Here is a 144,179-nt window from a genome sequence, read left to right as displayed (position 1 = left end):
AATATTTTTTTATTTGCATTTTGATATGAACCAATGGTAAGCTGTAAATATTTAATGCTCGTGAATTCACGAGCGGTGGCACGGTGGTGTAGTGGTTAGCGCTGTCGCCTCACAGCAAGAAGGTCCTGGGTTCGAGCCCCGGGGCCGGCGAGGGCCTTTCTGTGTGGAGTTTGCATGTTCTCCCCATGTCCGCGTGGGTTTCCTCCGGGTGCTCCGGTTTCCCCCACAGTCCAAAGACATGCAGGTTAGGTTAACTGGTGACTCTAAATTGAGCGTAGGTGTGAATGTGAGTGTGAATCGTTGTCTGTGTCTATGTGTCAGCCCTGTGATGACCTGGCGATTTGTCCAGGGTGAACCCCGCCTTTCGCCCGTAGTCAGCTGGGATAGGCTCCAGCTTGCCTGCGACCCTGTAGAAGGATAAAGCGGCTTGAGATAATGAGATGAGATGAGAATTCACGAGCTCTCTCAACGTTCCATCATCTCATGGGAGCAAAGCCCACGGCAGTCCAGCATGCACCAAAGGAGAGTGAGGTTGCATTGTTTGTTGGCTGGATTTTCTAGCTTGTTTTGGTGGAGAGCATTTGTTATTTCGGCCTGCTCATGCCCATAACGTGTACCTGGGACTCCAGCGTCACCCCAGTGAGTGATCTTGCTGTTTCTTTCATTTATTTTTTTCTTCTTCACTGGCGAGAAATTTGCAGTGGGGCAAAAAAGTACAACTCCGATTCCAAAAAAGTTGGGACAAAGTACAAATTGTAAATAAAAATGGAATGCAATAATTTACAAATCTCAAAAACTGATATTGGATTCACAATAGAACATAGACAACATATCAAATGTCGAAAGTGAGACATTTTGAAATTTCATGCCAAATATTGGCTCATTTGAAATTTCATGACAGCAACACATCACAAAAAAGGTGGGACAGGGGTGATAAGAGGCTGGAAAAGTTAAGGTACAAAAAAAGGAACAGCTGGAGGACCAAATTGAAACTCATTAGGTCAATTGGCAATTGGTCATTAACATAACTGGGTATAAAAAGAGCATATTGGAGTGGCAGTGGCTCTCAGAAGTAAAGATGGGAAGAGGATCACCAATCCCCCTAATTCTGCACCGGCAAATAGTGGAGCGATATCAGAAAGGAGTTCGACAGTGTAAAATTGCAAAGAGTTTGAACATATAATCATCTACAGTGCATAATATCATCAAAAGATTCAGAGAATCTGGAAGAATCTCTGTGCGTAAGGGTCAAGGCCGGAAAACCATACTGGGTGCCCATGATCTTCGGGCCCTTAGACGGCACTGCATCACATACAGGCATGCTTCTGTATTGGAAATCACAAAATGGGCTCAGGAATATTTCCAGAGAACATTATCTGTGAACACAATTCACCGTGCCATCCGCCATTGCCAGCTAAAACTCTATAGTTCAAAGAAGAAGCCGTATCTAAACATGATCCAGAAGCGCAGATGTCTTCTCTGGGCCAAGGCTCATTTAAAATGGACTGTGGCAAAGTGGAAAACTGTTCTGTGGTCAGACGAATCAAAATTTGAAGTTCTTTATGGAAATCAGGGATGCCGTGTCATTCGGACTAAAGAGGAGAAGGACGACCCAAGTTGTTATCAGCGCTCAGTTCAGAAGCCTGCATCTCTGCTTGTATTGGGTTGCATTAGTGTGTGTGGCATAGGCAGCTTACACATCTGGAAAGACACCATCAATGCTGAAAGGTATATCCAGGTTCTAGAGCAACATATGTTCCCATCCAGACGACATCTCTTTCAGGGAAGACCTTGCATTTTCCAACATGACAATGCCAAACCACATACTGCATCAATTACAGCATCATGGCTGCGTAGAAGAAGGGTCTGGGTACTGAACTGGCCAGCCTGCAGTCCAGATCTTTCACCCATAGAAAACATTTGGCGCATCATAAAATGGAAGATATGACAAAAAAGACCTAAGACAGTTGAGCAACTAGAATCCTACATTAGACAAGAATGGGTTAATATTCCTATCCCTAAACTTGAGCAACTTGTCTCCTCAGTCCCCAGACATTTACAGACTGTTGTAAAGAGAAAAGGGGATGTCTCACAGTGGTAAACATGGCCTTGTCCCAACTTTTTTGAGATGTGTTGTTGTCATGAAATTTAAAATCACCTAATTTTTCTCTTTAAATGACGCATTTTCTCAGATTAAACATTTGATATGTCATTTATGTTCTAGGCGGCACGGTGGTGTAGTGGTTAGCACTGTCGCCTCACAGCAAGAAGGTCCGGGTTCGAGCCCCATGGCCGGCGAGGGCCTTTCTGTGCAGAGTTTGCATGTTCTCCCCGTGTCCGCGTGGGTTTCCTCCGGGTGCTCCGGTTTCCCCCACAGTCCAAAGACATGCAGGTTAGGTTAACTGGTGACTCTAAATTGACCGTAGGTGTGAATGTGAGTGTGAATCGTTGTCTGTGTCTATGTGTCAGCCCTGTGATGACCTGGCGACTTGTCCAGGGTGTACCCCACCTTTCGCCCGTAGTCAGCTGGGATTGGCTCCAGCTTGCCTGCGACCCTGTAGAACAGGATAAAGCAGCTAGAGATGATGAGATGAGATCTACGCGTATGTTCTATTCTGAATAAAATATCAAATTTTGAAACTTCTACATCACTGCATTCCATTTTTATTTACAATTTGTACTTTGTCCCAACTTTTTTGGAATCGGGGTTGTATTTAGTCATTCACCAATTGTGCAAGTTCTCCCACTTAAAAAGATGAGAGAGGCCTGTAATTTTCATCATAGGTATATCTCAACTATGAGAGACAAAATGAGAAAAAAAATCCAGAAAATCACATTGTCTGATTTTTAAAGAATTTATTTGCAAATTATGGTGGAAAATAAGTATTTGGTCAATAACAAAAGTTCATCTCAATACTTTGTTATATACCCTTTGTTGGCAATGATAGAAGTCAAACGTTTTCTGTAAGTCTTCATAAGGCTTTCACACACTGTTGCTGGTATTTTGGCCCATTCCTCCATGCAGAGCTCCTCTAGAGCAGTGATGTTTTGGGGCTGTCGCTGGGCAACACAGACTTTCAACTCCCTCCAAAGATTTTCTATGGGGTTGAGATCTGGAGACTGGCTAGGCCACTCCAGGACCTTGAAATGCTTCTTACAAAGCCATTCCTTCGTTGCCCGGGCAGTGTGTTTGGGATCATTGTCATGCTGAAAGACCCAGCCACGTTTCATCTTCAGTGTCCTTGCTGATGGAAGGACGTTTTCACTCAAAATCTCACGATACATGGCCCCATTCATTCTTTCCTTTACACGGATCAGTCGTCCTGGTCCCTTTGCAGAAGAACAGCCCCAAAGCATGATGTTTCCACCCCCATGCTTCACAGTAGGTATGGTGTTCTTTGGATGCAACTCAGCATTCTTTCTCCTCCAAACACAACAAGTTGAGTTTTTACCAAAAAGTCCTATTTTGGTTTCATCTGACCATATGACATTCTCCCAGTCCTCTTCTGGATCATCCAAATGCTCTCTAGCAAACTTCAGACAGGCCTGGACATGTACTGGCTTAAGCAGGGGGACACATCTGGCACTGCAGGATTTGAGTCCCTGGTGGCGTAGTGTGTTACTGATGGTAGCCTTTGTTACTTTGGTCCCAGCTCTCTGCAGGTCATTCACTAGGTCCCCCCATGCGGTTCTGGGATTTTTGCTCACCGTTCTTGTGATCATTTTGACCCCATGGGGTGAGATCTTGCATGGAGCCCCAGATTGAGGGAGATTATCAGTGGTCTTGTATGTCTTCCATTTTCTAATAATTGCTCCCACAGTTGATTTCTTCACACCAAGCTGCTTACCTATTGCAGATTCAGTCTTCCCAGCCTGGTGCAGGTCTACAATTTTCTTTCTGGTGTCCTTTGACAGCTCTTTGGTCTTGGCCATAGTGGAGTTTGGAGTGTGACTGTTTGAGGTTGTGGACAGGTATCTTATACTGATAACGAGTTCAAACAGGTGCCATTAATACAGGTAATGAGTGGAGGACAGAGGAGCCTCTTAAAGAAGAAGTTACAGGTCTGTGAGAGCCAGAAATCTTGCTTGTTTGTATGCGACCAAATACTTATTTTACCGAGGAATTTACCAATTAATTCATTAAAAATCCTACAATGTGATTTCCTGGATTCTTTCCCCCCATTCTGTCTCTCATAGTTGAAGTGTACCTATGATGAAAATTACAGGCCTCTCTCATCTTTTTAAGTGGGAGAACTTGCACAATTGGTGGCTGACTAAATACTTTTTTGCCCCCCTGTATTTTCAATTTTGTCAATGAAAAAAATCGTGAAGTTGTTGCTACTAACACCTGCAGTGGTCTTATTCCTGGTTAATTTTGCAACAGTATTAAATAGGAATCTAGGATTTTTTTTGTTGTTGTTGTTGAGCCACTGGCGAGCTTTCCTGACCACAGTGTCTTTGTGTTGTCCAAGAGAGATCCTCTGTGATGTTCACACCAATGAACTTGAAGCTGCTGATGCTTTTGACCTCAGCTTTGTTGATGTAGATGGACTAGTGTGTCTTCCCTGTTAGGGTTTTGCTGGGATTCAAACCTGGTTCACTGGTGTGATAATCCAGCAAACCCCCACTAGGCCACCAGGGGGATGACTCAAGTGCAGAGGCGTGAGGTGGAAGTAGAAAAGTATCAAAAAGTTTATTTACAAAATATATACAATCCAAGGGAAAAAACAAAAAGAATAATCCAAAGCTCAGAAGATATACAAAAATAAAAATATCCCAAGGTTCAATGTCCAAAATCCAACTAAGAAAAGAAGAGGCAAAACCTCAAATGCTAAGAAGATTCAAAGGTCAAAACAAAATGCACAAATTCCAAAAGAAAGCAACAAAACCAAGAATACTAAGACACAGGCAAGGTACATGGGACAGAGGGAACTAGCACTAACAGCATAGCATAGGAAAAAGACTCTGTGACAAGGAACAAACAGAGGGGTATTTATACACACACTAATTAAGGAACAGGGCGGGGCAGGAAACAGGCAATGAAGACAAACACAAAAACACAGTGGCAGCCTCTAGAGGCCAAAACAAACATGACAAGATGGAAATAACAGTGGCCTCTAGAGGCCAAAACAGTCCCAGTCCTAACAGGACCCCCCCCTCTAGGAGCATCTCCTGACATTCCCAGGGCGATCCAGATGGGCCGAATGGAAGTCCCAGCATAGTCCTTTATCTAGAATGTCCCGGGCGGGGACCCAACAGCATTCCTCAGGGCCATAGCCCTCCCAATCAACTAGATATTGAAGCCCGCCACGGACCCGGCGGGAGTCAAGCAGGTGAGGCACGGTGAACACAGTCTGACCCTGGAAGATGTGGGGGGGTGGGGGGTTCCTAGGGGCAGGAGCATTCGTGGACGTCAGTACGGGCCGCAACAGGGAAACATGGAATGTGAGGTTGATCCTCAGAGTCCGGGGCAACTGGAGCAGGTAGGTGACAGGGTTCACCCTGCGCACCACCTTGAAGGGGCCAATGTAGCGAGGAGCAAGCTTGCGGTTCTCCACCCACAGCGGAAGGTCCTTAGTGGACAGCCAAACCCGCTGCCCAGGGCGGAAAGCATGGGCAGGTCTTCTATGGCGGTTGGCCTGAGTCTGGTTGGTTCTGGAGGTCTAGATGAGGGTCTTCCTGACCTTGCTCCAGGTCTTGCGACACCGTCTCACATATCGGTTGACCGAGGGCACCCCTGCGTCCTCCTCCTGGTCCAGGAACAGAGGTGGCTGGAACCCGAATTGGCACTGGAATGGCGACAGCTTGGTGGCCGATGACTGCAGGTTGTTGTGGGCGTACCCTGCTCATGGCAGCCAGGTGCTCCACGATGTCGGGTTATCCATAGCCAGGCCTCACAGGGTGGTTTCCAGGTCCTGGTTGAGCCTCTCCGTCTGGCCATTGGACTGTGGGTGAAACCCAGAGGAGAGGCTGGCAGTGGCTCCGATGACCTTGCAGAACCTGTGCCACACTCGGGAGGAGAACTGGGGCCCTCGGCCTGAGACAATGTCCTGCGGGAGACCAAAGACTCGGAAGACATGAGTGAATAATAGTTTAGCAGTTTCAAGAGCAGAAGGGAGCTTGCACAGTGGCAAAAAGCGGCAGGCCTTGGAGAATCTGTCAACTATGACCAATATGACAGTGTTACCTTGTGACTCAGGGAGACCCATGATGAAGTCGACTGCCACGTAGGACCAGGGATGCCGGGGAATGGTCAGAGGATTCAGGAGACCCTGGGGATGCTGTCGCAGGTTCTTGGTTCTGGTGCAGACCTCACAGGACAGGACAAATGACCTTACTTCCTTCTTCATGTTAGGCCACCAGAAGTGTCTTTTCAGGAAGTCCAGGGTCCTCCGAGCTCCCGGGTGGGCGGTGAGAGGGGAAGAGTGACCCCAATGGAGAACCTTGGCCCGGGCTTGATGTGGGACGTATAAGAGGCCTGGTGGCCCCGTCCCAGGACCGGGGTCCTGGCGTTGGGCTCGTCGGACAGCCTCCTCAATACCCCAGCGGATAGGGGCCACAATCCGGGACACAGGGATAATAGGCCCGACTTCACTCTCCCTGTTAGTGGCAGAGAACAGCCTGGACAGTGCGTCAGGTTTGGTGTTCTTGGAGCCAGGGTGGTACGAGAGGGTGAAGTCAAACCGACTGAAAAACAGGGTCCACCTAGCCTGTCGTGGGTTCAGTCTCTTGGCTTGCTGGAGGTACTCCAGGTTCTTGTGGTCCGTCCAAACCAGGAATGGATGTTGCACTCCCTCCAGCCAGTGCCTCCACTCCTCAAGGGCCAGTTTGACTGCTAGCAGTTCTCGATCCCCCACATCGTACCGGGACTCTGCAGGACTCAGGCGGTGGGAGAAGTAAGTGCAGGGGTGCAGCTTTCCTTCCGAACATTGAGAGAGCACCGCACCGACACCACTGTCCGAGGTGTCCACCTCCACGATGAATGGTTGGGAGGTGTCCGGGAGGATCAGAATGGGTGCCGTGCAGAAGCGGTGCTTGAGGTATTTGAACGCCTTTTCCACCTGAGGAGACCAGACATAAGATCCACCTGTCCCTTTGGTGAGGTCCGACATGGGTGCTGCTACAGAACTAAAGTTCCTGATAAACTTGCGGTAGAAGTTAGCAAATCCTAAGAACCGCTGAACCTCTTTGACGGACTTGGGAGTGGGCCAGTCCCGGACAGCCAGGGTCTTGGCTGGGTCCATTTGGAGTTGGCCTGTCCGTACAATAAAACCCAGAAAGGAGACCTCGGGAACATGAAATTTGCATTTCTGGGCCTTGGCGAACAGATTGTTCTGTAGCAGCCTCTGGAGAACCTGGCAGACATGGTGGCGGTGCTCCTGCACAGTCTTGGAAAAGATAAGGATGTTGTCGAGGTAGACAAAAATGTACAGGTTAATCATGTCCCTCAAGACTTCGTTGATTAGGGCCTGAAAAACAGCTGGTGCGTTGGTGAGTCTGAAGGGCATCACCTGGTATTCGTAGTGCCCAGACGGGGTGTTAAAGGCAGTCTTCCACTCATCTCCCTGTCAGATACGGATGAGGTGGTATGCATTCCGTAGGTCCAACTTGGTGAAGATGGTGGTGCCTTGGAGCAGGTCGAATGCTGTGGACATCAGCAGAAGGGGATATCGGTTGCGCACAGTGATCTTGTTCAGGCCCCTGTAGTCAATACATGGTCGGAGCCCCCCATCCTTCTTGCCGACAAAGAAGAAGCCGGCACCAGCAGGTGAGGTGGAGGGTCGAATGAACCCAGAGACCAGGGCGTCTTTGAGGTATTCCTCCATGGCCTTGCGTTCTGGCTGAGAGAGGGAAAACAGTCTGCCACGAGGAGGGGTAGTCCCAGGGAGCAAGTCGATGGCACAGTCGTATGCCTAGTGTGGAGGAAGAACGGCGGCCCTGCTCTTGCTGAATACCTCCTTCAAATCCCAGTACTCTGTGGGAACTTGAGATAGCTCGGTGAGATCGGGGGCTCGGCAGGAGACACAGGAGAGCTAGAGAGCAGACAAGAGGCATGGCACGCAGGGCCCCATTCCACAACCTGGCTAGTGACCCAGTCTATATGAGGGTTGTGGCGGGTAAGCCAAGGAAGACCTAGAATAACTGGGAACTCAGGTGAAGGAATCAGGTGCAGGGATATTTCTTCCTTGTGACCTTGAGACTGGAGGAAGACTGGAGAAGTAACTTGGGTGACTCTTCCATCACCTAATGCTTGACCATCGAGGGCAGACACAAACAGTGGGACTTCAAGAGGCGCAGTCAGGACATTGATGCTTTGGGCGAAGTGGATATCCATAAAGTTTCCAGCCGCCCCTGAGTCTAACAAGGCTTGACAAGAGTGGATGGACTCACCCCAGGAGATGGAGACCAGGATGTAGATTCTTTGGCCAGGGAGTCCGGGAGAGAGGGTAGGCCCCGTCACAACCCTCCCTCAGCTGGACGGGGCGATCCTTTTCCCGAGAGCTCGGGACATGATGCTCGGAAGTGACCAGGCTTGCCACAGTAGATGCAGCACTTGTCCCTCCTTCTGCGCTCCCTCTTGGCTACAGAGAGATGAGTACGGCCAACTTGCATGGGCTCTGGACAGTCACTGGAGGAGGTAGACGGGCTCCATGTAGAGGCAGTGAGGCCGGGGAGACTCAGGACTTGGCGGCGTTCTCTAATCCTGTTGTCCAGATGAATAGCGTGTGAGATCAGAGTTTCAAGGTCACTTGGGCATCCAATAGAGGCCAGGCCATCTTTGATGGGGTCAGACAAACCATGGTGAAAGGCTGAAACCAGGGCAGCCTCATTCCATCCGCTGACTGCTGCAAGCGTCCGGAACGATATGGCGTAGTCTGCGATGCTTCCTCCTTGCCAGATGGACATGAGCTTTCTGGCCGCGTCGGTACTGATGTCTGCCTGGTCGAAGGCCCGAAGCATCTCTTCAGTAAACAGTTCAAAATCAGAGCACTCTGGTCCCCATCTCTGCCAGATAGCTGTTGCCCAAGCTCGTGCCTTACCAGCTAACAAGGTTATCACAAAGGCGATCTTGCGGCGATCCGTAGTGTAGGTGGTAGGCTGGATCTCAAAGGTGAGTTGGCACTGGGTAAGGATCTCCCGGCACTCACCATCATACCTCTGTGGTGCAGGAAGGCTGGGTTCGCAAGGTGAAGGAGACAGTGTGGCGGGAGGCACTGGAGCAGGAACAGGGGCTGGATCAGGATGAGGAGATGCAGGCAGAGGTGTCAGCTGTGCCAGGGTTTTCCCAATTTGCTGAAGCAGTACCTCGTGGTGAGCAAGGGCCTCACGTTGGCTTGTGAGCGTTCGTCCATGAGCGTCCATGGTTGCTCCGAGGCGTGTCAAAGCTGCCATAATTCCCTGAAGGTTGGCCGGGTATACAGTTGAAGCAGCCTCTGCTGAGTCGGTCATGACGGAGTCTTTCTGTTAGGGTTTTGCTGGGATTCGAACCTGGTTCGCTGGTGTGATAATCTAGCAAACCCCCACTAGGCCACCAGGGGGATGACTCAAGTGCAGAGGCGTGAGGCAGAAGTAGAAAAGTATCAAAAAGTTTATTTACAAAATATATACAATCAAAGGGAAAAAACAAAAAGAATAATCCAAAGCTCAGAAGATATACAAAAATAAAAATATCCCAAGGTTCAATGTCCAAAATCCAACTAAGAAAAGAAGAGGCAAAACCTCAAATGCTAAGAAGATTCAAAGGTCAAAACAAAATGCACAAATTCCAAAAGAAAGCAACAAAACCAAGAATACTAAGACACAGGCAAGGTACATGGGACAGAGGGAACTAGCACTAACAGCATAGCATAGGAAAAAGACTCCGTGACAAGGGAACAAACAGAGGGGTATTTATACACACACTAATTAAGGAACAGGGCGGGGCAGGAAACAGGCAATGAAGACAAACACAAAAACACAGTGGCAGCCTCTAGAGGCCAAAACAAACATGACAAGATGGAAATAACAGCGGCCTCTAGAGGCCAAAACAGTCCCAGTCCTAACACTCCCTTGCTGTCTCCTGTAGTCCACTATCAAATCAAATCAAATCAAATCAAATCAAATCAAATCAAATCAAATCAAATCAAGTTTATTTGTATAGCGCTTTTAACAATAAACATTGTCGCAAAGCAGCTTTACAGAATTTGAATGACTTAAAACATGAGCTAATTTTATCCCTAATCTATCCCCAATGAGCAAGCCTGTGGCGACGGTGGCAAGGAAAAACTCCCTCAGATGACATGAGGAAGAAACCTCGAGAGGAACAAGACTCAAAAGGGAACCCATCCTCATTTGGGCAACAACAGACAGCCTGACTATAATATTAACACTTTTAACAGGTATAACCCTCAACTGTCCTCATGGGGCCGTCCTTCACAGGAGCGGTGTGATAAAACTCTGACCAGACACAGGGCACCAGGATGGATCAAGCAGGTCCGAGGGGCAGAAGAGGCCAGCATCTCAATCCCAGGATCAACATGTAACTCAGAGGGACAGATTGGGGGGGGGGGGAGAGAGAGAGAGAAAGAAAACACAGGTTGTTAGGTATGCCCTAAAAATGACAAGTATTAAATCTGTGTGGTAGACTCGCAGAGACGAGAGTCTTTACGTCAGGCATAACACACAACAATGGCATGCTAATATGGTAAAAAATATCATGACCTGCTCTGGCTGGATGCTTGATTGGGTGATGGGAGCACACTCCTCAGCAATGATGAGATGCAGATGGGACCCTTAGGGCTGGCCAAGACAATTCAGTTACATTTCACCTGGTCTGGGACATGCGACAGAATGTCTGACGGCCGATTCCCTGCAGGCTACGATAGCCAGTCGAGGTCTGGCTAAGCCTAACCCTAACCCTAGGTCACTATCATCTCATTAGTTTTACTAATGTTGAGAGAGAGGTTGTTGTCACCAGCTGGCTAATGCCTTTACTTCCTCTTTGTCTGCCATCTCATTGTTGTCCGTAAGGAGGCCCAAGATGGTTATGTTGTCAGCAAACTTGATGATGATGTTGGCGCTGTATTTAGCACGACAGTCATGGGCAAACAAGGAGTACATGAGGGGACTGAGCACACAGCCCTGTGGCACACCTGTGTTCAGGATCAGCGAGGAGGAAGTGTAGCTACCGATTATCACCACCTGGGGTCTGCCTGTCAGAAAGTCAAAGATCCACCTGCAAATGGTCATCGGCTCATGAAATCATGAAATGTTTTGTCATGATTGCATTTTCTCTGCTCATAAGACAGTTTGTACTTATTAAATGCAAATTAGCACCTAAATTATTTCAAGATCTTGCAACTTGATTTGATTTTGATGGGAAAGATCACATAAATAATACTATATATTAATGTTATATATAAAGATGGCTGCATACATATCTGTTCTATACTTCATTTTTAATTAAGAAAAATATGCCACAACTCATATACATTGCATATTTGTTTAACCCTCATCCTACCATGCTATTTTACACCTTAATCTTACCATGTGGGGTCCGTTTGGACCCCAATACTTTTCTTTAAAATTAAAGCTTATAAAGACAAAATCACCAGATAAGTTTTGTTCAGAACATCTTGTATTAACTCGTCTTGTGTTCGTTTTCTATCACCATGCCCGGTGTTCATGGGTCGGTTTCGACCCGTCTTTTAAATCAGCTAAAAAAGTCACAAGTAACAATGATTTGTCACCATTTTTTTTCCTGATGTCTTGACTACTCTTTTAGGCTTCCATTTAGATGGAAATATTAGTTTTATTATTTTTTTGTCAAGGGTTTAAGGTTATTGTTTTCTGTGTACACCCCTTTATTTCAGTAGGAAAAAATTAAAAAGTAACCTCTTAAGTGTAATACAAATAATTAAAAAGATTTATTGTTACCTGGCTGTTACTGTGGGGTATTAGAACATATCTTGAAAAACAATTTTTTTTCATGTGTTTTTATTTTTGATTTTATTTACAATAGTTACATCTATGGTGTTCGTGTCGTTTTCGACCCATATATAATTACCACTGAGAAACAGGAACAACAGAATCTTTTTCAGTGAATCAACTTTAATGTGACCATAACATGAAACAAAGAACAATGAAAATGAACAAGTCATGGCACAACATATAGATTTGTAAGGTCAAACAAACCCCTAATAATCCACCAAATCAAACCGATAAGGCCTACACTCATTTGTGTGCCTAAAAATCTCTCTCTCTCTGTGTGTGTGTGTGTGTGTGTGTGTGTGTGTGTGTGTGTGTGTCTAGCACTAGAAGTCCCAGAGAGGGGCCATTTGGCCTTTTTACCTAGAAAACCCACAAGAGGGCCAATTGGCCCCAAGTCCTCCCTGTAGACACTCATTTTGTTATGGAAATGTGGCTGTTAGTTACCTTACAGCTTAGAAATGAAATCTTACAATGCCTGTTGAATGTTGAATCTCTGCATCTTCGTTCCTTGGAGAGGAGCTTCTTTCACCACAAAATTCTTGAGGGAACTGAAGCGATAGTCCATGTGCACTGAGGTATTTATCCATCAAACAATTGTCTGGTTGCAGTCACATGAGTCGTTATGGTCACATGGGAATAGAATAGAATAGAATAGAATAGAATAGAATAGAATAGAATAGAATAGAGAATGTGAGAATAGAATGTGTTTTTATTCCTCATTCTCACATTCACACAGAAGTAGCCAACATGACTTCACCACTGAAGTGTGAAGTGTGTGAAGTGTGACCCCCTCACCCCACACACTGCCACTAACAGCCTCATTACCATAACAAAATGAGTGATTAGTGTATTGGGGAAAAGCGGTCGGGCCAAATGGACCCCTAAGCTGAACTAATGGCACAAAACATATGTCAACATAACCCAAAAACTTCAAACTAGTGAGCTATTTATATACACAATATCATGATGTCATGCTAGTTCATAAGCTTGAATGGTTGGCAGAGGAGCTAGCTATATCAATTTTAGCTAGCAGTTCATTTATTTGTTCAGTTTTGGTTGTAATAATTGCTCCATAAACTACTTATTAAGAACCGGGTCGAAAACGACCCGAATACCACAAGTGCTATATTTTTAATTAGAGCATAACAGAATTTTGGAAAAAAAAATTTTTGTTTTATTTTGTAAAAATACAGGTGGCTGACAAAGTCAGAAAGCCTTGAGGCAAGAATCTAAACCCAAGAGCTTCGTTTACAAAGTCAAAGTTGAAAACGGGTCGGTGACGACCCGAACACAAGAGGAGGGTTTTAATAACAGCAATACACTAAAGGGCCCAAGGTATAAAGAACACACTTAACCTTCATCCTACCAGCCAATTTTACATACACAAACTACCAGGCGGGGTCTGTATGGACCCCAGGAGGGAATACCTTGAAATCAATGCAGTAAGAACCAATTCAATGCAGCAAACAGACATAACTTTACTGAAGAACAAAATTCACTATGGCTGAATATCAATGATGTATTATAAATGCAATAACATTGCAATAATATTGCAATAACTAGCATACATGTAGCAAATTATAGCGCCACAAAAAAAAAATGGCATTATATACATGATTTTTGCAGCTCATGCAGCTGTAAAACATTCTGGATTACAACTTAGGTCTTTTCTTACAGAATTTAAAACAAAAAAGTAATTGTAAAATAATTTAGGGCTTTTGTTTTGCAGCCTGTGCTTATTGCAGCAGTGGGGTCCACACGGACCCCAAGAAGGAATGCCTTGGTAGTTTCATTATGGAACATAAAAGAAATAAAAGAAGTTAACTTTCAGTGTGCTATTCAATTATAAAATGAAAGACAGATAAACTTTACTCTGGGGTCCGGTTGGACATCAACTTCATTGACTTCAAGGCAGCTTTTGACTCTGTTGATCGCCAATACATCTGGTCTGCCCTCCAACATTACGGATTCCCTAAGAAGTATATCAGCATCTTCCAAGCCTTCTATTCCGATACCACCAGTGCTGTCCGCATAGGTGACACCCTAACGGACTGGTTTGACGTAAAATCTGGAACTGGTCAAGGTGACATTCAAGCCCCTCCTATATTTAATATCATGTTAAACTGGGTAATGGAGCATTCTACGATGGAAAGATCTGTTTCCAAAGGCTTCCTATTCCAAAAGCGCCATAGTTCGCGTCACCTAGCAGTGCATATCTCTGACCTTGACTATGCAGATGATATTGCTGTTCTTGACAGTTCTAAAGATGGGCTGCAAGAGGCCACCATCAAGATCTCTGACTTTGGAAGAGAAGCAGGTTTCCAAATTAATGCCAAGAAGACCCAAACTATGACCATCGGGAAGTTTCACAATCAACACCCCTTTCCTGAAGATGAGATGCTAGAACTCAGGATAAATGGCGAACCTCTGGAACCAGTGAACCATTTTAGATATCTTGGTTCTATAATTTCAAATGATGGCTCCTTAGATAGAGAACTCAACACAAGGATCAGGCAAGCCTCCGGTGTCTTTAATTCTTTGAACAACATCTGGCATCATTCCAGGATCTCTATCAACACCAAGGTTAAGATCTTTGAAGGTGGTATCCTGCCTATCCTTCTGTATGGCTGTCAGACTTGGGCTCTGAAACAGTGGCAACAGGACTGTCTAGAGGCTTTCCAGAATTCATGTCTCCGATGAATTTTACAACTTCACTGGTATGACTTCACGCCTAACAGCAAGCTGAGAGTAAAGACTGGTTGTCTACAGCTAAGCCTGAGGATTGCCTTACTTCGCCTATGTTACCTGGGACATGTAGCATGCATGGACAGTGCAAGAATACCCAGGTACCTGCTCAGCTGGAGACCATCCCATGGGACATGCTCTGTGGGTCGTCCTCGTGGATCCATAATCCGCTTGTTAGAAGAAGATGTTAAATCCCTTCTTGGAGAGGACCAAGATCTTCTTACAGCCTGCCAGTTGGCAACGGATAGAAAAGTCTGGAGAAACCTCCTAAACCTCTTTATTTGTGAGCAGGCAGACTCTGGGTGACCTAGAGTGACCTTACCAACAACAACAATGAGACCAGCTGTGATGTATGGATTGGAGACAGTACCCTTAACAAAGAGACAGGAGGCAAAGTTGGAGGTGGGAGAGTTGAGGATGTTATGGTTTGCAATGGGAGTGATGAGGTTGGACAGGATAAGGAACGAGCACATCAGAGGGACAGCACATGTAGAGAGCTTGGGAATTAAGCTAAGAGAGATGAGACTGAGATGGTATGGGCACATCCTGAGAAGAGATGCAGAGCATGTTGGAAGGAGAATGTTGAGGATGGAGCTGCCAGGCAAATGAAAATGAGGAAGGCCAAAGAGGAGATACATGGATGTGGTGAGAGAGGACATGAAAGTGGCAGGTGTGGTAGAGAAGGATGCAGAAGACAGGGAGCAATGGAGATGAAAGATCCTCTGTGGCGACCCCTAATCAGGAGCAGCCAAAATAAGAAGTAGTTGTTAGGGACTGTTACAGCGATAGAGACAGGTTCCTAGCACTTCATCCACCCCTGTCGTTTGCCATCAGTCTCATGTTGGAACTTTCAACATAAGTTTCACGAATGCCTTATCGGCAAAGATCCATGTCCCATTTGAAAACATTCACCCGTACAACTGGGTTTGGGAATGCCTCACCAGTGTTTGCATCATGTAACAGTCTTAGCTCATTGCACAAGTGCACGATGGACTTGTCAGGATTACTCGAAATCATTTCTGTCAACCATTGCGCGCTTAGTCCTGGGTCATCAATCTCAGGCAGCCCTGCTGTCATGACAGAATAGCCAAAGGGGCCCCACGAATGGTGCCAGTTGTCCGCAACCCTTCATCAGCTGTCCATCCCTAGCGATGATGCCTGCTTCATTAGGATGCACAGAAACACAGATGGGCCACAAGGCCCACACCAGAGCGACAGAGCCGTCCACAGCGGTGGCATGAATGGCCCGGTTGAGGTGCTATGGAATGTCTAGTTTTGTGAGCTCTCGTATACTCCCTTTGACACTTGTCTTCAATTTAAGACACTGAACGCTATGTTGCTCTAACTGAGGCATCCCTTTCCCATGTCTGATCGATAATGACGACATTCTTCATGTTCCACTTCAAAATGTCTTTGTACCTCAGTTTCTGTCCTCCTTGTTTCTGTCAGCCTCTTTCCTAGGCTCAGTTCTCCATGGAAAATGGCTTTGGGTAGTCGCGTGTCAGGCACGCGCCAGACGTGTCCAGCCCAATGAAGTTGGGAGGCTGTGATAAGGGCTTCCACGCTTACTGTTTTGGCTCACCTGAGGACTTCTACATCAGGGACCTTGTCCTGCCATCTTATTTTGAGGATTTGATGAAGGTGTCGCAGTTGTAGCCTGGTCAGATTCTTGAAGTGTTTACCGTAGAGCATCATACATTCGGTAGTGTAAAGCAGAGATGATAAGACTGCAGCATTGTATACTTTCAACTTGCTGGTTCTCTTGATGTCATGGCGAGACCATAGTTGCTTTTGCAATGCACCGAAGGCTTTGGTGGCAGCTTGAATCGGCGGTCTACCTCCAAGTCTGATGAGTTGGTGTTGTGCATCTGCTTAATGCCTGTAATGTAAAATAATGGAATGTGATCTCAAAACCAAATTTCTGCTTGCTGCATACATTTAACAAGGGCCAAAGGCTGTATCCGACTGCTTGGAAGGAATTGTGAGTTGGACCCTGTAGAGAAGTGGTCGCCAATCCGTCGATCGTGATCAACTGGTCGATCTTTGAAACATTCCCTGTAGATCCCGAAAATAATAGAAAAATAACAAATATGTTATGGCTGATTAATGTTCAGTTTTGCAAGCGCCTCTCTTTCTCTCTGTCTCTCTCGATCCAGTCCTTGTGTTTTTTCAGCATTACAGTCTGCATTAAATTGACCAGTAAGATCAAAGAAGGATACTGGCACATTAACTGTCACAAAATGACAATATACGGCTCTAGCGGGTGATAGCCATTAGACTACAATGTTGTCAGCTAGCATGGCAGAGGCTCCAAGAAAGAAGTCGAAAACATATCATTTTCATCCAGAATGGGGAGAGGAATTTCTTTTTACCATGGTGAAAGACAGGTGTGTGTGTATGCTGTGCCACCAAACTCTAGCACTGTCTAAAAGAGGGAATCTGGAGCAACACTACAACACCAACCATGACAAATTTTAAGACAGTTTCCCCGCCAAGAGCACAATCGGCGCTAAGAAAGTTGCTGAGCTGTTGAAGGCCCAGCAGTCGCTTTTCACAAAACCTGCTGCTCAAAATAAGCCTGCGACTGAAGCTTCATTTCATATAAGTCACCTTTTGGCTAAACACAAGAAGCCTTTTACAGATGGCGATTTATTCAAGGAGGCATTGGCCATCACTGCAGAGACGGTTTTCAACAGATTCAAAAACAAAGACGACATCAAAACCGAGCTCTGCAGTGTTCAGCTTGGCCCCAGTACAGTGGCGAGGAGGGTCGAGGAAATGTCAGGGGATGTGGATCAACAATTGCTAAAAGACTTGTCACACTGTGAACATTTTTCACTACAGTTTGATGAATCCCTGGATGTAATGGACACAGCTCAGCTTGTTGTGTTTGTCAGGATGGCATTCCCGGACTCTACAATAAAAGAGGATCTCCTCACTCTTTTGCACTTAAAGGAGAGAACGAGAGGTGAGGATATTTACAATGAGTTTAAAAAATATGTCCGCAGTAATGACATCCCCATTCACAAATTGGTGGCAATTACTATTGATGGAGCCCCAGCGATGCATGGTGCGCGCACTGGATTTATTGCACTGTGCCGTAATGACCATGATTTTCCTAAGTTTGTGAATTACCACTGTGTCATTGACCAGCAGACCTTGGCGGGGAAGGTCATGAACTTTTCTCATGTTATGACTCTGGTGGTCAAACCGATCAACTTGATTTGAGCAAAAGCGCTTCAGCACCACTTATTCAAGGTGTTATTGGATGAGCTCGATGCCGCGTACGGAGACCTACTCCTCCATGCTGATGTCCGGTGGTTGAGTCATGGCAAAGTGCTGCAGCGATTTGTTGATTTGCTGCCCAAGATAAAGACTTTTCTGGAGACAAGGAATGAGGAGCATGAGGAGCTGTCAGATGATCAGTGGCTGCTGGACCTGGGGTTTCTGACAGACCTGATGGCAAAACTGAACGCACTGAACAATGAGCTCCAGGGAAAAGACCGACACCTGCCCCACATGATAAGCGCAGTGAATGCGTTCAAGGCCAAGCTCAGTGTTTGGAACACACATCTGAAAAATGGGAAGCTGATACACTTTCCCAACCTGGAGAAAATGTCACAGGCCATTGGTGACAAGGACGCTTTTCACCCTGAGCAGTACTGTGCTCACCTGGACAAAGTGGCAGCAGAGTTCAATCGCTGTTTTGGTGAATTAGACATCATGGAAGATGTTGCTGCATTTGTCTCAAACCCATTCCTGACCATTGATGCAGAACAGGTAGCAGCCAAATTTCAGCAGGTATTTGCCCTGCCTATTGGGGTTGACATGGAGATGGTTGATTTGCAAAATGACATTGAGCTTAAAGCAAGATCACGGGACAGTGACTTTTGGGGACTTGTCAGCAGGGAGAAGTTTCCCCTCTTCACTTCATGTGCACTAAGAGTGAGTGCCTACTTTGGATCCACTTACCTCTGTGAAATGGCGTTTTCACAGATGAAAATAATCAAATCAAAGTACAGGAGCCAACTTACTGACAAACACCTCACAGACTGTCTCAGACTAGCTGTCAGTAGCTATGAGCCAAACTACAAAGCACTCACAGACAGTATGCAGTCACAGCCATCTCACTAACCTGGGTGAATAACATGACAGTTTTGACATCTGATAGCAATGTGAAAGGTGATGATGCATAAGATGGGACATAACTGCACTGAGCTTATTTACACTTACTGAAAATTTTGTTAACACACACAATTACAGTTCTATTTTCTAAAATGCTGATGTTATGTAACTTGAATGTGATCTGCTCACTGCTAGTGTGTTTTGTGTGTGTGTGTGTGTGTGTGTGTGTGTGTGTATGCCTTCTATGAACAAAATAATTGCCTCATACAAAAGGAAATAGGCCACACCTTTATTTTTTTGTGTTGGACATAAAGCTGCACTTGGCCCAATTGCATTGACTGAGAATTTTGTTAGCATTACAGTTCTATTTTCTAAAATGCTGATATTAATGTGACTTGAATGAAGCTTCAGTGGATAAGCATAACACTTGATATGATCTGTTTGTCTACCATAAACAAAATACTGTCCTCATATAAGTGGAAAATAGGTCACATGCCTTTACTTTTTGTGTTGAAATGAAATTGAATAATTAAACTTAGAATTGAAGTTGATGTGTTGTAGAAGACAGCTATGGCCAGTTTGATATGTTAGTTACAGTGTTTTCTTGGTTGCATTAATATGAACGTTGGACCAAAGCATTTCATGTAATTCAAATACAATTAGCTTGTATAAAAGGCGTCAAGTTGGAAGTACAATCTGCAATCTGGGCTGTCTTTTTCTTTCAAGGTTTCAATTGGTAGATCTTGCCTGTCACCAAGGTGGAGGTCAGGGATCTTGGGCTTAAAAAGGTTGGAGACCACTATTATAGAGCATGCTGAAATAGTTCAGTAGAGAGTGTGTTAGACTGAAGATCTAAAGGTCCCTGGTTCAATCCTGGGTTTTTAGCATTGAGGAGTGATGGTTTGTGTACATCTTTGACTTAGTGGATGCTAAATTATTTGCCAGAGCGAGGTCAGTATACAGCAGTAATTTGTTGGTAAAAACAACCTTACAGCCATGTCTTGGTTCTATGGTGTAATGCCTAACATTCTGGACACTGAATCCAGTGGTCTGAGTTCAAATCTCAGTGGAACCTATGAATCTGTTGTTTGCACCTCTTGCAATAACATACACAGTCTGTGTCAACTGAAGGTTCCTTTTGGGCAAGCTTGCATATCCCAAACACTTTGTTTCCATCAACATGGAACAAATTCTCTTCAAGATAGGTGTGGGCCACTTCTGCAATTTTGGATCTGAGGTTTATTCCAATACCATCACAGCTTCAATGATATTGGGCACTATACGTCTGGATTCATCTTCTTAAAAGTAAAAGCGGAGCATAACTTGGTTCAATGGTGTAAAGGATAGCACTCTAGCCTTTGAATCCAGTCATGTGAGTCCAAATCTTGGTGGAACCTTGAAAAGCTTTTGCCCAATTTCAATGCTGGAAAAATAAATAAATTTTGTTAATGATGAAAATGGGCAGCATGGTGGTGTAGTGGTTAGCGCTGTCGCCTCACAGCAAGAAGGTCCTGGGTTCGAGCCCTGGGGCCGGCGAGGGCCTTTCTGTGTGGAGTTTGCATGTTCTCCCCGTGTCCGCGTGGGTTTCCTCCGGGTGCTCCGGTTTCCCCCACAGTCCAAAGACATGCAGGTTAGGTTAACTGGTGACTCTAAATTGAGCGTAGGTGTGAATGTGAGTGTGAATGGTTGTCTGTGTCTATGTGTCAGCCCTGTGATGACCTGGCAACTTGTCCAGGGTGTACCCCGCCTTTCGCCCGTAGTCAGCTGGGATAGGCTCCAGCTTGCCTGCGACCCTGTAGAAGGATAAAGCGGCTAGAGATAATGAGATGAGATGGGAATGATGAAAATGGGTCATGGTTTTGAATTTGGGTCTATGCAGTTAAACAAATGTGTGCATTGGGTGCAACATGGTAGCTTGGGGAGCATTAGAACAGAGCTCTGATGGTGGCAGGGTCGGGCTTGTTCCACAAACGTGGTTGTCGGATAAAATTGGATTCACTCTGGACCAAGCGTCTGATTTTTGTCTCACATGTTACTGATTTTCTTGCAAAGCAGCTCAGTTGGGAGAGCATTGGAATGCAATATGGATGAAATATCAATGAAAGCTGCAAAGTCTTTCCACAAGTTTCTTAATTGTTGTCAGCAGGAGACAAACTATCTTCTCATCTGTGTATTTGCCTCTACTAACTTGTCTGAGTACTGCAATATATCTCTGAATGTTACCCAGATTTTAGCAAATTTACTGTGATTTTAACGTTGGTGCTAACAAGTTTTTGGCAAGTTTCAGGGAATTTTAACATCACCAACCTGGAGTATGAATCCATAATCTCAATCACTATTTGAATTTCTAAAATAATCACATACATTTTTGAACATATATTCAAAAAGTTCCACAATCCATTCAGTGCAAAACATGCCAGACCTTCTTCGACTGATAAAGCAGTACCTTGCAGAAACAAGTGCGAAGCCGAAATTGGCAGTGGCATGGTGGTGTAGTGGTTAACACTGTCGCCTCACAGCCAGTATGTTCTGGGTTTGAGCCCAGTGGCTGATGGGGGCCTTTCTGTGTGGAGTATGCATGTTCTCCCTGTGCTGGTTTCCTCTGGGTGCTCTGGTTTCCCCTGCAGTCTGAAGACATGCAGGTTAGGTTAATTGGTAGGTCTAAATTGACTGTAGGTGTGAATGGTTGTTTGTCTTTATGTCTTTTTTTCATTTCCGTTTCCGGTTGAGAGTACGTCGTGCGTGTTCTGGCTGCCGCTTCTCACCGGAGCTTTTTTGTTTTATTTTATTTCTTTTTCTATTTTTTTTCTGTGTGTTTGTGTGGTTTGATGTTTGTTTGAGTGTTTTGTGCACCGGTTGTGGTGTAGCTCTGGACCTAGTTTTGGGCGTCGGTTCCCTCCAGGCCTTGGTTCGCTGTGGGTGATGCCTGTGCTCCCAGCTGTTGGACTGCAGTGAGCTCGTTACTCATTTTACATCATGGTTGTCCAGCGCTCTGCGCTTTACCGCTTGGCGTGATGTTCCGAGCGACATTGCTTGGTGGTGTCGCGGTGGCTGTGCAGGCGGATTGGGACACACCAGCGCTCTGCGTGGCGGAGCTTCTCTGCTCGCTTTGTGGATTCATGGCGTGGTGTTCGAGCGATGTTGCTGATGGTGTCGCGGCGGCGGTGCTGGAGATGTGGGACCTGTTTACATGCGCCTTTTGGTGGGACTGTGGCTGCTACACCATAGGAATTACATCCTGACCCTTACTTTACTTGGTGGACTTTTTATTTTTTATATATTTTTTTATAATATTTTTTATTTTTATTTTTTTCTTTGGCTATTATTGTAAAGCATCCTTGGGTTTCTTGAAAGGCGCTATATAAATTTAACTTATTATTATTATTATTATTATTATTATTATTATTTATGTGTTAGGCCTGTGATGATCTGGTGACTTGTCCAGGGTGTACTCTGCCTCTCACCCACAGTCAGCTGGGATAGGTCCCACCTTGCTTGCGATATGAAAGATCAGATTATGAGGGAAAAAGTTACATTAGACTCAGTAACATTTACCTTTAACTCATTGTGCCACCTCTGCCTTGATGTCACGATTGACCAGTACATGGGGCTCCACCCACAACAGAGAAAAGGCTGGATCCAAGGCAGCTGCTTTGAGGTAGACTGGATCTGAAAAGGGAGCAGTGACCCCATCTTGTGTCCTGGCCATTTTCACATTGATGAAGAGTCCAAGAAATCTTCTGTTCAGGGATGCCTGGAGACTTCTGACCAGGCTGCTCAGGAAACAGACTTGAGGCTTCAGCTTCTCAAGGTGGTGGTTGAGGGACAAGACGGATGGAACAGCAGCACTGATTGTGATGACCTTCTCCCCCTGTGTCAAATCAGTTGCTTCTCCAAATGGCTTCAAGATGTCCACCAACTCCTTCAACAGATTCCACTCCTGTGCTGTGAATGACAACTCCCTGTGACCAGCCTTTTCTAGAACAGCACAGAGCTTTAGATGATTGCACTGGAGAACTGCCTTCACTTGCCTCAGTGTTGAGTTCCATCTTGTGTTAACTGCAGCAGGGATGCCTTTCTGTTCCCCAGATTCAGCATCAAACACATCTTTGAATGTTGTGCTTGTATGCAGCAGTGAGCTGAGTTTTGATAACTTTGAAAGAGGAGATACCACTTTTGTTTCTTTCAAACCATCTCCCACCACCAGCTGAAGAGTGTGCGCAAAACACTGCAAGTGCTGTTTCTTTGCCATAGCAACATCTACTGTTTGCTGATCTTCCAGGGTTAAGTCACACCAGAGCTCAGGGTCATCAAGATGATGATCATCATCATCATCCTCTTGTTCACTGGGGAAGCACACAATGAATGCTTTTCTCATGTTAGCAGCATTATCACTAATACTGTAATGTAGTCCAGTTTATCTTTAATGTTGTATTCATCACATATTGACTCAAATTGGTCACAGATTCTTTCAGCTGTGTGTGAGCCTTTGAAGCGCTCACAGGCCAAGAGATTGGACTTCAGCTGTATCCTCTCTGCCTCTTTCTCTATCCAGTGCACAGTGACACCCAGGAATCCCCTCATCTTTCAGTCAGACCAAATGTCCACAGTGACTGAAACATGGTCAGTGTTACTCAATTGAGTTTTTAATTTTGAACATCTCTCTTCAGCGAGGTTCTCTGTTTTTGATGTCAGTGTTCTGCGACACACTGGGGTGTACTTGCTGTCAAGTACTGTCAGAAAGTGCCTAAAACTCTTGTTTTCCACAATAGACAGGGGCAAGTTGCAATCAATAATCAGGTCGGACAGTATTGCATTGGTGATAGCTTTCTGCTGTGGATGACTCATACTGTAACGCCTGACATGATTGTCCAGGAATTGCAAGATTGAAGGCTGTTGTGGTTCATTTGTGATGCTTTTGTTCATCTAATATTCTTCAAATCTGTAAGAGGCAAGCATATTAAACAGATGTCAGAAAATCCCTTATAGCCACAAATGAACTGTATTGAAACTACTCTTTATTACTCATATTATTAATATCAATCTTAATATTGTTATGAATTGTATGTGTATGTATTGTATGTCTTTGTAGGTGGCTAAAATATGCGTTGCTGCTGACTGCCGTCTACTGTGTGTGATACTGTACATTGACTAATATTATGCATAAGTACAACCCCAATTCCAAAAAAAGTTTGTACACTGTCTAAAACATGAATGAAAACAGAATGTGAAGATTTGCAAATCACGGAAACCCTACATTTCATTGAAAATAGTACAAAGACAACATTTCAAATATTGAAACTGAGAAATTTTATGTTTTTTTGAAAAATATATGTGTAGCGCGGACAATGCGTGGGTGGAGCACAGAGGACGGCAGGACAACGTTTGGAGGTAGTAACAGCGTATTTTATTAATAAACTTTTCAGTCTAAAAAGAACCCGCAGCACACAGACACACTCTCAGCCTCCACTCCCGGGTCGCGCTCCCTCTGCTCTCTCTCAGCCTCCTAAAATAGGGAGCGGTTTACTGGGAAAACACACACAAAACACAGGTTAATTACCGTCAGGTGTAGCGAATCTGCCACTCACCTTCCCCGGCTCCACCCTCCTGTCACAGACCGATGCTTGACCACGCCCCCGCTGCCACATACCCCCACCGCCCGACTCAGGCCGGGTGCCCGTCCGGCCCGCAGCCGACTCCCCCCCCCTTGACGGGAGAGGAAGTCCGCCACGACCATCTGCGCCCCCGGCCTGTGGACCACCTTGAAGTTGAAGGGTTGGAGTGCCAGATACCAACGGGTGATCCGCGCGTTGGCATCCTTCATGCGGTGGAGCCACTGGAGGGGCGCGTGGTCCGAACAGAGGGTGAAAGAGCGCCCCAGCAGGTAGTAACGGAGGGCGAGGACCGCCCACTTGATCGCCAGGCACTCCTTCTCAATGGTGCTGTAGTGCCCCTCACGCACTGACAGCTTGCGGCTGATGTATAGGACTGGGCGGTCCTCCCCCTCCACCTGCTGGGACAAAACGGCCCCCAGCCCTCTGTCCGACGCATCCGTCTGCAACAAAAAAGGGAGAGAGAAGTCAGGGGAGTGTAAGAGTGGCCCCCCACACAGTGCAGCCTTTACCTCAGAGAAAGCCCGCTGGCACTGCTCCGTCCACTGGACCGGATCTGGTGCCCCCTTTTTAGTGAGGTCAGTCAGCGGGCTGGTGACGTCCGAATAATTAGGTATAAACCTACGATAGTAGCCAGCCAGCCCCAGGAACTGTCTCACCCCCTTTTTGGTCTTGGGCCTCGGGCAGGCCGCAATCGCTGCAGTCTTATTAATTTGGGGACGCACCTGCCCGTTGCCCAAGTGGAAGCCCAGATACCGTACTTCCACCCGCCCAATCGCACACTTCTTCGGGTTGGCAGTGAGTCCCGCCCGCCTCAGCGACCTAAGGACGGCCCTCAGGTGTTGCAGGTGCCGCTGCCAGTCATTGCTATAAATGATGATGTCGTCTAGGTACGCGGCCGCATAGGTGGCGTGCGGCCGGAGGACCCGGTCCATCAGCCGCTGAAACGTAGCGGGCGCCCCAAACAGCCCAAACGGAAGTGTGACGAACTGGTGTAAGCCGAACGGTGTGGAAAAGGCCGTTTTCTCTCGGGATAATGGAGTCAAGGGGATCTGCCAATATCCCTTCATCAAATCCAGTGTCGAGTAAAAGCGAGCCGTGCCTAGTCGATCGAGCAGCTCATCAATACGAGGCATTGGGTATGCGTCGAATTTAGACACCGCGTTGACTTTTCTATAGTCCACACAGAACCGGACCGACCTGTCGGCCTTGGGAACCAAGACCACTGGGCTGCTCCAGTCACTGTGGGACTCCTCGACGATGCCCATTTCGAGCATGGCCTGAAGTTCTTCCCGAACCACCTTTTTTTTGTGTTCGGGTAGTCTATAAGGGCGGCTACGCACTACCACCCCCGGGGGCGTCTCTATGTGGTGTTCTATGAGGTTCGTGCGACCGGGCAGGGGCGAGAACACATCCGAAAACTCGGCCTGCAACTGGGCGACCTCCGCGAGTTGGGTCGGGGAGAGGTGGTCTCCACAGGGGACCGGAGAGGTACGTGATGCCAATGACCCTTTGGGGACCTCCGGCCCCAGCTCCGCCTTCTCCGGAACTACCGACACCAACGCCACGGGGACCTCCTCATTCCAGAGTTTCAGCAGATTGAGGTGGTAGATCTGTAGCGCCCCCTCCCTGTCCGTTCGCCTCACCTCGTAGTCGACGTCCCCGACTCGCCGTGTGACCTCAAAGGGTCCTTGCCACTTGGCGATTAATTTGGAGCTCGACGTGGGCAACAGGACGAGTACCTTATCTCCCGGAGTGAACTCTCTAAGGCGCGTGCCCTTGTTGTACAGGCGGACTTGCCGTTCCTGGGCCTGCCGCAAATTCTCCTGAGTTAGGTGGGTGAGCGTGTGGAGTTTTGCGCGCAGATCCATAACGTACTGAATTTCGTTTTTGCTCTGTGAAGGTCCCTCCTCCCAATTTTCCCGCAGTACATCTAAGATGCCGCGCGGCTTACGCCCGTATAATAATTCAAACGGGGAAAACCCCGTGGAGGCTTGGGGGACCTCTCGCACTGCAAACAACAAGGGTTCGAGCCACTTATCCCAGTTACGTGCGTCCTCACTTACGAATTTTTTAATAATATTCTTGAGGGTGCGATTGAACCGTTCAACTAAACCGTCCGTCTGTGGGTGATAAACGCTGGTGCGGATCGGCTTAATACCTAGTAGCCCATACAGTTCGCTCAGTGTTCGTGACATAAACGAGGTGCCTTGGTCAGTCAGAATCTCTTTCGGGATTCCAACCCGGGAGATGACGTGGAAGAGGGCCTCTGCAATACTGCGTGCTGAGATATTGCGAAGAGGCACCGCTTCCGGGTATCGCGTTGCATAGTCCACCAGGACTAATATAAAGCGGTACCCTCGTGTTGACCGATCTAATGGCCCAACGAGATCCATCCCAATTCTTTCGAACGGGGTCTCGATTAATGGTAGGGGGCGCAAGGGCGCTTTTGGAATGGCCGCTGGATTTACTAACTGGCATTCGCGGCACGCCGTACACCACTTACGGACGTCGCCGCGAATCCCCGGCCAATAGAATCGGGCCATTATCCGGGCGAGTGTCTTATCCTGCCCGAGGTGTCCAGCCATGGGATTAAAGTGGGCCGCCTGGAATACCAATTCCCGGCGGCTCTTTGGAATTAATAACTGGGTGACTCGCTCTTTCGTCTGAGTGTCCTGCGTCACTCGATATAATCTATCCTTCAAAATGGAAAAATAGGGGAAGGACGGGGTGGCGTTCGGCTGGAGCGTTTGACCATCGATTACTCTCACTTGGTCAAACGCGTGTCGCAGAGTCTCGTCTCGCGATTGTTCCAGTGGGAAATCCACGAGGGATTCCCCAATAGAAAGAGGAGGGGCCGGCGGCTCCTCACCCTGTCGCGGAGGTGACGTAGACGGCTCTGCGACCGCCGCTCCAGCCAAAGCGACACCGGGACCCTCCCCCGTCAACCGGCAGGACCCACTCTTTACTAGGCGTGCCATTAAACCCCGAAATCCCGGCCAATCGGTCCCCAAGATCAAAGAGTGGGTAAGGCGAGGATTAACCGCCGCCTTCACTATAGATTTTTCCCCTCTAAAATATATGTGGACCGACACCAACGGGTAGCTGTGAATATCCCCGTGCACACACAACACCTTCACCCCTTGTGCTCCCCCCAATGCCTCGTCTTGCACCAAGCTTTGGCGGATCGAGGTCTGATTGCAGCCTGAATCCACCAACGCCTGATATGTAGCCCCTTGTACACTTACCGGTATGCGATACGCTCCGGCCCGATCGAGGGCAGCCTCTGGCACGTCGGGGATCCGCACCACCGCCCCCACCTCCATCGCTGCACATTGTTGCTGCAGGTGGCCCGGTTCCCCGCAGCGCCAGCAAACCGGCCCGGGCCTCCCCTCTGCAACTGTGTTCTGGGGCTCACTCACCTGAGGGGGGGGAGAGACACACACAGAAGGGAGAAACGGGAGGGCACCACGGGTGCGGCGGGCCGGCTGGGGTGGGGCCGGCCCCCGCCTCCGTGGTGGGGGAATGGGGCGAGGACGGGACACGGGAGGAGGGGGGGAAGACAGAGAGAGAGAAGAGGAGACAGAAGACGATGTCATCCGTTGTCCTGCCGCCGGTACAGCCGCCAGATGATCCTCCGCCAGTCCTACGGCCTGATCCAGCGACGCCGGGCGGTGGCACTGGACCCACTCCGCGGTTCCGGCTGGTAAGCGGGCAACGAACTGTTCCAGCGCCACCTGGTCGATGATTCCCTCGGCGTCGCGATCTTCGGCCCTCAGCCACCGCCAGCAGGCGTCCCGGAGCTGCTGGCCAAACGCGAACGGGCTGCCGGCTTCCTCCATCCGCAGCGCGCGGAAGCGCTGGCGCTGCTGCTCCGGCGTGCGCCCCACGCGCTGGAGGACGGCCCGGCGAAGGTCAGCGTAGGCCAGCCGGCGGTCGGCGGGGAGCTGTAATGCGGCCAGCTGCGCCTCTCCAGTCAGGAGGGGGAGGAGGCGCGCCGCGCGCTGCTCCATCGGCCACCCCGAGGCTTCGGCGACCTGCTCGAACAAGGTGATGAAAGCCTCGGGGTCGTCCTGCGGGCCCATCTTGTTCACAGTGAGGGGAGACGGGCCCGCGGCCGGGGCGCTGGTGGACCCCGCCGACGCGAGGAGCCGCCGGAACGCCTCTCGATCTTCCTGTTGAGCCAGCACCAGGGCTTCGAAGCGGCGCTCCTGCTCCGTTCGGAGCGTGACGAGTGCCTGGTGCTGGCTCTGCTGAGCCGTGGCGAGGGCGTGGACCAAGTCCGCGAACGGGGAGGATTCCATGGAGCTGTAGCACTGGTGCTCCACCTTTTCCCGGGTTTCGGCACCACTGTAGCGCGGACAATGCGTGGGTGGAGCACAGAGGATGGCAGGACAACATTTGGAGGTAGTAACAGCGTATTTTATTAATAAACTTTTCAGTCTAAAAAGAACCCGCAGCACACAGACACACTCTCAGCCTCCACTCCCGGGTCGCGCTCCCTCTGCTCTCTCTCAGCCTCCTAAAATAGGGAGCGGTTTACTGGGAAAACACACACAAAACACAGGTTAATTACCGTCAGGTGTAGCGAATCTGCCACTCACCTTCCCCGGCTCCACCCTCCTGTCACAGACCGATGCTTGACCACGCCCCCGCTGCCACAATATGCTCATTTTAAATTTGATGTCAGCAACACGTTTCAAAAACGTTAGGACAGGGGCATGTTTACCACTGTGTTGCATCACCTCTACTTTTAACAACACTCTGTAAACGTTTAGGAACTGAGGAGACCAATTACTGTAGTTTTGAAAGAGAAATGTTGTCCCATTCTTGCTGGATATACAATTTCAATTGCTCAAAAGTTTGGGGTCGTCTTGGTCATATTTTGCACTTCAAGACAGGTCTGGACTGCAGGCAGGCCAGTTTAGCACCTGGACTCTTTTACTACAGAGTCATGCAGTTTTAATATGTTCAGAAAGTGGTGTGGCATTGTCTTGCTGAAAGAAGGAAGGCCTTCCCTGAAAAAAGATTTTGTCTGGATGGCAGCATATTGCTCTGAAATGTGTATATATCATTCAGCATTAATGATGCCTTCCCAGATGTACAAGCTCCCCATGTCATGTGCCCTAATGCCTCCTCATACCATCACAGATGCCAGCTTTCGAACTGTGCACTGACAACAAGCCAGATGGTCCCTCTCTTCTTTAGTCTGGTGGACGTTGCATCCATGATTTCTAAAAAGAATTTCTACTTTTGGTTCGTCAGACCTCGGGACAATTTTCCACTTTGCCTCAGTCCATCATAAAAGAGCTCGGGCCCAGAGAAGGTGGCGGTGTTTCTGGATATTATTTATATCTGGTTTTAACTTGCATTTGTGGATGAAGTAATGAACTGTTTTCACAGACGATGGTTTTCTGAAGTGTTCCTGAGCCCATACAGTGATTTCCACTATAGACACGTGTCTGCTTTTAATGCAGTGTCTCCTGAGGGCCTGAAGATCACAGGCATCCAATGTCAGTTTTCAGCCTTGTCTCTTGCATACAGAAATTTCTCCAGATTCTCTGAATCTTTTAAATGATATTATGTACCATAAATGATGTGACCCACAAATTCTTTGCAATTTTACATTGAGGAATGTTATTCTTAAATTGTTGCATTGTTTGCTCATGCAGTCTTTCACAGAGTGGTGAACCCCTTGCCATCTTTATTTCTAAGAGACTCCACTTCTCTGGGATGCTACTTTTATACTCAGTCATCTTACTGACCTGTTGCCAATTAACCAAATTTGTTTTTTTTAGCATTACACAACTTTTTCAGTCTTTTGTTGCCCCTGTCCCAACTTTTCTGAAACGTGTTGCTGACATCAAATTCAAAGTGAGTATATATTTTTCAAAAAACAATACAATTTCTCAGTTTCAACATTTGATATGTTGTCTTTGTACTATTTTCAATGAAATATAGGGTTTCTATGATTTGCAAATCTTCACATTCTGTTTTTATTTATGTTTTACAGTGTCCCAACTTTTTTGGAATTGGGGTTGTACCTCATACAACCCCGCTTAAAAAAAAATCACTTAACAAATGTATGAATAAGGGAGTGAACTCGCAGTGGACGCAACAGATTACCATGTTTGCAATGTAACGTTAACAGTGAGTTTACAGCCTCATTGATTTAAGTACACAGCAAAGAAAAGTTAGCCATAAACATTAACTTTCATTCAGAACTTAACGTTCTTTGTGCAACTTCAAATGTCGAACGAAGTTGGAAGTTGTTGCGTCTCCGTCTGTAGTCTTTGACCTGCATGTTTTGCATACTGCAATTCGTTTTTTGTTGACCACCTTGTAGTTTTTATACCCGAACAAAACTATCTTTGGTATCATTTTTTCTAACTGGCCCATTGTTTGACAGTTCCTCTTCACTGGTTGTCCTGCAATTTGATTGGATGGATGCTGTCGGATCAAAACAATGTGGATCTAATTTGATTGGATGTTGTGCTGACAGCAAATACATGCACAGACACACACATACACACAATGAAAGATATGTTCCTTAATAACATACTTTTTAATCTTTGGGTTTTGGGAAAAGCAGCAAGTCTTGTCAAGTCAAAAGGCTCAAGTCCAAGTGAAGTCACGAGTCATTGATGTTAAAGTCCAAGTTGAGTTACAAGTCTCTTTACATTTTTTCAAGTCAAGTCTAAAGTCATCAAATTCATGACTCGAGTCCAAGTCATGTAACTCGAGTCCACACCTCTGCCTCTGGATGTGATTGGTGACCAGACAAGTAATTTAAGGAAAGCTACCTCCAGTGTCAGATAGTGTGGCTACTCAAAGGCATTGTCAAATAAGAGCATAAGAAATGGTTCCATCTTCTGTATTAGTGTTTGTGTGTCCTGAATTCAAAATGGTCACATCGCTCCAAATTTCATTTGATACTTAGTATTTTTGAAATGGTTTGATTGTACATTCTTACCAAGATCTCATTTTATGTGTTCACATTACAAATTTTGAATGAAGTTCGACTGTATGGATCTTTTTTTTTTGTCAAACTGATCTTTCGAATCAGATTTGAGCCACTTTTTATTTGTTTTTTTTATTTCACACTTTATTGCACATACTCTATATGCATCACTTCTGAACCCCCTCCCACACTCACTGGCAGTGCTGGGAATAACGGCGTTAGAGTATAACGGCGTTACTAACGGAGCCACATTTTGGGTAACGGAATAATTACTTAGTTACTTAATCCATATTTGTATCGCCGTTACCGTTACTCGGGAAGTAACGTGATGCATTACAATTTGATATGGGCGCCTTGACAACATGAGCATTGGCAACACGGTACCGCAATATATAATAATAATTATGTACCAATATGGCTTTTACATTCTCCCATTCACCCTTTGAATGCAAGAGAACAAATCGTGATTTGCTAAGATGTTCTAGGTGGGTGGAGTCGATTGTGTTTTCCCGCTACGCACACACACGCGCACACAGAGATGGGGAAGAGACAATGGCAGCACCAAGCCGCAAAGTCGCATTTTCGAACTGGAAACACCGGCATAATTTCACGCTGGTTGAAGTCAAAGGCAATAATGTTTATGTCCAATGCAAACTGTGCCCTGGAAACAAAGTTCTGTAAATGCGTTAGTAACTGCGTTACTTCACTAGAAAAGAACAGTTATCCTCGTTTATCTGTAAGCAAAAAAAAAAAAAGTAACGCAATAAATACTTTTCCTGGTAACTAGTTACTTTTCTAGTGAAGTAACGCAGTTACTAACGCAATTACTTTTTTGGAGAAGTAACTAGTACTTGTAACTAATTACTTTTTCAAAGTAATGTGCCCAGCACTGCTCACTGGGCAAAGATGTACAGTAATTGTGTTTTTGGTAGTTTTTTTTTTAAGTCTATCTCCCTTATGACTTATTTGACTATTTAAGATTCTTTGTGAAGTGCAACATGTGGATCATGCATGTAAATGTTATTTCTTTTGAACTGCAAGTGAACAGAGGTCTATACACACTCGGGGTACTTTTACTCCTAAAAGTAATTTTGCCTTGTCCAAATCAGAGTGAAATGCAGTACATCACATGTTTGAGTCACTGACTTCAGGGTAACAACTGTACAGATGAAAGAGTCCTTATATGATTGATTAATTTATAAGCTATGTAAATCAAACACTAAAATTATACCTAAATCTAAAAGGTGTTTTAAATCCATCAAAAAAAAATTAAACGTCTTAAATACATATGTACAATTGTTAAATCTATACAAATATTGCATGTTATTTTAAAATAAGATTGTGTTCAAGTCCCCCCCCCCCCCCCCCCCCCCCGGACAATGTAAAAGAGCTGTTTGATAATTTACAGTTCATTTGTCGGTATATGCACAGGCATTTTTTGTAAAAGAAATGGTTCAGGAAACATTAAAGTTGGCTTTGATAATTAAATGCCATACTCATTATATCTGCATGCCAAACCCTGTGTAATAAACTAAACTTTAAGTGTGTCGAGATGACCGGACTCAAAAGCAAGACTAGCAGTTCAGCAGGTAAGGGTGATTTTATTGAAGAAAAGCAAGACAGCAAAAAACATGCAAGAGACAATCAGTTACATGGCTGGCCTTCATGCAGTACCTTCCGAGTGATATTTGTCAGGAAATGGAATAAAGACACTCAGTTAACATATTTCTATGACATAAAAACTCATCTTGAAAGAAAAAAGCAACACAAAACACATTTGGTTAACAAATTAACAGTTACTAAAGTAATACAAACAGTAAAATTGCAAAAAAAAAGTCTTCTAAATAACATTTTGTGTGTGTGTGAGAGGGAGTGAGGGCAGTATGTGGGCTAACTCATCTCACAAGAGGTTTTATATTTACCCTACACAAGAGAAGTTTCTCAAAGTTCACATCCGAGAGGCGGTTTCTCTTTGGTCAGAAAATATCTTTCCAAACTACTGTAGCTACTTCGCTCTCCCCCTCCTCACTTCCACTCGCTTTGCCCATAGCCTTACAATGCATCAATCAAGATTAGGTTAGATTAGATAAAACTTTATTGATCCCTTTGGGAGGGTTCCCTCAGGGAAATTAAGATTCCAGCAGCATCATTACAGATAAGGCCACATCAATTTAATTAGTTGGTTCTCGGATTTTTTCAGGAAAAATAAGAAGCAAGCGAGCGAAATAAAAATAAAATTTAAAAATGCTCTGATGGTAAAATTAGCGGTGGAAATAGAGGGCTTTCATAATTGAGAAACAAAACAAAGACAATACATTATTGTTACACATTTCATATGGCTCTTTTAATAGCTTATCTTATTTGTCATTTAAGAGTTGGTGAACCTAGGCACCAAGAAGACTGGCTGTGGGATTGAGGCAGAATTGCAAAATGCATGAAATATAATGTAGACTAGGCCTACTGTAGGCCTATATTCAAACTCATTTTTCTGTCACGAAAACAGTTTATCACAGCAATGGGTGACTAATAGCATTAGAACGACAAGATCGTGCTGTTTCACCAGATATGCGGACGGTAGCCTATGTGACTAAAACTCCGCGATCGATTTAACCGAAATGAATATTCATCAACGTGCAGTTAGGTGAATCAGGCAAGAGTAAGAGCAGATTTTTTTGCATGAGAAACAGGAGGTGTGTTGCTTGAGGGCATGAGAGGGCAGTCATATGCGTGTGTCTCACGCTCACTACATAACAGTCGGCAGCCCTGCTCAAGAGGGATGCTACCCAGAAAAAATGAACAAGGGAATAAACCCAGTAGGCCTACAGTAAATTTGTGTCATGTATTGTCCTTGTCAGCAGGGCTAGCAATGGCTGTACGTCTTTTATCAGACAAACCAGTAAACAGATAGGCTAAATAAACGATTGAATTACAGTCAATTGAACAGCTACTGTACAATGCACAGAAAAAAAGATTTGACCAGGAGTCGGCTACTTCTGATGGCTAAATACTTCGAATGATTTTTTGTTTGCCCCTCACATCAATCAATGAAATATATAAATCAAACCCACCTCCACAGAGTTGTTGTCCAAGTTGGCACATCACAGGGTAACAAGCTCACGGCATCTTGAGTACAACTGTGCAAAGTTTTCCCCCTCTTGAATTTCAACACACCTGTCAAAGATTTTACACATCTGTTCGCTGAATATCCTAGCAATCACAAACACAGCCTTTGCAGGATTCCCCTCCACAGGCATGTTTCTTCCACAAGTCTTTATCTAAAGTGAAAGGGGTGATTTGATTGGTTTTCAATGCCACGTGACCTCAACCTGCAGTCTTCAGTATTTTGAACCATCAGCCACGATGTTTTTCTGTTGGTGGGAGTTTGAATTCGATTTTTTTTTTCATTTTGCATTTTCTTCAAGCGGCGATTCCGAGAACCAACTAATCGAATTGGTGTGGCCTAAACAGAGAAAAGAAATAGAGAAAAACTTCTAGATAAATTAAAATAAATTAAGTATTTACATATACAAATATAAAAGAACAAGATATGGGGAAGAGAGGAAGGGGAGGGGGGAAAGGGGGGAGAAGTGGGGTTAGGGTAAGTGTGTGTGTGTGTGGGGGGGAAGCAGGAAAGATATTGCACTTTATATTGCACATTATATTGCACATTGTCGGGTATTGCTTATTGTTAGGCTAGGCTAGGCTACTGCTCCTTCCCGTCATCTGTCCTCCTGTTACCCCTCCTCCCCTCCAGAGAGGAGTTGTACAGTCTGATGGCATGAGGGACAAAGGAGTTTGAGTCTGTTCATCCTGCACTTGGGAAGGAGCATTCTGTCACTGAACAGGCTCCTCTGGTTGCTGATGACGCTGTGCAGAGGGTGACTGGCATTGTCCATGATGTTCAATAGTTTGTCCATAGACCTCTTCTCTGCCACCATCACCAGAGAGTCCAGCTTCATGCCGACCACAGAGCCAGCCTGCCTGATCAGTTTGTCCAGCCTGGATGTGTCCTTCTTGGATGTGCTGCCCCCCCAGCACACCATGGTGTAAAACAGGACACTGGCAACCACAAACTGATAAAACATCCACAGGAGTTTCCTGCAGATGTTAAAGGACCACAGCCTCCTAAGGAAGTATAGCCTGCTCTGTCCCTTCCTGTATAAGTGATTGGTGTTGCAAGTCCAGTCCAGCTTGCTGTCCAGCCACAGCCCAAGGTACTTGTAGGAATCCACAGCCTCCACCTTGACTCCCTCGATCAGAACTGGTCATGACCTTGGTCTGGACCTCCCAAAGTCAATGACCAGCTCCTTGGTCTTCGAGGTGTTGAGCTGCAGATGGTTCCTGTTGCACCACACAGCAAAGTCCCTCACCAGGCTCCTATACTCTTCCTCTCTGTCATCACTGATACACCCCATGATGGCTGTGTCATCGGCAAACTTCTGAATGTGACACAGCTCCGAGTTGTAGCAGAAGTCCGCAGTGTACAGGGTGAAGAGAAGAGGGGCCGGCACCGTGCCCTGGGGTGCTCCAGTGCTGCTAATTACAGTGTCAGACGTGATGTCCTTCAGCCTGGCATACTGCGGCCTGTCAGTGAGGTAGCTGGAGATCCAGGTGACCAGGCAGGGGTCCACTTGCATCCTGTTCAGTTTGTCCTGAAGCAGTAGGGGCTGGATGGTGTTGAAGGCACTTGAGAAGTCCGAGAAGAGGATCCTCACTGTGCCATTTCCCTTATCCAGATGCGAGTGGGCTCGGTGTAGCAGGTAGAGGATGGCATCTTCCACACCAACACCTGCACCAACACCTGCCCGGTACGCAAACTGCAGACAGTCCTGGGCATGTTGTACCTGGGGTCTGAGGAGGCTGAGGAAGAGTTGCTCCAACATCTTCATCAGATGTGAAGTGAGCGCCACTGGTTGGAAGTCGTCCAGCTCGCTGGGCCGATTCTTTTTGGGAACTGGAATGATGCATGATGTTTTCCAGAGGGTTGGCACTCTCCCCAGCTGCAGGCTGAGGTTGAAGATGCAAGTGAGTAGGGGGAGGGGGAGGTTGAAGTGGAAGTGAGTAGGGGGAGGGCGAAGTAGCTAGTTTCGGAAAGGGCCACAGAGTGCTTCCACTGGCGATGCACACAGCTGTGTGCATATTTCGCTCTCCCATGCAATCCCGAGTGCTTGTACATTTTCTCTATGATTGGAGGCCTTGAATACGTACTTTTATATGATTATAAAGTAGAGAAACTTCCCCTAATCCTGTCCAATTTCCTTAAACAAATGCTCTTGGCATGGTCATTAATTTATAAATACAACTTCTCCCCACATAGATGCTTCATCTGGAATAATCAGCACATTAAATATAAAAATAAATCCTTATTTTTTTTAATCCTGGTTCAACAACAACATAACTAGTAACCCAGCTAGTCACTGATAATGGAAATCTGTTAAATTACGCTGAGTTCCTCCAAACATTTGGTATTCCTGTTACCCCAAAATAGTTTGCCATTGTAATGGATGCCAGTCCCTCTGGTATCCTAACTCTTCTCAGAGGGGCTGAAAAACCAGTTTGCTTACCATCTCTGGACCCCATATTGACCTCAGTGGGTCAGGTATGCTTCTCTGTCACATCCAAGAACAATAATAGCAATATTTGTGCATTATTCCAGGCAGATATCACCACTATCCCCTCTGTGGTTCAATACTGGACAGGTCTTGTTGGTGACCTGAACTGGAGCAGTGTGTGAAACCTCCCAGACAGATACTTCCTTACAAACAAAGTAAGGGAGGTGTCTTTCAAACTGATTCATAGATACTATCCTGCCAAGCATTATATGCTTAAGTTTAAGAGAGACATTTGTGTGGACTGTTCATTGTGTGAACGGGTATGGTGCGAGACCCTGGCATAGGCCAGGCAGCTCGCGAATAGGGAGAATGAGACATCCCTTCCCTCCAGAGTCTTGGGGCATGACCGTGGGCACATCATACTAGCCCTGAAGCCCAGGGGAGCTCACCCCTTTACCAAAGCCCAAACCTCAGTGTCAACGGTGGAACCCAATAGGGTGAAGGCGGATGAACCAAACAGCTGTTGTGACCAGCTGAGAAAGCAGTCTGCTGGAGCAGATCCTGGTTAGTTGCTGCATCCATGCTCACCTTCTACATGTTGCGGTAACGTACCTGTAGTCTCTGGTGCCCATGGAAAGAGAGAGAATTATCGGGCCAGCACAACCCCCTTATTTCTTAATTACTGTGCAGGTTTTTCCCTTTATTGTATTGCAAGTCCTATGGTGAGGAACAAATGATGACGGGGGCAGGTGGAGGATACCACTGGGAGCCTCTAGCCATGAGTTTCCACATAGGCGGCTCAGGTGTGATGGTCGTTTTGCAGTCGATTTGAACGATGGTTCAACTCGTATCCTACCTGAGTGACAAAGCAGCCCTTTTGGGACAGCACTGCTTTTCCCGGAAGGGGAGGGGAAGAGAAAAGGATTCCTAAACAAAGCTCGTTCCTTACTTAGCATCTGCCTGCTAGCCGCAGCAGGCTGATTATCCACCCTTGCGGTCGACCAAGAATTAACCTTACTACTGGATGCCATAGAAGCAAACAAGATGTTATTATTGCAGCATGGAATGTCCGTACCCTTCAAGACAACCCAGAGAACCTTGAACGTCGAACAGCGATAGTAGCAAAAGAACTATCTTGCTATAACATTGATATAGCAGCCCTCAGTGAAACACAACTACCAGATTCCTCTCACTTAGAAGAACGTGGATCTGGCTACACTTTTTTTCTGATGCGGGCGCCCTGCCGATGAACCTAGGCAATCAGGAGTTGGCTTTGTCATCTGTAACCAGCATCTTAAGACTATTGATCAACTCCCTCAAGGGACAAATGACCGACTTATGACAATGCTCCTAAAGATACATGATGGTTATGTTACTCTCATCAGTGCATATGCCCCAACTATGTCCTATCCCGACGAGGTCAAGGAAGAGTTCTATGAGCAGCTGGGCTTTCTTATCCAGGCTGTACCACAATCTGACAAGTTGTTCGTTCTAGGGGAATTTAATGCTCACGTTGGAGCAGACCACTCAACATGGACCAAGGTCATCGGTCACCATGGTATGGGAAAGGAAAATTCCAACGGCACCCTCCTCTTATCTTTGTGCTCGGAGAAGCAACTAGTCATCACTAACACACTTTTTCAACAAAAAGATAGCTTCAAGTCCACTTGGCAGCATCCATGCTCTGGTCAGTGGCACCAAATAGACTTCGTCATCATCAGACAGCGTGACTGGCATGATGTTAAACTTACTCATGCTGCAAAAGCATCTACGTGCCTGTCCGACCATGCTCTACTGAGAAGTAAAGTTGCTATTTCTTTCAAGCCAAAACACCAACATCGCTGAGTCAAGGGCCCTAAGCGGCTTAACTTGGCCAAGCTGGCCAACAAGGATACCCAAGGTCTCCTTGAAATCAATATCTCAGCAGCCCTTGCTGACCTGAAGAGCGAGGGACATGGCTCATCATCTGAACAGTGGGACGGCATCCACATGAGAATCTTCCAAACTGCAGAGGATACTATCGGCTTTGTCAATAAAAAGAACAAGGATTGGTTTGACGAAAATGATACATCGGTGAGCTCTATTCTGTCTGCTCTGCATACTCTTCATTTAAAATATGTGAGTGACAAGACCTCTGCAGAGAAAAAGAATCACTATAAGTGAGCCAAGCAAGCTGTACAGGCCAAACTCCGTGAAATGAAGAACAGTTGGTGGTCTGAAAGAACAAAAGTTCTCCAGGCAAGTGCTGACTCGCATGATACAAAAACTTTCTATAATGTGTTAAAGGCTCTGTATGGACCATCTTCTAGAGGGACATGCCCTCTCTTAGCTCTAGATGGAGAAACACTGATTAGAGAGCCTTCTTTGATCCTGGCGCGCTGGGCAGAGCACTTTAACCAACTTCTCAACCGCAAATCAAGAATCCTTGATGATGCCATAGAAGAAATAACACAACGGCCTGTTATTGCTGAGCTTGACAACATTCCTGTTGTAGCTGAGACTGCCAAAGCAATCAACCAGCTTGCCAGTGGGAAAGCACCTGGTGACGATGGCATACCACCGGAAGTGTTTAAATATGGGGGTGACACCCTTGTTACTGAGTTAACCAAGTTCTATCAAAAACTTTGGGCAGATGAAGCTGTCCCACAGGGATTTAAGGATGCGACTCCAAAGCACTTATATAAGAATAAGGGTGACAGACAGGTATGTGACAATCACAGAGGAATATCTCTTCTCAACATAGCCGGTAAAGTGTTTGCAAGAATTATTGTCAATCGTTTTGCGCCTTTTATTGATAATATCTTTCCCGAGAGCCAGTGTGGGTTTAGAGCCAGAAGAGGAATTACAGACATGATGTTTGCAGCTCAGCAAATACAATAAAAGTGCAGAGAACAGAATCTCGACCTGTTTATGGTGTTTATAGACCTCACCAAAGCCTTTGACTCTATCAACTGTGAAGGCCTCTGGAAAATCCTTCTGAAGGTACGGTGCCCATCAAGAGTGGTAAATATAATCCATTCCTTTCATGATGGCATGATGGCACGTGTCTTAGATAATGGAACTACATCCGACGCATTTCCAGTTACAAATGGAACCAAGCAAGGCTGTGTAATGGCCCCACTATTGTTTGGAATCATCTTCTCTGCGATGCTCCACAATGCGTTTAAGGACTGTGACTGAGACTGCCTCATCAGGTTCAGAAAGGAAGGCGGTATCTTCAATCTCCGACGTCTCAAAGCGAAGTCGAAGATCTCAACAATGATGATACGTGAACTCTTGTTTGCATATGATTGTGCTTTGATGGCATAGTCAAGAAGATCTCCAAGTCATGGTAGACGATTTTGCCAGAGCATCAATCCGTTATGGCCTAAACATCAGCATCAAGAAAACAGAGGTGATGTTCCAGCCAAAACCTAAAGGTGTTCCTCAACACCCAGCCATAAAGATTGGAAATGACAACCTGAAAGTCGTAGACAAGTTCTGCTACTTAGGCAGACTCCTGTCTCAGAATGCCCGTATAGATGATGCGGTAACAGTGCGTATTGCAAAGGCAAGTGCTGCCTTTGGGAGACTTCAAAAAAGAGTCTGGTCAGACCATGGGATCCGCCTTAGCAATAAAGTGGCTGTTTACAGAACAGTTGTTCTAAGCACCCTTCTATATGGCTGTGAGAGTTGGACATGGTACAGTGATTATGTGAAGAAGCTCGATCAATTCCATTTGAAATGCTTGCGTAAAATCTGTGGTATCTCATGGAGGGATAAAGTACCTAACACGAGTGTCCTGGAACGCTGTGATATCGAGGGAATCAAATCTATCCTAGTGAAATTCCAGCTTCGCTGGGCAGGACATCTGGTCCGAATGGAAGACAATCGAATACCAAAAGCCCTTTTCTATGGCGAACTTACAAACGGACAGTGACTTAGAGGAGGGCAGTACAAGCGGTACAAGGACATCCTTAAATCCAATCTTAATGCATGCCGATTCCCATCCAAAACCTGGGAACATCAGGCACAAAGCTGAAACCAATGGCGTACCATCTGCCATTCTGGTGTCCTAGGATTCGAAAGTCGCCATATTGAGAAGTTAAAGGAATGACGTGCCTTGCAAAAGGCGGAACAAAGGAGAGACCAGCAAACCTTCAAGTGCCCTGAATGCCAGTGGGAGTGCGGCTCAAGAATTGGGCTGCATAGCCATCAAAGGGCCAAACACAAATAAAGGGAGAGGAGATCCGTCGATACGATGGCTCAGTCCATCATCATTGTGTGAAACGGACCCGGAAACAATAATGCACCTGTTCTGGCAATGTCCCTTTACCATCACATTCTGGACAGAAATAACCCGGTACATTATAACCAAGCTTGACTATGATTTTTCTCTGTGTTGGAAATATGTACTGTTTGGTTTCTATAACAACAAAATAAAAAAACAGAAAGAATTATAGATAATAAATTTGTTGATCATTTTAGGAAAATACCATATTCATAAAGCCAAGTTTAGTCATTCAAAACCTTCATTTATAGCCCTTGAAAAGAGAACTGAACAGTACCATATATCAAAATGATCTCTAACTCTAAAAACAAGAAAGCTGCTAAATTTTTTTCATTTGTGCTTATTATTTAATGTTTTTATTTGAAAACTCCTCCTGGCTCTTGGTTTGTTGTTTGTCAAGTCAAGTTTATTTGTATAGTGCTTTAAACAACAAACATTGTCGCAAAGCAGCTTTACAGAATTTGAACGACCCAAAATATGAGCCAATTTCATCCCCAATGAGTACAGCCATGGAGACAGTGGCAAGGAACCCCCCCCCCCAGACGGCATGAAGAAGAAACCTCGAGAGGAACCATACCCAAAAGGGGACCCATCCTCACCTGGGCAACAACAGACAACACGACCACAACATCAACAGTCCTAACACAAAGCCAGCCTCCTTGATGCCACCAACCCCCCACCGACAGAAACCCAAGTGCAAAACCGCCCATGACAACCGCAGTCCCAAAGTCAGCAAGTCAACTGCAGCCCCAAAGTCAGCAAGCCAACTGCAGTCCCCAGCTACAAAAGCACCACTGCAAGAGTCCAGAGCGTCCTCCAGGCGCAACCCCCAACTGTCCACATGGGGCCACCCTCTGTTTGTGTGTGTATTAATAACTGTATTTATATTTTGTTGCTGTTATTTTCAATAAAGATAAAAAAGAGAGTGCTTGTGTTGCGGGGATAATTTTAGACTGCAGGTGGCTGCTCCGCTGTGTTTAGCATGGAAATACCCAATAAAAAAGTAGCTTGTGTGGCCGTTGCCATGCTACTTGATCAATAAAAGAGTTAAGCTACTGAAAAGCTATTTGATTCAGTAAATAGTGATATTACTGAAAAACATAGTTAAGTTACTAACGATGCTACTTGTAGCGACACTACTGCCAAACACTGAATATCCCCTTGGACAGACACTTTTTGTAGACATCAACAAGATTCTGACAGAAAGCTTCTTGGGCAGGGGGCGGCACGGTGGTGTAGTGGTTAGCACTGTCGCCTCACAACAAGAAGGTCCTGGGTTTGAGCCCAGTGGCTGATGGGGGCCTTTCTGTGTGGAGTTTGCATGTTCTCCCCATGTCTGCGTGGGTTTCCTCTGGGTGCTCCGGTTTCCCCCAAAGGCATTCAGGTTAGGCTAATTGGTCGTTCTAAATTGACCATAGGTGTGAATGTGAGTGAGTGAGTGAGTGAGTGAGTGAGTGAGTGGTTGTTTGTGTCTATGTGTCAGCCCTGCAATGACCTGGCGACTTGTCCAGGGTGTACCCCGCCTTTTGCCCATAGTCAGCTGGGATAGGCTCCAGCTTGCCTGTGACCCTGTAGGACAGGATAAGCGGCTACAGATAATGGATGGATGGATGGATGGATGGATGGAGCTTCTTGGGCAGTGGTGCCTAATTGGTGCAACAGAAAAGCATTCAGCCTATCATCCAGAGATTGTGAGTCCAAATCCTGATGTTGTCAAAAGTCAGGAAGGGAGAGGTGTCAAATGCAAGTAACACTAGCCATGACAAATGTCTATGAGTTCATACATATAGAAATGGGTAGACAACAGGTGTGTGATGCTGTATGAGCAGCAGTTCAAATAGATGCTGGCTTTATGTGCCTCAGAGGAGTCTTTATTATTCCAGCCCCAGAGAATTTTAGCTTTTGGCAGAAAACAAACAAACAAACAAACAAACAAAAAAACAATCCAGATATGTTCAGAACAACCAAATGGGTCCAGGCATGCAACATTACACTTTTTAAAATTACATTATAATTGTTATTAGTAGAAGTGTGTGAGGGTCAAGCTAGTATCTCACTGGGCTGTGACAGCCTGTGACTAGTTGGAGACACAACAATTGTGATAAAATACAACCCTGATTCCAAAAAAGTTGGGACAAAGTACAAATTGTAAATAAAAATGGAATGCAATGATGTGGAAGTTTCAAAATTCCATATTTTATTCAGAATAGAACATAGATGACATATCAAATGTTTAAACTGAGAAAATGTATCATGTAAAGAGAAAAATTAGGTCTCGTCTCGTCTCGTCTCGTCTCGTCTTCTTCCGCTTTATCCAGGACCGGGTCGCGGAGGCAGCAGTCTAAGCAGGGAAGCCCAAACTTCCCTTTCCCAAGACACCTCGGCCAGCTCCTCGGGAAGAACACCGAGGCGTTCCCAGGCCAGCCGAGAGACATAGTCCCTCCAGCGTGTCCTGGGTCTTCCCCAGGGCCTCCTCCTGGGGGGACATGCCTGGAACACCTCCCCAGGGAGGTGTCCAGGAGGCATCCGAAAAAGATGCCCGAGCCACCTCAGCTGATTCCTCTCGATGTGGGGGAGCAGCGGCTCTACTCCGAGCTCCTCCCGAGTGACTGTGCTTCTCACCCTATCTCTAAGGGAGCGCCCAGCCACCCTGCGAAGGAAACTCATTTCGGCCGCTTGTATCCGCGATCTTGTTCTTTCGGTCATTACCCAAAGCTCATGACCATAGGTGAGAGTCGGAACGTAGATCGACCGGTAAATTGAGAGCTTCGCCTTTTGGCTCAGCTCCTTCTTCACCACAATGGACCGGTAAAGCGACCGCATCACTGCGGAGGCTGCACCGATCCGCCTGTCGATCTCGTGCTCCATCCTTCCCTCAATCGTGAACAAGATCCCGAGACAAATTAGGGTTATTTTCCAAAATTAATAGGTTAATTAATTAATAGGTTAATTTTTCCAAAATTAGGTGATTTTAAATTTCATGACAACAACACATCTCAAAAAAGCTGGGACAAGGCCATGTTTACCACTGTGAGACATCCCCTTTTCTCTTTACAACAGTCTGTAAACGTCTGGGGACTGCAGAAAAAAGTTGCTCAAGTTTAGGGATAGGAATGTTAACCCATTCTTGTCTAATGTAGGATTCTAGTTGCTCAACTGTCTTAGGTCTTTTTTGTCGTATCTTCTGTTTTATGATGCGCCAAATGTTTTCTATGGGTGAAAGATCTGGACTGCAGGCTGGCCAGTTCAGTACCCGGACCCTTCTTCTACGCAGCCATGATGCTGTAATTGATGCAGTGTGTGGTTTGGCATTGTCATGTTGGAAAATGCAAGGTCTTCCCTGAAAGAGACGTCATCTGGATGGGAGCATATGTTGCTCTAGAACCTGGATATACCTTTCAGCATTGATGGTGTCTTTCCACATGTGTAAGCTGCCCATGCCACACACACTAATGCAACCCCATATCATCAGAGATGCAGGCTTCTGAACTGAGTGCTGATAACAACTTGGGTCGTCCTTCTCCTCTTTAGTCCGAATGACACGGCATCCCTGATTTCCATAAAGGACTTCAAATTTTGATTCGTCTGACCACAGAACAGTTTTCCACTTTACCACAGTCCATTTTAAATGAGCCTTGGCCCAGAGAAGACGTCTGCGCTTCTGGATCATGTTTAGATACAGCTTCTTCTTTGAACTATAGAGTTTTAGCTGGCAACGGCAGATGGCACGGTGAATTGTGTTCACAGATAATGTTCTCTGGAAATATTCCTGAGCCCATTTTGTGATTTCCAATACAGAAGCATGCCTGTACAGGTATGTGATGCAGTGCTGTCTAAGGGCCCGAAGATCACGGGCACCCAGTATGGTTTTCCGGTTTTCCAGTCTTGACCCTTACGCACAGAGATTCTTCCAGATTCTCTGAATCTTTTGATGATATTATGCACTGTAGATGATTATATGTTCAAACTCTGCAATTTTACAATGTCGAACTCCTTTCTGATATTGCTCCACTATTTGTCAGCACAGAATTAGGGGGATTGGTGATCCTCTTCCCATCTTTACTTCTGAGAGCCGCTGCCACTCCAAGATGCTCTTTTTATACCCAGTCATGTTAATGACCTATTGCCAGTTGACCTAATGAGTTGCAATTTGGTCCTCCAGCTGTTCCTTTTTTGTACCTTTAACTTTTCCAGCCTCTTATTGCTCCTGTCCCAACTTTTTTTGAGATGTGTTGCTGTCATGAAATGTCAAATGAGCCAATATTTGGCATGACATTTCAAAATGTCTCACTTTCGACATTTGATATGTTGTCTATGTTCTATTGTGAATACAATATCAGTTTTTGAGATTTGTAAATTATTGCATTCCATTTTTATTTACAATTTGTAATTTGTCCCAACTTTTCTGGAATCGGGGTTGTATGTGAATTAGCGACAATTTTCACTTGTAATCACACTGAATTGATATTTGCATATTTTATCGCAATTGTTGTGTCTCCAACTAGTCGCAGGTTGTCACAGCCCAGTGAGATTCTGGCTGAAGAACTCGCATTTCCTGTCTCAAGGAAACTGACTTGAGAAGGGTTTGTGACAGCTTTGCGACACCAGCTACGCATTTGCAGCTATTTTGAGAGAAATTTTGTTGCATTAATTTTTTGAACATGTTCAAAATTTCAGCGATGAAGGAGCAACGCTTTGTGACTCATGCGAGGAAATTGAGAAGCCCCGCGAATGTTTCAAGACACTTTTGAAACTCTCTCGCGAATGACATTCTCAATTTGTCGCAAGCTGTCACAGCCCAGTGAGATACTGGCTTTTGGGTTAGGTTGGGATAAGGAACGTTTTTCTGGACTCGACTCCTGGGGCCGGAGAAGTCTCGGGGTGTGATCCGGGATTCACAGGAAGTGAGATGGAAGAGTTTGAGGAGGCAGACGATGCCGATGATTTGGATCTAAGCAATGATCATAGTGAGAGAAACACACACACACACACACACACACACACACACACACACACAGGAGAATGGCAGACGATCAACCGAGGGAGCAAGAAAAGGAAAGAACTAAAACCTGATGAAAAGAGGAGAGAGGAAAGTAAAGGAAATGAAATTAAAGTGATACTTAGATTCCAATCCCTGTGTACTCTGAATCCTTTAAAAGTCAGCGAGGCTGTTTACAAGCTAGTAGGTGAGGTACGTATGGTCAAAACCTTAAGAGATGTCAATTTGATGGTTGTATGTAGGGATAAAGACCAGCAGCAGGGGCTAATGATGTGTAAGACATTATTGAGAAAAGCGATCAAGCCACAAGTATCGGAGGAAAGGGGAAAGACTACGGGTGTCATTTCTGGAGTATCCACAGAATTGACTGAAGAACAGATCAGAGTTAATGTGAGAGGGGTTCGAGTAACCAAAGTAAAATGATTGCCTCTTACAAGAGATGGAGTTAAAGGTCCAAGTATGTCGGTTGTGCTATCTCTGGACGAGGATAGATTACCTGAAAGGGTTAAGATTGGGTATGTTGGTTACTTAGTACAGCCATACATTCCTCCACCAACAAGATGTTTTAAATGCCAAAGGTTTGGGCATATTGCTGCAGCCTGTAGGGCTAAAGCCCAATGTGCTAAGTGTGGAGGGGAGCATGATTATGGCAAATGCGCCGAAGGAACTAAAATAAAGTGTTGTAACTGTGGAGGGGAACACAGTGCTGCTTATAAAGGATATGAGGCACATAAAAGAACAGTGCAGATTCAAAATGTAAGGGTGAAGGAGAAACTTACCTATGCTGATGCAATCAAAAAGGTAGATAGTAAAGGACGCCCTAATGCTAAAGCAGTTTCTGTGTCTCAACGTTCAGCTCAAATAGTTGCACAACCTTTGAACTGCAAAATCTCTGAAGATACCTTGATTGTAGAGAAGAAGAAATTTGTTGCTTTTACAGTGGAAGTTATTAATTGCTCAGTACATACAGACAGCAGAACAGAGAGAATCAAGATAATCACAAAAGCAGCAGAAAAGTACCTTGAGATAGAGGAACTATCATTTGAGTCAATCAATGCAGTATTAATAGCAGGGATGTCTGAAAGTCAGCAATCATGTGGTGGTGGAGTTTGATGGTACTGTTTATATTACAGTGGAATGCCAGGAGCTTAATCGCTAATGGACAAGAATTTAAACATTTTATTGAAAAGCAGTATGTTAAACCAAACATTATTTGTGTTCAAGAAACCTGGTTAAAACCATCACTTGATTTTATTATTTATGGATATATAGCAGTACACAAGGATAGAAACCCAGGAATAGGGGAGGAGTAGCCACATTTATTCAACAAGGTCTTAATTATAGGGCTCTAAACATAAATAAAGGTATTGAAGTGATTGTGGTTGAAGTATGGGTTGGTAAATCTAAGTTTAAAATAATTAATTTCTATAACCCCTGCCAAACGATAACTAGAGAGATGCTTGAAAACATCTGTGAGTAGGGAAATGGTAAAATTATTTTTTGTGGAGACTTCAATGCACATAATGCACTATGGGGAAGCATACGAACGGATGAAAATGGGAGTACAATTGAGGAATTTATGGATAATCACAAACTAGTCTGTTTAAATGATGGAAGACGCACCAGATTTGATGTAGTTCATGGAGCAGAATCAGCCATTGAGCTTACTATATTATCAGAACAAATAGCAGGAACCAGTCAGTGGGAAGTTTTTAACAATACTCCATTAGGAAGCGATCACTACCCTATTTGGACCAAGATACAAAAACAAGATGCAAGTTTGGAAGAAAATTGGTACCCTAGATGGAAAATGAGAAAGGCCAACTGGGGACTTTATATGAGAGCAAGCAGTAAGTTTATGGAGATTGTCAAATTTAAGTGATGATATTGAAGAGTTAAACTCCATAATTACAAATATAATGTATGAATCAGCAGAGGAGACTATAGGCAAATCTTCTGGGATAAGGGAAAAGAAAATGGTTCCATGGTGGACAGACAAATGTAAAGAAGCAGTCAAAGCCAGAAATAAAGCATTTAGAATGGTGAAAACAAATCATTCTTTTAATAACTTGATATCATATAAAAAAGCACAGTCTAAAGTTAAAAGAATCATAAGAGAAACCAAAAAGAAATCTCATCTCATCTCATTATCTCTAGCCGCTTTATCCTGTTCTACAGGGTTGCAGGCAAGCTGGAGCCTATCCCAGCTATGGGCGAAAGGCAGGGTACACCCTGGACAAGTTGCCAGGTCATCACAGGGCTGACACATAGACACAGACAACCATTCACACTCACATTCACACCTACGGTCAATTTAGAATCACCAGTTAACCTAACCTGCATGTCTTTGGACTGTGGGGGAAACTGGAGCACCCAGAGGAAACCCACACGGACAACATGTAAACTCCGCACAGAAAGGCCCTCGCCAGCCATGGGGGCTTGAACCCAGACCTTCTTGCTGTGAGGCGACAGTGCTAACCACTACACCACCATGCCACCCCCAAAAAGAAATACTGGAGGAATTTCTGTAATACTATTGGGGCAGAAATAAAGGTTAGTGAGGTATGGGGAATGATTAGAAAGATGGGAGGAATAAGAAGGGATCTCTCTTTACCAATAATTAAAGACAATGATGGTGAAGCAGTAACTAATGAAGAAAAAGCAGAGATGCTTGCTAGGGCTTTTGTTAAGGTACATAGCTCTCAAAACTTATCAAATGAAGAGTTATTATGGAGAACAAAAAAGATTGAGGATAATGGTAACATACTGGGAAGGAAAGAAGTAAGTGAGAGTGTCCTTGATAAAAACTTTACATTGTTTGAACTGAAGAGAGCAATCATAGGTGTTAAGAATACATCTCCAGGTAAAGAAGGAATATGCTATAAGATGATTGACCAGTTATCTGATGTGGCTAAAAAAGTGGTTTTAAAGTTATATAATAAAGTTTGGGAACAAGGTAGGCTGCCCGCTAGTTGGAAACATTCAGTAGTTGTACCCATAGCTAAGACGGGTAAGGATAAGGTAGAGGTCAAAAGCTATAGGCCTATAGCTTTAACATCCAAATTATGCAAGTTAATGGAAAGGATGATAACTAAGCAATTGGTATACAAGATAGAAAAAAGAGGTCTTCTTTCTCCTCATCAGAGTGGATTTAGAAATGGTCATACAACTACGGACCCAATAGTCTGTCTGGAAAATGAAATTAGGAAGGCTCAAGTAAACAAGGAGTCAGTCTTAGCAACGTTTTTCGACATTGAAAAAGCATAGGATATGCTCTGGAAAGAGGGTCTTTTATCTCATCTCATTATCTTTAGCCACTTTATCCTGTTCTACAGGGTCACAGGCAAGCTGGAGCCTATCTCAGTTGACTACGGGCGAAAGGCGGGGTACACCCTGGACAAGTCGCCAGGTCATCACAGGGCTAACACATAGACACAGACAACCATTCACACCTACAGTCAATTTAGAGTCACCAGTTATTAGTTAACCTAACCTGTATGTCTTTGGACTGTGGGGGAAACCGGAGCACCCGGAGGAAACCCACACAGACACAGGGAGAACATGCAAACTCCACACAGAAAGGCCCTCGCTGGCCATGGGGCTCGAACCCAGACCTTCTTGCTGTGAGGCGACGGCGCTAACCACTACACCACCGTGCCACCTCGAGTCTTTTATTTAAATTGAATAAAATGGGAATAAACGGTAAAATGTTCAATTGGATTAGGGATTTTTTTAAAGAATAGAACAATAGAGGTAAGAGTTGGAGTAAACCATTCAAATATTTATACTGTAGAGAATGGTACCCCGCAGGGAAGTGTATGCAGCCCCATACTGTTTAATATAATGATTAATGATGTTTTAACAACATAGACTCCAGAATCAGTAGAGCACTTTATGCAGACGATGGGGCACTGTGGGTGAGAGGCCGAAATACTAATAATCTGAGGAACAGAATGCAAGCAGCAATAAACAAGGTCGAAAGATGGTCACATGAGTGGGGGTTTCATTTGTCTGTTGAGAAGACACAAGTTATCTGTTTTTCAAAAAAAAGGGCTAACCCTACAGTGGACCTCAGACTATATGGGCAGCCACTCAAGCAAGTGGATAATTTAAGATACCTAGGTGTATGGATTGATGTTAAACTTTCTTTTAAAGTACACATACAGAAGATTATTAATAAGTGTAAGAAGAGTATTAACATTTTGAAATGCTTAACAGGAAATGAATGGGAGACATCAAGCATATCCTTGAAAATAATATATAGTGCTTTAGTTCGACCAGTCTTGGATTATGGATGTTGTAAGATTTTATTCCTTTGTTTATAAATAATTGCAAGTATTTATTCTTGACCAAGAAGGCAGTAATTTATTTGTGACAAAATTGTATGGATTTATTCTGTTCAGTTAAAATGACCTTCTGTCTCAGCTAGACATTGTTTAAAAATTCCATTTAGAACATTCTGCTTATTTTGATATGAAATGTGTATTATTGATCAGATATGTGTCTGGACGGCACCAAGGTCTGCAATGATGTCAGACACACCCACACACACCCACAGCTGCATATCCAACGTGTCTTTGGGATTAAAAGTTAGATTTAAAGCCATGATTTAAGTTAGTTTTATAGCTAGGATTGTGATTTAGGATTGTTAGATTTAACCAGTCTCTTCAGTGTTGAATTTGAAATTGAAATGATTGAATGTTAGATTTAATGTTAGATTTAAAGCTGCATTAAGTGATTCATGTTAGTTTTATAGTTTTATAGTTTTATAGATTTATATTAGCCTTATTGCTGCACAAAGTGTTAAGACTTTATATTTTAGAGCTTTTTAAAGATCCTTTATTATTTTAGAACAGTGATTTTAAACTATTCCTGTGTAACCTGACCTTCGTCCAGTGGAAAAGAAACACACTTCTTTGCTAGACTAAACATGTCTTTGTTTAAAAAAATTGTCGTAAAAACATCTCGCGCGCTTTGACGTGCGTAAATGTTGAAATTGCTGAATTGCTGAAATATTATTTTGCTTATGATTGAAGGTTTCATTCACACACAGACACACACACATAGACAGATATCTAACAGTGATGTCATTTCATCCAGATAACACCCACATATAATAACCCTCTGTATTCTTGTCTAATTGTGGAACTTGCGAATAAAGATGTGAACTTCTTTGTGGGGTTCCTGTCTTTCTTTGCGACTAACCCCCAGACGTCTGGGTGGCACGAGGGCATTGGTCTCGAGAAGTTGACCGTTCTGACTGGGAGAACCCTTACAGATGTATAGTTTATAATTCAGCAGCTAAGTCTTCCTTATCAGAGCTGAACAGGATACAAGCCAAATCCCTTCGTATATGCTGTGGTGCCTTCAGAACCTCTCTAATCCCAGCACTTCAGGTGGAAACAGGGGAGATGCCGCTGGACCTCAGGCAGCTGAAATTATCAGTATTATATTGACATAATCTACAGGGTCATGAGGACAATCACCCAACCAAACAGGTACTCAGGGAATGCTGGGAGTATGGTCACCTCATATGTAGCTTTGGGTGGGATGGTAATCTGCAGGCAAATCAAGTGGGGATCAACAACGTTCCATTCGGTAAAACAATAGTAAGGTCAATCATTCGCCCTTGGTTATTCTGTTTCCCTGTTGTAAACATGGAAACAAAGGAGATAGTAAAATCTAGAGGTGTTTATCAGAATGTACAGCAGTATTTGGAAATAACGTACAATGATACAACACAGATATATACAGATGCTTCAAAAGATGAAACTGGTAAAACAGGAGCAGCAGTACATATCCCCAGCTACAATATTAATATCAAAAAAAGGACGTCAGATCATCTGTCAATTTTCTCAGCAGAAATGATGGCTATCATACTGGTCCTGCAGTGGGTGGAGGAGGTGAAGCCTAGTAAAGCAATCATCTGTTCAGATTCAATGTCTTCCTTAACCAGTATCCAAAGTGGAAAATCCACATGCCGACAAGACCTCTTAGATTAAATAAATCACCTCATATTTAATATAAATCAGCAAAAGCTACTTATTCAGTTCACATGGGTTCCAGCACATAAGGGAGTTGAAGGAAATGAAAGGGTGGACAGACTGGCTAAAGAAGCCACCAAGGCAAATGAGGTTGAACTTAAGGTTCCATTAAGTAAAGCAGAAATTAAAGTAATAATTAAAGACAACATCAATAGAATATGGCAGGATAGATGGAGTATAGAGGAGAAAGGAAGACGTGTATAATTTACAAAAGGAGGTAATAACAAGAAGGAGTGGTGAACTGAAACAGCAGGAGGAGGTGTGGATGATGAGGCTGAGGACTGGGCACACAAGTCTAAATGGTGGGTTGTATACCAGGGAAACATCAGTCTGGGGCCTGTGCACACTGTGGAGAAATGGAAAAAGTGGAGCATGTTCTTTTACACTGCAGACAGTATTCTACTGAAAGAGAGAAGATGAGGAGGGCAATAAGGAAATAGATGAAGTCAAAACTTAGGTGTGCTAAATGTGGAGGCAAACATGAATATGTCCAGTAGATGGCGGTAATACACTTTGCCTGTAAACTGCCATAAAACCTGACAGAAGAATAAGAAAGTTGGGATAAGCGGCGTCTTCCACCCTGGAACTCTATTCCAGTCCAGGTGGTGGCGGTGACGCGTCCAGTAGCTGCTTCTCCACCCGCTAGTAAACACTGGAGAAGAAAGAAAAAGCTGCTCGTCTGAATCGCTTTAGCCCCTCGATTTATAAAAATAAAAGCACATTATTGTGTCTGGCTCTGAGGATTTAAAACCTTGTTCTGCTTTAAACCCCTGAGGTAAGTTAAACTGAAGGTGTGTGGTCGAATCCCAAGTATATCTCCACTTTACTGTTTTAGTGAACTCCGTTCAGTCTGAAAAAATGCCGTGTGCACGCTAGACAGTGCACTATTTATCCACTCAGGAGAGAGTTGTAGTTTGGCTAACCTTTTTAATTGTATGTTTAAAGTATTTAAATAATCTTCACTTCAAGTTCATTTCCATCGCTTTCTTTTTTCTTCTAAATTGCAACTTCCTCGCAATTCCAACTTTTATTTCTCAAAATTCCGACTTGATTTCTCACAGACTTTTTTTTTTCTTCCCCTCGGGGTTTTTATTTTTTTAAATGCTGCTATTATTATTATTATTATTATTATTATTATTATTATTAAGGTAATCAGGCAGCCTCACCCCCTCTGCAGTGTGTTGAGCAGAAAGCTTTGCACACTGAAAATGGATGAAATCATAGGGGACTGTTTTAGGCATGGTTTCCCGAACCAGTGTCACGGTCTGAATTTACCAGGTAAATTTTATACTGTAGCAGCCACGGTCTGAATTTACTACAGTATAAATTTACCAACTTGGTATAATTGGGCCTAGTCTGAATTTACCAGCCTAATATGAGATTTATGTTCATGTTCATACTTGAATTATTTACACTTTATCTTGATGAATGATTTGAGTAAGACTCCTCATGATTATAATAATTTTATTTAGTTATTCTCTCAAATTTACCAACTTGGTATAATTAGACTGCTGTCATTGGGCCTAGTCAGAATTTACCAGCCCAATATGATAGATTTATGATCATACTTGATCCACAAATAAATTATTTTCACTTTATCTTGAAGAATATTGATTTGTTTGAGTGAGACTCCTCATGATTATAATAATTTAATTTAGTTATTCTGTCAAACTTACCAACCTGGTATAATTAGACTCCTGTCATTGGACCTAGTCAGAATTTACCAGCCCAATATGATATGGGATTTACGTTCATACTTGATCCACAAATAAATTTTCACTTTATCTTGAATGAATGAATGACCCGTGTTTTATTTCCAGTTCATGCATTAAGTAGGCTGATCAGGACCAGCCAGCAGCCAGGAATGATGAACTTTATATTCATGAATATTGATTTAAGTATATGAAAGAACGAAGTCAGAATGTAAAGTGTTTTGAACAACTTTAACTTTATTTACACATACTAATAAAATTCAATCCAAACCATTCTTGTCTACTGATAATCAAATCTCACAACTGTAGTCACAATTCGCGTTCTATTGGTCCACAAATGTGTTGAAATGCTCGGTACAAAATCGCAGCAAGAAATGGTAAATTTAGACTTCCCGGAAGTTGACCGGGAAAAAAATCAGTATGCGCATGGTAAATTTATACCAGTGCATGATCAGACCGTGACACCAGGAGGTCTTGTTATTGGAAGAATTGTATAGCATTGAGCTCGAAGCCTCTGATCCCTGGAGAGAGAGAACTGTGTCTAACAATTAGCTCTGGCAGCAACGAAACCTCTTACTTTAACTCAGGGCTAAAGGCCCAACTCACACAGCTCTGCATCCTGTTTTCGCTCTGGTTTTATACGCAGGACCTTTATTATCTCCGCCAAGGAGGTTATGTTTTCGGTAGCGTTGGTTTGTTTGTTTGTTTTTCTGTTTGCAACATTATGGGAAAAGTTATGAACAGATTGCTCTGAAATTTTTTCCAGAGGTGTGACGGGGCACAAGTAACAATCCATTAAATTTTGGCGGTAATCTGGATCACCTTCTGGATCCCGGATTTTTTTTTAAAGGATTCTTTATTGTTGCGAGATGAGCTGCTTGGCGGAGGTCTGTGCTCTCCAAGTGCTTTTCTAGTTTTTAAATAAATTCCTGAGAGGATAGTGTCTCCATCCTTGACTCTTGTATACTGCATAAATGGGCATTTTAAAAAAATATATATTTTTGAGAGTTAAAATCGACCGCAAAGTTGGCATTCGAGCTGAGCCAGCCAGCCCTGAGTGCGTGACATCACGGCAGTAACCAGTTTTAAAGTGCACTGTAACAATTCTTACGGAGGGGTGGAGCACAGAGGACAGCAGGATAGAGATCAGGTTCAACAATAGTTTTATTGCCACACTTTTCAGTGGTTTCTCATGAACATACACACCCAGACACACGCACGCACGCGCGCGCGCACACATCAGGTGTCTGGTTCGGGAGAGCTCCTCTGCTCTCACTCTCCCTCCTTAAATAGGGCGCGGTCACTGGGAAGACACACACAAACACAGGTTAATTGTCATCAGGTGTAGTGATTCTGCCACTTACCTTCCCTGACTCCGCCCTCCTGTCACAGACCGGCGCTTGACCACGCCCCCGCTGCCACATACCCCCACCGCCCGACTCAGGCCGGGCGGCCGTCCGGCCCGCAGCCGATTTCTCCCCCCCCCCCCCCCCCCCCCCCCCCCGATGGGAGAGGAAGTCCATCATGACCATCTTAAAATTGAAGGGTTGGAGTGCCAGATACCAACGGGTGATCCGCGCGTTGGCATCTTTCATGCGGTGGAGCCACTGGAGGGGCGTGTGGTCCGAACAGAGGGTGAAAGGGCGCCCTAGCAGGTAGTAACGGAGGGTGAGGACCACCCACTTGATTGCCAGACACTTTCTCGATCATGCTGTAGTGCCCCTCACACACTGACAGCTTCCTGCTAATGTACAGGACGGGGCAGTCCTCACCTCCTGGGACAAAACCGCCCTCTGTCCGATGCATCGGTCTGCAACACAAAGGGGAGAGAAAAGTCAGGGGAGTGTAAAAGTGGCCCCCCACACAATGCAGCTTTCACCTCAGAAAAAGCCCGCTGGCATTGCTCCGTCCACTGGACCGGCTCTGGTGCCCCCTTTTTAGTGAGATCAGTCAGCGGGCTGGTGACGTCCGAATAATTAGGTATAAACCTACGGTAATAGCCAGCCAGCCCCAGGAACTGTCTCGCCCCCTTTTTGGTGTTGGGCCTCGGGCAGGCCGCAGTCGCTGCCGTCTTATTAATTTGGGGACGCACCTGCCCGTTGCCCAAGTGGAAGCCCAGATACCGTACTTCCACCTGCCCAATTGCACACTTCTTTGGGTTGGCTGTGAGCCCCGCTCACCTCAGCGACCTAAGGACGGCCCTCAGATGTTCGAGGTGCCTCTGCCAGTCATTACTGTAGATGATGATATCCTCTAGATAGGCAGCCGCATACATGGCGTGAGGGCGGAGGACTCTGTCCATCAGCCGCTGAAATGTAGCGGGCGCCCCAAACAGCCCAAACGGAAGGGTGACGAATTGGTGTAAACCAAACGGTGTGGAAAAGGCCTTTTTTTTTTTTTTCTCTCGGGATAGTGGAGTCAAGGGATTCTGCCAATATCCCTCCGTCAAATCCAGCGTCGAATAAAAGCGAGCAGTGCCGAGTCGATCGAGCAACTCATCAATACGAGGCATCGGGTACGCATCGAATTTAGACACCGCGTTGACTTTTCTATAGTCCACACAGAACCGGACCGACCTGTCGGCCTTGGGTACCAAGACCACCGGGCTGCTCCAGTCACTGTGGGACTCCTCGACGATGCCCATTTCGAGCATGGTCTGAAGTTCTTCCCGAACCACCTTTTTTTTTTTTTTTTTTTGTGTTCGGGTAGTCTGTAAGGGCGGCTACGCACTACTACCCCCGGGGGCGTCTCTGTGGTGCTCTATGAGGTTAGTGCGACCGGGTAGGGGCGAGAACACATCCGAAAACTCGGCCTGCAACCGGGCGACCTCTGTGAGTTGGGTTGGGGAGAGGTGGTCTCCACAGGGGACCAGAGAGGTCCGTGATGCCAATGCCCCCTTTTGGACCTCCGGCCCCAGCTCCGCCTTCTCTGGAGCCACCGACACCAACGCCACGGGGACCTCCTCATTCCAGAGTTTAAGTAGGTTGAGGTGGTAAATTTGTAGTGCCCCACCCCTGTCTGTTTGCCTCACCTCATAGTCGACGTCCCCGACTCGCCGTGTGACCTCAAAGGGCCCTTGCCACTTGGCGATCAATTTGGAGCTCGATGTGGGCAACAGTACGAGTACTTTATCTCCCGGTGTGAACTCCCTAAGGCGTGTACCCTTGTTGTTCTTGGGCCTGCCGCAAATTCTCCTGGGTTAGGTGGGTGAGCATGTGGAGTTTTGCGCGCAGGTCCAGAATGTATTGGATTTCGTTCTTGCTTTGTGAAGGTCCCTCCTTCCAATTTTAACACAGCACGTCTAGGATGCCGTGTGGCTTGCGCCCATATAATAATTCGAACGGGGAGAACCCCATGGAGGCTTGGGGAACCTCTCGCACTGAGAACAACAAGGGCTCGAGCCACTTATCCCAATTACGTGCGTCCTCACTTACGAATTTTTTTAATGATATTTTTGAGGGTGCGATTGAACTGTTCCACTAAACCGTCCGTTTGTGGGTGATACACACTGGTGCGGATCGGCTTAATCCCCAATAACCCATACAGTTCGCGCAGTGTTCGCGACATAAATGTAGTACCTTGATCAGTCAGAATCTCTTTCGGGGTTCTGACTTGGGAGATGACGCGGAAGAGTGCCTCTGCAATACTGCGTGCTGAGATATTGTGCAGAGGCACTGCTTCTGGGTATCACGTTGCATAGTCCACCAGAACCAATATAAAGCGGTACCCTCATGCTGACCGATCTAATGGCCCAACGAGATCCATCCCAATTCTCTCAAATGGGGTCTCGATCAATGGAAGAGGGCGCAAAGGCGCTTTTGGAATGGCCGCTGGATTTACTAACTGGCATTCGCGGCATGCCGTACACCACCTACGAATATCGCCGCGAATCCCTGGCCAATAGAATCGGGCCATTATTCAGGCTAGTGTTTTATTCTGCCCTAAGTGTCCAGCCATGGGATTAAAGTGCGCCGCCTGGAATACCAATTCCCGGCGGCTCTTCGGAATCAAAAGCTGCGTGACTCGCTCTTTAGTTTGAGTGTCCTGCGTCACTCGGTATAGCCTATCCTTCATAATTGCGAAGTAGGGGAAGGACGGGGTTTCGTTCGGCTGGAGCATTTGACCATCGATTACTCTCACTTGGTCAAACGCATGTCGCAGAGTCTCGTCTCACGATTGCTCTAATGGGAATTCTGCGAGGGACTCCCCGAGAGAGAGAGGAGGGGCCGGCGGCTCCTCACTCTGACGTGGAGATGACGTAGACGGCTCTGCGACAGCTGCTCCCGCCAAAATGACACCGGGACCTCCCCCCGTTAAATGGCAGGACCCACTCTTTACTAGGTGCGTCATTAAATCCCGAAATCCCGGCCAATCAGTCCCCAAAATTAAAGAGTGGGTAAGGCGAGGATTAACCGCAGCCTTCACTATAACTTTTTCCCCTCTGAAAAAAATGTGGACCAACACCAAAGGGTAGCTGTGAATGTCCCCGTGCACACACAACACCTTCACCCCCTGTGCTCCCCCCCAATGCCTCGTTTTGCACCAGGCTTTGGTGAATTGAGGTCTGATTACAGCCAGAATCCACCAATGCCTGATATGTATCCCCTTGGATACTCGCCGATATGCTATACGCTCCGGCCCGATCGAGGGCGGCCTCTGGCGCGTCGGGGATCCGAACCACCGCGCCCACTTCTATCGCCGTGCACTGCTGTTGAAAGTGGCCCGGTTCCCCGCAGCGCCAGCAGACCGGCCCGGGCTTTCCCTCTGCACCAGTGATCTGGGGCTCACTCACCTGAGGTGGGGGAGAGACAGACACAGAAGGGAGAAACGGGAGGGCACCGTGGGTGTGGCGGGCCGGCTGGGGTGGTGCCAGCCCCCGCCTCCGCGGTGGGGGAATGGGGCGAGGACGGGACACAGGAGGAGAGAGACGCTGGAGGACGCTGGACCCACATGCTGGAGGACGGCCCGGCGGAGGTCCGCGTAGGCCAGCTGGCGGTCGGCGGGGAGCTGTAGCGCGGCCAGCTTTGCTTCTCCCGTTAGCAGGGGCAGAAGGCGTGCCACGCGCTGCTCCATCGGCCACCCTGAGGCTTCAGCGACTTGCTCGAAGAGCGTGATGAACGCCTCGGGGTCGTCCTGCGGGCCCATCTTGGTGACGGTGAGGGGAGACGGGCCCGTGGCAGGAGCGCTGGTGGACCCCGCCGACGCGAGGAGGTGCCGGAACGCCTCTCAATCTTCTTGTTGGGCCAACACCAGGGCCTCGAACCACTGTTCTTGCTCCTTTCGGATGGTGAGTAGCGCCTGGTGCTGGCTTTGCTGGGCCGTGACGAGGGCGTGGACCAGTTCAGCGAACGGGAAGGACTCCATGGGGCTGTTAGGCTGCTGTGCTCCAGATCCCGGGTTTCGGCACCACTGTAACAGTTCTTACGAAGGGGTGGAGCACAGAGGACGGCAGGACAGAGATCAGGTTCAACAATAGATTTATTGCTACACTTTTCAGTGGGCTCTCATGAACCTACACACACACCCAGACACACGCGCACACATCAGGTGTCTGGTTAGGGAGAGCTCCTCTGCTCTCGCTCTCCCTCCTTAAATAGGGCGCAGTCACTGGGAAGAGACACAAACAGGTTAATTGTCGTCAGGTGTAGTGATTCTGCCACTTACCTTCCCTGGCTCCGCCCTCCTGCCACAGACCGGCACTTGACCATACCATGCCCCTGCTGCCACATGCACATATTTAAAACTCCTGTTACCCTTCCTTCTGAATCCCACGTCAGCACTGGTTTATGAGAATATGACCTGGTGGTTTTCTGCAAATTTTTTCAATGTTATTACATAATTATTAAAAAAAATATATATATATATACGCACACAAGCAACCCTGCTTAGCCGATTCCATGTGTGTAGCTTATGAATTCCATGTGTGTAGCTTATGAAATCTTTCTCTTACAGTGGTCAGTACTCTTTTAAATGAAGAAATATATAAATACATAATGGTAATTAGAAAAAAATATGATTTATGTAACAATAGATAGATGAGCAAAATCACTAGCTGCTAAACTTGGTCTACACAGACTGTGCACTGAATCCATGCAGGGTCTCTCTGCCTGCTGGCGGATCCACACGACATCACAAATCTGGATCAGTGTGGCTCCAGACTCCCTTGGGATTTTTCCAGACGCGTTTATTTTTTTCAGCTTTAGACAGATGGCCTTGTGCAAAATTACCCTTATGGATGTGTGTGAAGGGGTGTACTTTCATATAAAAAACAAAACATGAAATTGGTCCAGGATATGCGCTTTAAGGTCAAGGTCTTTAGATTAGATAACTTTATTGATCCCTTTGGGTGGGTTCCCTCAGGGAAATTAAGATTTCAGCAGCATCATTATAGATAAACAGAGAAAAGAAATGGAGAGATCTTCTAGATAAATTAAAATTAAGTATTTACATATACAAATATATGAGAATAAGATATGGGGAAGAAAGGAGGAGGGGGAAGGAGAAAAAAAAAGGTGGGGAGAAGGGGGGGCGGCGGTAGGAGAGATATTGCACATTGTCCGGTATTGTTTATTGTTAGGCTAGGCTACTGCTCCTTCCTGTCCTCTGTCCTCCTGTTACGCCTCCTCCCCTCCAGAGAGCAGTTGTACAGTCTGATGGCGTGAGGGACAAAGGAGTTTTTGAGTCTGTTCATCCTACACTTGGGAAGGAGCATTCTGTCACTGAACAGGCTCCTCTGGTTGCTGATGACGGTGTGCAGAGGGTGACTGGCATCATCCATGATGTTCAGTAGTTTGTCCATAGACCTCTTCTCTGCCACCGTCACCAGAGAGTCCAGCTTCATGCCAACCGTAGAGCCGGCCCGCCTGATTAGTTTGCCCAGCCTGCATGTGTCCTTCTTGGATGTGCTGACCCCCCCCAGCACACCACGATGTAAAACAGGACACTGGCAACCACAGACTGATAGAACATCCACAGGAGTTTTCTGCAGATGTTAAAGGACTGCAGCCTCCTAAGGAAGTATAGCCTGCTCTGTCCCTTCCTGTATAAGTGTTTGGTGTTGCAAGTCCTGTCCAGCCACTGTCCAAGGTACTTGTAGGAATCCACAGCCTCCACCTCGACTCCCTCGATCAGAACTGGTCATGACCTTGGTCTGGACCTCCCAAAGTCAATGACCAGCTCCTTGGTCTTCGAGATGTTGAGCTGCAGATGGTTCCTGTTGCACCACACAGCAAAGTCCCTCACCAGGCTCCTATACTCCTCCTCTCTGTCGTCACCGACACACCCAACGATGGCTGTGTCATCGGCAAACCTCTGGATGTGACACAGCTCCGAGTTGTAGCAGAAGTGCGCGGTGTACAGGGTGAAGTGAAGAGAAGAGGGGCCAGCACCGTGCCCTGGGTTGCTCTGGCCTGCCCTCGGAGGGATGTAAACACAGATGATCATGTGACTGAACTAACAACCTGCGTTTTCTTCCCCCCCCCCCCCCCAAAAAAAAAAATCTGTCCCTCTGAGTTACATGGAGTCAACAGGAAATCTTTTGGTGGAGAGGGTGGAGACCTCGACTGGCTATCGTAGCCTGCAGGGAATCGGCCGTCAGACATTCTGTCGCATGTCCCAGACCCGGTGAAATGTAACTGAATTGTCTTGGCCAGCCCTAAGGGTCCCATCTGCATCTCCTCATTGCTGAGGAGTGTGCTCCCATCACCCAATCAAGCATCCAGCCAGAGCAGGTCATGATATTTTTTTTTTAACCATATTAACATGCCATTGTTGTGTATTATGCCTGATGTCAAGACTCTCATCTTTGCGAGCCTACCACACAGATTTAATACTTGTCATTTTTAGGGCATACCTAACAACCTGTGTTCCCCCCCCCTCCCCCCCATCTGTCCCCCTGAGTTACATGTTGGTCCTGGGATTGAGATGCTGGCCTCTTCTGCCCCTCGGACCTGCTTGATCCATCCTGGTGCCCTGTGTCTGGTCGGAGTTTTATCGCATTGCTCCTGTGAAGGACGGCCCCATGAGGACAGTTGAGGGTTATACCTGGAGGATGCTCTGGACTCTTACAGTAATGCTTTTATGGCTGCGGACTACAGTTCACTTGCTAACTTTAGGACTGCAGTTGTCATGAACAGTTTTGCACTCAAGTTTCAATCAATGAAGTTATAATATCACCGAAACGATCATGTTAAAACTGTTAATGTTATAGTCATGCTGTCTGTTGTTGCCCAAATGAGGACGGGTTCCCTTTTGAGTCTGGTTCCTCTCGAGGTTTCTTCATGTCGTCTGAGGGAGTTTTTCCTTGCCACCGTCGCCACAGGCTTGCTTATTGGGGATAGATTAGGGACAAAATTAGCTCACATTTTAAGTCATTCAAATTCTGTAAAGCTGCTTTGCGACAATGTTTATTGTTAAAAGCGCTATACAAATAAACTTGACTTGACTTGAACTTCCTCGGCAGATAATATGGCCACAGGCTAACGCCTAGCAGCTCCAAGTCCGGGCAACATAAAACTGTCTTTACAGAGATGTGTCCTGGGTTACAACAGCGATTGTTAACATATGATGAGTCCCCCACCTTTGCAGGGGTGATAGCGTTCCGGCGCGCCGCGCTGGATTTCCGGCGCGCCGTGGCTGGGGGGAAAAAAAATCTAGTTCGCCCATTGTCCTGTGTCATTCTGAGATGCGCAGATAGACAGTAAAGGGAATTCCCTTTACTGTCTATCTGCGCATCTCAGAATGACACGACAATGGGCGAACTAGATTTTTTTTTTTTTTTCCCCCCAGCCACGGCGCGCCGGAAATCCGGCGCGGTGCGCCGGAACGCTATCACCCCTGCCTTTGCTTTTCCCGCATGTGTTAGTGTCTCTGTCGGCTCTCACAGCAGTGAATCCCCGCAGGTCCACGTTAGCATCCGGTACAAGGTGTGTTAGCCATGTCTCCGTAAAGATAAATAAGCTACTCTCCCGGTAAATCCGCTGGTTGTTCAGAGCGGAAAGCTTGTCAACTTTATTCGGCAGTGAGTTCACGTTCCCCATGATAACGGAGGGAATGGATGGTTTGCAGCGCCGCCGATTGTCTGCTAGCCTAGCCTTTAGCTTAGCTCCAGCTTTGCAGCCCCTGGGTTTCCTCCTCAGCTCGGCCGGGATGGGGTGTCGTATCCCGGCTCGTCCCATTTGTTTTCAGGGTCAGCAGCTCCTCTCTCAAATAAGTGAGAAAACTGGCTCCTGGTTGCGTGTTAAAGTTAAAAATATCCATGTTACATAGTGTGTTTTACTTATCTCTTCGTAAGAAGAGCAGAAAAGTAAAAAAAAAAAAAAAAAAAGGTGGAAAAAAAGAGGTTTAAAGAGCTAAAAACTATAGAGCTACTGGAGAGGCAGCCGTCTCCCACAGCGCCCATACTAGTGGATAGCCCATACTTTTGATAGCTATTGACCAAAGCCAGACTCAGCAGGCGAGTGTGGTTGCAATGGCCTCTTTGTTCGGATTTATTGGAGATTCTTCGGATTCCACAGATAGTAATACATATGACTGCGATAGTCCTTAAATTGGAGTGTGTACATGCTACTGCTATACACGTAGAACCATATCAGTTCAAACCATCTGAAAGTGAATCTGATAGGAGCACGTTGGCCATGGAAGCCCTCACCTAACGAAATAAAGCCAGAGAACAAAGCTGTCTAGAGAACTGGATGGAATTGAACTGACAGTCTCATGTGACTCTCATTAAAACAGGATAGGTGTTATAACTTATGCAACATACATGTACACGCATGCATTTTCACTGATGAAACATAAAAGGCTAATTAAATAATCAAGTCAACTTCATTGTCAAATATGCTATACATGCTTAACATGCAGCACAGATGAAATTTCAGTCCTCTCTGACCCACAGTGCAAACAGGCAATGCAATAAATAAAAATAGAATAATTTAAACAATATAAACACTTTAGATAAGAAATAGACATAGACTAAACCCTTATATGCACATTATATATAAATTAAGCAAAAGGACAAAAATAAACAGTCAAGGGCACTTGAGGTATAGCAGATAAACATGAAATAAACAATAAACTAATAGCTGTTAAGGTGAGGTAGTGCGGAATAGTGCAAATGAGCGAGGTAAAGTGAAATGTGCAGTCCCTGAGTTCAGTGTGCAAATGAATGTTGTGTGTCTGTGTGTGTGTGTGTTGGGGGGGGGGGGGGACTGTGAGGGTGACATGATGTCAGATGCTGAAGGGGGGACGGGGGCATGCGGGCAGAATCTGTGGCGGGGGCAGAGGGGGGAGGATGGGCATAACAGGGAGGGAGTTGAGTCTCCTGACCGCTTGGTGAAAGAAACTGTCCTTGAGCCTGCTGGTTTTGGCCCGGAGACTCCGCAGTCTCCTCCCCGACGGCAGCAGGCTAAAGAGGATGTGAGATGGGTGGGTGGGGTCACGTGCAATCCTGATGGCTTTGCGGGTGAGGCAGGAGTTATAGATAACCATAAGAGAAGGGAGAGAGACACCAGTGATCCTCTCAGCTGCTCTCACGATGCTCTGCAGAGTCTTGCAGCAGGACATGGTGCAGGCGCCGTACCACATGGTGATGCAGCTGGTCAGGATGTTCTTGATGGTGTCTCTGTAGAATGTGTGCATGATGGGGACTGGGGCTCTTGCTCTCCTCAGTTTGTGGAGGATGTACAGACGCTGTTGGGCTTTTTTTTTTTTTTTGGCCAGTGATGTGGTGGTGTTGCTCCAGGACAGGTCTTCAGAGATGTGCACACCCAGAAACTTGGTGCTGCTCACCCTCTCCACTGCAGCACCGTCGATAGATAGTGGAGCATGCTGGGTGTGCGCTCTCCTGAAGTCCACAACAATCTCCTTCGTCTTCTCCACGTTCAGGCGGAGATTGTTGTCCTTGCACCACATCGCCAGGCAGCTCACCTCACTCCTGTAGATTGTCTCATCGCCATTGTTGATGAGACCCACCACAGTCGTGTCGTCTGCAAACTTAATGAAGAGGTTGGAGCTGGATGTTGGTGTGCAGTTGTGGGTCAGCAGAGTGAAGAGGAGGGGGCTCAGCACACATCCTTGTGGGGGCCCCCGTGTTCAATGTGATGGTGTTGGAGGAGTTGCTGCCGACCCATACAGACTGTGGTCTCCCAGTCAGGAAGTCCAGCAGCCAGTTGCACTGGGAGGTGTTGAGTCCCAGCTGGTCCAGTTTATGAATGAGCTGCTGAGGAATGGTTGTGTTGAATGCTGAGCTAAAGTCTATGAACAGCATTCTGACGTACGAGCCTTTTGTCTCCAGGTGGGTGAGGGCTGAGTGGAGGGCAGTGGAGATGGCATCATCGGTCGAACAGTTGGACTGATATGCAAACTGTCAAGGGTGGGCGAGCAGACTTGATATGCCTCATGACTCCCCGCTGGAAGCACTTCATGAGGATGGGAGTGAGTGCGACCGGGCAGTAGTCATTGAAGCAGGAAGGAGACAGCTTCTTTGGGACCGGGATGATGGTGGTGGCTTTGAGGCACGTGGGGACAACAGCCTGGCTCAACAAGATGTTGAAGATGTCTGTAAAGACATCTGTGAGCTCCTCAGCACAGTCTCTCAGGACACGACCAGGAATGTTATCAGGACCAGGGGCTTTCCATGCATTTGTCATCCTGAGAGTTCTCCTCACACTGTCTGGGGACAGCGTCAACACCTGGTCGCCGGGAGGTGGTGGGGTCTTCTGTGCTGTGGTGCTGTTGTCTGCCTCAAAGTGAGTGAAGAAGTCGTTCAACTGATTCAGCAGAGAGGTGGAGTTATCACAGGTCTGTGGCGAGGGCTTGTAGTCTGTGATGGTCTGAATCCCCTGCCACAGGTTCCTGGTGTCTCTGCTGTTGAAGTAGTCAGCAATGTTCCTGGAATACTGTCGCTTGGCCACCCTGATGCCTCGTGACAGGTTGGCCCTAGCTGTTCTCAGGCCCACCTCGTCCCCGGCTCTGAAGGTGGCATTCCGAGCCCTCAGGATCCTGTGGACTTCCCCTGTCAGCCATGGCTTCTGATGTGCCCGAATGGAGATGGTTCTGGTGACTGTAATGTCGTCCATGCACTTCCTCATGTAGGCAGTGACGGTCTCCGTGTACTCCTGGAGATCTGTAGTGCTGTTGTAGGTGGCCGCCTGTCTGAACATGCTCCAGTCAGTGGTGGAAAAACAGTCCTGGAGTGCCTCCGAGGACCCCTCTGGCCACACACGTAGCTGGCTTGGTGACTTTAACCAGCAGCCTGTATGCTGGCATTAGCAAAATTTAAATACTTAATTTATTTTAATTTACCTAGAAGTTTTCTTTCTTTTCTGTGTTTATCTGTAATGATGCTGCTGGAATCTTATTTTCCCTGAGAGAACCTGCCCAAAGGGATCAATAAAGTTTTATCTAATCTAGCATAACATAATCGGATGAACTGAGATAATCACATTCTGAAGCAAATTAAATAGTCTTATACTGGTAACTTGAATACACAACACAAGTTACATGGATCTAAATGCAGGTAAACAACGTGTTATGAGAGTCAGCGCTTACCCGTCTGTGTTCTCGCTTCTTGAAGGCCTATCTTGTGGCCAATTGTTTTGAAACAATCTGACTTTCAGTTCTTCGTTCATTCACTTCTTCCACGTGAGGGTAAGAGATTGCCTCAACAGCAAGCATATCCAGTGGAGAAATCTGATGACTGGTGCACTCATTCTCCATTTTCTTCATACTGAGTACTCCGCCATTACTGCTCGGCTCACGCTGATTCCGCGGTGCTGATCCCGCAGGATGTTGCGCACTCTTCTCAGACAGCGAGTGGAGTAGATGGTGCTGATCTCTGGGAGAGTCATTCCAATGATTCTCCCAGCAGCTTTCACCACCTGCTGAAGTGCCTGCTGGTCGGCCTTAGTGCAGCTGGAGAACCACACTAGAAATCCATGTGTCAGCACACTACTAATGGCACAGTTGTAAAAGTTCACCATCAGAGGTCTGGGGATATTAGCGCTCCTCAGCTTCCTCAGGTAATAAAGCCGCTGTTGTGCTTTTCCCACGGCTGTGGAAATGTGAGTACCCCAGGACAGGTCCTCAGTCACTGTTACCCCCAGGAACGTGAAACTCCTCACCCTCTCTACCACATTGTTGCCTATGGAGAGAGGTAGGTGGTCAATGTGTCCTTTCCTGTGAAAGTCCACGACGGTCTTCTTGGTGTTTAAGGCCAAGTTATTGTTGTGGCACCACGACTCCAGGTGTTGTACCTCTCTCCTGTAGTTTGTCTCATCATCATTAGTAATAAGTCCGAGAACCGTGGTGTTGTCAGCGAACTTGGCGATGAGATTGGACGAGGAGGAGGCAGAGCAGTCATGTGTAAACAGAGTGTAGAACAAAGGGCTCAGCACATACCCTTGAGGTGCCCCGGTGTTAATGACAAGGGTGGAGGAGGTGTTCTTGCCCACTCTAACACTCTGTGTGTGATTTGTTAGAAAGTCCACAATCCAATTGCACAGGGTGGTGTTGAGTCCCAGCTGGTGGTGTTGAGTCCCAGCTGGTGGAGTTTGGACCGGAGTTTGAACGGCCGGATGGTATTAAAAGCCGAACTATAGTCCGCAAAGAGGAGCCGTGCATAGGTGTTCTTATGCTCCAGGTGCTCCAGCAGTGTGTGCAGCACCGTGGCAATGGCGTCCTCAGTTGACCGGTTCTCTCTGTAGGCAAATTGATGTGGATCCAGTGTTGGTGGTAAGTCGGCTTTGATGTGTTTTAATGACCAGTCTTTCCAGGCATTTGGCGGGAATGGAGGTGAGTGCCACAGGTCTGTAGTCATTAAGACATGTGACATTGGACTGTTTTGGGAGAGGGACAATGGTGGCTGCTTTGAAACAGGCTGGAACCAGAGAACAGGACAGCGAGATGTTAAAGATGGAGGTGAAGACGTCCGCCAGCTCCGCAGCACAGTCCTTAAGCACCTGGCCCAGCACTCCATCTGGTCCCGCCGCCTTCCTGGTGTTAATGCTGCAGAACACACATCATGCATGCTCAGGACTGGAGCAGGGTCAGGGGAGGGGGGGCAGGACAGGATCGGTATTGTCCCTATCAAAACGGGCGTAAAAGAGGTTTAAATCCTCAGCCAAGGTGGGACTATCAGCTGAGGGTGGTGGTGTTTTCCTTTTATAGTCCATAATGGCCCTGATGCCCTCCCAGACCTGCCTTGGGTTTGTGGTGGTGTCAAACCTGGCCTCAATATGCCTCCTGTGATGGTGTTTGGCAGTATTGATGCCTCTCTTCAGGTTGGCCCTGGCAGCACTGTACGCCTCCTGGTCCCCAGAGTGAAACGCAGTGTCTCTAGCTCAGATAAGCTGTTTTACTCCATGTGTCATCCATGGTCGTGTATTAGGGAACACACGGAATTGCCTTCAGCAGGTGACCTTGTCCACACAGAAGCAGATGTAATCTAAAACAGCGGAGGTGTAATTGTCCAGTGAAACATGATTGTCAGTGTCCTGCTCTTTGAATACATCCCAGTCTGTGTGGTGGAAACAATCCTGGAGCATAGGAACTGCGTCCACTGGCCATGTTCTCACAGTTTTGGTTGTGATCCCAGCGCTCTTGATCTTAGGTGTATACCGTGGGTGTAGCAGAAGAGAGAGGTGGTCTGACAGACCTAGGTGGGGGTAGGCCTGGGCCTTGTATGCGTCTGCTACATTAGTATACACCTGGTCCAAAGTTCTATCTCCTCTAGTAGCACACTTCACATGTCTGTGGAAATTGTGAAGCACTGATTTTAAATCCACATGATTAAAGTCCCCAGCTGCAATAAAAACACTGTCCGGATGTGCTACTAGGCTGTTATTGATGCTGTCGCTCACTTGTGCTAACGCTAATTTGGCATTAGCTTCCGGTGAAATGTAAACAGCGAATTCCCGCGGGAGATGGAACGGACGGCACTTTAACAGCAACAGTTCTGCCTCTGGACTACACAGCTTGTCTACCACAGTGACGTTTGTGCACCAGGAGTTGTTGATATAAATGCACAGTCCCCCGCCGGTCTTCTTACCAGAGTCCGCGGTCCTGTCGGCTCGGTAGGTGGTGCGGCCTGCTAGCTCAATAGCCGCATCTGGGATGGAGCTGTCCAGCCAGGTCTCGGAAAAGATCAAACATGAACAGTGGTTTAAAGTCCTTCGTGTAGCCATCTGCAGTTGTATCTCATCCAGTTTGACGGGTTGAATGAGCGTTGGAGAGAAAGATGGTCGAGAGCGGTGGTTTGAAGGGGCTAGCCTTTAGCCTAGCCCAGGCGCCCTCCCGCTTGAGACTCTTCTGCCTCCGCTCACAGCGCCTCCTCCTCCGGCCTGCTGCTGCGGGTGTCCCCGGGAGTAGTTTAACAATCTCCAGGGGGGATCAGATACTCCACGGACAGCTGATATTCTCCGCTCAGTTGTAAAAGTTCATTTCTGCTATACTGAAACATGCAAAGACTGTGTGAAATGATATACACAGCACCACCAACAAAGTGTAAAAGTAGTAGGAGCTCCGAGCCGCTGCGTCTGTGCGCGCCGCCATGTTTTTTTTCACAACAGAAGGTGGATTTATGTTTCAGTACAGGCTTATAGCCAACTCTTCTCAACAGATCAGAGGTTTCATACAAGTCATCGGTAAAATGTGCCCGTGAATTTCTCACAAAACACATCCAAATCATTGCAGTTTGAACATTCTTGGGCCATGAATGCAACATAAATCCACCTTCTGTCGTGTTGCTGCACCTGCCAGCAACACATACGTGGCATGGTTATAAATTAGCTCAAAATGGAGGATCGGAGTTGCAGTCAGCTCGATGTTTTAGTATCGCGAAAATGGCAATGAGCCCGATAACCTTCCTGCTGTAACATCATGGATGTCAAGGTCATTCACTCAGACCGCTACCTATATGAATCATTTTAATCATAAAAATTGCTATTTTGGATTTATTGTTAACGCTTAAAGATCATAGGCAACGGTTTTCAATTCATGCACATTTGAAACTTTAGATGTTTAAAAAAAACCCTGTAATTTTCTTCTAGTCCCAAGAAGTACTGTTAATAAGTACAACCCCAATTCCAAAAAAGTTGGGACAAAGTACAAATTGAAAATAAAAACGGAATGCAATGATGTGGAAGTTTCAAAATTCCATATTTTATTCAGAATAGAACATAGATGACATATCAAATGTTTAAACTGAGAAAATGTATAATTTAAAGAGAAAAACTAGGTGATTTTAAATTTTCATGACAACACATCTCAAAAAAGTTGGGACAAGGCCATGTTAACCACTGTGAGACATCCCCTTTTCTCTTTACAACAGTCTGTAAACGTCTGGGGACTGAGGAGACAAGTTGCTCAAGTTTAGGGATAGGAATGTTAACCCATTCTTGTCTAATGTAGGATTCTAGTTGCTCAACTGTCTTAGGTCTTTTTTGTCATATCTTCCGTTTTATGATGCGCCAAATGTTTTCTGTGGGTGAAAGATCTGGACTGCAGGCTGGCCAGTTCAGTACCCAGACCCTTCTACGCAGCCATGATGCTGTAATTGACGCAGTATGTGGTTTGGCATTGTCATGTTGGAAAATGCAAGGTCTTCCCTGAAAGAGACATCGTCTGGATGGGAGCATATGTTGCTCTAGAACTTGGATATACCTTTCAGCATTGATGGTGTCTTTCCAGATGTGTAAGCTGCCCATGCCACACGCACTAATGCAACCCCATACCATCAGAGATGCAGGCTTCTGAACTGAACGCTAATAACAACTTGGGTCGTCCTTCTCCTCTTTAGTCTGAATGACACGGCGTCCCTGATTTCCATAAAGAACTTCAAATTTTGATTCGTCTGACCACAGAACAGTTTTCCACTTTGCCACAGTCCATTTTAAATGAGCCTTGGCCCAGAGAAGACGTCTGCGCTTCTGGATCATGTTTAGATACGGCTTCTTCTTTGAACTATAGAGTTTTAGCTGGCAACGGCGGATGACACGGTGAATTGTGTTCACAGATGCTGTTCTCTGGAAATATTCCTGAGCCCATTTTGTGATTTCCAACACAGAAGCATGCCTGTATGTGATGCAGTGCCATCTAAGGGCCCAAAGATCATGGGCACCCAGTATGGTTTTCCGGCCTTGACCCTTACGCACAGAGATTCTTCCAGATTCTCTGAATCTTTTGATGATATTATGCACTGTATATATGTTATGTTCAAACTCTTTGCAATTTTACACTGTCTAACTCCTTTCTGATATTGCTCCACTATTTGTCGGCGCAGAATTAGGAGGATTGGTGATCCTCTTCCCATCTTTACTTCTGAGAGCCGCTGCCACTCCAAGATGCTCTTTTTATACCCAGTCATGTTAATGACCTATTGCCAATTGACCTAATGAGTTGCAATTTGGTCCTTCAGCTGTTCCTTTTTTGTACCTATAACTTTTCCAGCCTCTTCTTGCCCCTGTCCCAACTTTTTTGAGATGTGTTGCTGTCATGAAATGTCAAATGAGCCAATATTTGGCATGAAATTTCAAAATGTCTCACTTTCAACATTTGATATGTTGTCTATGTTCTATTGTGAATACAATATCAGTTTTTGAGATTTGTAAATTATTGCATTCCATTTTTATTTACAATTTGTACTTTGTCCCAACTTTTTTGGAATCGGGGTTGTAATAATTAAAACAAGTTCTTGCGGGTTGCGGCAAATTTCTGTTCAGTAATTTTTGTGACCACTCGGCGCGTGATGCCATTCAAGACAAACAAACCACTTGAGTTGAGTCCACTTCCGTTTATTTGCATTGCTGTTTGGCTTGAGTGCATTCGGGAATTTCCAAAGAAAAAACGTGCCTTATTGTTATTACAGTTCACTGCACAATGGGACCGGTTCAGGAATATTTTTTGTTTGTTTTTTTTACCTTTTTCTGAGAGGGGAGAAGAGGCGGAGCGAGAGGATTGGCTTTTTCCGAAAAAGGAGAAGAGGCAGAGCAAGTCAAGTCCAGTTTATTTGTATAGCGCTTTTAACAATAAACATAGTTGCAAAGTAGCTTTACAGAATTTGAATGACTTAAAACATGAGCTAATTTTATCCCTAATCTATCCCCAGTGAGCAAGCCTGTGGCGACAATGGCAAGGAAAAACTCCCTCAGGTGACATGAGGAAGAAACCTCGAGAGTAACCAGGCTCAAAAGGGAACCCATCGTCATTTGGGCAACAACAGACAATATGACTATAACAGTTTTAACATGAAGTCAGTTTTGTTGATGTTCTAACTCTTCATTGATGGAAACTTGAGTGCAAAACTGTTCATGACAACTGCAGTCCTAAAGTTAGCAAGTCAGCTGTAGTCCTCAGCCATACAAGCATTACTGTCAGTGTCCCGAGCATCTTCCAAGTGTGACTCAACTGTCCACATGGGGCCGTCCTCCACAGGAGAGATGCAATGAGACTCCAACCAGACACAGAGCACCAGGATGGATCAGGCAGGTCCGAGGAGCAGAGGAGGTCAGCATCTCGATTCCAGGACCGACATGTAACTCAGAGGGACGGAATTTTTTTTTTGGGGGGGGGCAAAAAACACAGGTTGTTAGGTATGCCCAATGTCACCTAAACAAGTAGGAACAGTATACATATTGCACTGAGTGCAAGCAGGGACTCTGGCAACTAACTATGATAGCATAACTAAAAGGGGAGAGCCAGAAGGTAACATGGGCATGAGGGAGCCCCGGGACATAAAGCAGCAGCCACTACACCGTCAACAAACTCTAATGAGCAAGCGAGTGGGGGACTGACAGCATCCATACATCCCAGTTTACCAAAACACTCTGTCTGAGGTCCTCCAGATCTACACCTTTACCTCAACACCATGAACAAAAGGCTTGACTAAACAGAGATGTTTTCAGCCTAGACTTAAACACTGAGATGGTGTCTGATTCCCGAACACTACTTGGAAGGCTGTTGCATAACTGTGGGGCTTTGTAAGAAAAGGCTCTGCCCCCTGATGTAGCCTTTGCTATACGAGGTACCAGCAGACAGCCTGCACCTTTTGATCCAAGTAGGCGTGGTGGGTCATAAAGGACCAGAAGTTCACTCAGGTACTGTGGTGCGAGACCATTCAATGCTTTAAAGGTCAATAATAGTATTTTATAATCAATATGAAATTTGATTGGGAGCCAATGCAGTGTGGATATGACTGGTGATGTGGTCATATTTTCTAGTTCTAGTCAGGACTCTTGCTGCTGCATTTTGAACTAACTGGAGCTTGTTTATGCACTTATTGGAACATCCAGACAGTAAGGTATTACAATAATCCAACCTGGAGGTAATGAAAGCATGAACTAGTTTTTCTGCGTCATGTAGTGACGTTAAATTTCTTATCTTGGTAATATTTCTGAGATGAAAGAAAGCTATCCGGTAATGTTATCAATGTGAGTTTCGAATGAAAGCCTGGGGTCAATAATCACCCCGAGGTCTTTTACTGCTGCACATGAAGAAACAGAAAGGCCATCCAGAGTTACTGTGTAATCAGAAAACTTACTTCTAGCTGCATGTGGTCCTAGTACAAGTACTTCAGTCTTGTCAGAGTTCAGCAGAAGGAAATTAATAAGCATCCAGTGTCTAATGTCCTTCACATATTCCTCAGTTCTATTAAGCTGGTGTCTCACATCAGGTTTTGCAGAAACATACTACTGTGTGTCATCAGCATAACAGTGAAAACTAATACAATGTTTACAAATATCATCCAGAGGTAGCATATATAAAGAAAAAAGCAGTGGACCCAAGACCGAACCTTGTGGAACACCAAACTTTACCTCAGTATGTCTAGAAAAATCACCATTTACATCAACATACTGATGGCGATAAGTTAAATAAGACCTGAGCCAGGAGAGTGCCGTTCCCTTAGCTCCCACATTTTCTAGTCTATCCAGAAGACTGGGATGATCAATGGTATCAAATGCTGCACTAAGGTCAAGCAACACCAGCAGCGAGAGACAGCCCTGATCAGACGCCAACAGTAGGTCATTTACTACTTTAACCAGAGCTGTCTCTGTGTTATAATGAGGTCTGAATCCTGACTGATATATTTCATGGATGTTATTCCTATGTAAATATGAGCATAACTGCTGTGCCACAGCTTTTTCAAGGGTCTTGGAGATAAAGGGGAGGTTTGATATTGGCCGATAATTGGACAGCTGACAGGGATCAAGGTCAGGTTTTAATCAGGGGTTTGATAACTTAGTTCAAAGGATTTGGGTACATAGCCAATCGTAAGTGAAGAATTTATTTTTAGAAGCGGTTCAATTACTTCAGGTATTATCTGTTTGAATAGACGTGTAGGTAAGGGATCTAGTATGCAAGTTGAGGCTTTTGATGCCGAGATTAATGAAAGTAATTCAGTTTCTTTTAGGGGAGTAAAACATTCTAATTGATGATCTGATACAGTTATATTGTTAACTACAGGGTCACTTACATTGTCTGACCTTAAATTAGTAGTTTCAATTTTTTGTCAGATATTCTCAATTTTGTCATTAAAAAAAATTAATGAAGTCGTTGCTACTACAGGTGTGCATGTGTCTATAGTGGACTTATTCCTGGTTAATTTTGCTACGGTATTAAACAGGAATCTCGGATTATTTTTGTTATCGTCTATTAGGGAGGAGAGATATGTTGATCTAGCAGCACTAAGAGCTTTTCTATACAGGTCCTTCTCAAAAAATTAGCATATGCCGCTTTTCCACTACAAACGCGGCTGAGTCGGGCTGAGCCGTGCCGTGCTGAGTGGGGCTGTTGGGGTTGCATTTCGACTACAACCGCGCTGAACCGTGCTGGCTGGAAGTGGGTGGACGTCACGGGATGTCGTTACGCAGCGCAAACAGTGACATCAGTGATCTTTTAAGCGGTAGTCTCACGACCCGAATAGTAAACAATAAACATGGAGGACATGGAGTCGTTAGTGTTGCTGGTCTTGGTGCTGTGGCTTGTTGTCACCGACAACGTCAACACATACTGGCAAGAGCATATAGATGAGGCGAGGCACATTAGGCTTCAGAAATTCTCGTAATTCTTCTTCTGGGTTTACGGTGTTTACAGATCCCAGTGTGCTCGCGGGGCGTGTGTGGGCGTGTGAGGACACTCCTCCTCACCAATCAGTGCACAGGGAAGTGTCTGCTCACGCCCCCAGCCTCACTCGGCTCGGTTTGGCTCTCTTCAGCCCCACTCCAAAACCGTGCGAGTTTTGGGTGCTAAGCAGGGCTGAAGCGAGCTGAGTCGTGCCGTTCTTTGGTAATCGAAACGCGAGCCGTGTCGGGCTGAAGTGAGCTGAAGCGAGCTGAAGTGAGCTGAAAAAGGGTAGTGGAAAAGGGCCAATATTGTGATAAAGTTCATTATTTTCTGTAATGTACTCATAAACATTAGACCTTAATATATTTTAGATTCATTACACACAACTGAAGTAGTTCAAGCCTTTTATTGTTTTAATATTGATGATTTTGGCAAAAAAGTAAAGGAAAACCAAAAATCCCTATCTCAAAAAATTAGCATATTTCATCTGACCAATAAAAAAGTGGTTTTAATACAAAAAAAGTCAACCTTCAGATAATTATGTTCAGTTATGCACTCAATACTTGGTCGGGAATCCTTTGGCAGAAATGACTGCGTCAATGCGACGTGGCATGGAGGCGATCAGCCTGTGGCACTGCTGAGGTGTTATGGAGGCCCAGGATGCTTCGATAGCGGCCTTAAGCTCATCCACAGTGTTGGGTCTGGTGTCTCTCAACTTTCTCTTCACAATACCCCACAGATTCTCTATGGGGTTGAGGTCAGGAGAGTTGGCAGGCCAATTGAGCACAGTAATACCATGGTCAGTAAACCATTTACCAGTGGTTTTGGCACTGTGAGCAGGTGCCAGGTCGTGCTGAAAAATGAAATCTTCATCTCCATAAAGCTTTTCAGCAGATGGAAGCATGAAGTGCTCCAAAATCTCCTGATAGCTAGCTGCATTGACCCTGCCTTTGATAAAACACAGTGGACCAACACCAGCAGCTGACATGGCACCCCAGACCATCACTGACTGTGGGTACTTGACATTGGACTTCAGGCATTTTGGCATTTCCTTCTCCTCAGTCTTCTTCCAGACTCTGGCACCTTGATTTCTGAATGACATGCAAAATTTGCTTTCATCCGAAAAAAGTACTTTGGACCACTGAGCAACAGTCCAGTGCTGCTTCTCTGTAGCCCAGGTCAGGCGCTTCTGCTGCTGTTTCTGGTTCAAAAGTGGCTTGACTTGGGGAATGCGGCACCTGTAGCCCATTTCCTGCACACGCCTGTGCACGGTGGCTCTGGATGTTTCTACTCCAGACTCAGTCCACTGCTTCCACAGGTCCCCCAAGGTCTGGAATCGGCCATTCTCCACAATCTTCCTCAGGGTCCGGTCACCTCTTCTGGTTGTGCAGCGTTTTCTGCCACACTTTTTCCTTCCCACAGACGTCCCACTGATACCAGGGTGCTAATTTTTTGTCTCTGACCATTTTCCATTTAAGTGGAGCTACATTTATCTAAAGCATGGTGGAACATTGACACTGAGCATTCAGTTGCCTGATCAAGTTCTGCAGGGGCTGACAGTGACCCAATCAAAGTTGATAACTCTGGGAGATCATTTATAAAGCTATGTGCAGTAGTTGATGTGAATGTACGTTTAATACAGTAGCGTGGTGAAGTGCATATATTATTACTCAGACATATTTTGAATGAGATGAGCTAATGATCTGAGAACTTCAGACTGTGGAAGTATGACTATATTTTCTACATTTAACCCAAATGTTAGTATTAAATCGAGGGTGTGACCACAATTATGGGTCAGTCCTGTGACATTTGATTAACCCCTACTGAATCTAAAATGCTGTTTTCAAAGGGTCTTCTGGGTTATCAAAGCGAAGATTAAAATCTCCGACAACTAAAGCTTTGTCTAAGGAAATAACCAGGTCTGAGAGAAAATCTGCAAATTCAGAAAGAAACTCAGAATATGGCCCCGGGGGCCTGTAAATAATAAGTAACGGAATTAACTGGGTAGACTTATTTTTTGAGGCTACATACATTCTATTCACATGAAGAACTTCAAATGTATTAAATTTATAACCAGGTTTGTGTGTTACACCTAGATAATCATTATAAATAACCGCGACGCCGCCTCCTCTGCCAGTTAGACAAGGCTGGTGTATTTAACTGTATCCAGGAGGACTCGCTTCATTTAATGCTATATATTCATTTGGCTTAATCCATGTTTCAATTAAACAAAGTACATTAAACTCTTGATCAGTAATAAGTTCATTAGTGCATTAGATGTAAGAGATTTAATATTTCGTAGCCCCACCTTTAGATCAAAGGTGCTGGCAGCAGCTGTACAGTTAGTATGACCTAATTTTATATTGATTAGGTTACTGGAACAAACTGAGTATTTCTACCTTTTTGTTTAGCTCAGGGAACAGACAGTCTCGATGTAGTGGACCCTGAGTGATGACTCTGTGCAGCTAGCAGACAGTCGGTTTAGCCTGTTCGTCTGCTCCCTGGACTTGGCTCTGGATTGTCCGAAATTAACTAGACCTGCTCTGGGACTATGACCTATGCTGCAAGAAATGAGAGCAGCACCTTCCTGAGTAGGCTGGATACCTTCCTTCCCTAACAGGCCAGCAGTGCCCTCAAAATTAGCCCAATTATCTATAAAGCCTATACTCGTCATACTCAAAAGGCGACCCTCGTGCAAAATTTGGCCCGCCAGCCATCTATTTCTGGCCCTCCAAACTTTTTTGTGTTAAATGCGCCGACAGCTGCTTCATGCCGATTTGCGCTGTTCAACATATCTACAGAAAATCAGACCGTATCTGACCCAACACGCCTTAGATTGTATACTCTGTAGCCTACTTCTGCATGTATTGTATATGATTATGCCCACGATTGTAAGTCGCTTCAGATAAAAGCGTCTGCCAAAATGCAATGTAATGCGGACATGAACGCGCATCTTAAATGGAGTCGCGCTTGATCCTCCAAAAAAAAAGCTAGGACCCTCCAGCTCTATGGCAACGATAAACAGACAACCTCTAGCCGTCGCAATTTGAGACAAAAAAAAACACGTTTGCCAGCAGTGTTGCCAGATACTGCTGTTTTCCAGCCCAAAATATGTTCAAAACCCGCCAAAATGCACTTAAACCCCCTCCCCCCAAACTGGGTGGGAAACCGCCCAATCTGGCAACACTGTTTGCCGGTCGTAGCAGCCGAGAACGATCAAAATTAAGAAATGAACAAGAATGGCGTTTTCAAAGTTCGCTTCTAAAAGAAAAATGGAGAGCGAAAATCGGCTTTTCAAAGAAGAATGGACTGAAAAGTTTGCATTCTTTCTCCCTCCGACCAGCTCAAGACCCATGTGCTTAATATGTCAGGAAACTGTCGCTGTGGTGAAGCTTTTCAATGTGAAACGTCACTATGAGACAAAGCATAAGAATTTTGAAGATACATTCCCTCAAAATTCAGAGTTAAGAACAACAAAAATAAATGCATTGATAGCATCACATCAAGCTGCAAGCAGGATTCTTGTCACATCTATGACACAACAGCAAAAAGCAACAGAGTGCTCACTTCGAGTGGCATGGATTTTAGGTAAGCACAAGAAGCCATTCACAGATGCAGAAGTAATAAAAGTGAAAAGCATGCTTGAAGTAATGGACACAATGTTTGAAGGCAAACAAAGAGGAAATGAAAGCTAAAATTAAGCAAATCCCCCTCTCTGACTCCACAGCATGCAGACGCACTGAAATACTGTCTGGTGATGTAGCTAAGCAGCTGTGTGATGGGATAAAAAATGCAGAGTGCGTTTCCCTAGCTGTGGATGAATCCACTGACATCACTGACAATGCTGAGTTGATGGTGTTTGTGAGGTATTTTGAGGAGTCAAAAAGGGAGTTTGTTGAAGATGTTAGTCATGGCAAATCTTTGTGGTCAGACAAGGGGTGAAGACATTTACAATGCAATGATGGAAATGCTGAATGAAAAAGGAATTGATGTGAAGAAAGTTGTGTCAGTGGCTACTGATGGAGTGCCATCTATGATGGGTAGAGAGGACTAGTTCAGCGCTTGAAACTTCTTCACCCTCACCTCATGTCCTACCACTGCATAATTCATCAGTCCATTCTTTGTGCAAGTCTTGGAGAAATGTATGCTGAAATCATGACAACAATGATGAGACTCGTAAATTTCTTGAGAGCATCATCTTCACTGTAGCATTGATTTGTTACGGTCATTCCTGTCAGAGGTCAATGCTGCGTTTGATGATTTGCTTTTGCACAATATCAGATGGCTGAGCAAGGGCAAGGTCCTGGAGCGGTTTTGGGCCATTAGGAATGAACTTCAAGTTTTTCTGTCAGAACAAAAAAGTGCAAAAGCAAAACTGTTCTTAGATTTCCTGCAAACTCCAGAAAAGATGGAAGCTGTGGCATTTTTGACTGACATGACATCTCACATGAATAACCTAAACCTGAAGCTCCAAGGGAAGGAAAACACTGTGTGTAAACTGATATCAGCAGTGCGGGCTTTCCAGAGGAAACTGGAGGTCTTCAGGAGTGACCTACAGGTAGGCTGTTCAACATTCTCTAATACACACATCTGTATTTAAGTATCTTTTTTAAATCTCATGCACTTTAAAATAATAACTACAGAAACCCTGAGCCTCATATTCTTTATTTTTATTTTTTACAGGAGGAATTGCTCCATTTCCCCAAACTTTTGGAACAGACCAAAGGAAAAGGTGCTCATCAGAAATGTGTTCCATTTGTGGAGAAGCTGATTGAAAATTTCAAGACATGCTTTGATGACTTCATATTGGGAGAACATGTCCTTCTGTGCATTGGCAATCCATTTCTGCTCAGAAATGTGAGAGTTCACTTCAGAAGCACATCAAATCTTCCCATGGATCCCAGCTGCTGCACTGCAAAGTGAGCTAATTGACCTGCAAGAGAACATTGCACTTAAAGAGACTCAATGTGATGTCATCACCTTCTGGTCAAAGATGGTAACTGCAGCTAATGTTCCTCTGCTGCAGAAGATGGCAATTCACATTCTGACGATGTTCGGATCAACCTACCACTGTGAATCTGCGTTCTCAACAATGAACTTGGTGAAGAACCAATACTGCAGTCGACTCACAAATGAGCATTTACACCAGTGTGTCCGCCTGGCCATCACACCATTTGAGCCAAGGTTCCAAACATTGGCCAAAAACACACGTTGCCATTTCTCACATTAAGCAGTGTTACAAATATTGAGTGTGAAACAGTTCATTGCATTGAGATCTTCTTTGTTAACCAAAGCGCTGGAAGTGAAAGGCCTGTTGGCTATTTGTTTTGTATTGATAACAGGGTTATATTTTGTTTTATTCAGCTATTTAATTTAATCTTTGTCAAAATGTGAAGTATATTTTTTGTTTTTGTTCATATTTATTGTTTTGAATTTAAAAAGTTTTCAAATGAATACGTTGTAGCCTATTACGGCATGCATGGTCTCAATAAATGGCCCTTTTGAGTAACTGAAAAAAATGTTTGTGGCCCTTCAGCATTTGTATTTGAGTACCCCTGGCCTATACTGTTTTCAGAGCACCATCTGGACAACCAGCAGTTCAGCGACCATAAACTGTTGTAAGCTTCATTGCCATGCCGCATTGGGATGGGGCCAGCGCATACTACAGCATTTGGGTATTGCCTTCGCTAATTTACTCACCTCTACAAAGTTACTCTTGGTACCCTCAGACTGACGAAGGCATCTATCATTAGCTTCTGCATGGATAACTATCTTTGAGAACCTGTGCTTGCCTAGGACCCCAAGATTACCTGCTATGTCTGGCGCCCTGGCTCCCAGTATACACCTGACTGAAGCTGCTGGTGCCCCTAAAGGCCTAGCTAATTTCATGTGCCATATGATAGAGTCCCCTATAACCAGAGCTCTTTCAGGTTTCTCAGTGGGTGCATCATTAAGGAGAGAAGAAGAAGAAACCTTTGTCACATGCACACATGGTGGTTAGCACGGTCGCCTCACAGCAAGAAAGTTCCAGGTTTGAACCCAGCAGCCAGTGAGGGCCTTTCTGTGTGGAGTTTGCATGTTTTCTCCCTGTGTCCGCGTGGGTTTCCTCCGGGTGCTCCGGTTTCCCCCACAGTCCAAAGACATGCAGGTTAGGTTAACTGGTGACTCTAAATTGACTGTAGGTGTGAATGTGAGTGTGAATGGTTCTGTGTTTGTGTCAGCCCTGTGATTACCTGGTGACTTGTCCAGGGTGTACCCCGCCTTTTGCCCCTAGTCAGCTGGGATAGGTTCCAGCTTGCCTGTGACCCTGTAGAACAGGATAAAGCGGCTAGAGATAATGAGATGAGACACTTCAAGCACAGTGAAATTCGTCCTCTGCATTTAACCCATCTGAAGCAGTGAACACACACACACACACACACACACACACGCGCGCGCGTGCGTGCACAGCCAGAGCAGTGGGTAGCCACACTATAGTGCCCGGGGAGCAGTCAATGGTTAAGTACCTTGCTCGAGGGCACCTCAGCCCAAGGCTGCCCCACGTCAACCTAGCTGCATGTCTTTTGGATTGTGGGGGAAACCAGAGTACCTGGAGGAAACCCACACAGACACTGGGAGAACATGCAAACTCCACACAGAAAGGCCCTTGCTGGCTGCTGGATTTGAACCTGGAACCTTCTTGCTGTGAGGCGACCGTGCTAACCACTACACCACTGTGCAGCATCCCTGTTCGACACATGACGTGGAGAGGAGCGGTGCTCCCGTGGGCGAGCCTCAGCGGTAGCTTTGGCTCTACGCTCATGCTGCCATGTCATCACCCATTCGCCCCGTTGTGAGGGCTCTAATGCCGGAGTTGGGGCTACATCAGGGGGCAAAGCCTTTTCTTACAAAGCCCCACAGTTACGGAACAGCCTTCCAAGTAGTGTTTGGGAATCAGACTCGGCGTTTAAGTCTAGGCTGAAAATGTATCTGTTTAGTCAACCTTTTTGTTAATGGTGTTTGAGGTAAAGGTGTAGATCTGGAGGGTCCTCAGGCAGTGTTTTGGTAAACTGGGATGTATGGATGCTATCAGTCCCCCACTCGCTTGCTCATTCAAGTTTGTTGGCTGCTTTATGTCCCGGGGCTCCCTCATGCCTGTGTTACCTTCTGGCTCTCCCCTTTTAGTTATGCTGTCCTAGTTAGTTTTGCTGGAATCCCTGCTTGTACTCAGTGCAATATGTATACTGTTCCTACTTATTCAGGTGACATTGGGCATACCCAACAACCTGTGTTTTTCCTCTCTCTCTCTCTCTCTCTCTCTCTCTCTCTCTCTCTCTCTCTCTCCCCCCCCCCCCCCCCCCCCAAAATCTGTCCCTCTGAGTTGCATGTCGGTTCTGGGATCGAGATGCTGACTACTTCTGCTCCTCGGACCTGCCTGATCCATCCTGTTGCCCTGTGTCTGGTTGGAGTCTCATCGCATTGCTCCTGTGGAGGACGGCCCCATGTGGACAGTTGAGTCACACTTGGAAGATGCTCGGGACACTGACAGTAATGCTTGTATGACTGAGGACTACAGCTGACTTGCTAACTTTAGGACTGCAGTTGTCATGAACAGTTTTGCACTCAAGTTTCCATCAATGAAGAGTTAGAACATCAACGAAACTGACTTCATGTTAAAACTGTTAATGCTATAGTCATGTTGTCTGTTGTTGCCCAAATGAGGATGGGTTCCCTTTTGAGTCTGGTTCCTCTTGAGGTTTCTTCCTCGTGTCGTCCGAGGGAGTTTTTCCTTGCCACCATCACCACAGGCTTGCTCATTGGGGATCTATCGCTCCAGTGTTCTAATGGTACAGTGTGTTTGCTCATTGCGTCAGAAGGCTAATGGATGATCAGAAAACCCTTGTACAATCATGTTAGCACAGCTGAAAACCGTTTAGCTCTTTAGAGAAGCTATAAAACTGACCTTCCTTTGAGCAGATTGAGTTTCTGGAGCATCACGTTTGTGGGGTCTATTAAATGCTCAAAATGGCCAGAAAAATGTCTTGACTATATTTTCTATTCATTTTACAACTTATGGTGGTAAATAAAAGTGTGACCTTTCATGGAAAACAAAAAATTGTCTGGGTGACCCCAAACTTTTGAACGCGTGTGTGGGGGAGAGATGTATAATATTACACACACACACACACACCATTTAATCAACAGCAGGTGCATTGACTGCCACTCACCTTCCTTGGCCCCGCCCTCCATTCTCAAACTGCTGCTAGGCCATGTCCCCAATGCCACATACCCCCACTGGTCGACTTGGGCCGGGGAGCCATCCATCCTGCAGTGGACTCCCCCTCCAATGGAACAGGAAGTCTGCCACCATGGTCTGTGCCCTGGCCTGTGGACCACCTCGAATGTAAACGGCTGGAGGGTGAGATACCAACGGGTGATCCGTGCATTGGCATCCGTCATGCGGTGGAGCCACTTGAGGGGCACGTGGTCTGAACAGAGAGTGAAGGGGCACCCCAGCAGGTAGTATTGGAAGGTGAGGACTGCCCACTTGATGGCCAGGCACTCCTTTTTAATGGTGCTGTATGTACTTTCATGCATCAAGAGCTTGCAGTTGCTGTACAGTTCCTTGCCCTCCACCTTCTGATACAAAACAGCCCCCAGCCTTTTGTCTGATATGTCTGTCTGTAAAATGAAGGGGAGAGAGAAGTCAGGGGAGTGTAAAAGTGCCCCCACCCCACACTTCAGCTTTTACCTTGGTGAAAGCCTGTTGGCACTGCTTCGTCCATTGGACCTGATCTGGTGCTCCCTTTTTAGTGAGATCAGTCAGTGGGCTGGTGACATCTGAATAATTAGGTATGAACCTACGATAGTAGCCAGCCAGCCCCAGGAACTGCGTCTCCCCCTTTTTGGTCTTGGGCATCGGGCAAGCCGCAATCACGGCAGTCTTGTCAATTTGGGGACACACCTGCCCATGACCCAAGTGGAACCCCAGATACCGTACTTCCACTCACCCAATTGCACATTTTTGGGGGTTAGCGGTGAGACCCCCATGCCTCAGTGACTCTAGGACAGCCCTCCGGTGTTCAAGGTGCTGAGGCCAATCATTGCTGTTCATGATAACGTCGTCAAGGTACATTGCCACATAGGCAGCGTGGGGATGGACAGTCTTGTTCGTGAGCTGCTGGAATGTGGCGGGAGCCCCAAATAACCCAGAAGGAAGCGTGACAAAGTGGTGTAATCCAAATGGTGTGGAAAAGGCCGTTTTCTCTCGGGATGGAGGAATCAAGGGGATATGCCAATATCTCATTTAATCCAGTGTCAAATAAGTGAGCAGCACCTAACCGATCAAGCAACTAATCAATGCGAGGCATTGGGTATGTGTCGAATTTAGACACCACATTGACTTTTCTATAGTCTACAAAGAACTGGACCGATCTATCAGTCTTGGGTACCAGGACCGCCAGGCTGCTCCAGTCACTGTGTGATTCCTCAATCACAGACACAGAAGAAGAATACGGGAGGACACCACTGGTGCGGCGGGCCGGCTGTGGGGAGCCGGCCCCCGTCTCTGTAGTGTGGGAATGGGGTTGGGATGGGAAGAGAAGGGAGGTGACCCATCTGCTTGCTGTCGGAACCGCAGTCAGATAGCCCTCCACCAACTTGATGGCTTGCTCCAATGACGCTGAGCAATGATGTTGGACCCACTCTGCCATTCCTTCCGGAAGTTGAGTGATCAACTTTTCTAGTGTCACCAGATCGATGATCCTGTTGGTGTCATGGTCATCCACCCTCAGCTGCTGTTGGCCGAATGCGAATGGCCGGCTGACCTCCTCCAACGTCAGTGTCCAGAAGCACTGGCGATGATGTTCCGGAGAGTGGCCGACACACTGCAGGATGGCTCTCTTCAGGTTGGTGTATATGAGCTGGCTGTTGGCAGCGAGCTGCTGTGTGGCGGGCTGTGCCTCGCCAGTCAGGAGCGGAAGTAGGCATGCTGCTTGACCGGCCACCCCCACGCTTCAGCCGCTGGTTTGAAGTGAGCGATTTAAAGCCTTCCGGATCGTTGTACGGGCCCATCTTTGTGAGGGTGATGTGGGGAGGGTCCGCTGCAGTCGAGGTCCCCGCCGACACAAGCAGATGCCAGAGCGCCTGGCGATCTTCCTGCTGGGCCAGTATCAAGGCTTCAAAGCGTTGCTCTTGTTCCTTCCAGAGGGCAGTCCGTGCTTGATTCTGGTTCTGCTGGGCAGTACTGAGGGCATGGATGAGATCCTTAAATGGGGAAGACTTCATGTGGTGGTTCCCTTCTGTACTCCTGGGTTTCGGCACCGCTCTAATATGTCCCTCGTGGGTGGAGTACAGAAGCATGGCAGGTGAGAGATGACATTCACACTTTTTTTTATTTTCGTGTTTTTCAGCTTTAACGTCTGTTTAGGTACACAGACGTGCGTGTACACAGTTGTTTTGGTCTGGGGTGATCTCTCTGCTCTCTCCCTCCTTTTCTGTTCTCCATAGTCACTGCAACACACACACACACACACACACACACACACACACACACAACATTTAATTGACAACAGGTGCATTGACTTTGCCACCCAGCTTTCCTGGCCCCGCCCTACATTCACAAACTGACACTAAGCCACGCCCCCACTGCCACAAATACGTTTGAAGTTCTTCATACTAACTGTCCAGGTTTTTGTGTCATGCCGAGATGATCATTATAAAGAATCGCAACACCGCCTCCTCTGCCCGTTAGACAAGGCTGGTGTATATAACTGTACCCAGGAGGAATAGTTTCATTTAATGCTACAGACTCATTTGGTTTAATCTCATGTTTCTGTTTAAACACAGTACATTAAACTGCTGATCAGTAAGAAGTTCATTAACAGTTCATGCTTCAGACATCTCATCTCATTATCTCTAGCTGCTTTATCCTGTTCTACAGGGTCGCAGGCAAGCTGGAGCCTATCCCAGCTGACTACGGGCAAAAGGCGGGTTACACCCTGGACAAGTCGCCAGGTCATCACAGGGCTGACACAGACAACCATTCACACCTACGATCTATTTAGAGTCACCAGTTAACCTAACCTGCATGTCTTTGGACTGTGGGGGAAACCAGAGCAAACCCACAGGGAGAATATGCAAACTCCACACAGAATGGTCCTCGCCGGCCACGGGGCTCAAACCCGGACCTTCTTGCTGTGAGGCGACAGCACTAACCACTACACCACCGTGCCGCCCCTGCTTCAGACATAAGAGAGAAAATATTTAAGAGTCTTACCTTTTTAGGTCAAAGGTGCTGTCAGAATGCTGAAATTTTATATTAATTAGATTATTAGAACAAACTCTGAGTATTTCTACTTTTTTGTATAGCTCGGGGAACAGGCACAGTCTCAATGTAATAGAACCTGTGTGATGAGACTGTGCACGTAGCAGACGGACAGTTTAGCCTGTTCGTCTGCTCCCTGGCCTTGGCTCTGGATTGTCATGGATTAATTAGGCCTGTTCTGAAACTATGAGCTATGCTGCGAGAAATGAGAGCAGCACCTTCCCGAGTGGGATGGATACCGTCCTGCCCTAACAGATTTGTTGTTTGATCTTTAGCTGTGTGAGGACATGAAAACGGAGACATCCACGGATGGAGAGACCTCAGAAGCCTGTGTGAAGAAAGAGGAGACGCTGGAGCTGAAAATCTACAACTATGGAGACGATCTCGACAACCCACCTGAAGGTCTCTCTGTTAAAGTGGAAGATCCTGACAATAAAGACCATCTCTGTAAGACATCAGGCCACTCTGGTGCTCAGTAACACTCACTGTTTATTCTACCCTGCACACTATCTGGTGCACTAAAAGTGCAATACAGTATATTTGGGATGTAGCCTCAGTCTTTTATAATTTTAATCAACAAATTGCAACATTTGAAATTTAGATTTTTTTATTGATTTTAAAGTCTGAATTTTGTTTATAGAGCATGTAACATGGTAGCAAAGAGTGAGAAACATTGTATTTATTTATTTTGTTTATTTACTTAACACTTTAGTCGTTATAAACCGATGATGTTAACTGGAACAAAAAAGTATGGAATATCACACGATGGGTGTGTATAAAAATCTATGCCACGTGATTTATTTTCATATAACAGCATGGCCCAAAGTGTATGATTCCCCTCAAACCATAGTGATTTGCTTATTGCAATTTTTAATTTATTAATGAATGACACATTGAATGTTTTGTTTCTGTTTACATTTAATGTTTATAGAATGTCTGTCATTCTCTCCAGCCACTCCTGTTTTATTCTGAGACTAAAAAAAATGTGGGATGTCATGTGACTGAGAAACCAGGAAGCACAAAGTCCTCTGTCCTGAAGAGACTTCCATCTTGGGAAACTTACTGACTGATACCTGGGTCTCCTTCCATAAAAGTTAAATGTGTCCTAACGTCTTCACCACATTAGAAGATTATAGTTTTTTTTTTTTTTCCCCCCTCTTTCTTCCACCCATTTTCTGTCCAGTGTGGTCACCTGCTAGTATCCACCCACTAGCCAGGTCTCTCTAATCATGTGAGTGAAGGCTAACACGTGCTTCCTCCAAGACATGTAAAGCCATCAAACTCCTCTTTTTCAATTGCAGCTCATGCTGTGTCACATAATAGCAAAACACACCTGGAAGAAAGTGCTATATGCTCTCTTCCCCACATGCATAAGCTCGCAGAAGATCCCAACCAGCTGTGGTTTAATAGGGGACCGAGAGTATGCCCCTCATTATGCTCCTGGAATGGGATGTTCAAGAAGAGACAGTGGGTGTGAAAGACAGGAGTCCAAATATACAGATTTCGGGGCATTACATTGGCGCAGCTCCAGGGTCCTGGATTCGATTCTAAGCTCGGGTTGCTGTCTGTGTGAAGCTTTGCAAGTTCTCCCCCCGTCAGTGTAGGTTTCCTCTGGGTCCACTGGTTTCTTCTTCAGCAAATGGTTATGTTTGGTTATGCCATTCGGTGTGTGTGTGTGGGGGGGGGGGGGTTGTTGTTTTTTAAAATTAAATATGAATCCCAGATGTATGGCATTGGGGGGAAAAATGTCAAGATTTAGAAATGCCATAATTGTCAGCGAGCTCAAACAGAGATGTGCATTGGACTGTTTATTTATTTACTTACTTTCTTACTGACTGTGTGGACAGTTAATTAGTGATGCAGTGCGAAGCACAGCAAACTATTGTTCTCGACCACGTTTCTTATTATTTATTATTAGTGATGTGCTATGCATTGCAAACTATTGACTCCCATATATGGGGAAATTTTACTCAAACTAAAGGAGATATCAACAAAATTCTTTCACAGTGAGCGCTACAAGGCTCTCATGAACACATTCATGTAATTTTTTTTTTTTTTTTGTCCCTAGTGTAAAAAATGTGGACAATAGAGCGAGTTGAAAACAACTGACATTTCTGATTTTCTATTAAAAGCACTGTCTGGATTATAATTGGAGCCAGTTGGGCTGTCAACCTGTCACTTTGAGGCTTCTCATTCAGAAACTGTAAATCCTATCATTTAGGTAGACACATTGTGTGAATCAAGACAAGTGTGACTCCAACTTTTGAGAAAATTATGTGTAGAGCGAAATTTGTGGCTGAAAACACAGTTTTAATGAGAAATGTAGAGCATTTTTTTTTAAAGCTGTGTACACTCTAATTGGCTGGCCTCCAATCTGCTGCGACTCCATAGGCAATCATTATAAAGTCTGAATTTCTCCAGAATTGATCATGGTGATTGATCTGTGACTGATCAAAAAGTATACAACCTAGCAAAAAGGTTGAATGCCACATCCACACAGGAGAATTTTGTCTCTGTTTTAAAGTTTGAATCATGTCTCTAGGTGAAAGCATGCCAGAGCAGCAGATGTTTGAAAAACGTTGAAAATGTGCGATTTTTTTTTTCACCTTCTCCCATTGAAATGAATGGGGAAATTGTGTTTTTTTTTTTTTTTTCGCGACGTAGTGAAAAAATCACGCAAAATTTCCCCATTCATTTCAATGGGAGAAGGTGAAAAAAAAATCGCACATTTTCAACATTTTTCAAACATCTGGTGCTCTGGCATGCTTTCACCTCGAGACATCATTCAAACTTTAAAACGGAGACAAAATTCTCCTGACTGGATGTGGAATTCAAGTTTTTTGCTAGGTTGTATACTTTTTGATCAGTCGCAGATCAATCAGCATGATCAGTTCTGGAGAAATTCAGACTTTATAATGTGTCTATGTAGTCGGGCTAGAGTGAGGGCCAGCACAGCCAGAGTGTAGACAGCTTTAAAAAAATGCTCTACATTTCTCATTAAAACTGTGTTTTCAGCCACAAATTTCACTCTACACACATTTTCTCAAAAGTTGGAATCACACTTGTCTTGATTCACACAATGTGTCTACCTAAATGATAGGATTTACAGTTTTTGAATGAGTAGCCTCAAAGTGGCAGGTTGACTGCCCAATTGGCTCCCATTATAATCCCGACAGCGCTTTTACTAGAAAAGCTGAAATGTCAGTTGTTTTCAACTCGCTCTATTGTCCACATTTTTTACACTAGGGACAAAATAAATTACATCAATGTGTTCATGAGACCCTTGTAGCGCTCAATGTGAAATAATTTTGTGAATATCTCCTTTAGTTTTCGAGTAAATCGCTGCTGTTCAAAGTCTGAAAATACCCTCTGCCTATGCTCTGAAGCTCACAGGGAGAGGAGTTTCTTAGACTGAGTGCACCTGTTCACCATGGCAACCGGGAACAGAGAGGGGAGGGGCTGCTCTCTCTCTCTCTCTCTCTCTCTCTCTCTAAAAAACACACACATGATCATCAGTGTTGGGCATGTTACTTTCAAAAAGTAATTATAGTTACTAGTTACTTTTCCCAAAAAGTAACTGAGTTAGTAACTGAGTTACTTTGTCATAAAAGTAACTAATTACCAGGGAAATTAATTATTCCGTTACATTTTGTTAACCCCCCCCCCCCCCCCCCCCAAAAAAAATCTAATTCAATTAGTGTAATTATAAAAGTGAATGTTAAATGTGTTTAATGACTGAAATGGACACTTAACAGAACCAATTAGTAACGTTATCTGCACCATATTAATATTTTTGTGGGACAATGTGAGATGAATGAATGAATGAACCCTTTATCATCACTGTTGCCAGTGAAATTGACTATCAACCTGTCCTTACAGAGGGGGAACAGGACAGGAAGACAGGAATAAAAGAAAAGTAAACACAATAATATGAGGAAAAAAGAACACCCCCCTACTTTGCTCCTGTCAGGAATACAGTGTGGGAACATTTACAAACCTCTGCACATAAGCACACAATAACACAAGTACACTTTAAAACACGGAACTTGAGGGGGGGGAAAGGAGGGGGAAATCAGGGGTGGGGGGAGGGGAGGAGGTGGAGGTAACCCAGCGCAAGCAAGCAGCCGTCCGCTCCTGCAGCCATGAAGGCGCTGGTCACGCACCCGCTTGTCACACTGGGGGTGAAAATGGCGACTGCGGAAAGTTGAAGAAGGAATGCGAGAGCATCTCCCAGCAGTGACCTTCAGGGGGAAATGTCTCAGCAACGGCCTTAACCGAGGCCGGTGCTGTCTCAGGGAGCCGAATGTCGATAAGATATAAATTGTTTGGTCTTTCCAGACGCAGTCTTTGCACGTCCACACCGCTCGTCCATATCTGTCCATTCTGTTCAAATTGGTCTCCAAAAAACTTATTCCTTGCAAAGCTGAAAGCTTCTCCAAGATAACCATATTGTGGTTCAAGTTCTGAATATCCACAGTCTGAGTGCTGACAGCTTTACCCACCGCTTCAATCATATTGGGCAGCTTTGTGGGGCTTTGAACAGCTGTCACCATTGTCTGATTTCCTCGATATACCAGGGCAATGCCTAATCCAATCAGCAAAAGTCCTGTAATCATGGTTCCGAATAGGGAGATATCTTCAATGTCCTCCACAGAAATAATTGCCAGGCACATGACTCGCCATCGCTCCCACGTGTCCATCACGTAACCAGCCGCAAACGTTCTGGCAGGACAGGCGGGTTCCCCCGAACCCAGGCTTCTCGTCGAGAAAACCGTGTCAATTTCGTTAGGAGACCAGTTTATCAATTCCATGCTTTTTTTTTTTTTTTAGTTTAGAAAGTAATGCGGGGAGAGTCTCTTCAAAAAGTACAGCAGACGAGACAAGACAAAGAAGCACAAGCAGGGAAAAAAGGAGGGAGAGCAGAGAGAATGCGACCGCCTTCCATGGAAGCACGGAGAGAAAAAAAATAGATAAGACATCTATCAAATTTAATACATTTTTGTAGTTATTAAAATTGTTACTAATGATGGAATAAAACTCAGTTTCTAAATGTTTTAGAACTTCTGATATTTATTCACTTAACGAGGACAAACGCTTTGTTCCTTGACATAATGTGCATTGCACGTAGACGTTTTTGCCTTTTATTTCAAGTAATGAAAAGTAATGGCTGTATTTCCAATTTGAAAACACAGTCTTGGGCTGACCGCTCGCCATCGCTGTGTCTTCTGATTGAAAGTGTGCGCAGTTGTACAGTAGACATAGCCTACCTACGTATGTTGTCCAAATCTACTCTGATTGGCTTACTATGCCGTTGTCTCACATCTCCCCTGCCCCACACTAAAGCAGAGTAAAGAAAGGCTGAACGAGCAGCGTGCCAGATGAAAACAGCTTTAATAAAGTAATGCATAGCATTTTATTGTAAGTAACGGGAACGGCATTATAACGATGTAAAAAGTAATTAGTTAGACTACTTGTTCCTAAAAAAAAATAACGCCATTAACGCCGTTTATTTCTAACGCCGTTATTCCCATCACTGATGATCATAGCATCATAGCAAGTCACACATTCACACAGTACAGTACAACTCCTGCAATAGCGACTGCTACGGCCACTGCATCACTCTCGCGATTTCGCACAGGGGAATTGTCTAGTTTTGTTTGTACCTGCATGTGATTTCATAACAAATTTGGGAAATTCTGCTTCCCAGAAGATAAGCAAGTAGCTGAATTTAAAACAACCCTGACCAGGCAAGTGCTAAGAATATTGTAAATACATTATGCAGTGCCACAGTCATGTTAATGAACATTCATTTTATTTTGCCCTGCAAGCTTCGTATCTGACCACTTGTTTACTCCCACAAGGAAGTAAAAAAATTCATACTCGTGTCCAGTACTGGCACAAAATGTGGAAACGCCTAAGAAAAGATCGATTTTTGCATATTTAATCAGTGCAAATGACATCAGAATCTGCACTGAAGGCAACTGAAATACATTATGAAGATACAGACACCTTTTAACCACAATTTTATACTTTAACCATGAAAACACTAGCAGTTTTGGCCATTGTTGTGTGATAAACATCATAAAAATACTGGAAATAGTATCTCTTTTTTTTGTCTAGTTTAGCCCCAAAAACCACCTTAATCACTACTTGTTGGGCAATCCTACCATGATATACTAATTATTCCACAGGTGAAAACCATTAACTAAATCATGTGGTCTCTGCAAATAATTCATTAGAAAAAGTATTTATCCTCTGACTACAGGCAGAAATGACATCAGAGAGAGAAACTACAAAAGAGCAGCGTATTAGGATGAAAGTTTTGCGGGAGGAGGGCCATTTCATAACGAGCCATAGCGAAGAAACTGCAGGTGACCCACAGTGCTGTCTGGAAATGCCTCAGGCATCACCAGAAGACTGGGAACTTCAAGAACATTTCAGGCAGAGGAAGGAAGAAAAAGTTGACTAAAGCTGATGTCCAGTACCTCAAGACTACATCCCTATGAGAGAGGAAGAAATCCAGCAAGGAACTGGCACAGGACCTCCAAGATGCTACAGGCAAGGATGTCTCCCCACACCTGGTTAGGAAGACGCTCTCAGCAGAAGGCCTTAAAGGTCATGTGTCAGTGCGCAAAACTTTTGTTGAGAGGTGGAAATAAGCAGAAGAGACTTAACTGGGCAAAAATTCACAGGAGTTGGACTTCTGAGCAGTGGAAAGGGGTGGTGTTCTCAGATGAGAAGAAATTTGAATTATTTGGCAACGCTATGCAACAGTAAGTCAGGTGCAGAAAGGGAGAAAGATGCAAGGCAAACTGTATTTCTCCCACAGTAAAACATGGCGGAGGGGTCCTGCAAGTATGGGGAGCCATCACCTACAATGGAGTTGGTCATCTCTACAAAATGGATGGGGCCCTCACTGCTGACAAGTACAGACAAATCCTTATCCATCATGTTGTGCCTTCTGGAAGAGCTCTCATTGGCAACAACTTTATTTTCCAGCAAGATAATGACCCAAAACACACAGCCAGGGTGGTTAAACAGTATTTACAAAACAAAGAACAAGATGGCAGCTTGACAATTCTTGATTGGCCAGCCCAAAGTCCTGACATGAATATAATTGAGCAAGTCTGGAACTACATGGAGCGAGAGAAGGTGAAAAGGGCTCCTTCAAACCTGCCACAGCTCTGGGAAGTGTTGCAAGACATATGGAGATCAATTCCACTTGATTTTATTCATAAACTTTGATAGCATGCCTGATCGTGTCAGTGCACTTCAGTGTCAAGGGGTTCCATACCAAATATTGATAATATTTTAGAATGATTTACTCTGGTTACTTGTAACATTTGTTATGATGAAAATGTTTAGTTTATTAAGAGAACTTGAGAACAAAAGGTCAAATTGTGTGGTGTTTTGTCATTTTGGTAGGTGTTTCCATATTTTGTGCCAATACTGGTACCTTGTTGTGTCCTGTTTGATCTCAGTCCTGATGGACACACCTAGTCTCAACCAGATGCTCAGTGAACCTTACTGACAAGCTTTCTTAGGATAATCTTTATACAGTACTAATGTGCTGTATATGGTCTTAGATAGACACACACATTGCACACACATTTGGGCCTCATTTCTTCCTGTTGTGTTTTCTCTACTCCCAGACTGTGAAGTTTGCAAATCCTTCTTCCTCAACAAATGTGAGGTTCATGGACCACCCCTCTTCATCCCAGATACTCCTGTTCCCATGGGAGTCCCTGACCGAGCCAGACAAACTCTTCCTCCTGGGCTAGAAATCCAGAAGTCCAGTATTCCTGATGCAGGCCTGGGAGTGTTTAATAAGGGGGAGACTGTTCCAGTAGGTGCACACTTCGGACCCTGCCAGGGAGAGCTGGTGAACAGAGAAGAAGCCAGGAACAGTGGAGACTCCTCGGTTGTGAGTGTCATAAATTTTATTATAAAGATTGTATATTTTTAGGTAACAAAATATGATGACTAGACGAAGGTAGCTCCAATTAATATTAGTTTCTTCTTGCAGATATGTGGAGTAGTGGTGTAAATCGCAATTTTGATCACAATGCGATCCGACATTGGTTCTTTTAGCCAGTGTGGTGGAACTTACCTGTTGTTAAAAATACTAGTAACACCTCAGTGCTCAAGTAAATAAAGTAATGCTCAAGCAAATATTTCTTTATTGTATAATATAATTATTCATGAAAGTCCCATAAGTTTGCATGTTCTCCCCGTGTCTGTGTGGGTTTCCTCTGGGTGCTCCGGTTTCCCCCACAATCCAAAGACATGCAGTTAGGTTGACGTAGGGCGGCCTTGGGCTGAACTGCCCTTGAGCAAGGTACCGAACCCCTGACTGCTCCCCGGGCGCTCTGGGCTGCCCACTGCTGTGTGTGTGTGTGTGTGTGTGTGTGTGTGTGTGTGTGTGTGTGTGTGTTTTTTCACTCCTTCAGATGGGTTAAATGCAGAGGATGAATTTCACTGTGCTTGAAGTGTGCATGTGACGAATAAAGGTCCTAACCCTAAAACGACTTCTAAACATGGTCAGCTTCCTGTATTGCACAAAATATTAATCATCAACATTCCATTATAATCTGTTTTCCCAAATTCAGTTGAGAAAAACTTGGTAGAGTTTTCCTTGACACTGCTGCATGCACAACATGGTAGTCTCTCTCTCTCTCTCTCTCTCTCTCTCTCTCTCTCTCTCTCTCTCAAAAACAAGGAACGTATTCATTTACACTTAGTTTGTTTCTTTTCCAAAATGTCAAGGATAAACAGCGAAGCATGACGCTACAGGATTTGAGCAGATACTGTTAAGTATAATTAATGCTAAAGTTAATATAAAACTTGTTACCACACCAACGAGCCAACGGTTTTCGATGCCACAAAATTTGACACTATGTGAGTTGGTTTGATGCTGGGGTCTGCAGTTGGTGTGACGTTGTTTCATTTCTGTGAATTCACAAATGCAGACAAAATATAATTTGAACATCAGTTCAGTGAGGGTTGATTGGATACATACAGTATGTTGTAAGACAAAGTGAAGTGTGCTGTGGAATTTTGAGCAACCCCATGCATTTTTATGCAGGCTCATGAAATATTTTTTAGAATAGAACAATGACTATACTTTTTCATTAAAAATGTTTGTAGATAGTCACTTACTTTGAACTTTTACATTTTTTTTTAAACTAAATGGCCTTTAATCCCCTTTTGAAAATAAATTTGGGTCCAGGGAGGAGGATTATTATTGTAGCAACCAGAAAAGGCAGTCGCTTTAGTTGTTGCCCGTTCCACGGAGCCTTGCCAGAGTGCAAAGGTTCATAGGGCTGTTAAAGTTTAAGCTTAGAGAGCATTAGGGGCTAAATAGCAATGAGCCACCTTGACCAAGACTCCTGCGGTAATTGACCACCTCTGTCCAGTATTTCTGTAGGCATGTATCTTGTAGTAAAATAAAACATCTAGAACCATGTTATGTACAGAGCATAGGATATCACATAAGTCAACCAGTCCCTATCCCAGTCTACCATCCCACCCTGCCTGAAGTCCTCTACCATCTTCCATTGCCAAAAAAAAGACCATTAGCAGCCTGAATGACCACTGTCCAGTGGCACTTACTCCCGTCATCATGAAGTGCTTTGAGAAACTGATTCAGACTTGCATCATTGCAAGTCCCCCACCCATGTTAGACAGACACCAGTATGCTTATAGAACTAACAGGTCTACAGAGGACGCCATAGCTACAACTCTCCACACTGCCCTCACTCACCTTGAGCAGCAGGAGAGCTATGCTAGGCTGCTGTTTGTGGACTTTTAGCTCAGCATTCAACACCATTCTCCCTTACAGACTGGTGTCCAAACTAACAGACTTGGGACTGTCTTAATCCATCTGCCTCTGGATAAAGAACTTCCTGTCTGATCGCTCACAGAGGGTGAGAGAAGGCCCCCACATCTCCTCAGCCTCGGCAATGGCTCCCCACTCTTCACCCTCTAGTCAAGTCAAGTTTATTTCTATAGTGCTTTTAACAATAGACATTGTCGCAAAGCAGCTTTACAGAATTTGAATAACTTAAAACATGAGCTAATTTTATCCCTAATCTAACCCCAGTGAGCAAACCTGTGGCGACAGTGGCAAGAAAAACTCCCTCAGACGACATGAGAGAGAAACCTCGAGAGGAACCAGACTCAAAAGGGAATCCATCCTCATTTGGGTGATGAGAGACAATGTGATTTTAACAGTTTTAATATGGTCAGTTTTGTTGATGTTCTGACTCTTCATTGATGGAAACTTGAGTGCAAAACTGTTCATGACAACTGCAGTCCTAAAGTTAGCAAGTCAACTGTAGTCCTCAGCCATAAAAGCATTACTGTAAGAGTCCTGAGTATCTTCCAAGTGTGACTTTTAACTGTCCACATGGGGCCATTCTCAACAGGAGCGATGTGACGAGACTCCAACCAGACATAGGGCATCAAGATGAATCAGGCAGGTCTGAGGAGCAGAAGAGGTTCAGCATCTCGATCTCAGGATTGACATGTAAATCAGACGGACGAAGGGGGGAGAGAGAGAGAAAACGCAGGTTGTTAGGTATGCCCAATGTCACCTGATGAGTAGGAACAGTATACATTTTGCACTGAGTTTTGCCAGAGTCCCAAGCAGGGAGTCTGGCAAAAGTAACTATGACAGCATAACTAAAATGGGAGCGCCAGAAGATAACACAGGCATGAGGGCACCCCGGGACATAAAGCATCAGCCACTACACCATCAACAAACTCGAGTGAGCAAGCGAGTGGGGAACTGACAGCATCCATACATCCCAGTTTACCAAAACATTCTGTCTGAGGATCCTCCAGATCTACTCCTTTCCCTCATAAACACCATTAACAAAAGGCTTGGCTAAACAGATGTGTTTTCAGCCTAGACTTAAACAGCCTGTTTCTGATTCCTGAACACTACTTGGAAGGGTGTTCCATAACTGTGGGGCCTTTGTAAGAAAAGGCTTCGCCCCCTGATGTAGCCTTCACTATACGAGGTACCAGCAGATAGCCTGCACCTTTTGATCCAAGTAGGTGTGGTGAGTTATAGAGGGCCAGAAGTTCACTCAGGTACTGTGGTGCGAGACCATTCAGTGCTTTAAAGGTCAATAGTAGTATTTTATAATCAATACGAAATTTGATTGGGAGCCAATGCAGTGTGGATAAGACAGGCGTGATGTGGTCATATTTTCTAGTTCTAGTAAGGACTCTTGCTGCTGCATTTTGAACTAACTGGAGCTTGTTTATGCACTTATTGGAACATCCAGACAGTAAGGCATTACAATAATCCAACCTGGAGGTAACAAAAGTGTGAACTAATTTTTCTGCATCGTGTAGTGACATTAAATATGTTAGCAATATTTCTGAGATGAAATAAAGCTATCTGGGTAATGTTATCAATGTGAGTTGCGAAGAAAGACTGGGGTCAATAATCACCCCGAGGTCTTTGCTGCATGTAAAGAAACAGAAAGGCCATCCAGAGTTACTATGTAATCAGAAAACTTGCTCCAAGCTGCATGTGGTCCTAGTACAAGTATTTCAGTCTTGTCAGAGTTAAGCAGAAGGAAATTAATAAGCATCCACTGTCTGTCCTTTACACATTTCCTCAATTCTATTAAGTTGGTGTCTGAAGTTTAGCAGAAACTTACAACTGTGTCTCATCAGGATAACAGTGGAAACTAATATGTTTATGAATAATATCACGCAGAGGTAACACGTATATAAATAAAGAAAAAAGCAGTGGGCCCAAGACAGAACCTTGTGGTACACCAGACTTTACCTCAGTATGTCTAGAAAAATCACCCTTTACATCAACAAACTGATAGCGATCAGTTAAATAAGAGTTGAGCCAGGAGAGGGCCGCTCCCACATTTTCTAGTCTATCCAGAAGACTGGGATGATCAATGGTATCAAATGCTGCACTAAGGTCAAGCAACACAAGCAGCGAGAGACAGGCCCTGATCAGATGCCAACAGTAGATCATTTACTACTTTAACCAGTGCTGTCTTTGTGCTATGATGAAGTTTAAATCCTGACTGATACATTTCATGGATGTTATTCTTATGTAAATATGAACATAACTGCTGTGCCACAGCTTTTTCTAGGATCAAAAAAAAAAAGTTCCTCTACACTTACAACTGCACCCTGCTCACTCCTGTAATGGCATCATCAAATTTGCGGATGATACTACCATAGTAGAGCTCATGTCTGGGGGGAAGGAGTCTGCTTATCAGCACAAGGTGGAGCAGCTGTCTGGGTGGTGCTGAGACAACAAACCTCGTCCTCAACCACCAAAACCAAGGAACTGATCATAGACTTCAGGAAAAAGAAAACGGACTTTCAGCCTGTTCTCATCAGTGGGCAATGTGTGGAGAGGATCCTGGACTTCTGGTTCCTTGGGGTGTACATGGAGGAGGAGCTGACCTGGAGCACTAATGCCACACAAGTGATTAAAAAATGCACAGCAGAGACTTAATTTCCTGATGATCCTCAGGACGAACAACCTCACTCAAAAACTGCTTCTGTCCTTTTATTGTTGCTCCATAGAGAGCATACTTACATATTGCATCAGTGTGTGGTTTGTCAGCTGCACAGGAGCAGAGAGGAACGTGCTCCAGAGGGTTGTCACGACCACCCAGAAGATCATCGGATGCCCTCTTCCCTGCCTGGAAGAGCTTTACAGTTCCTGCTGCCTCAAAAGAACCCTCAGTATATTAAAAGTTTCGTCCCACCCCAGAAATTCTCTGTTTGAACTGCTGCCCTTGGTCAGGTAGTCCAGGTCAATTAAGAAATGGACAAATGGACTCCTTGCACGTGACATCATGCATCACGTGATAATTGACCCCCAGGTGAAAAGACACCAGCTTTTGTGTAAGCAAGGCTTAACTGCTCTTAAATATGGTTCATTATTGCGCTGTTTTTGGTTGTTCCAATCGTTTAAATCGAGGAATCGATAAACGATATTACCATTTCCCTGTTATGAAGAAAAATTTTAACAAAGAGAAGCAAATGCTTCAAGAACAATGAAGAAATGAGTGGTTAAAGAGAATACAGCGAGAGGAGCTAAGCCTGAAAACTCCAGAGAAATTCGCGACTATTTAAAATGTATTTTTAAAAAAATAGACAGGCGCAACAGAGTATGGACGAGTTTAAGAATCTCCTTTTATTTCTGCTCACATTCGAATTAGCTTCTTCATGAAAGTGTTCAGACAAAATCAAATGATTTACTTACAGATGAACAACTTCTTTTGGCTGCTCCCGATTAGGGGTCGCCACAGCGGATCTTTCATCTCCATTGCTCCCTGTCTTCCGCATCCTTCTCTACCACACCTGCCACTTTCATGTCCTCTCTCACCACATCCATGCATCTCCTCTTTGGCCTTCCTCATTTTCGTTTGCCTGGCAGCTCCATCCTCAACATTCTCCTTCCCACATGCTCTACATCTCTTCTCAGGATGTGCCCATACCATCTCTGTCTCATCTCTCTCAGCTTAATTTCCAAGCTCTCCACATGTGCTGTCCCTCTGATGTGCTCGTTCCTTATCCTGTCCAACCTTGTCACTCCCATTGTAAACCTTAACATCCTCAACTCTGCCACCTCCAACTTTGCCTCCTGTCTCTTTGTGAAGGGTACTGTCTCCAATCCATACAACACAGCTGGTCTCACTACTGTCTTTTATACATCTTACCTTTCACTTTTGCTGGGACTTTCCTATCACAAATGACTCCCGAAATCCTGCTCCACCCTGCCTGCACTCTCTTTCTCACCTCACTATCGTGGCCTCCATTTTCCTGCACAGTTGACCCCAGGTACTTGAATTCGCCAACTTTCTTTATGTCTACTCCTTGCATCTTCACTACACTCTCATCCCCATTCTCATTGATGCACATGTATTCTGTTTTGCTCCTGCTCACTTTCATTTCTCTTCGTTCCAATGCACACCTCTATCTCTCCAAACCCAACTCAACCTCCTTTCTACTTTCACCACATATCACAATATCATCCGCAAACATCATGTTCCATGGTGACTCTTGCCTCACTTCGGCTGTCAAGCTATCCATCACTATGGCAAACAAAAAAGGACTCAAAGCAGATCCTTGATGGAGTCCCACCTTCACTTTGAACTATTCAGTTGTTCGAACTGCACACCTCACTGCTGTTTCACTGTTCTCGTACATGTCTTGCACCACTCTAATATACTTCTCATTCACTCCACTCTTTCTCATACAATACCATAACTCCTCTCTCGGCACTCTATTGTATGCCTTCTCCAGGTCTACAAACACACAATGTAGCTTTCTCTGGCCTTCTCTCTACTTCTCCATTAGCATTCTTAAAGCAAAAACTGCATCCGACGTGCTCTTCCTTGGCATAAACCCGTACTGCTGTTCACAGATTGCTACCTCTCTTCTCAGTCTCGCCTCCAATACCCTTTCCCATAGCTTCATGGTGTGGCTCATCAGTTTTATTCCTCTGTAATTACTACAGCTCTGTACATCTCTCTTATTCTTGTATATTGGGACTAGCACACTCTTTCTGCATTCATTTGGCATGTTCTCATTCTCTAGGATCTTATTAAACAATCTCGTTAGGAACTCCACAGCTGTCTGACCCAAACACCTCCAAGCCTCAATCGGGATACCATCTGGTCCGACTGCTTTCCCAGTCTTCATTCTTTTCATATCTGCCCTCACCTCATCCTTACTAACCAACTCTGCTTCCTGATTTGCTGTCTCCAATGAATCTGACCTTTTCTCTCTTGGATTCTCCTCATTTAATAAATCCTCAAAGTACTCTTTCCACCTTCTTAATACACTCTCTTTGTCAGCACATTTCCATTTACATCTTTCATCACTCTTACCTGCTGTACATCCCTCGCTTCCCTGTTTCTCTGCCTAGCTAGTCTGTACAGGTCTTTCTCTCCTCCTTTGGTCTGCAGTCTTTCGTACAACTCCTGGTATGCATCTGCTTTCGCCTTCGCTACCACTCTTTTTGCCTTCTGTCTCGTCTCTCTGATCATCCCAATTCTTCTTTGCTAGCCTCTTCTCTTTTATAATTTCCTGCACTTCTTTGTTCCACCACCATGTCTTCTTTTCTTCCTTCCTCCTTCCCGATGACCACCCTAGCACCTTCCTTGCTGCCTCTCTTACTAGTACAGCAGTAGTATCCCAATCTTCTGGCAGACTTCCATGACCACTCAATGCTCGTCTCATTTCTTCCCTAAACTCCTTCTGATGTTTAACCTCTTTTAGTTTCCACCACTTAATCTTTGGCTCCACTATTTCACGCTTCCTCTTTTTCACTTTCAAGCTCATCCTGCACATGACCACTTGATGTTGTCTAGCTACACTCTCTCCTGCCATTACTTTACAGTCTCCAATCTCCTTCAGGTTACCCCTTCTGCAGAGTATGTAGTCCACCTGTGTAGATCTTCCCCCACTCTTAAACATCACCCTGTGCTGCTCTTTCTTCTCGAAGTATGTATTGACTATTGCCAAATACATCCTCTTTGAAAAATCAACCACCATTTTCCCTTCCATATTTCCCTCTCTTACACCATATCTGAAGAAGAAACCTTTATTCATCACATGCACACTTCAAGCACAGTGAAATTCATCCTCTGCATTTAACCCATCTGAAGCAGTGTACACGCGTGCACACCCAGAGCAGTGGGCAGCCCAGAGCGCCCGGGGAGCAGTCAGGGGTTCGGTACCTTGCTCAAGGGCACGTCAACCTAACTGCATGTCTTTTGGATTGTGGGGGAAACCGGAGCACCCGGAGGAAACCCACGCAGACACAGGGAGAACATGCAAACTCCACAAAGAAAGGCCCTCCCCGGCCGCTGGGTTCAAACCCGGAACCTTCTTGCTGTGAGGCGACCGTGCTAACCACTTACACCACCGTGCTGCCCATCATGTCCTCATCTCCTCTGTTTCCCTCGCCAACATGTCCATTGAAATCTGCTCCTATCAGCATGCGCTCCTCCCTTGGTATAAATCAAGTTTCAAATCAAATCAAGTTTATTTGTATAGCGCTTTTAACAATAAACATTGTCGCAAAGCAGCTTTACAGAATTTGAACGACTTAAAATATGAGCTAATTTTATCCCTAATCTATCCCCAATGAGCAAGCCTGTGGCGACGGTGGCAAGGAAAAACTCCCTCAGACGACATGAGGAAGAAACCTCGAGAGGAACCAGACTCAAAAGGGAACCCATCCTCATTTGGGCAACAACAGACAGCCTGACTATAATATTAACAGTTTTAACAGGTATAACCCTCAGCTGTCCTCATGGGGCCGTCCTTCACAGGAGTGGTGTGATAAAACTCCGACCAGACACAGGGCACCAGGATGGATCAAGCAGGTCCGAGGGGCAGAAGAGGCCAGCATCTCAATCCCAGGATCAACATGTAACTCAGAGGGACAGATTGGGGGGGGGGGGAAGAGAGAGAGAAAGAAAACACAGGTTGTTAGGTATGCCCTAAAAATGACAAGTATTAAATCTGTGTGGTAGGCTCGCAGAGACGAGAGTCTTTACATCAGGCATAACACACAACAATGGCATGTTAATATGGTTAAAAAATATCATGACCTGCTCTGGCTGGATGCTTGATTGGGTGATGGGAGCACACTCCTCAGCAATGATGAGATGCAGATGGGACCCTTAGGGCTGGCCAAGACAATTCAGTTACATTTCACCGGGTCTGGGACATGCAACAGAATGTCTGACGGCCGATTCCCTGCAGGCTACGATAGCCAGTCGAGGTCTCCACCCTCTCCACCAAAAGATTTCCTGTTGACTCCATGTAACTCAGAGGGACAGATTTGGGGTGGGGGGGAGGGAAAGAAAACACAGGTTGTTAGGTATGCCCAATGTCACCTGAATAAGTAGGAGCAGTATACATATTGCAAAGAGTACAAGCAGGGACTCCGGCAACTAACTATGACAGCATAACTAAAAGGAGAGAGCCAGAAGGTAACACAGGCATGAGGGAGCCCTGGGACATAAAGCAGCCAGCCACTACACTGTCAACAAACTCGAGTGAGCAAGCGAGTGGGGACTGACAGCATCCATACATCCCAGTTTACCAAAACACTCTATGTCTGAGGACTCTCCAGATCTACTCCTTTACCTCATAAACACCATTAACAAAAGGCTTGACTAAACAGATATGTTTTCAGCCTAGACTTAAATGCTGAGATTGTGTCTGATTCCCGAACATTACTTGGAAGGCTGTTCCATAACAGTGGGGCTTTGTAAGAAAAGGATCTGCCCCCTGATGTAGCCTTCACTATATGAGGTACCAGCAGATAGCCTGCACCTTTTGATCCAAGTAGGCGTGGCGGGTCATAGAGGAGCAGAAGTTCACTCAGGTACTGTGGTGCAAGACCATTTAGTGCTTTAAAGGTCAATAGTAGTATTTTATAATCAATACAAAATTTGATTGGGAGCCAATGCAGTGTGGATAAGACAGGCGTGATGTGGTCATATTTTCTAGTTCTAGTAAGGACTCTTGCTGCTGCATTGTGAACTAACTGGAGCTTGTTTATGCACTTATTGGAGCTTGTTTATGCACTTATTGGAACATCCAGACAGTAAGGCATTACAATAATCCAACTTGGAGGTAACGAAAGCATGGACTAGTTTTTCTGCATCATGCAATGACATTAAATTTCTTATCTTTGCAATATTTCTGAGATGAAAGAAAGCTATCTGGGTGATGTTATCAATGTGAGTTTCGAATGAAAGACTGGGGTCAATAATCACGCTGAGGTCTTTTACTGCTGCACGTGAAGAAACAGAAAGTCCATCCAGAGTCACTGTGTAATCAGAAAACTTGCTTCTAGCTGTATGTGGTCCTAGCACAAGTACTTCAGTCTTGTCAGAGTTAAGCAGAAGGAAATTAATAAGCATCCAGTGTCGAATGTCCTTAACACATTCCTCAATTCTATTAAGTTGGTGTCTCTCATCAGGTTTTGCAGAGACATACAACTGTGTGTCATCAGCATAACAGTGGAAACTAATACAATGTTTACGAATATCATCACCCAGAGGTAACGTATATAGAGAAAAAAAGCAGTGGACCCAAGACAGAACCTTGTGGAACACCAAACTTTACCTCGGTACGTCTAGAAATATCACCATTTATATCAACATACTGATAACGATCAGTTAGATTAGACCTGAGCCAGGAGAGGGCCATTCCCTTAACTCCCACAACATTTTCTAGTCTATCCAGAAGAATGGAATGATCAATGGTATCAAATGCTGCACTAAGGTCAAGCAACACAAGTAGCGAGACACAGCCCTGATCAGACGCCAACAGTAGGTCATTTACTACTTGAACCAGTGCTGTCTCTGTGCTATGATGAGGTCTAAATCCTTACTGATACATTTCATGGATGTTATTCCTATGTAAATATGAGCATAACTGCTGTGCCACAGCTTTTTCAAGGATCTTGGAGATAAAGGGGAGGTTTGATATTGGCCGATAATTGGACAGCTGACAGGGATCAAGGTCAGGTTTTTTAATCAGGGGTTTGATAACTGCTAGTTTAAAGGATTTGGGTACATAGCCAATCATAAGAGAAGAATTTATTATTTTTAGAAGCGGTTCAATTACTCCAGGCATTATCTGTTTGAATAGATGTGTCGGTAAGGGATCTAGTATGCAAGATGAGGCTTTTGATGTAGAGATTAATGAAAGTAATTCAGTTTCTTTTAGGGGAGTAAAACATTCTAACTGATGATCTGATAGTTATATTGTTAACTACAAGGTCACTTTCATTGTCTAACCTTAAATTAGTACTTTGAATTTTTTGTCGGATATTCTCAATTTTGTCAAAAAAATTCATGAAGTCGTTGCTACTACATACTGCAGGTGTGCATGTGTCTATAGTGGACTTATTCCTGGTTAATTTTGCTACAGTATTAAATAGGAATCTAGGATTATTTTTGTTATCTTCTATTAGGGAGGAGAAATATGTTGATCTCGCAGCACTAAGAGCTTTTCTATACTTCAGGAAGCTCTCCTTCCAAGCTAATTTGAACACTACCAATTTTGTTTGACGCCATTTACGTTCCAATTTTCGAGTGGTCTGTTTTAATGTGCGAGTGTCATCATTATACCAGGGTGCTAATTTTTTGTCTCTGACCATTTTCCTTTTTAGAGGAGCTACATTATCTAAAGTATGGCGGAATGTTGACTCTAAGCATTCAGTTGCCTGATCAAGTTCTGCAGGGGCTGACAGTGACCTAATCAAAGTTGACAACTCTGGGAGATCATTTATAAAGCTCTGTGCAGTAGTTGATGTGAAAGTACGTTTAATACAGTAGCGTGGTGAGGTGCATATATTATTACTCAGACATATTTTGAATGAGATGAGATAATGATCTGAGATAACTTCAGACTGTGGAAGTATGACTATATTGTGTACGTTTAATCTGAATGTTAGTATTAGATCAAGGGTGTGACCACCATTATGGGTCGGTCCTATGACATTCTGCTTAATCCCGACTGAATCTAAGATGGACACAAATGCTGTTTTTAAAGGGTCTTCTGGGTTGTCGAAGTGAATATTAAAATCTCCGACAACTAAAGCTTTGTCTAAGGAAATAACCAGATCTGAGATAAAATCTGCAAATTCAGAAAGAAACTCAGAATATGGCCCGGGGGCCTGTAAATAATAAGCAATGGAATTAACTGGGTAGACTTATTTTTCGAGGCTACATATATTATATGAGTATGAAGAACTTCAAATGTATTAAATTTATAACCAGGTTTGTGTGTTACACCTAGATAATCGTTATAAATAACCGCGACACCTCTTCCTCTGCCAGTTAGACGAGGCTGGTGTATATAACTGTATCCAGGAGGACTCGCTTCATTTAATGCTATATATTCATTTGGCTTAATCCATGATTCTGTTAAACACAGTACATTAAACTCCTGATCAGTAATGAGTTCATTAACCATTAGCGCTTTAGATATAAGAGATCTAATATTTAATAGCCCCACCTTTAGATCAAAGGTGCTGGCAGCAGCTGTACAGTCAGTATGATCTAATTTTATATTGATTAGGTTACTGGAACAAACTCTCTGAAAATTTCTACCTTTTTGTTGAGCTCGGGGAACAGACAGTCTCGATGTAGTGGACCCTGAGTGACGACTCTGTGCAGCTAGCAGACAGTCAGTTTAGCCTGTTCGTCTGCTCCCTGGCCTTGGCTCTGGATTGTCAGAAATTAACTAGGCCTGTTCTGAGACTATGACCTATGCTGCAGGAAATGAGAGCAGCACCTTCCGAGTGGGATGGATACCGTCCCGCCCTAACAGGCCAGCAGTGCCCTCAAAATTAGCCCAATTATCTATAAAGCCTACACTGTTTTCAGAGCACCACCTGGACAGCCAGCAGTTCAGCGACCATAACCTGCTGTAAGCTACATCGCCACGCCGCATTGGGATGGGGCCAGAGCATACTACAGCATCGGACATCTCCTTCGCTAATTTAAACACCTCTACAAAGTTACTCTTAGTAACCTCAGACTGACGAAGGCATATATCATTAGCTCCTGCATGGATAACTGTCTTTGAGAACCTGTGCTTGCCTAGGACCTTAAGATTACCTGCTATGTCCGGCACCCTGGCTCCCGGTATACACCTGACTAAAGCTGCTGGTGCCCCTAAAGGCTGAGCTAATTTCACGTGCCGTATGATAGAGTCCCCTATAACCAGAGCTCTTTCAGGTTTCTCAGTGGGTGCATCACTAAGGAGAGCAAACCTGTTCGACATGTTACGCGGAGAGGAGTGGTGCGCCCGTGGGCGAGCCTCAGCTGTAGGTTTGGCTCTCCGCTTATGCTGCCGAGCCGTCACCCATTCGCCCCGCTGTAAGGGCTCTAATGCCGGAGTTGGGGGATTGCTAACTCCACCTAAGGCGTCCCGACTTTCCCTAACAGAAACTACACTGTTCTCACGCTCACTAACCTGCTCTAAAGCCTGGACATGCGCTTCTAGCACTGTAATCTTCTCCGTCAGAGAGCTAACTAATCTGCACTTATCACAAGTAAAGCTAATAAAGCTATTGCTAGTGACGGAGGAAGAATGACTAAACATCCTGCACTCAGCACACTGAACAGGCTGAAGGTGTGCCATGATGAAAAGATTCACGTACCTTAAACGAAGATCTGTTGATATTAAAGCAGATCAGATGTGGATGGCCTCCACTTCTGGTCTTTACACAGGAGGAGAGAAAAAGAAAGCTTCTGGTCTCGGCGTTCTTCCGAAAAAAGAAAGAGGAAAAAAATGGGGGAAAAAAAACAGAAAAAGGAAAGTGAAAGTGGTAGTGAAAGTATACTTTCTACCACTTCATCCATCTTTTCCCAGAAAGACTTTGTCTTCATTCTCACATCCAACCTGGGGGGCGTACGCGCACACATTGATTACCACTCCTTGAATTTCCAACTTCATGCCTATCACTCTATCGGACACCCTCTTCACATCAATCACACTGTTGACCAACTCTCCCCTCAAAACAATACCAACACCATTTCTCTTTCCATTGACTCCTCCATAATAAAACAACTTGCATCCATCTCCAATGTTCTTGGCCTTGCTTCCTTTCTACCTCGTCTTCTGCGCACACAAAATGTCCAACTTCCTTCTTTCCATCATACCTGCTAACTCTCTCGCTCTGCCAGTCAGTGTTCCCACATTCAGTGTTCCTACCCTCGATTCTAAGCTCCTTCCCTTCCATCTTTTATGCTGTCTCCTAACACGCCTCCCCCCTCTCTTTCTCCTTCTCTGTTTTGGCGCAACAGTAGCACACTTTCCACTGGGACCCTGTTGACCAACAGTACCAGAGGCGGTCGTTGTTAACCCGGGCCCCGACCGATCCGGTGTGGTATTTCTCTTTTCATTCCACATGTTAGATTTGGCACAGTTTTACACTGGATGCCCTTCCTGACACAACCCTCTCCAATTTATCCGGGCTTGGGACCGGCACCAAGAGTACGCTTATGCACCCCCAGTGGCTGGATTTTCTTCCAGATGAACCAACTTCCTTATTCAACATGGAAAACCCAGATTGGGCACCAAACAAACAACGCTGACATTATAATTTGTCAAAAAAACCAACAAGGAGTGACATACTCCTGATACATCCTGAAAGAACAGAAAAGATTAAGAGCGAAGAGTGCTGAAGCTTTGCTTCTGTTATCGGAGGAACTCCAGTCCTGTGCAAAATGTCAACATGGAGCCAGAGTGTAGTAATAAACCTACAGTTTGAGAGAGTTCTATACAAACACACTGAACTTTACAATAGCTGCAGGCATGTGAAATGGAAATAAATCGACTGAGGCAGGAAATACTATTTTGGATAAAATTGTTAGTGTCTGTTGCATACTTATCAACCTGCGTGACTCAGTTGTGCCTTTTGAATAGAGAATAAATGAAGAGGGAACTGAACATGAACAGTTTCTTGAAATTATTATTATTATTATTATTACAAGAGTAATTATATTTAGCTATATGACTACAGCTACAACTGGAATGTGCAGATTCTGTTTGCATTTGTAATTATTGTACCATCCACTGTTAGATAAAATTAAAATAAAATCTTACAACATTGAAAGTCTAGAGCAAGATAATGTTATACAAATAATACTTCAGAGATTTGGTTTTTTTAAACAATAAATGTATAAATGAGTGCAAATAGCTCTGTAACTTGATGTCCTTGAGGTTGTTGAGACATGGCGGGCCGGGAATACCATCTAGCCCACAGTTCAAGTAGTAGTCCTTTGAGAGTAAATGCTCAGGCTTTTGCAGTATTCTGTTCCCTAAAGCTGATGTCAGTAAAAATTCTTTACGCAAAGGTTTTCTTGTTTATGTAGTGGGGTGTGCAGTGGGTTGTTTGGTTTTTTTTGTTTGGTTTTTTTTAAATAAAAACTGTTTTTCCATGTCCAAATTCTTCAAGAAAAGGAAAGTACATTCCAACATATAGCTAACACTAGGCCACAAATCTGCACTGTCACTCCATTGGTTTTGAGGAATTTTGTACAAATCATAGCCACTAATAAACTCTAATTTCCATGTATCCTTCACTTCTTTATAACTAAGATTATCCAAGTAATCCGGTAGTAGAGCTTTTTAGCTGTAGTTTTCTTCAGACAACAGCAACGGACGTCAGACATCTTTGCTTGGCTTCAGTATGTAAACAAAGTTTGCTTGTCCCCCAGGTATAGGGTAGGGTAGTGACCATTGCTAACATAAATGTGATGTCAGTGTAAGGGGTCTATAGACCGAAAAAGAACTTCTACCCAGGAGCCATAACTGCACTAAGCACTGCTTGTTTTAAAGGGACCGTGCAATTAAAAAAAAAAAAAAAAAACAGCAGTGTGTGAATGTTTTGTGTGTGTCTTTTTAGAGTTTTTGAGTTGTTAATATATATTATATGGACATATTTTATTTCTTTATTTTTACTAAGCAGATGTTGCACTGGTTGGATGGTGTCCAATTTTGTTGTACGATATGCAATGACACGTTTTTATATTCAAAAGCGGAGCTCTCCGTCTCATGATTTCTCCTTCCACACACACTTGCCACATTAGTTCACTACCCGTCAAGTTTATTTTTGAACATCAACATGCTTCTAGGATATGTCACATAATCACGATCACCTACTTTTACGTTTGAGTTGAGAGAGTTTTCTTTCACAGCTACCCTAACTTGCAAAAGAATAGGTAGCTGTCCCACTGGCAGTAGTTATTATTAAAAAAAAAAACATAAAATAATTCTGTGTTTCCTTCAGGATTTTGTGAAACTAGGGTCAATGGACCTTGCTCTGGGGGCATGCTCCCCTGTAAGATAATTTTGCTCTCAAAGTGCACCAGTTTGATACATTTAACTTTAAAATAAACAAAATTAAGAGTTTTAGATCGATTAAGAACTTGCTCAAAACAATTTTGTGCTTTAGTAATTTAAGCATAAACACACTGGTTGTATCGATATGAATGATGATGCCACAGCAAAAAGGTCACACCCGCAAAGCATGGTTAAGGAGTTTAACAGTTCATAAATGGTTGAAAAAAAAAATTACTAGAGCACACATTTCAGCCCTCAAAGAAATGAAGCAGAAGTGGTTACCTGTGTTCAACTGGTTTATTTATTTACAAAATGTAACAATTTTCAGGACACAAGACTAAAAGTAAATTTAAAATTATTTAAATTAAAGATGAACACTGCTACACTGAACTAAAACAACATTGACGCCCAAATAAATATCACTTGTACAGATCAAAAATATTTTATATAAAACCCATTTAGGGACAGAACTGACTTTTAAAGCTGTGTATTTTTTGTAGCTGTCTGTTTAGAGACCAAAACACAAGGGGTAGATATTTATCAGAGAGGTCTGCTTCACAGCACAGCTTTGCCATGTCAGAAGTAAAGCCTTTTATGAGAAACCTTTCCTTTGCCTAAATTCTGATAAAGCCTTGCTTGCATTTTCCTATAGTTACTAAATTCATCTCGGAGCTTGTCAGCTGTTTTGTGAATCTTTCAATACAGTCAAGAACCTTTAATTCAGCCTTCATGAGGCTTAATAATATTGGTATGAGCTATTGTTCTTGTTTCTGTACACCTCATTTAAAGCCATGGGTCAATCCATGTGAAATCACCAGAGGCCTCGCCACTGACCATCTCAGATTTGCTTCATACTTTCTGGAAATATCAGTGTGCCCAATAAATAGTGTACAAAATTTTAGGCTTGTACCTTCATTAGTTTCTGAGATATAGGGGGTTTAAAAAAGGGGCATGGCCCCAATTTCACTGTTATAACGCGTACTACAGAAAACGGACCTAACTTCCATAAGTCATTACTTTTAAACTATTCATGCAAGATACATTAAATTTTCAAGGATTGCTCCTCAATGCCAGACGCCTTTAAATACTATAATAGAAAGTTCACAGTTCAATATTTGCCAAGTTATGGCGAGCAACTTTGACACCTCATATCTCCACATTAAAGCACAACAGATCTTTCAAATTTTCTTATTTATTACTCGTTATAGTACTCTTTAGGCCACTAGGTATGTGTTCAAAAGAAATCAAACTTTCTGATTTATTAGGCTTTAAAAAAAAAACATTTTGCACCTATAATTCAAATGCATATTGCAAATGTTTGACAAGGTCCACCATAAAAACAATTATACCACTGGAAAGAGCTTGTTCTGATTAGCAAATGCACAAACTATGAATATTAAGGTATCAAGTATGGCATGTTTTACGATAGACAGAAATGCTGTTTTAAGGCATATTACAATACAATTACAAACCTACAGTGTAGGAAAAATAACCTTAAAAATACTTTATTTGAAGGGCTTAAACAGTGTATTGATTTGCTTTTCCACATCAGATGGAAGTTTATACTGCCTGCCAGTTGATGCAAGTGGGGCATCAATGATTTTCATGACATGCACCAGAGGGACCCAACAGTTATCCTCTCTCCTGGGCCAGCTGCAAGTCTGAGAGGGACCATGAGGATGCATCAATGTTACTTGTACATCTTGTTCCTCCTCTGATAATGCACGAATGTTGCCTATCCACCACTGTCTGTCATACAGACACAACATATTTACCAGGAATTGTATCTGCCTGAGAGATTGCTGATTTAACAGGGGTTTTATGCATTACTCGTGGCCGATTCCCACTCATATCCACAATGAAGTTGGACCACCTGACACCCTGCTGACCTGCAGCTGGTTGGACATGTTTGGAACGAATGAGTGGTTGTCTCCTGTTCCAGGAATAGTAGCTGACCTTGAAAATCTTGTCTCCAATGCTTTCCACTCTCCATAACTTCCCCTGTACCAACCCAGATGAAATGGATGTTCTTGATATGTTTTTCTGCCCACAAAAACAGATCAGATGGGGTTAGTATGTGATCACTCGTGACTGCCTGTAAGCTAGCTCGAGCTGCTGACCGCTTTACAGTGCCTCCAATGCCATCACAGGGTGATTTACCCTGAGAAGTAAATATGTGCTTCTAAGGGATAGTGATAAAAATCCTCATGAATTTTGTGGTTTTTAATTTTTTATGCATCTCTGGATGCATCCAAGTAGATTATATGCCTTAAAACAGCATTTCAGTCTATTGTAAAACATGCCGTACTTGATACCTTAATATTTATAGTTTGATTTATGGTACCAACTTCATATTTTGCTAATCAAAACAAGCTCTTTCCAGTGGTATGATGGTTTTTTTTTTTTATGGTAGACCTTGTCATACATTTTGTAATATGTATTTGAATTATAGGTGCAAAATCAATCAAGTTTATTTGTACAGCGCTTTTAACAATAAACATTGTCGCAAAGCAGCTTTACAGAATTTGAACGACTTAAAACATGAGCTAATTTTATCCCTAATCTATCCCCAATGAGCAAGCCTGTGGCGACGGTGGCAAGGAAAAACTCCCTCAGACGACATGAGGAAGAAACCTCGGGAGGAACCAGACTCAAAAGGGAACCCATCCTCATTTGGGCAACAACAGACAGCCTGACTATAATATTAACAGTTGTATTAACAAAATGGTTTTTTTTAAGCCTAATAAATCAAAGTTTGATTTCTTTTGAACACATACCTAGTTGCCTAAAAAGTACTATAACATAAGTAATAAATAAGAAAATTTAAAAGCTCTGGTGTGCTTTAATGTGGAGATATGGGGGGGGTCAAAGTTGCTCCAAAGCACGATAGAAAACTTTTTTTTTTAATGATTTTCAGCAAGCCATAACTTGGCAAATATTGAACTGCAAACTTTCTATTATAGTATTTAAAGGCGTCTGGCATTGAAGAGCAATCCTTGAAAATTTCATGTATCTTGCATGAATAGTTTAAAAGTAATGACATGGAAGTTAGGTCCGTTTTCTGTAGCACGCATTTTTTTTTTTTTTATAAAGCCCCTATATCTCAGAAACTAATGAAGGTACAAGCCTAAAATTTTGTACACTATTTATTGGGCACACTGAGAATATTTCCAGAAAGTATGAAGCAAATCTGAGATGGTCAGTGATGAACATTTTTCTAAATCTGGTGATTTGGGGTGGAATTACCCATATATTGATTTCGTAAAGAAAATGTAAATGTGGTATTTTTCTACAGGTACGCAAGAGCATGCAGTGTGAAGAATACATCGATGCCAAGAGAGAGGCGCATGTGAATTGGATGAGGTGAGCAATACACCAGCTGTTGGGTCATTTTAGTGATTTGATTTTACACCTCCTCATTTGTTGGAAGAACTTTATCTTCATGTCACTGATATCTCTGCCATGCTTTCTCCAAGTCTGTGACTCTGCTCTGATTTTTACCTTTTCTGGAACATTGCCTCACTCTTAGGTATGTGAATTGTGCCCGTAATGAAGAAGAACAGAATCTTGTGGCATTTGAGTATCAAGGGGGAATTCTGTATCGTTGCTGTCGATCCATTAACCCAGGACAGGAGCTCTTGGTGTGGTATGAAGAGGAGTACACCAAAGAAGTCAGTCCTGCACCAACAGGAACAACCAGACAGCAAGGTGTTACTTTTGTCTAAGGCAGGGCTTTTCAAAGTGTGGGGCGCGCCCCCCCTGGGGGGCGCCAGAGTTCTTCAGGGGGGGCGCAACGTGAGAGACAAAATGGATCGGTTTTTAGTACCTAAAGCTACAGTGAGTGAGGAGACAAAGTCTGGGCCAAGCAAAAAAACAGAGCCTCCAGGATGTTGCGATTTGCAACTTCAGCGCAAATTCAACCAATCCCCGCGAATTCAGGGCGGTGTTGCAATTATATCCAATCACCGCAACTTTCCCGCAAATTTGACCAATCGTTGGCGTCGTCTTGAGGTGACGTCGACAAACTATCTTCCGCCTTACTTCCGTGTGTTCAAGAGAAGCAGCATGCGCGTCGTGTTGCCAGATTGGACGATTTCAAGTGTATTTTGGCGGGTTTTGAACATATTTTGGACTGGAAAACGTCAGCAGTATCTGGCAACACTGAAAGTGTGTTATGTTTACAGTGAAGGACTGTGTGCACTTTATTTATTTTTTTTTTTTACTTAATACAAGAAGTTAATGAATGCCAACATTTTTGCCAAAATGGTATTTTATTTTCCATTGTTTAGGCAGCTTCAGCATCATACTGTGAGATTCTGTTCAAATTGTTTTTTTTTTTCTTCTATGAAGCCTGAGCCATTTATTTTATTAGCTTATAATTATTGTTTAATTTAGTCTTCAGGAGAGACTGCCTGTACACAGCACTAGTATTAATAGGTTTTTTTTTCTTACATGAAAGCTCATCTCATCTCATTATCTCTAGCCGCTTTATCCTTCTACAGGGTCACAGGCAAGCTGGAGCCTATCCCAGCTGACTACGGGCGAAAGGCGGGGTACACCCTGGACAAGTCACCAGGTCATCACAGGGCTGACACATAGACAACCATTCACACTCACACCTACGGTCAATTTAGAGTCACCAGTTAACCTAACCTGCATGTCTTTGGACTGTGGGGGAAACCGGAGCACCCGGAGGAAACCCACGCGGACACGGGGAGAACATGCAAACTCCGGACAGAAAGGCCCTCGCCGGCCCCGGGGCTCGAACCCAGGACCTTCTTGCTGTGAGGCGACAGCGCTAACCACTACACCACCGTGCCGCCCCTACATGAAAGCTGAGGCATTTATATTATATTTTAAGGTAACTTCATGTTGTGCTGTGAGGTTCTCTGCACTTTAACTTTTGAACCAACAGGTGCATTTGGATAAGTAAAGCCTATTTTTCTGCATTTTTGTAGTCCTGGTAATCTTTTATATTGGTAAAGTTGTTTATAGGACCATTTCTCTTTGTTTTTTTAATCAATAGTTTTTCAGTAATAACTTAATATTTAACATATCACTCAATTTTAATCACAAAAAGAGAAAATCGCAACAATTTCTCGCAACTTTCACTTCCTCCCGCAATGTAATCACAATAAAAACCTAAAAAACACCGCAACTTTCATCGCAATTTTTTTGGAAAACCCCCTGCAACATCAGACATTTTAGCCCACGACAATCACAAAAAAGGCCCGCGGAATCCTGGGGGGACTGGAAAAAGAAGGAAGTATGACCACGATTATTTAAAGTTTGGATTTTCATGGACTGGATCTGAAGATGCTCCACTGCCACAGTGTGTTGTCTGCCAAGAGATGCTACCTAACGATGCTATGGGATGTTTAAAATGTGTAAAACAAGATGTTTTAAAAAGCACAGATGTTTAAAATGTGAAAAAGAAAAAAATAATGTGTACAACAACCATTTTTTTTAAAAATACGAATGGAACATTAAGTATAGCAACAACAAAAATTGTAAGGGGGGGCGCTGTTGTTTATTTGCTCTCCGAGGGGGGGCTGACTCTCCCACACTTTGAAAACCCCTGGTCTAAGGGGTTATAGAGGTTATTTTCTGCATCATTTTGTGACATGTTTCTGAGCCTACCAGTGTTTCTGGGATGAAAGCTGTTGTACAATGCAGTCTGCAATAACTAGATCACACTCCCAGAGAACTCATTTTGGCCTGTTCCACCAACCAGGTAGATCTTCTCTATCATATGACAGTGACCAACCAGAGAGGGTGAATCTATCAGCTTCCTTTGAGACACGTGAAGTCAGCCCACTGCATATCTTGCTATTGCGAAACTGACTATATAGTAAACCACAAGATATTGTTGAAGTTATATTCATCATGGGCGGCACGGTGGTGTAGTGGTTAGCGCTGTCGCCTCACAGCAAGAAGGTCCTGGGTTCGAGCCCCGGGGCCGGCGAGGGCCTTTCTGTGCGGAGTTTGCATGTTCTCCCCGTGTCCGCGTGGGTTTCCTCCGGGTGCTCCGGTTTCCCCCACAGTCCAAAGACATGCAGGTTAGGTTGGCTGGTGACTCTAAATTGACCGTAGGTGTGAATGTGAGTGTGAATGGTTGTCTGTGTCTATGTGTCAGCCCTGTGATGACCTGGCGACTTGTCCAGGGTGTACCCCGCCTTTCGCCCATAGTCAGCTGGGATAGGCTCCAGCTTGCCTGCGACCCTGTAGAAGGATAAAGCGGCTAGAGATAATGAGATGAGATGAGATATTCATCATGCCAAATTTAACCAGAAGTAGCGTAAAATGCATGCCCTGTGGATCCCGAGTGGCACAGCAGAAAAGTGTTGTCCCCGTCATCCTCCCCATCATCCAGATATTGCCACTTTCAAATCCTGATGATGCCACGATCATCTATGGTTAGGAGCTCGAGAGCAAAATTGTCTGGGCTCTCTGGGAGGGAGAGATGGCATGCTGTCTCTTCTCTGCCCTGTCAGTTACACTGGCCAGTCATGGGTGTGTGACCACATTAATAGGAAGTAAGTGGATTGGGCTTTCCTCCGAGTGTGCTTTGCAGCCCCCTGACATTGTATGAGTAAAACGTGGTCAACTGGTGTTAATTGTCTTGGAGGAAGCACATGATAGCTACCAACCAGGGAGGGCTGTTATGTGATACTGGAGAGGAGTCTGATGGGTGGGAATTGGCCATGGCTAAGTTAGGGAGAAAATTGGGGAGAAATCGGGGGGGGGGAATGCCCTGTCACAGTAAACACATAATATAGGATAATGTCAGGCCTCCCCATATTACAGAAACACGGGGGGGAGAGGCATTATAATACCTTCAGTGCAATATAACCAGCTGGCTGGAGAGAAGTTAGTTGAACACACACATGCAGTGTGCCTGAACCAAGCGAAGTTGTTAATTGGATAATGCAGATGCCAGTCAAACCCATCAACCATTATACAAATCAATTGCAACACATTTGCTTTATTTCAGGAGCATATGTGATGGTTATATTATCAAGCAATTTAACAAGCAATAACAGTTTTTTAGTATTTTTATGGAATTTAATAATTCCACAAGAGTCATACCATGGAGAACTTATCTTTTTAATTGTTAATTTTTAGCCCCTTAAACTCTTGCAGCTGAAGAACTTCAAGATATTAAGGAACAAATAGCATCTGATGAATGAATGAACAATTAAACACATGGAGGTTTGGTTGCTTTATTACTACAAACCACACCATGGCATTCTTCAAATACTGCAGTAAGGAAATTCCTACTGCTGCAGACCTACTTGAATGCCATCTGAACCGATGCAGTGTGTCCCTTTTTTATACGCCTACATTTAAATTAAATAACTATTGTTATGTCTTAATTTATGGATGTTGGCTTGCTTTCATCAATTACATTAATATGAATCAACTGGGTTTCACAAAATCCCAGAAAACTTAATTTCATGAAATGTGTGTAATTGAAATTAATAAGTGTTTTAAACTTGACAACCTAATCCATATATAAAATCCTGATAAAAAAAATACAGATTTGCTTGTGTAAATGCTACTAGAAACCATTTGCAAATAAATCTATTCATATCCAGTTTGATAAATAAGGCCCATTTTTGGATCTTTCAGAACCTTGAATTTGAGGGCTGAGTTTCCTTCTCAATCCTGGATGAGATGTAAATAAGGCTAGGCTTTCCATTACCGAGACTTGACATGATGTCCAACAGGAACCAACAACTCCCCTTTGGTCGCTCAGACCCACGGGGCTATGGCCAATGCTGTGCATAGCTGCTGTTCCAGGACCTTATTGAATCTCTCAGTATTCCAGGCTAGAAGCTGCTATGTTTTAGTCCTCAAACATTTTTTTTTTTTTTGTCTCATTCTTAATTCATGTAGAATCTTGATTGTTTAAGTTTCAGTAAAAACACTCCTTACATTGGGTTAGTGTTATATTTTATAATCTTGTTGCATTTCATGTTCAATTTATTTTTGTCCTTTCATTTCTCCAGAAGTAAAGAACGCTCTGCTGCAAGTCTTTTCCTGCTCCACATGCCCTCGTTCTGATGCATCTCAAATTTACCTCGACAAACAGATCCAGAGATGCCACTATGAAGAGTATGTGAGACTGCGAGAATCAGGAGAGATTAAATATGAGCTTCAGATCCCCTCCAAATGCTCCAGTCGTCAGCCAACATCAGCTGATATGATCCATTCTGATACTTCCCATAATGATATACAGAAGGAAATTCACCACTGCTCAGATTGTGGAAAGAGTTTTAGTCATCAGAATGCACTCAAAACACACCAGCGCATTCACACAGGAGAGAAGCCGTATCACTGCTCACAGTGTGGGAAGTGTTTTACTCAGCAGAGTAATCTCCAACAACACCAGCGAATTCACACAGGAGAGAAGCCGTATCACTGCTCACAGTGTGGGAAGAGTTTTACTGAACGGAGTGCTCTCCGACGACACCAGCACAGTCACACAGGAGAGAAGCTGCATCACTGCTCACAGTGTGGGAAGTGTTTTACTCGTCAGAGTGATCTCCAAATACACCAGCGCATTCACACAGGAGAGAAGCCGTATCACTGCTCACAGTGTGGGAAGAGTTTTACTCAGCAGTCTCATCTCCATCAACACCAGCGCATTCACACAGGAGAGAAGCTGCATCACTGCTCACAGTGTGGGAAGAGTTTTACTCGTCAGAGTGCTCTCCAAATACATCAGCGCATTCACACAGGAGAGAAGCCGTATCACTGCTCACAGTGTGGGAAGAGTTTTACTGAACGGAGTGCTCTCCAAACACACCAGCACATTCACACAGGAGAGAAGCCATATCACTGCTCACAGTGTGGGAAGAGTTTTACTCGTCAGAATAATCTCCAACGACACCAGCACAGTCACACAGGAGAGAAGCCGTATCACTGCTCACAGTGTGGGAAGAGTTTTACTGAACGGAGTGCTCTCCGACGACACCAGCGCATTCACACAGGAGAGAAGCCGTATGACTGCTCACAGTGTGGAAAGAGTTTTACTCAGCAGAGTAATCTCCAACAACACCAGCGCATTCACACAGGAGAGAAGCCGTATCACTGCTCACAGTGTGGGAAGAGTTTTACTGAACGGAGTGCTCTCCGACGACACCAGTACAGTCACACAGGAGAGAAGCCGTATCACTGCTCACAGTGTGGAAAGAGTTTTACTCGTCAGGGTACTCTCCAACAACACCAGCGTATTCACACAGGAGAGAAGCTGCATCACTGATCATAGTGTGGAAAGATGTTTACTTAGGCTACGTTCACACTGCAGGCTGAAGTGACTCAAATCCGATCTTTTCGCCCATATGTGACCTGTATCCGATCTTTTATTGACAATATGAACGACACAGATCCGATTTTTTCAAATCCGACCCAGGCCGTTTGGATATGTGGTCCTAATTCCGATTCCTATCTGCTCTTTTCATATGCGACTTCAGTCTGAACCGCCAGGTCGCATTCATCCGACTTACACGTCATCAACAAGCCACAAACATCACTATTCTGCGCTGAAGTAGGCGGCGGGTCTCTCAAAAAAAGTTACAACAACATGGCGCATAATCATGAGCGCAGATAGAGGGGGGGACTCGTCCCACCCAGATTTAAATTCACCTCGTTCGGTCCCCCCCACTTATAGGGAGGAAAAAACGTCTGTGCTGTCTTTCTTTGCATAAGGCAAACCTCACGGAAAAATCAAAAGACTACCATTCGGTTTATTGAGGTGCACGGCAGTGTATACATAGTTGCAACAACTCACATAAAACAAAAGAAAGACTGATATTCGGTTGGTTGAGCTGCGCAGACTGCACAGGTTGCGAGCTCGAGCTTGGTTGCTATGGTAACCCACAAGAAGTTTGACAGGCATATCGGGTTTGGGGTTGGTTTGCTGGCAGCTTTGTCCCCCCCAGTTTTTTGTCCCCCCCAGTTCAAAAAACGTATCTGCGCCCCTGCGCATGACATCAATGCGGGGGACGCTTCGGGCTGTGAAGGTTCTGAATCTTCTCAATGGAAGGACGCAGAGGTTAGGGAGCTGATTTCCATTTGGGGGGATACAGCTATTCAAGCTAGATTGGATGGGTCATACCGCAACCGGGCAGTTTTACTTCCGTAAACACTGGCCATGCTCACTGCGTGTGACGTCGTCGTATCCTGCAATGCGCATGCGGAACACTTTTAGGTCGCTTTTCGTTCATACTGAGGATCACATACAAGTCGCATATATTTGTTAATGTGAATGACCTCACAAAAAAATCGGAATTGAGCATTAAGCCTTGCAGTGTGAACGTAGCGTTAGTCACTTACATTTAAAACCTACAAGTGCACTAACTCAGACATTGCATGATTTAAAGTTGTCAAATTAAATATGGTTATTACAGTTTTGGCTGAAAATGACCTGTACTTTGAACTTTATTGTTCATGTTACACTGGTCAACAATTTTTCAGAAGTTGTCTGCTTCAGAAATGAAATTGGCTATTATGAAATTTGTTGTGTTGAATTAAAAGTGACAATCAGCTGATTGGCTATGGCTTCCAAGATATTTAAGATTTTATACTTATGTACATTGTGTAGATCGTAATGTTTTAAGTATAAATTGTAAAACTAGGTCTCTTCATGTGTTTATGGTTAGTTTACATGATGTTTCACCTGTTCTCTTTATGTAACACTAGAAAATCAGCAAAAAGTTTATATAAATAAAATGTATTATGAACCAAATGGCAAAAAACAATTATGTGTAAGTACTGAATAGGTTTAGTCCTTATTCTGTGTGTATGCAGTGGGTTTTTATTTATTTATTTGGCAACTTGTCTCTTGTATTCATGAAACGGAGCATCTCTTGTCAAGCAAAGACTTGATCTCGAGTGCATAGCACTATGTTGTTGTTTTTTTTTGAGAGCTGATATAAGACAGTTTGTTCAGCAGAGTGATGTCAGTTGACTTATGAATGCATCATCAGTGACTTCTAGGAATAATGATGCAATACCGGCTTCAGATTGCATCATTCATTGTTTTGCCAAAAAAGTAAGTACTATCCAAACCCACTCAGATTTATTCATAGAGCCAAGCTTGAAAACGAGCCAATGAACAATTTTGAGTTTCATTTTCGTTCTCAGTGATCCAGAATTAGTAAAGTTTGACTATATTTATTTCAGAAGCTGTAGACCAGTGTTCTATGACTGTTTTAAAATATGTAACCTTATAGTGATGCTTAAAATGAGACTGTTAATGTTTTCTTTTGCTCTTCAGTAGTCATTAATTCCCACCATACAAGTAATGATGTAACTGTAACACTATTATCAGTGTAGTACTGCAGCATAAGACTAATTGTTCATGGAATTATTCCTGATCAGGAGTTTAATGTACTATGTTTACTGGAAATGTCGATCAAACCAAATGAGTACGGAGCACTTAAATAAAGCTCGTCCAACTATATGCATCTACCTTGTCTCACTGGTTGAGGAGAGGGTATCAAAGATGTTTATTATAATAATCTAGGAATTGTACAAAAACCTGAACAAAAATTCAGTATGTTTGAAGTTCTTTATCCTAACATTCTTCTTCTTTAGGTGTCAGGTCTGGTCTTGCAGACATCGACGATCATGGCTCTCCATTCCTCTCTGCATTCAGTCCGTCTGATGAGATCAATGGTAGAGAACTGGTGGTTCGTTGCGATCTTGTTCAGGCTGTCTGTGAACTTTGTCCGCTGTCTTCCTCTGCTTTTTTTGCCAATGATCTTTCCTAACAGCAAGCACTTTTCCAATCCGTTTGCTCTCATTATGTGCCCAAAGAATTTCATTTGTCTTTCAAGGATGGTGTTGAGGAGTGATCTCTTGTACCCCGCCATTTGCATTACTACCTCGTTTGTTTTTCTTTCTGTCCACGAGACCCTCAGGATTCTCCTTGTAAACCATGTCTCAACTGCTTCCAGGCGGCGTTCAGTATCCTTTGTCAAAGTCCAGCATTCGCACCCATAGAGAAGGATTGACCATATATAGGTCTTCAAGGTCCTGATTTTTGTGTTGAGGCTTATGTTTCTGTTTGTGAAAATGCATTTCATGTTGTTGAAGGTAGATTTGGATATACCAATTCTTTTCTTGATTTCGGTGTCACTCCTACCATCCGAGGTTATTGTGCACCCGACGTATTTGAAAGTGTTCACTTGTCTAATAGCCTCTCCTTTGCATGTGATGTTGCAGTTTGGGATAGCAACCTTTTTGGAGATCACCATGCATTCTGTCGTCTTTGCATTCAGCTGTAGTCCTTTCTTTTCACTTTCTTCTGCTACTGTTGTCAAGATTCTTTGTAGCTTGTCTTCCGAATCCGCGATGAGGACAGTGTCGTCAGCATATCTTATATTATTGATGTTGTGACCACCCACACTGACACCTTCTTGCTCTTCAATGTGCCGCAAAATCATTTCACTGTAAAGGTTGAAGAGATCTGGTGAGAAGACACACCCCTGTCTCACTCCTCTACAGATTGGTCTATATTTGCTACAGTCATTATCAATTCTGATGGCTGCCTCCTGTTCCCAGTAGAGGTTTATGAGGACTCTAAGATCCTTTCCGTCAATGTTTAGCCCTGTTAGAATGTCAAACAGATCTGAGTGTCGTACTTTGTCAAACGCCTTTGAGTAATCAATAAAGCAGAGATACAGGTCTTTCTGTACCTCAATGGATCTTTCCATGAGAGTTTTCAAGGCAAAGATTGCATTTCTTGTACCTTTGTCAACCATGAATCCGAATTGTGCTTCTGATACTTCTGGGAGGATTTTGTTTCTCATTCTATTCATGAGCACTCGTAGTAGGACCTTAGTGAGGTGACTCATTAGACTGATTAAACGGTGCTGATCACATTCCACTGTACCGGATTTCTTAGGGAGGGCAATATAAACTGACCTCTTCATGTCTTCTGGAATGTTCCCTGTGTCATGAATACTGTTTAGCAGTTTCGTGACAGCCCCAATTCCCATTTCATCAAGGGCAGTTATCAGTTCAAGTGGAATGTCATCGGGCCCCGGTGCCTTGCCGTTTTTCATCTTTCTGAAAGCATTGCGCACTTCATCTTCAAGGATTACAGGACCTTCGTCTTCATTACGTATGTAAGGTGGTGGGCCTCTTTCATCATGGTACAGCTCCTTGATGTATTCTGACCATCTGTTAAGAATGTCCTCTTTTTCCATGAGAATGTCACCATCTTTGGATTTTAGGCACCCAATTTTTGTGGAAGCCTTCTTCCCTGTCAATTCTTGTATCTTCTTGTGCATGAGTTTGCTGTCAATATTTGTGTTTCTTTCAATTTCAGCACACTGTGAATTTATCCACTCCTCCTTTGCTGCATTACACTTTTTCTTCACCAGTCTGTCCAGTTCCTTATACTTCTTTTCTTCTCTTTTTGCTTTCCTTCTGTCCTCCATTAGGTCTAGAATTTCCTCTTTCATCCATTTTTTGTCTTGTTTTCTCTTTGTGACAGGAATATGTTCCTTTGCTGCCTCACTGATGCTATCTTTCATCATCTGCCACATTTCTTCTGCATTTGTCATTTGGTCAAGTGTTTCAAATTTATTTTCTATGCTGATCTTATAATTTCCTTTTATGCCTTGATCACACTGCAGGAGGTTCATTTGAAGTTTTGGTGCTCTTTTTGCTTTCTTCAGTTTCTTCAGTTTCAGTCTCATTGTGCCAATCACTGGGTTGTGGTCACTTCCACACTCTGCCCCTGGCATAGATTTGCAAGATGTTATAGAATTCCGGAACCGTTCTTGTATCAAGATATAATCAATTTGATTCCTCGTTGTGTCACCTGGGCTTTTCCATGTCCAACATCATCTTGGGTGATTTTTGAACCATGTATTCATAACAGCCATCTTATGCTCCTTACACCATTCAATGAGACGTTCCCCTCTTTTGTTTCTCTCTCCTATTCCAAATGGACCTACCATGGCTGCTTCCCTTTCTTTGCCAACTTTTGAGTTAAAGTCTCCCATAATGATTCTGATGTCTTGAGACTTCATTTGTTTCAGTGCCTTTTGGATGGTTTCGTAGAACTCCTCAACCTCTGCAACATCTTTATCGGCTGTTGGTGCGTATGCTTGTATAATTCCGATGTCGAATGGAGTGCTCTTGAGTTTTACTTTTACCACTCTATCGCTGATGGTCCAAGAACCTTTCACGCTTTTCGCCGTTTCCGAGTCTAAAATAATTCCTACTCCTTTCTGATGTTGATTTCCTCCTGAGTAAATGATTGTGTAGTTGTCAGATGTGATACAACCTGCTCCTTTCCATCTCATTTCTGAGAGCCCAAGTATGTTCAGGTTCATTCTTTTCATTTCCTGCTTGACATTATCTAGTTTTCCTTTCTGCAGAAGGGTTTGTATGTTCCATGTCCCAATTCTAATCTTGGTTCTGTAGCGGACAGTCGCTGGATGACGGTTGGGCGATACCTGTCCCACATAATCTACCCTACCGAGCGAGGACTCTCCAGGGGGGCTGGAGACCCCTTTCACGCTGTTGACTGAATTCTAAGTATTTTGTTTCACCATGATATTCTTTGCAGTAGTTTACCTATAGTAGGCTGCAATTACTTTCTATAGGGGCAATGCTCCTACTGAGCGGGTTGTCTTAACCATTGTACTAATGAAGTATCCTCTACCTAACACATTGAAAAGCTGACCAGTTCCCAAACTGTTTGGCTGCTCAGCAGATCATCCGTCACCTGCCTGCCATGACTTCACGTACCCTGATCGGGGGGCTAAGTGGGTACTCGACCTTGCCCAAGGGTCTCCCACAGGCTAGCGGAGGGAGGGAGGCGCCTTACTGCTCCTTTGGTGAATTTATTTCACCCCGCCTGACCCTGACAGATACTAGCACATAAAAAATACCTGAGTTTACATTTCTCCAAGTGCTTAGACTACCATCTTAAAAGAAATTAGACTAGCATAAAACATGCTTAGACTAGCATATTAAAAGAAATAAGACTAACATAAAAGTGCTTAGACTAGCATAAGAAAGTAGACTAGCATATAAAGTGTTTAGACTAGCATTTCAAAATAAATTAGACTAGAAGTGCTTAGACACGCATATCAAAATAAATTAGGCTAGCATAAAACATACTTAGACTAGCATAAGAAATTAGACTAGCATGACATACCTAGACTAGCATAAGAAATTAAACTAGCATAAAAGTGCTTAGACTAGCATAAAACATACCTAGACTAGCATAAGAAATTAGACTAGCATAAAAGTGCTTAGACTAGCATAAGAAATTAGACTAGCATAAAAGTGCTTAGACCAGCATAAGAAATTAGACTAGCATAAAAGTGCTTAGACCAGCATAAGAAATTAGACTAACACAAAACATACTTAGACTAGCATAAAACATACTTAGACCAGCATAAGAAATTAGACTAGCATAAAACATACTTAGACTAGAATAATAAACTAGACTAGCATAAAACATACTTAGCCTAGCATAATAAATTAGACTAGCATAAAACATACCTAGACTAGCATAATAATGCCTAGACTAGCATATCAAAATAAATTAGACTAGCATTCGCCATCAGGTTCACTAATAAACTTCCAGTGAGCTCCTGAAGCTCCAGCAGCACTCGGCTCTAGCTATTCGGCTCTATCCTAACATATGTAGCTTAAAAAAAAATCTATGCAGTTGATTCAACTAATTATTTACAGACCCGTGGTTTGTATTCTGAAGTTCTTTCTGAATTTGTGGAATTTCTCAAACCTGGTTGTATCGTTAGACAACAAATTAATTGTTATATATATTATTTGTTTTGATCACCTGGAAGACTCTGAAAACAGCATCTGTGTCCATTCTAGATTCAATAGAGGTGAATCAGAATGTCATAGGACCTAACCCTATTTTTGTTCAGGTTTTTGTATGATTCCTAGTGGTCACACTCTCGATCTAGCACTTGCATTTGTATTAAATATAGAAAATATAGTCATACTTCCACAGTCCGATGCTCCCTCAGACCACCTCATCTTTTTTTGAAATGTCTTAACAATAATATATGCACTTTGCACACCATCACATCAAAAGTACATTCACAGCAACTACTGCATAAAGTTTTATTAGTAGTTTCCTAGAGTTATCAACTATGATTGGATCCCCATTAGACCTCACAGAACTTGATCAGACAACTGAATGCTTAGAGTCAACATTCTGCTTTACTTTAGATAATGTAGCTCAACTTAAAAAATAATAATAATTCAGGAGAAAAAAACTAGCACCTTGGTATAACAATCACATATGCACCTTAAAACATACAAAATACATGCAAAATTAGAAAATGGTGTCAAAGGAAGTTGATAATATTGCAAATAGGATGGAATGAGAGCCACTGGAACTCCAGAGACAAGCTTCTAATGCTGCTTGTTTGTTTCTCTCCACCATAATAGACGATAACAAAAATAATCTTAAATTTTTATGGAATACTTTAGCAAAATTAACTAGGAATAAGACCACCACAGAAACATGCAAACCTTCAATATGTAGTAGCAATGGCTTAATGAAGTTTTTTTCAATGGCAAAATTGAAAATATCAGGCAAAAATATCAAACTATTAATTTGAAACTAGACAATTTAATAAGTATCCCTGGAGAGAACACTGACTATGGGCAATGATTTGTGTTTTACACTCCTTAAAGAGACCGAACTAATTTCACTTATTCAATCAAAATCTTCAACTTGTGTACTTGCCTATACGATTTTTTTTCACCCCTTACCTATATGATTCTTTAAACAGATAACACCAGAAGCAATCAAACCTCTTTGAAAAACAATCAGTTATTCTTTTAGCAATGGCCATGTCCCTAAATCCTTTTACCTAGCAGTTGTCAGACTCTTGATTAAAGAACCTACCTCAACCCTTGTCAGCTGTCCCATTATAGGCCAATATCAAACCTCCCTTTTATCTCCAAAATCCTAGAAAAAACTGTGGCATAACAGTTATGCTCATATCTACATGGGAATAACATCCATAAAAGGTGTCAATCAGGATTTAGATCTCATCATAGCACAGACACAGCACTGGTTAAAGTAGTAAATGACCAACTACTGGCTCCTGATCAGGGGTGTGTCTCCTTGCTTGTGCTGCTTGACCTTAGTGCAACTTTTGACACCACTGATCATTCCATTCTGCTGGATAGACAAGAAAATGTCATTGAAGGTAAAGGAATGGTCCTCTGCTGGCTCAGGTCTTATTTGACTGATCATTGTCAGTTTGTATATGTAAATGGTGACTTTTGTATGCATGCTAAAGTTAGTTTGGTGTTCCATTAGGGTTAGGGTTGGGTTAGGGTTAGGATTTCCACAAAGAGCCACGTCCTGGCCTAGGCCAAGGCCGTGTTGTGCACTGTCCTTCCCGAGTCCCATTCCCGATGCTCCACAGATGCCTGGTAAGTACCCCCATATGTATTTGGGTTATTATTCCATTCTTTTTTGGGGCCTAGGGGCTAAGGCTAGGGGCTGAGTTAGGGGTGAGCCCCGGCTGGGGTTAGGTCCAGGATTTGGGGATGGGGTTAGGTTTAAAGTTAAGGTTAAAATTTAGGATTAGGGGTTAGGGTTAGGGGTAAGATTAGGATTTAGGGTTAAGGTTGGGGTTAGGATTAGGGGTTAAGGTTAGAATTTGGGGTTAAGGTTAGGATTTGGGGTTAGGGTCAGGGTTAGGGTTAGGATTTCCACAAAGATCCATGTCCTGGCTTAGGCCAAGGGTTAGGATAGGGCAGGAGAGACTGATCGCGACATGTCGCGATCCTCTGATAGCAGTTGACAAGAAGTTCCTAGAGACTTGAAATTTGAATATGTGACATGATTTTTGACGCCCGTTCCAATGGGACCACCCCCAAGTCTGTAGGACGTAGGGGGCGGAGCTATAAGCCTTTGAAGGTTTTCAGCAACGCATATCTCCAGAACCGTAGGTCGTAGAGAGTTGGGGACACTTCTGGTGTTAGGGTCAGGGGTTAGGGTTAGGGTTAGGAATGTGAAAAAGAGGGAAGGCAACATACTGGAATGGATTTTGCTAAGGATATTTCCCCTGGCTGTAAAAAATTCCCTTGAGAAGTAAGCTACAAGTAGGATGACTGTCTGAACAGAACCAGCTATTTTATTCATCAGGGCATAATTAACAGAGATTTTGTTTTGCTGTGTTTTTACCAGCCCTCTCTGTGGGCCTGTCATTTTGGGTTCACATGACAGCAGACATGTTCTCACTGGTCAATCATAACCAAGCTAGCTTATGCACATTAACCTTCTACATTAATGCAAAAGCAGTGCACAGCAGTGAAACAAAATCCATGGAAAAGTCAAAAATTAAAGCAGGGGCCAAAACAAACAAACAAACAAGGCATTAGAGGCATAGGCATTCAAATGTTTTAAAAAAAAATCTACATCCTGTTTGGGCATCAGCACCCTGAATTGTCCTGCAATGCCATTTTCAAGGACCAGAATGAAGAGCTTAAAATGAACATTAAAACATAGCTATAGACTAGGCTGTTACCTCTTGTGGTTACCAGAGGACTAGCCCCCCCGTAACCCTAGCTGTATAGATGAGAGGCCAAGGGCTATGGAAATGAAGGTCAGTGCCGCCCAATGTGCCTGATTGCATGGCGCGGGAAGGACTTTAGAGATGGGCTAGGCTGCATGTTCATTTAAAACTGCTGTAACTTGCCCAACCATAACTGACTGTCATATGTACCAGAGATTTCCAAGCTTCTTGGGGCTGAAGCACATCCAAGGTCAAACCAGAATGTCAAGGCACACCAAATTAAAGTTGGCTATCGATTATGAAGAATGTCACACACATTATGATGGGCTAGGTGGTCATTTGCAAAATTTGACCCAGATTGCACTACAGCAGATTGTCAATTATTAAACAGGTAGGTAAATTAGACAGGCAATTGTATAATTTATTAAAAATGTGAGGCAACGCTCATTACAGTGTTTTCCATGAGTTACCTAGACTATGGTGATGGAAGCATTTTCAGAAGACAACACCATTTGATTTGAGACTGATAACATTAACTTTACAGTGTCCACTCCAGTCATCCACTAGTCTAAACACAATAATATGGTTATCAATTTAAAACAGCAAACAGATAACATCAATGCAGAAGTTAGCATTGATAATTAGCATTCATCAAACTTGAGCTTAGTTAGAGGACCTTAACATCAGCGTGCCCGAATCTCATCTCACTCACTCACCCTCGCTGGCTCGTGAGATCGTGGCACCTCGACAGATGACCCTCCAGTTCATTCTGTTCTTGTCAGTGAGTCAGGCTGTGCAGAGGTTAAGTCTGGCCTCTCTCAGGTCTACCTTAAGTTGGTCAAGCCACCTGGTCCGGGGTCTCCCTCTGGGGCGGGACCAGTGGTGTGGGGCGGGTTCCCTGATCAGGTTGGCCAGCTCAGGAGGTGGTGTTGTTCTGGCTATGTGGCCAAAGAAATGGAGGCGGGCTGATCGGATTAGTTTGGAGACTGGTGGCTGGTTGGTCAGCTGGCATACTGTGGCACTTGAGGTGAAGCTGTACCACTGGAGCCTCAGTATCCTATGCAGACACTTGCTCTCAAAGGCATCCAGGAGCCGTTCTTGAGTGGCTGTCAGGGTCCAGGCTTCTGCGCCGTACAACAGGATCGACAGTACCAGGCTGTTGTACAGTCTGATCTTAGTGTGGAGAGAGAGATGACTGTTGGTCCAGATGGTGGAAAGGGCTGCCATGGCTGCAGTAGCCTAGCCAATGCGGGTCCTGATGTCTGCTGTGCTTTTGCAGTCAGAGGTCAGGATGCTGCCAAGGTAGCTGAACTTCTCCACCACTTCCACCTCCTGAGTGCTGATTACTGGTGTAGCTGGGGACGGTTCGAAGTTGCTTAGACTTTGGATCTTTGTTTTGTTCCAGCTGATCATCAGTCCCAGTGGTTTGGTTGCCTTGTCCATGACCTTGAGGGTGAGGTGGAGGGTCTGAACTAATTCGGCATAGTCCAGATCAGAGATGGTCACATTGCCAAAGCTAGCTCCACAGGCACTCTGAGCCACAGTGCTTCCCATCACATGGTCGATGGCGGTGTTGAAGATGGTTGATGCCAAAACGCATCCCTGCCGGACGCTGCTGTTTATGAGGAAGGTGTCCGATAGCATCCTGTTCACTCTTACGCAGGAGACTGTGTTGGAGTAGAGGAGGGACAGCAAGTCCAGCAGTTTTGCAGGGACTCCCAGGAACTTGAGAATCTTCCACAGAGCTTTCCTGTCCACGGAGTCAAATGCTTGTTTTAAATCCACATAGGCAGCGTAGAGAGGCTTCCTGTACTCCCATCTCATCTCTGCTAGGAGCCTAAGTGTCAGGATCCTATCAACTGTGGAGCGGCCTGGGGTAAATCCACTCTGTTCCTGTCGTTGCTTCCGGAGAAGAAGCGGTTGCAGTCTGGTTAGGATGATGTGGGCAAACACTTTCCCTGGGACGCTCAGCAAGGTTATACCCCTGTAGTTGCTGCAGTTGCTCTTGGGGCCCTTCTTCCAAAAGGGAAGAATGATTCCATGAAACCAGTCAGTAGGGATGGTCTCAGAGTTCCAGACGCAGGAGATCAGAGAGTGCAATTGTTTCACCACGGGTGGGCCGCCGTGTAGCAGCAGTTCAGGAGGAATGCCATCAGCACCAGCAGCCCGTCCAGGCTGGAGCTTGTGTATGGCCTTCTCTACCTCATCTGGGCTGGGGGGCTCAGTTGAGATGGACTTGTCCTCAGTGGCCTGGGCTGCTAAGGCATCCAGCTCTGGAGATGGGGGTGGTGGTGGCCAATTGAGGAGTTGAGAGAAGTGTTCTCACCAGCGATCCAGCTGTTGTTCAGGCGTATCCAGGTCGGATCCGTCTAGAGCTGTCACACAGGCTGTGGGAGGGGTTGTTTTCCCTGTGAGGGTTCTGAGTGTCTTGTACAGGGTGCCCTGGTTCCCCCTACATGCAGCTGACTCTGCTGTATCAGCAAGTTTGTCAAGCCACTGTTGCTTGTCTCTGTGCAGTAGTTGGTTTCTTACCAGGTTCAGGCGTCTGTACTCATCTTGTTTCCCTCTCAGTCTGGCCTCTCTCCATTCCTCCACCACTCTGAGTGTCTCCTCAGATAGAAAGTCCTTCTTTCTGGCTCTCCTCTGGTCAAATACCTTTGCTGCAGAGCTTGTAATATTTTCTTTGAACGCTCCCCAGATTTCCTCCAGACTATCCTCGGTAGAGGGTTCAGATAATACTGCAAAGCGGTTTTGAAGATCGAGTTGAAAACTGGCTTTGACTTCTTCTGCCTTGAGTCTGGACAGATCGAACTTGTGTTGCTTGCTTGACATGGAGTTCTTCTGCAGGTGCAGGCTGACAGTCATGGCAAGCAGCCGATGGACTGTGTTTCCAAATTCCACGCTGCGGTAGACCTGGCAGTCAGTGGAGATATGCCAACGCCTACTGGTGAGAATGTGGTCCACTTCCTTAGTGGTGTGGCCATCATTACTAATCCATGTCATGCAGTGGATTCTTGTGTGGGAAGAAGGATCGTTCAGAGCGAAGGTTGTAGCTACAGCAGAACTCCTGGAGTCTCCAGCTGTTGTCGTTGCAGGTGCCTGTACCATGGGGCCCAAGTGACCCCCTCAAACCCCTGTCTGTCTGTGCCTAGTGTGGCATTTAGATGCCCTAGAACCCAAATGATGTCGTGCCTGGAAATCCCGGCTGTGAGGTCTGACAGCTTAATGTAGAAATTGTCCTTTTCAGTGTCAGAGGCTGCATCCGTTGGAGCGTAAGCTACGATGACTGTGATCCTTCCATATTTATGTCATAGGCAGGCTAGGAGCAGCCTATTGTCGACAGGTTTCCAGAAGATCAGAGCACGCTGAGCTGGGGGTGCGAGGGCGAGTGCCACTCCTTAGTGGTGTATGTTGTCCTCCCTTCCGGACCAAAAAAAGGTGTATCCATTTGCTGTATGGGTTCCTGCGCCAGTCCAGCAGACCTCAGCGAGGCCCGGCATGGAGACGTTCAGGCGTGCAAGTTCATTTGAGACTAACTGTGCTGACCCTTCCCTTCTCATGGACAGCACATTCCATGTTGCTATCCTCAAAGTGTTACCATTAGGCTTCTTCCATATATCTAGTCATTCCTGGGTCAATGCTCCATTAAGATCAGTCTGATCAGAGTTTCTCATTTGTCGAGGTTTCGTCGCAAGAATTTTTTAAATGGCGGGTTGCTGGCCCTGCGCACAACCCCGCTTGGTTTTGTAGACTGCCCATCGAGGACTGAGGCAGTGCAGGTGCTATTAGCCAGCAGCAGCTCCCCTGGGATCCGTCCCACCATGGTAGAACCTGCCAGGAGCAGGGAGAACCTTACAGGACAGGCCTGATGGTTTCCCCCATGCCCCCGGTGGTATCGCAGCCCAAGGTCATTGCTGTAGCTGTTGCCTGGAGAATACCGCAAGGAGGTTAGCACTCTATCTCAACCCTCCAATCTCATCTCCTCGCTTTAAAACAGTGTATGGACAAATTTGTAGAGTTTTAGCTTATTTGAGCAGGGATGAGAGTGGCTTGCGATGAAAAAATCTGAAAAATTAGCCGGGGGTCTGGGGGCCATAGGCCCCCAGTGGGGTCCAGGGGCAAAGCCCCTGGGAGCTCATGGATTTTAGAGATTTTTTTACCCTAAAAACCATTTATCATCAAAATTTTACAAATGTTGTTGAAATACCATACCCTGTTTGCTTACAAAATTGACATTTATACAAAAGTAGAACTCTCTTTCAAGTACATACATTACTTAAACTTTCATTTGATAAAGATCAACTACACCTATGTAAAGGAAACATTGACATAGGCCTTTTGTGATAAATTTTGCATATACATTCCAGGTGAGAACCAACATGATACTTCAAATTTGCTGCTCTAAATCCAAACTAAGGTAACACATTCACTACTATATTAAATAATGGTTTATATGATTTATGAATACATTTTTCCTTTGGTTCTATAAAGTGTTTGTCTATTTACAATATATACAACTATTTACAGTTTCATGGTGCAGAAAATTTATTTCTTCTTTATTTTGAGCTTTTTAGCAAGAGCTAAAAGCTTGTTGGTCCTCTCCCTCTTTTTAGCCAACTCCTCTTGATTTTTCACATGCTCCAGCCTTGCTTTCTTTTGCTCCCTGTCTAACTCCTCCTTCTGTATGCTCAAAGGAAAGTAATCGGATCTGCACGATTCAGCCGTGAAAAAGTCGGCATCTGCGCCTTTAGTTTGTGTGGAGAGATATGATCTGCAATAACATGCATTGTTGGCTACAGACCGAAACAAACTTTCAGAATGCACTGGCCAAGGCAGGACTAAACTCGAGGTGCCTTCTAATAATAATAAAAAAAAAAAACAGAATAGTAATTTGTAAGCTTAAAAAGCCTGTGTCTACACTTTTTTCTTTCGCCGAGGGGCAGCTGTGTTCAACTGGGGCGGGACATGACTGAATGGGTGTTTCTGATTTGTTAGCTGTCTTTAACTGGGGCGGGAGGGCGGGACATGACTGAATGGGTGTTTCTGATTCGTCAGCTGTCGTCCTTACACCGCATGGCATGCCCCAAGCAGTGTTGCCAGATACTGCTGACATTTTCCAGCCCAGAATATGTTCAAAACCCACCAAAATGCACTTGAAACCGCCCAATCTGGCAACACTGGCCCCAAGCGTTTACAAACACAGAATTCCAAGTCCTCCTCTCCAAAATCGGCAGCTTCAAAACGATTGATTTTTTTTTAACCGACAACCAAAAAAAATTAACCGGTTGACGTTGATTCGGTCAACCACCGGTCAAACGGTCATTGGTTAACATCCCTACACCCTACCCCCCCCAAAAAAAATTTTCTCAACGGATTTGCAACAATATAAAAAAGGTCCATTTTGACTGAAAAAAGCGGAATTCCACCAAAAAGTGGAAAACTCTCATCCCTGTTTGAGTCAGAAAAGCTGCTAACACATCTGGTAGCATGTATTCATCATTCAAAACACAAGTGCATGCTCTAACCAGAGTTCAAAATAGGTTTATTTTTGGCTAAAATGAAATTATTCTGCATGTTCTCGATTCAATATATTAAATTTTCTAAAAAAAAAAATAAGCCAGTTGAACACAGGTAACCACTTCTGCTTCATTTCTTTGAGGGCTGAAATGTATGCTCTAGTCATTTTTTTAACTGTTAATGAACTGTTAAACTCCTTAACCATGCTTTGCGGGTGTGACCTTTTTGCTGTGGCATCATCATTCATATCGATACAACCAGTGTGCTTATGATTAAATTACTAAAGCACAAAATTGTTTTGAGCAAGTTCTTCGTGGGGCAGCACGGTGGTGTAGTGGTTAGCGCTGTCGCCTCACAGCAAGAAGGTGTGGGTTCGAACTCTGTGGTTGGAGAGGGCCTTTCTGTACGGAGTTTGCATGTTCTCCCCGTGTCCTCGTGGGTTTCCTCCAGGTGCTCCGGTTTCCCCCACAGTCCAAAGACATGCAGGTTAGGTTAACTGGTGACTCTAAATTGACCGTAGGTGTGAATGTGAGTGTGAATGGTTGTCTGTGTCTATGTGTCAGCCCTGTGATGACCTGGCAACTTGTCCAGGGTGTACCCTGCCTTTCGCCCATAGTCAGCTGAGATGAATGAATGAACCCTTTTTTGTCACTGTTACCAGTGAAATTTACCATCAACCTGTCCTTACAGAGGGGGAACAGGACAGGAAGACAGGGATAAAAGAAAAAAAGGAAAGATGAGGAAAAAAGAACACCCCCCCACTATATTCCTATCAGGAGTACAGTGTGGGAACATTTAAAAACCTCCGCAAAAGCACACAATAACACAAGTACACTTTGAAACATGGGACTTGAGGGGGGGAAAGGGGTGAAGGAGGGGGCAATCAGGGGTAAGGGGGTAGGAGGGGAGGAGGTAGAGGTAACCCAGCGCAAGCAAGCAGCCGTCCGCTCCTGCAGCCATGCAAACGGTGCTGGTCACGCACCCTCTTGTCACACTGGGGGTGAAAAACGGCAACCGTGGAAAATTGGGGAAGGAATGTGAAGCGAGAGTGTCTCCCAGCAGTGACCTTCTGGGGGAAATGTTACCCCAGCAATGGCCTTGATCAAGGCCAGTGCTGTTCAGGGAGCGGAATGTCGATAAGATAGAGATTGTTTAGTCTTTCAAACAGACGCAGTCTTTACGCGTCCAAACCACTCATCCATATCTGTCCATTTCATCCATTCTGTTCAATTCAATTCCATTTAGTCTCTGAAATACATTGTTAAGAATTTATGATTTTAAGATTTTAGCTTTTCATCCTTTAGCTTTTAGATCCTTTTACTATTTTAAACTATTTCTGTTTAACTTGACCAAGAAGGCATTAATTCTTAATTCATGTGACCTTCTTTGCCAGACTAGACGTAGTATCTTTGTTTAAAAATTCCATTACTGTCGTAAAGAACATCTTGCTCTGTGTTGTGCGTAAATGCTGATATCTGTTAAGAACATCTGCTGATATGAAATGTATACAGAAAATTTTGCTCATGATTGATCCAAGGTTTCACTCACACACATACATATTGATGTAATTAAGATGTGACCTGCTCAGACCAAGGTTTACTGACCTAGTCACAAGGTATCAACACATACAACTGATGTCATTCGCATGCACTCGCATGCACATGCACTCACACACACGCACTCATTCACAGATGCGCGCGCGCACACAGCTGACGTCATAGTCTGATGTCAGACACACCCAAACACACACCCACAGCATATCCACACAGACAGACACACACACTGCCTTCAGAGAGATAAACAAAATGTATAAAAAGTTTCTGTGGATTTTCCATCTTCGGCGAAACTGTGAATAAAGACGGTGAAACCAATCTCTGGGTCCCTGTCTGTTCTTCGCAGTTCTCACCCCAGAATTCTGCGGTGGCACAGAGGCACTGGTCTCGAGAGGTTAATCGCTCCGGCTGGGGGGGACGAGGTGAATCACAAACTATCAATTTGGGGGCTTGTTCGGGATGCCATCAGTCAGGTGAGAGATCTTTTGATTTTTTTTAGGGGACTTCCACCTGGTTGGTGGTATCCGAAAAACCAGTTATCCTCGTGAATAGTTTCACAGGATGATTTGCGTATCCTCGTGAATAGTTTCACGGGATGATTTGTGTATCCTCGTGGAGAGTTGCCATGGGACGATTTGTGTATACTCGTGAATAAGTTGTCACGGGACGATTAGAGCACGCTCGTCTGTGTGAGTTGACACAGAATAATTAATCTCAAGACGGTCCCTTCATGCCACCATGGGGGGAAATTGTACTAAGGTACAGTGGTGCTTGAAAGTTTGTGAACCCTTTAGAATTTTCTATATTTCTGCATAAATATGACCTAAAACATCAGATTTTCACACAAGTCCGAAAAGTAGATAAAGAGAGCCCAGTTAAACAAATGAGACAAAAATATTATACTTGGTCATTTATTTATTGAGGAAAATGATCCAATATTACATATCTGTAAGTGGCAAAAGTATGTGAACCTCTAGGATTAGCAGTTCATTTGAAGGTGAAATTAGAGTCAGGTGTTTTCAATCAATGGGATGACAATCAGGTGTGAGTGTGGGCACCCTGTTTTATTTAAAGAACAGGGATCTATCAAAGTCTGATCTTCACAACACATGTTTGTGGAAGTGTATCATGGCACGAACAAAAGAGATTTCTGAGGACCTCAGAAAAAGCGTTGTTGATGCTCATCAGGCTGGAAAAGGTTACAAAACCATCTCTAAAGAGTTTGGACTCCGCCAATCCACAGTCAGACAGATTGTGTACAAATGGAGGAAATTCAAGACCATTGTTACTCTCCCCAGGAGTGGTTGACCAACAAAGATCACTCCAAGAACAAGGTGTGTAATACTCGGTGAGGTCACAAAGGACCCCAGGGTACCTTCTAAGCAACTGAAGGCCTCTCTCACATTGGCTAATGTTCATGAGCCCACCACCAGGAGAACACTGAACAACAATGGTGTGCATGGCAGGGTTGCAAGGAGAAAGCCACTGCTCTCCAAAAAGAACATTGCTGCTCATCTGCAGTTTGCTAAAGATCACATGGACAAGCCAGAAGGATATTGGAAAAATGTTTTGTGGACGGATGAGACCAAAATAGAACTTTTTGGTTTAAATGAGAAGCGTTATGTTTGGAGAAAGGAAAACACTCCATTCCAGCATAAGAACCTTATCCCATCTGTGAAACATGGTGGTGGTAGTATCATGGTTTGGGCCTGTTTTGCCGCATCTGGGCCAGGACGGCTTGCCATCATTGATGGAACAATGAATTCTGAATTATACCAGCGAATTCAAAAGGAAAATGTCAGGACATCTGTCCATGAACTGAATCTCAAGAGAAGGTGGGTCATGCAGCAAGACAACGACCCTAAGCACACAAGTTGTTCTACCAAAGAATGGTTAAAGAAGAATAAAGTTAATGCTTTGGAATGGCCAAGTCAAAGTCCTGACCTTAATCCAATCAAAATGTTGTGGAAGGACCTGAAGCGAGCAGTTCATGTGAGGAAACCCACCAACATCCCAGAGTTGAAGCTGTTCTGTACGGAGGAATGGGCTAAAATTCCTCCAAGCTGGTGTGCAGGACTGATCAACAGTTACCGGAAACGTTTAGTTGCAGTTATTGCTGCACAAGGGGGTCACACCAGATACTGAAAACAAAGGTTCACATACTTTTGCCACTCACAGATATGTAATATTGGATCATTTTCCTCAATAAATAAATGACCAAGTATAATATTTTTGTCTCATTTGTTTAACTGGGTTCTCTTTACCTACTTTTAGGACTTGTGTGAAAATCTGATGATGTTTTAGGTCATATTTATGCAGAAATATAGAAAATTCTAAAGGGTTCACAAACTTTCAAACACCACTGTACCCAGACCCAATCCTGAAGAAACTCCACGGGATTGGATAAACCGCTGTGATTTAGAATTATACACCAATCCGTGGTTAGACAATTTGGCCGGCTGGACAGAATCCCAGCCTCAGTCTTTGATTTATCCTCGCGCCGGAACTTTTAAATCAAAATACCTCGCTTCGCCGCATAGACAGATATATGAGGGATTTGGCAACCCAGAATGGGATTATGATTATATGACAAAAGGCTATTTAGAATGGGTCAGAATGAAATCAATATGGGACGATTTTCACAGAATTAAAGAAACTAAAGAGCAAAAGAAATCATTACCACGCCCTAAGCCTGAAGATAAAGCAAAACCCATTTTGTCTAAATCTGTTATTGTTACACCACCTACAGTCTCTGCTTTCCCACCGATGTACAAGGGATCAAATAACGTTCCTGCATACACACCAGTCACAAAACTATATCCGGAGTTAAGTAATAATTCATCAGACCTAAAAGATATTATTAAAATGTTGCCTTTGTTAGACAAACCACTTAACTTTGTAGACATGCTCATAAAAATGTCACGACACTGCCAGCTGGTCGGAGCAGATTACCGTTTTATTCTTCATGCCGTTCTAGGCGACAGTTATGATGAAACTGCATTAATAGCTGCAGTGCCATGTCTAGATCCTAAGAATGATGAATATGAAGTGGTTAAAACTAAGACAGAAGGAGACGGCAAAACCAACACAAAGAATGAGTTTAAGTTCTACTGGAAGGATATCAGTAAAGCTATGGAGGAATTAAAGGCACAATTGACACATTATCTGCTCTCACGACAGCAGGCTAACCGTGATCTTTCACAGGTTATTAATTGTAAATAGGAGAAGGCTGAACTCACTTCAAAGTTTCTGACGTGTTTTAGCGAGACGTGGACTTGTCTGGGGGACATGCAATTAGATCAGCAGCAAGCCAATCCCCTCTTAGGGGTTAAATCAGTTAAATTTAACCAATCTTGTTTTTAACGGCAAACAAACAGGCCTGTAATTTCATCATTATTATTACCGTATTTTTGGGACTATAAGCCGCACTTAAAATCCTTAAATTTTCTCAAAAATTGACAGTACACCTTATAATCCAGCGCACCTGATGATGTATGATTACTTCTTGTGCTTACTGACCGATTTTATGTGGTACAATGCGCTCAAAAATTTGTCGAAATGTGTAAGTACGACTTTGGTAAGCAACAAAGCCGCTCCACTCAATGGATATTCAGAGCATTATGGTCCTCGTAACAGGACTGCTGAGCAGTCTACAAGACTGCCTGACTGTAATGTCTATAATACCAGACTGTGTTGTTCTGCTTAATGGGCCTTACAATCTAGCGCGCCTTATGTGTGAACATAGACACGTTAATTCACAGTGCGGCATATAATCCGCCTTCTGCATCAGACCTAAAACTAAGACAGAAGTATGTGACGGCAAAATTGTGATGTTATGTGTTAATAACACGAACTCCAGTTCCCATAATGCCTTGTGAGCTAGGCATGTGCACTAGATAAAAGAGAAGCAGGAAATGTTTTGTATGCCTGGACATGCCGCTGCAGTAACGTGTAATAAAACACAAAAGTTTATTCAACACGCCTTATTTGTTCATCACCTAGAATACAACAGATATGACAAAAGCCACCACATAAAACTTGTAGTGTGCATGTGCTCTTATTCTGCCTCTCGTCTCAGTCACCTCACAAATCTCTGCCTCACAGGCAAACAGGCAGGCAGACCTGAAAACAAGCAAACGAAAAATCTGAACATATAATAGGCTAATCCTAACTAGCTTATTTTATTATCTTTATTTAACCATTAAGAAAAACTATCATGAAATCACAATTTATTATGATACATTTGCTTGTATAAGTGTGGCAGCGGGGGCGTGGTCAAGCACCGGTCTGTGACAGGAGGGCGGAGTCAGGGAAGGTAAGTGGCAGAATCACTACACCTGAGAGCAATTAACCTGTGTTTGTGTCTTCCCAGTGACCGCGCCCTATTTAAAGAGGGAGAGCAGAGAGCAGAGGAGCTCATCCCCGAACCAGATGCCAGTCGTGTGCATGTCTATTTGAAAGATTGTTAGACTGAAAAGTGTAGCAATAAACGCTATTGTTGAACCTGATTTCTGTCCTGCTGTCCTCTGTGCTCCACCCACCAACACTGAACCGCTACAGTGGTGCCAAAACCAGGGACGTGGAGCACCAACGCCGAACCGCCCCATGGAGTCTTCCCCGTTCGCCGACCTGGTCCACGCCCTCACCACCGCCCAGCAAAGCCAGCACCAGGCACTTGTCATGCTCTGTAAGGAGCAGGAGCAGCGCTTCGAGGCCCTGGTGTTGGCCCAGCAAGAGGACCGACAGGCGTTCCGGCACCTCCTCGCGTCGGCAGGGACAACCAACGCTTCCACCGTGGGCCCGTCCTCCCTCACCCTGACAAAGATGGGCCCACAGGATGACCCCGAGGCTTTCATCATGCTCTTTGAGCAAGTTGCGGAGACCTCGGGATGGCCAATGGATCAGCGCATGGCGCGCCTCCTCCCCCTGCTAACGGGAGAGGCACAGCTGGCTGCACTACAGCTCCCCGCCAACCACCGGCTGGCCTACGCGGACCTTCACCGGGCCATCCTCCAGCGTGTGGGGTGCACCCCCGAACAGCAGCGCCAGCGCTTCCACGCTCTGCGCTTGGAGGAAGTCGGCTGGCTGTTCGCGTTTGGCCAGCAACTCCGGGATGCCTGCTGGCGGTGGCTGAGGGCCAACAACCGCCACGACAAGGAGATCGTCGATCAGGTGGTGCTGGAGCAGTTCATCGTGCGCTTGCCGACAGGAACCGCGGAGTGGGTCCAGTGCCACCGCCCGGCGTTGCTGGATCAGGCCATCAAGCTGGCGGAGGACCATTTGGCGGCTGTTCCAGCGGCAGGACAGCAGACCGCCTCTTCTCTCCTCTTCTCTCTCTCCTCCTGCGTCCTGTCCTTGCCCCATTCCCCCACCACGGAGGTGGGGGCCGGCACCACCCCAGCCGGCCCGCCGCACCCGCGGTGCCCTCCCGTTTCTCCCTTCGGTGTCTGTCTCTCCCCCCCCCCCCCCCCCCCCCGTGAGTGAGCCCCAGAACACCGGTGCAGAGAGGAAGCCCGGAACGGTTTGCTGGCGCTACGGGGAACCGGGCCACCTCCAACAGCAGTGCACGGCAATGGAGGTGGGCACGGTGGTTCGGATCCCCGACGCACCAGAAGCCACCCTCGATTGGGCTGGAGCATATCGCATACCAGTGAGTATCCAAGGGGATACATATCAGGCGTTGGTGGATTCTGGTTGTAATCAGACGTCAATTCACCAAAGCCTGGTGCAACACGAGGCTTTGGGGGGAGCACAGGAGGTGAAGGTGTTGTGTGTGCACAGGGACGTTCACAGCTACCCTTTGGTGTCAGTCCACGTTTTTTTCGGAGGGGAAAAATTTATAGTGAAGGCGGCAGTTAATCCTTGCCTTACCCACTCTTTAATTTTGGGGACTGATTGGCCAGGATTTTGGGGTTTAATGACACGCTTAGTAGAGAGTGGGTCCTGCCATTTAACAGGGGGAGGTCCCAGTGTCGCTTTGGCGGGAGCAGCCATCACAGAGCCGTCTACGTCATCTCCACGTCAGAGTGAGGAGCCGCCGGCCTCTCCTCTCTCTATTGGGGAATCCCTTGCAGATTTCCCATTAGAGCAGTCGCGAGATGAGACTCTGCGACGTGTTTGACCAAGTGAGAGTAATCGATAGTCAAATGCTCCAGCCGAATGGCACCCCGTCCTTCCCCTACTTCATGATTATGAAGGATAGATTATACCAAGTGATGCAGAACACTCAGACTAAAGAGTGAGTCACGCAGCTTTTAATTCCAAAGAGCCACTGGGAATTGGTATTCCAGGCGGCTCACTTTAATCCCATGGCTGGACACTTAGGGCAGGATAAGACACTAGCCCGAATAATGGCCCGATTCTATTGGCTGGGGATTTGCGGCGATGTCCGTAGGTGGTGTATGGCGTGCCGCGAATGCCAGTTAGTGAATCCAGCGGCCATTCCAAAAGCGCCTTTGTGCCCTCTACCATTAATCGAGACCCCGTTTGAAAGAGTTGGGATGGATCTCATCGGGCCATTAGATCGGTCAGCACGAGGGTACCGCTTTATATTAGTTCTGGTGGACTATGCAACGCGATACCCGGAAGCAGTGCCTCTACGCAATATCTCAACACGCAGTATTGCGGAGGCGCTCTTCCGCATTCTCCTGAGTTGGAATCCCGAAAGAGATTCTAACTGATCAAGGCACCACGTTTGTGTCACGGACACTGCGTGAACTGTATGGGTTATTGGGGATTAAGCTGATCCGCACCAGCGTGCATCACCCACAAACAGATGGTTTAGTGGAACGGTTCAATTGCACCCTCAAGAATATCATTAAAAAATTCGTAAGTGAGGACGCACGTAATTGGGATAAGTGGCTCGAGCCCTTGCTGTTTTCAGTGCGAGAGGTCCCCCAAGCCTCCACGGGGTTCTCCCCATTCGAATTATTATATGGGCGTAAGCCGCACGGCATTCTAGATGTGCTGTGGGAAAATTGGGAGACGGGACCTTCACAAAGCAAAAATGAAATTCAATACGTTATGGACCTGTGTGCAAAACTCCACACCCTCACCCACCTAACCCAGGAGAATTTGCGGCAGGCCCAAGAACGGGAAGCCCGCCTGTACAACAAGGGTACGCGCCTTAGAGAGTTCGCACCGGGAGATAAAGTACTCGTACTGTTGCCCACATCGAGCTCCAAATTGGTCGCCAAGTGGCAAGGGCCCTTTGAGGTCACACGGTGAGTCGGGGACGTCGACTACGAGGTGAGGCGAATGGACAGGGGTGGGGCGCTACAGATTTACCACCTCAACCTGCTTAAACTCTGGAATGAGGAGGTCCCCATGGTGTTGGTGTCGGTGGTTCCGGAAAAGGCGGAGCTGGGGCCGGAGGTTCAAAAAGGGGCATTGACGTCAGGTATCCCTCCAGTCCCCTGTGGAGACCACCTCTCCCTGACCCAACTCACGGAGGTCGCCCAGTTGCAGACCGAGTTTTCGGATGTGTTCTCGCCCCTGCCCGGCTGCACTAACCTCATAGAGCACCACAGAGACACCCCCGGGGGTGGTAGTGCGTAGCCGCCCTTACAGGCTACCCGAACACACAAAAAAAGGTGGTTTGGGAAGAACTCGAGGCCATGCTTGAAATGGGCATCATCGAGGAGTCCCACAGTGACTGGAGCAGCCCGGTGGTCTTGGTACCCAAGGCCGACAGGTCGGTCCGGTTCTGTGTGGACTATAGAAAAAAAGTCAACGCGGTGTCTAAATTTGATGCGTACCCAATGCCTCGGATTGATGAGTTGCTCGATCGACTAGGCACGGCTCGCTTTTATTCGACACTGGATTTGACAAAGGGATACTGGCAGATCCCCTTGACTCCTCTATCCTGAGAAAAAACAGCCTTTTCCACACCATTCGGATTACACCAATTCGTCACACTTCCGTTTGGGCTGTAGGTATCATGCCGCCATCTTGTGTCTAAGAACTACAACTCCCAGCCAACTTCCGTGTTGACTACATCACACCTGGGCGGGATCACTTACATCACATCTTTCAGCATTCCAAGAAAAAGAGTTGGAATCCAGCCATCTTCGCTCTTTCGTGTCCGACTCTCAGCAAGACGGGCTGAATGAAGAGTACTCACCATCAGACATCTAAACCGTGTGTTTTCTTCTCTATCTAACCCTGATCAAGTTAGATTTCGGAAACATGCGATCATGAACTCAAGCAAGTTATTAAACTGGTTTGCAAGTATTATTTTTCTTTTAAAGCGTATGCACCTGCGAGCAAAAGCAGTTTTCTTTCTTTTAAAATCCGTGCACGGTGTTGAACAAAGACTTTTCGTCTTATC

The 144,179-nt window shown here is 44.7% G+C and overlaps 2 protein-coding genes across 6 annotated transcripts; both read left to right on the top strand.

Moving 5' to 3' along the window:
* Nucleotides 1–52,892: 52,892 nt before the first annotated feature.
* Nucleotides 52,893–122,314, top strand: LOC132871006 (histone-lysine N-methyltransferase PRDM9-like). Of its 5 annotated transcripts, none has more exons than XM_060905152.1 (6): nucleotides 52,893–53,053; nucleotides 86,628–86,799; nucleotides 94,005–94,276; nucleotides 113,531–113,598; nucleotides 113,765–113,943; nucleotides 118,248–122,314. In XM_060905152.1, the coding sequence occupies exons 2-6, from the start codon at nucleotides 86,640–86,642 to the stop codon at nucleotides 119,501–119,503; spliced, it is 1,935 nt and encodes a 644-aa protein (XP_060761135.1). In that variant the 5' UTR covers nucleotides 52,893–53,053; nucleotides 86,628–86,639; the 3' UTR covers nucleotides 119,504–122,314. The 5 variants fall into 5 exon arrangements, with proteins under 5 accessions (XP_060761135.1, XP_060761138.1, XP_060761134.1 ...); XM_060905151.1 differs by lacking the exon at nucleotides 52,893–53,053 and adding an exon at nucleotides 82,436–82,537; XM_060905153.1 differs by lacking the exon at nucleotides 52,893–53,053 and adding an exon at nucleotides 82,725–83,559.
* On the top strand, nucleotides 78,420–80,403 carry LOC132871024 (general transcription factor II-I repeat domain-containing protein 2-like). Its single transcript, XM_060905184.1, has 2 exons — nucleotides 78,420–79,605; nucleotides 79,731–80,403. The coding sequence occupies exons 1-2, from the start codon at nucleotides 79,456–79,458 to the stop codon at nucleotides 79,968–79,970; spliced, it is 390 nt and encodes a 129-aa protein (XP_060761167.1). The 5' UTR covers nucleotides 78,420–79,455; the 3' UTR covers nucleotides 79,971–80,403.
* Nucleotides 122,315–144,179: the final 21,865 nt, after the last annotated feature.

Source organism: Neoarius graeffei, chromosome 22 (genome assembly GCF_027579695.1).
Source record: "Neoarius graeffei isolate fNeoGra1 chromosome 22, fNeoGra1.pri, whole genome shotgun sequence".
Classification (NCBI taxonomy): Eukaryota; Metazoa; Chordata; class Actinopteri; order Siluriformes; family Ariidae; genus Neoarius; species Neoarius graeffei.
This window is presented reverse-complemented; position numbering and strand designations above follow the sequence as displayed.

Coding starts and splice junctions, on each gene's coding strand:
- LOC132871024 (XM_060905184.1), top strand. CDS start 79,456: ATGGAAGCTGTGGCATTTTTGACTGACATGACATCTCACATGAATAAC. Junction 79,606..79,730: donor TCTTCAGGAGTGACCTACAG/GTAGGCTGTTCA, acceptor TATTTTTTACAG/GAGGAATTGCTCCATTTCCC.
- LOC132871006 (XM_060905151.1), top strand. Junction 94,277..113,530: donor ACAGTGGAGACTCCTCGGTT/GTGAGTGTCATA, acceptor ATTTTTCTACAG/GTACGCAAGAGCATGCAGTG. Junction 113,944..118,247: donor AGGAACAACCAGACAGCAAG/GTGTTACTTTTG, acceptor TCATTTCTCCAG/AAGTAAAGAACGCTCTGCTG.